The 108,498-nt window shown below is 32.1% G+C and overlaps 2 protein-coding genes and 1 long non-coding RNA gene across 3 annotated transcripts; all 3 read left to right on the forward strand.

The window, feature by feature from the left end:
• Positions 1–1,008: 1,008 nt before the first annotated feature.
• On the forward strand, positions 1,009–1,692 carry LOC126887506 (uncharacterized). The gene is made up of 2 exons (XR_007699092.1): positions 1,009–1,423; positions 1,523–1,692. It is a non-coding gene; the product is annotated as an uncharacterized LOC126887506 (long non-coding RNA).
• A 10,317-nt stretch (positions 1,693–12,009) lies between these two features.
• LOC126887492 (transmembrane protein 62-like) lies at positions 12,010–77,637 on the forward strand. Its single transcript, XM_050655090.1, has 12 exons — positions 12,010–12,285; positions 35,856–36,105; positions 39,349–39,501; positions 40,882–41,188; positions 42,966–43,121; positions 45,948–46,095; positions 47,365–47,487; positions 50,008–50,089; positions 55,819–56,066; positions 57,371–57,426; positions 62,316–62,543; positions 69,426–77,637. Exons 1-12 carry the CDS (start codon positions 12,115–12,117, stop codon positions 69,511–69,513), a joined length of 2,010 nt encoding a protein of 669 aa, XP_050511047.1. The 5' UTR covers positions 12,010–12,114; the 3' UTR covers positions 69,514–77,637.
• Positions 77,638–85,913: 8,276 nt separating this feature from the next.
• Positions 85,914–103,953, forward strand: LOC126887499 (FAS-associated factor 2). The gene is made up of 6 exons (XM_050655112.1): positions 85,914–86,431; positions 91,006–91,377; positions 92,293–92,413; positions 98,079–98,199; positions 98,415–98,588; positions 100,563–103,953. The coding sequence occupies exons 1-6, from the start codon at positions 86,056–86,058 to the stop codon at positions 100,737–100,739; spliced, it is 1,341 nt and encodes a 446-aa protein (XP_050511069.1). The 5' UTR covers positions 85,914–86,055; the 3' UTR covers positions 100,740–103,953.
• The last annotated feature ends 4,545 nt before the right edge of the window (positions 103,954–108,498 follow it).

Consider the following 108,498-nt stretch of genomic DNA (forward strand, 5'->3'; position numbering starts at 1 on the left):
TCATGAACGAAACAGACATGAAAAAGAGAAAACTCGAAGAAGCAGCCTCATCCTACTTACGGAAGAAAAATGTGTAGCAAACCCATCAGTAAAATCCTGCAGATTTTGGTTACCAATACTAAGGAACAAAGGAAGAAGTCAATAGCAAGAACATATCAACAATAGTCGAATGAAGAAAGGATCGCCGAAAATCTCATACCCAATACATATGCAACACAACACAACCATGAACAAAAGTTAAAAATTTAATTTTCAATAATCACATCTACGATACACATTACACAGACAAATTAACACAAAATTACACAAAAAACGATCAGAATTTGACACCCCTGGACCACTAACATTTTTTTCAAACAATTTTTCAACCGTATATTGCTGGGGTCCAAAATATCCAGACCAAATTTTCTTTAAAAGGAATTTAAAAAATCAGGTTATAAAATCTTCCCAGAATTTTTTTGAGAATATTTTCCTTTCTCTTTAAGAACAATTTCAGGAGTGGAAATCGAAACGTTAAACAGTAGATAATTAAAATATAATTTTTATTAGGTACACCAATAATTGTGGCTCAATCCTTTATAAACATTATACTAAATTAAACACGCCACAAGAAAACAGTTTCAGAATGCATCAAGTCAGAGGCGTGCGGTCCATGGAAGCGGGGGAAGCGCCGCTTCCCTATTTATTCGTCGATATAAGAAAATATATTATTAATTAATATTTAATAATAAAATTTCTTTCCCTAATCCAAATAATCTACATATTACCTAGCCAATAGGCATTGAAAAATATTAAAAATTAATCGCGTACGAATGAACTCAATATGCACACAATTCAACTATTTGGTCCACTCCTGGCAGAAGCGCATCTCAAAATCGCCGCTTGTCATGCAGTTGCCCCGTTTAAAAATTGGTCAGGGTTCAATGACCGCACCCACTAGTCGCGCGAATTTTGGTATGCCATGGAAGCGCTCGTCGTATCGCCTTCCCGAAAGTGAGATGCTCACAGATCACTTAACTCTCTTTAGATGTTTCACGCAGGTATCTCAAGGTCATACTAAACTAAATGTCATTTTTAGTAATGATACGTTTTTTGAGATGTCGCCATGCACCTTGAGTGAAGATTTCTTCTATATCACTGAGTCTGAGTGTCATTATAATTTGTCAATTGTCAGTGTCAGTATGCCTTTATCTTTTATCTTTATGTCAGTAAAAACGTTTATCTGATCGTTAGCAATAATAAAAAATCCTGATTTAGATAAAATGGATTCAGATACAGTTTTTGAAACAAAACGAATGTGATTTGAAGATCCCTAGGAAGATCAAATTCCTAGCTTACATTTGCATGGTGAGTTCAACAAGTATTTGTTATTAGAGAACAATTAACAGTAGTGGTGTAGGGAAGCAAACGAATGTAACACCAAGTAAGTAACCCCTACAAAAAATATATAATTAATACAAATTATTTTACGTAAAATGAATATGGTTATTATCAAATCAATTATATTAATTTTTTGTTTTAGTTGAAAGTCCTTCAACAAGTAGAGATGCACACATGTTTCAATCATTTGAGATACCCTTTTGTAGAAGTATTTGGAAGATAACTATTAATAATTTCATTTGTAAAGATACGATTTGTAAAAAAGTATATACAAAGTGGTTTTGCTGGTATTAAATAAATAAATAAAAATACGTTGTCATGTCTTATTTTTTCCCAAATGGTATTTTGTATATTTGAAATTAAAAATAATTTGCATATTTTAAAACCAAATTATTTTTTTTTCAACTATACAAATATTTTAACCTAACATTTTCTTCCCACCAAAATTACATTTTGAAATTCCCGCTTGAAATTAGTTCCGATACAAGCGGCATGGAGCGCTGTTTTTCATATTTAACCAAAGCGTTATCGTGAAACATCTAGAGGAGGTAGGTGATCTGTGGAGATGCTCCGACTGTTACTGCTGCTAAGGGGTGCTTAGGTATTACATACATTCGCTTAAAGAATATTTCGATTTAAATTTTTTGCAGAGATATTTCCTTTTACTGATCTTTTATTTGACATTTTACAGAAATCAAATGGTATTGCATTTTGTATAAGACAAATTGATGACTTTATTAATACAATAATTAAAAAACGAGAGCAGTTTAAAAATATTTGGGATAAAACTGAACATAGGGGGTTTGAACATGAAAGAAAAATAATGAAGATTGATAATTTCGGAGACAGAGAGACAGAGAAAACAGAGGAAACAAAGAGACCTTTTGATAATATTCTACAACAAATGAATTCTAGCTTTCAAAATTTTAACGATTTAAAATTTGTAGAATTATACAGTATGTGCCTGTAAGTTGTATCCATATGGAAAACTTTTTTATTGTTAATTTTACGAAAAAAAGTTATTCTTTATAAAAAGCTCTGCATGGTCCAAAACCTAAGATTTAACCATCAAATATCAAATTTTTTGAACATTATACGAGGTATGTCAAAAAGTTTGAATTTCACTCAAGAGTAAAGTAGCTTTATTTTTCATAATATTAAAAATTGCTATTATGAAAAGTTGTTTGGAATTAAAAACTGTATTCTAGTATGCAATTACATCCTTCTAATTGAATTTTTTTTTTTTTAATTATGGATAACGTAACATTATTTTCAGTTATTTTAATTCAGATAACTCTTTTATTATTAATTTTACGAAAAAAAGTGCTTCTTAATAATAAATTATGCATGGTCTGAAATCTAAAATACAACCATCTTATGTCAAATTTTATCAATTTTATACGAGGTATGTCAAAAATATGAATTTCGCTCAAGAGTAAAATACGTTTATTTTTCACAATATCGAAAATTGTCACTATGAAAAGTTATTTAGAATTAAAAACTATGTTTCAGTATGTAAATACATCCTTTTAATTGAAATATTCTGAACTATAAACGTACTTTCCTTTTGATCTAAATTTATCTTTTTTGACATACCTCGTATAAAATTGATAAAATTTGATATAAGATGGTTGTATTTTAAGTTTTAGACTATCCAGAACTTTTTATTAAGAATCACTTTTTTCGTAAAATTAATAATAAAAGAGTTATCAGAAATGAAATAACTGAAAAAATAATGATAGTTATCCATAATTTTTCAAAAACAAAATTTTTTCAATTAGAAGGATGTAATTGCATATTAGAATATAGTTTTTAATTCCAAACAACTGTTCATAATAGCAATTTCCAATATTACGAAAAATAAAGCTACTTTACTCTTGAGTGAAATTCAAACTTTTTGATATACCTCGTATAATATTCAAAAAATTTGATATTTGATGGTTAAATCTTAGGTTTTGGACCATGCAGAGCTTTTTATAAAGAATAACTTTTTTTCGTAAAATTAATAATAAAAAAGTTTTCCATGTGGATACAACTTACGGGGACATACTGTATATAATCTTAATATTTCTAATTATAATTCATCAAAATTTCCCACAGAGGAATTTATGTCATTACGATTAAATAATGAAAATTTTTTGATATCCCAGCTTTGCATTCTCAGTTAAGTATCATTTATGAAACAACTGACATGAATGATAAAGAAATACCCAGAAATCTGGGATTTCTTTATAACTACTGGTTTAAACAAGTCGCTGTGTGAAGTGGTCAAGTTGTGTGAATTAGTACTACTAACTATCCCAGCCACAAGTGCATCAGTTGAACGAAGTTTTGCAGTATTAAGATGCATTAAAAGTTTCAAATTAAGAGTTTAAAAGAAATTCAACAAGCGAAGACAGACTTTGAAAGTTAGCCCTATTATCCATTGAAAAAGACTGCATTCAACAATTATCAGAAGTTGATAGGAGAATAGACCTCGAGTATAAATAAGTGTCATTTTAGTGAAAGTTGTGTGTTGTGGAAAATGCCTCGGAGTATTTTTTTTTTTTTTTAAATAGGATTCTTCTTTAGAAAACCAAGCCCGGCGCGAGGACTCAAGGCCCGAGCTAACAATACAGATCAATGATAGGTCACTAGTCACTAGAAATAGCGAGAATAGAGTGCCTCACGCATTCACGCGTCACGGATTTAGTGTGTGAGTCCTTGTACGCAACACGTCTCACATAATTAAGTACTTTGCTGATAGAGAGCCCCTGCGCGCCCCTAGAGTGTTATCAGGTGGAAAGTTGCTCGACCCTCGACCCTTAAGAAAATATTTTTATATCCTTATTGAATCGCTTCCCCTTTCGAAAAAGTCACCTCACGCCACTGCATCAAGTGCATTCAAGTGGACATTGTACATCAAGTAACAGATGATTTAGTTGCAGCTACTGGAAGGCTAGTCTCAAGAAGAAGATATTTGAATTTAAAAATTACACCTAATTTTCACTTTTTTTTTACTCTGAAACCTATTCAAATAAACATTATAGAGATTTTCAGGGATTTTCGGCCCTCGGTAGTAATATAATATTTTATTCTGCATTTAAATATTTCAAAAATATTAATTAGTTTTCTCAGGATTCGAAAAAACATATGAATGCATTTAAAAAGCATAGCAAACAAATTTTGCGCCTACCCACTTAATGTAGTGTTAATACATATTTCATTTAATTTAAAGTATGTTTTGTTTTTAAAATAAAATTTTTCGTTCATTTTGTGTAGTTTCTTTTAATAAAAATAAAAGTTAAGTTTCAATAATATTCCTCAGAGAGGTCCTCATCCTCACTGATAAAAATTTGCGACGCAAATTCTTACGACCAACCATTAGTAGACGCGGCTTAAAAACCGGCAACCGATAGAGCATATGCGTTGTGTTTGTCGAAAATTCTTGAGTCCGATTTATGCGTCGAACACGTTCACATTAGCACAATTTACCTCGAGCACGCAAATATTTGCGACGCAGAGCTGGTGCGTCGAAAATTTTTACCAGTGAGGACGCTGCTTAAGGGGCGGCATTTCGAAGACTTGCATAATATTGAAAATATCTACCGCATGGCTCTGCTTATTATCTTACTCCCGAGGAAGACAAATCCAGAGACACAAAAATTATAATAAATATATTTACTAAAAACACTAACATATTCTTTACAAACCTTATTTGCGCTGATACATACATAACTTGAATGATTTGCCAAATATTTTAACAACATACTTGTGTGCGCATGCGCCCAGGATAATAAAATTTCACTCTCAATCACGCCTAAAGAAGTATAACTTCAAAAATATTATTTTTCCTTCTATGTGTTGAATGTTTTGGCCATCAGTATAATTATCGTAAGTTAAACAACTACTTTAAGAAATATACTCGTAGATGTATATCGGCGACATTTACTCATCTGCCGCCATTGATGTTCATCAAAAGCCGACATCATAGAAAATACTATAACTCTAAAATAATTAATAATTGTCTAGGACTACGCTACTGTTGTTTTGTATTTTTAGAGTACGTTTTATTAGAAGCAATCGACGGCAGAGCAAGGCAGAGCAAAGGAGTGTTTTGATTTTCCGAGCTTTTCATTAGCAGAAGTACAAAAGAAAGCAGCAGAAGCTGTCGTTGCTGCATCTGACGTCGCATCGGCATCGTGCCACCGTGTCATTTTCAATCGACGAACCTTTTTGCTTTGGTTTCTTTTGTGTTTAATTGTAACCTGCAAACCTATTTCTAGTTTTTCATGCTTGATGTCACTCTCTTCTCTATACGAGGGTTATATAAAAGTATATAAATCTAAATTATAAATTACAAGTAAGTACTTCGTAGTTAGTAGGTTTTCACCCAAAGTGACCTAAAGTAGAACTGGAAGTCGATATTTGAACTTTTCATCTAACTTTCGGTCGATTTTTATACGATTTCACTAATTTTGAGTCATTTTTCCAACCTCTCGGTCGTAACTTTTTAACCGTAAAGGATATCAAAACCGAAACTAAATATTCGAGCTCGAATTTTCAATACGTGATGATGATATAACACATGTACTATTTCTGTGACTATAATGTGACACGTCCGGTTACAATTTTTTAACCAGAAGTGCTAAAATAACCGGAAGTATATATTATTTGTCCTCGTCTTGCTAAACAAAGGTGCGTCGAATAATATATCGTTTGTACTATTTTGTACAAACTTCTTCTGTACAAAGTTCTTTCGGTTGCAACTCTGAAACCGGAAGTCAGTGGTTAAATTTCTCACCGTTAATACCAACTTTGGGTTATAAGCTCGCTCATGCGACACCTCACTTGTCATTCTAACTTGCGGTGCTTCTGCGGATCCACTTCGAACCTCTGCTTTAGCTTTGGTTTTTTCAGTGGCAGAATATTGTGCAACAGTATTGCTAAATAGTACACATACCAACAATTAATCAAACCATATGAATAATCACTGGAGCAATAAAATCAACCTCAACGAGATCAACCCTACAGCAGCATTAGTAAGAGAGTAGGTACCAGAAAATTTTTGCCAACGTACAATTCCCAACCTTCTTAAAGTTCCCTCTCCTATCGGAGGTTGGATACCATAATGGCTATGGTCACTTTCCAAGGTCAATTACCAACCTATCAAGTTATACTACCACACATCACAAAAGAGCGCCAGCGACTAAGATCACAAAATCCTCCAATCAGAACTGTCCAAAAAATTGGTGATACTTATGATATACATAGGCAATGGTCAACAAGGTCGATGCCAACAATAGAATCAGACTATATCCAGATATCATCAAACTGGAGGCTTTATCGAATCAAATATGTCCCATTCAATGGGGCTGTGCAGAACATAGTGTGATTGCGACTAAACTCTAGATTATACTCTAAACCATTGTGTGTCAGACTGTCCAAATCGTGCCTACCGTGAAAACCTCCAGGATTTTGTGGATAAGACAGTTTTACATTATGCTATTTTCATGCTAGGCAAGAGCCATGCAAGACAGATCACGCTACTGCGCATGCCCACGCGCTATTTCCATGCAATTCCTGTGTTAGACGAAAAATTAAAACATGTTCTATTTTTCATGCTATTTTGATGCAAGTCCTGTCAAAATTCATGTTGCCAATATGACAAAATTTATAGTTTAGAAAAAAGCTAACCTTATTGTGTAAATTTAAATGGTATTTATCAGATGTAATAATTTGTGATTTATATTTGAATATTTTTAATTATGGACTGAAATTTCCAAGTGAAATATCTAAAGTTAATATTTTGATATATTTCTTCTATTGGCAACAATGAAAGTGGTATCTAAAATTGCATAGAAATAGCTCTGATGTAAAAAAGCCAGGCTACGCAAGAGATATGCCATGCAAGACGGACTTGCATAGCATGAGACTTGCATAGCCTTGACGTAAAGCTGCTTTTACAATCGTCCGTGTCAGGATTTGAACCCGGGACCTTCGAGTTATGTAGTCGAATGCTCTACCAATAACCCATCAGGGCTTTGTTTTTACGGCTTCTGGGACGTAATTACAAATGACGGTGACAAATAGATCAACTGAAGTGTTAAATATAGAAATGTTTAAAATACTTATTATCTTACTCCCAAGGAAGACAAATCCAAAGACACAAAAATTATAATAAATATATTTACTAAAATAAAAACACTAATATATATTATTTTCAAACCTTAGTTGCGCTGATACATACATAAATTGGATGATTTAGCAACTAACAACATACTATCGGTGTGCGCATGCGCCAGGGAATGTAAAAATTCACCCTCGTGCCTAAAGAAGTATAACTTCAAAAAGTTTTTTCGGCAGGGGCAGATACTATTTTAGATTTTTGGGTCATTCTAAACACTAAACAAAAAACGTATTTTGTAATTATTTTCCTCTTAAATGTATCGTTTTCGAGTTACAAACAATTTAAAACTGAAAAAAGAACGAAAGATAACGATTTTCAAGGCTCAAAGACATAAATAAAATATCAAATATCATTTTTGAAGTTATAAATTTAATATTTTTGAATTATTTCCATTTTTTAAATGTTGTTTGGTTTAAGCAGTGCCATCTGTCCGTAAAATCAGAAGAATGTTTCCAACGCATATTGAAGCATACTGCTTTCGCGTCGACTCAAATGTATAGATTTCGACCAATGCCATTGTTGCCACACTTTACAAAATATCCTCTTTATACAGAATCCTTTACTTCCACTTTTTCATCTACGTCGTGGTCTCCTTCGAATGGCGCCAATCGGCTATGGAATACTATCGATTTCCCCTCGGAATCTTACTTATTCGGTGGATGACATGGTTAATCTTCTCCCGAATGATACAGACCTTCTCAGAACTGCTGCAACTGGGGAGAACAACCCTTTCGCTTCTTTGGATTATATAGCCAAACTTCCATTCTTCGTTGTCGGCTTGCTAGCGATTTGAACATGGGAATGGACCAGCTCGTGTATATCGTCCATTCTTCTTCGCAATTCATTCACATAATCTTCACCAGTTACATCTTCCCCTGGTCGACATGCAAACACTAGATCACAGGGTAGTCGCGTCTCGTGTCCAAATAAGACTTTTGCTGGCGTTTGGCCCGTTGATTCATTAACAGCGGATCTGTACGCCATTGCGAAGAACGTAAAAGGTACTGGTTACAGTCTCGCTGGTGACTAGACACCATTTTTGTTAAATACCTACTTGCCAACTCCCCTATTTATTCGCTCTACCATTTGTGGTGACCAGTTCTTGTCTTCTTCATACCTAGTCTATCAGAGATTCCCTGGAATATATCGCTATCGAAGTTACTTCTTTAGTCAGTATGGATCTCCAAAGGCACTCCAAATTGGCTGATGTACTCTTTGATCCACACATCTGCAATAGTGGAGGCCTCCTAGTCTTCTTCTTCTTCAGGTGCCATCTCCGCTACTGAGGTTGGCAATCATCATAGCTATTTTAATTTTTAAGGCAGTAGCTGTAAATAGTTGTTTTGAGCTGCATCCAAACCATTCTCTCAGGTTCTTCAACCATGAAATTCGTCTTCTTTCGATGCTTCTTCTGCCATCTATCTTTCCCTGCATTATGAGTCGTAGGATGCCATACTTCTCGCCCCGCATCACATGTCCGAGATACTGTAGCTTCTTTTCTTTAATTGTAAGTTCAACTTCCTTCTCTTTACCTATTCTTCTCAGTACTTCATTGTTTGTAACTCTATCTACCCAGGAAACGCTCATAATTCTTCTATAGGTCCACATTTCAAATGCGTTAAGTCGTCTCATTGTCTCTACATTTAACGTCCATGATTCCACTCCATAGTATAGAACACTCTAGACGTAACATTTTGTTAGGCGTACTTTAAGAGCTAATATTAAATCTTTGCTACATAGGACCTTTTTCATTTTTATAAAATTAGAATGTGCTTTTTCGATTCTGACTTTGATTTCTGCAGTGTAGTCATTATTTTCTGTTATAAGTGTTCCTAGGTAAGTGTACTTTTTTACTCTTTCGATCTGCTGGCCCTCTACTATCAATATTTCGTTAGTATTATGGTTGTTTTTACTAATTTTCATAAACTTCGTCTTTTTGATATTGAGAGAGAGTCCGTACTCCCTACTACACCTTACTATTTTACTCATGAGCCTTTGCAGGACTTATAAACTATCGGCTAATATTACTGTATCATCTGCATATCTGATGTTGTTAACTAAGACTCCATTTACTCTTATGCCGACTGTTTCATCTTCCAGAGTTTCTCGCATTACCTCTTCAGAATAAGCGTTAAATAATAGATAGTATGCAGCCTTGCCTGACTCCTCTTTTTATTTCCATTTCTTCAGATGTTTCTTTTTCAATTCTTACTATTGCTCGCTGATTGTAATAGAGGTGTGTTATTAGCCTTAAATCTCTTTCATCTAGGTTTTTAGTTTTCAGAACTTCCATGAGTCGATCATGTTTTACTTCATCAAACGCTTTATTGTAGTCTATAAAACAGACGTAAAGAGGACGGTTAACATCCAAACATCTCTGTGTCAGCACGTTGAAGGAGAATAATGCCTCTAATTACGGAACCCATATTGAGTGAAGTGTCACTAATATCCAGCTCCAATTTAGAGTGTATTCTTTCGTGGATAATTTTCAGCAGAATTTTCAAGGTATGTGACATTAAGCTTATGGTTCGGTAGTCACTGCATTCTTTGGCATTCATTTTCTTTGGCAAACACACAAATGCTGATGTCAACATTTCTCTAGGGATGATTCCCGTAGTATAGATAGCGTTGAACAGTTCCACTATTATGTCCAGGTTTTTCTCGTTGATTAACTTTATCAGCTCGCTAGGTAATTCATCGCTGGACCAGCAGATTTATTGGTTTTCATAGAGTCTATTGCCTAATAACTAACCTCTGATTTGGTTATCTCTGGGCCCACATCTCCGGTTTGGCTATCTACGGATGTACTAGCTTCTCTCTGGTCATGAAACAGTTCCTCGATGTACTCTTTCCATCGTCGTAGTTTTCGTTCTGTCTCCATTATAATATTTCCATTCTGTCTCATAGGAGCTTTTCTTTTCCGGTAGGGTCCGTTACTTGTAGCACAGGTAGTACATTTCTTACACCAGTCCTTCACATCGTCGGAACTATATTTTCATTCATCCAATAAAACCGTTCCCGAAGTCTCTGAAGCGTATTTTACAACAAAGTGCTTTCCTGAAGGACTGTTGTGTATTAACTGACAAAGTACTTCGGCTATTCTAATTTTTGGAATCACCAACAGTGTTCTCTTCGCTGAACCATCATTATTTTCCAGTACTGCTTTAAGCAACATATGTCTTCCATGATAAAGGAGTCCCTCTGAGCCCAATACGTCTTAACTACTAAGCATAGGCTTGATATTTCTTGCCAAGGCCTTCGACAGTTTTCTTCTTTCCATTTTCGAAATTGCTGTAGGATCTTTATCTTGTTCTTCTCTGACATACTCGTCATTAATCACCGTTGTTCCTAGCTCTGCTGCTTTCTTTAATTCTCTATTTTGTTGCAGTGGGTACACTCTGCTGAGCACATCCTTATAGAGAGAGAATCAGCGTTCTTGTGGCTATCTCCGGCCCGATACTCAATCTAGAAGTCGTATTCTTGGACTCGTTCAATCCATCTGGCTATCTTTTAGGTACAACAGATTTTGTTGTACAAGGCAAATTTTATTAATTTTTTATTTAGACAGATAATACGAAAGCTACAAAACTCTTGAAAAATTAAGGCAAAATAAAATACGTCCTAGAGCTCTGTTCTAAAGATCTATCGTCCACGTTTGGACATAGGCCTCTCCCAACTCCTTCCATCGGTCTCTATCCTGAGCAATTTCCAATTTGTTACGATTACTCTTTTAATGCCATGGTGATTAGAACTCTACTGTCAGAAAAATGACGAAAATGGGTGAAATTAAAAGATATCCGTGCTATAACAATTTATCTGTATTGTCCATAGAGAGAGAAGATAGTATGACCTTTGAATTATAACTTGTGTACCTATTTATCGATCTGTATGACCATAAATAACCCTATCTGATTTTATCTTAGACAAGGAAAGAGAGAGGACGAGTAATCCTATGACCAAAAGTGAAGCCAAACTGACACCAGGGATTTTGATCATCGACGTATCTTTGGGGTATTGTTATGCATTGAGTATTTAAAATAAAAACATGAAATGTATTTAAAATGAAGAATTTGTGTACGGTAAATGTTTTATTAAGTTGCTCATATTACGTACATATGTTTCAATACATACATATGTTTTTATTACGAATTTTAGATGATGATTTACTTTATTTTTTATGAAATTTTAACCTTCAACGAACACCCACCACTGGCAACCCATTGTTATTTTTGACGTGACCGCCATGTTTCTGGTGACAAACAAACCAAAAACTGGCTTCACTTTTGGAACGTGTGTGTTAAATGGGTGTTACCCGTCCTCTCTTTTTTCCTTGTCTAAGGATTTTATAAAATTAAGCTTGGCAACCCTGGCACGTGCATTTTATTTTCATTAACTTAAAATGTCAATAGTGCGCCTGCGCTGACATTTTATAACCTATTGGATTATTTTTGTGATGTCAATGTCAAAGTCAATAGTCAATGATGATAAAGTTTTGTCATAGAAAAAATTTTAAGCGAAATAATGATCACAAACAATTTCAGTTTCAATGTTAATAATAAGATAATATGAGGATAACAACACTAACCCTCGGGGTGTTTATGTCGATGGTTTTGCTTGCAATCTTTTTTGCTCATGTGGTTAATTTATTAAGCACTGCAGCAGCACCTCAAGAATCAAATAAATCCACTTTTATAAATGTAACAGATTCACCAGATCATATATTATGGTTTTTGCAAGTAAGTAGATTCTATTTTTTGTATATATGGTAACTGACATGACCATCTACATTTTTAACAGCAAATTAATATATTATACTAACACTTGAGGAAGTAATGTATTTTAGAAGTAAATATGAATTATATGCATTTGTTTACATATTAAACAACCAATAATAATGAGGTAAACATGCTACTATAGCAGACACTGTTTAAAATGTATACAGCAATCTTTAAAACCAAGGGAAATAAAATGCAACAAGTCTACTACTCAATTCCAATAATATAATACACCCATACCTCGCTTTACGGCCTAGATACGTTCCATGAAACATGGCCGCAAAGCGAATTGGTTCCAAATTTGTTAAATATGTTACATGGTTTACCGTTAAAAATGTTTATTTTATTTAAATCAAAAATACATAAAAAAGCACATACACTGGTATATAAAATAATAATAGATACCAAAAATAATCTACAAACTCCGCTTTCTTGTTGTATCTCCATATAACGGGTAAATGATTTTTATTTAGTCCTGTAATAGGCCTTGAATTTTTGGACAAATTAGAAGTAGTTTTAGCTTAAAATCGCCAGTGGCATTTGCACCAGGTAGCAAAGTTAATCGTTCTTTAGACCATTAATTTATAACCAGGCGCAGATTTTTCGGTTTTTGAAATGTACGTGCAATCAGGCCTTTGCTTCCAACAAAGTCCTGTTTTGTCTACGTTACACACTTGTTCAAGTTTATAACCACCTTTTTCTATAATTCGCTTTAAAATGTTAAGATATCCCTTAGATGAGGCCTCATCTCATTTTATTTTCTAATTATGCATATAAACAAGTGAAAATAGAAAAGAGTTTGCATCGAGATTGCGTTAGCTCGAGAATGACAACATGGGGCCGTTACAGCGAAACATTTAAGACCGTAAATCGAAACCATGCCATAATTGAACAGGGCCGTTATAGCGAAATGCCATATACAGAGCGGCCGTATAGCGAGGTATGGGTGTAATCAGATTCCATCCAATGGTACTACAGCTCAAATCGGCCCTTGGCCTCCTTCCATAGGCGCCCATACCCATTTCCGTGTGCTTTAAACTATATATTGTTATCCATGCCTCCTTTGGCAAGCTTCTCCAATCGTTTCGATTTACTGCTGATCTTTTCCATGAGGGCGTTTTAGGAGGTTTTTGTCATCCTCATCTACAGTAGAATCTCGATTATCCGTCTCTCCATTAACCATCACCTCTGTTAACCGTCAGGGTACATACAGATGTTGTATTGACTACATAAGCAAAAATTTTAATGTAAAAAAAAACAAAAACAAAAAAAGTTAATTTGATTTGTGATGAGGACACAAATGGCTATCCAGAAAGATAAAGAAATCGTTGAAATGGCAACAAAGGCGGACCAAACAGATTCAGAAGCTGACACAGACTTGGAATTTGACTGTAGATATCGCACCATCAATGCAAGACTATGCATACAACTCAAAAATTACCATTTTTTGTTTTCTATGAATCTGTAACGGTATTGGGTAGTCTAACATAATGAAAGAGTATTATAACTCAAAATTTAATATAAGACATTATTAAACAATATTAATGTTAAGTTATAATACTCTTGCATTATGTTAGACTACCCATTACCATTACAGACTCATAAAAAACAAAAAATGGTAATTTTTGGGTTGTGATAGTCTTGCATTGATGGTACGATATGTTGATGAACCTATTGTAACTGACAAGGATTTGCGTAAATAATCTAGAGAAGCTGCATCGCACATGCAATAATGCATCGAGTGGTATTCTCAACAAGAAGAAGGCAATAAAATAGATTGCATGATCTTATTCTGATTAAGAAATTCAGCCGTCGTAAAATGTGAAGCAACAGTAAAACAAACAAAGATTTCAGAATATTTTAGATTGATTCGATTGTATGAACAAAAATCCCTCTTATATTGTCAAATAAAACATACAAATGAAAACTGAGAGTTGTACTATAAAGTTTTAATTTTTTTTTAATGTTCTGTTAACATCTTTTCAATTATCTGTCATACCCTTGATCCGGTGCCCTGACGGATAATCGAGGTTCTACTGTACTTAGTCTTCCCATCTCTTTTTTATCTTCCAACAGGTCTTTTTCCATTCATTCTTGCATTTTTAGCCATTTTCTGGGGATTCTATTCTCATGCATGCAGGCCACATGTCATGCCCCCTGTAATCTCTGCAGTTTAGTGTATTGTGCTACAGTTGGTTAGCTATATTGTTCGTTTATTTCTTTATTATAGCTAAGTAGGTAATTTGCCAGTTGTTATTTTCACTTATTGGATCCAGTATACTACGTAATATTTTTCTTTCAAACATGCCTAATGCATTGGCAGACTTCTGTGTCACAACCCATGTTTTACAACCATAACTTTTTATTGCCCTGATTATTGTTTTATAGACCCAGAGTTTTGTTTTCCGGTATACGTCTAACAATTTGAATATCTGGTCCATTGTGAAATAGGCTTTATTTGCCAGCATAAGCCTTCTATTTATTTCTGGTTCTTCTTCATTGTTGTGATCAGATCCATTTCTAAGTGCGTGAATCTATTCACGTATTCTATATCGTCTATAAAGTTTTCTTGTTGCGCTGGTCTATTTGATTTGGTTTATATGGGTAGTTTTGTTTTATTTGTATTTATTACTAGCCCTACAGCTTCTGCACTCTATTTCAACTCAAAGTAGGTTTTTTCCGCAGTATTCATTGTTCTGCTCATTATGTTTATATGCTCGAAGTTGAACCTGACCAAACCATCTTAACCTATGCTCTCTAATTTTGGCATCAATTGGTGCCACTCCTAGACTCCCCCTAATATACTCATTCCTAATCTTCTCCTTCCTTGTCACTCGATTCATTCATCTAAGCATTCATATTTCCACCACATGCATTCATTGTTCTTTTTTCTTTGACCTGCCTAACATTCAGTTCAATGTGGCATAGCCGGCTCTATGGCTGTTTTATAGAATTTTCCCTTCAGGCTCATTAGAATTTTTCTGTCACACAACACACTACTCGCTTCCTCCACTTCATCCACCCAACCCTAATTCTATTAGATGCATTTCCATCTATTTCCCCATTACTCTGTAATTTATGCAGGGTACTCTGTAACCCTAGGTACTTAAAACTATTACTTTTCACAGTCATTTCACCTGCCAAAGATATCATTTTATTTGTAGTATGAAGATTCCAAATACTCTGTTTTTGTCCTACTAAGTTTTTTTTTCCTTAAAAGCTTATCTCCGCTGTTCCAGTTTTCGTTCAAAGTTGCTTTGTTCAAATAGTTGCTCAAAATGATTTGCTTGTCATCTGCTGCTGAGTGTTATGCCAAATGTGTGAAACTTAATTGTGCGATAGAGAAGACTCGCTACTCTGCTATATTCTTAACAGGTGTCTGTGTTTTCAAAATGTCAATAACCAATGGTAAACATAAGACAAATGCTTTAACGATTCAACAAACACTGGAGACTTTAAACAGAAGTGGAAAGGTGAATGTGTCACATCATTATCACCAATCTATGAAGTTGGACAATACAAAATTCTACAAAATTTCATGTCTAAAGTCGACTTTACATTACATGATTTATCATGTGATTTGTCATATGATTTGATCATGGAGTGAAATTTACATGTTTACACTGTGTGATTTGTCATATGATTTTGCATTGTTTATACGGCTCGTTTTGTCATAAGCATTGTCATGCGGCTCGTCATGGGAAAAATCATATGACAAATCACATGATAAATCATGTAGTGTAAAGTCGACTTAAGTCCGACTGTCTGTTTATGTTTGCAAGGGATATTCTGAATATTTTTTCTACAAGTTATAAGGAGAACCGAATAAATAAAAGTCATACAATTATAGTGAAGTAATTATTTTCGAATGTTTTTTAAAATTAATTATTTAAAAAAATTATTTAGAAATTGTTTTTAAAAGAAAGAAACACTTTTCAAAAAATGCAGCTAGTAAGTAGGTAATCTTAGTTACCTTCCATTATTAACTCATTAAATATTATGTCATTACTTAATGTTATATATTGGAATAACCTAGTACTTGATTAGTAATTACAAGTCAAATAAATCAATTAACACATTGAGTCTATTTTTGTACATGTTAATGTAGGCTTCCTGGAGATACTATTAAAGTATAAATTAAAAATTGTATTAATAATTTTGATTGTTGATACAAAAGTTACTGTGTAACATACATCTCCTTTAATAGAAACAAATTCCACATAATCTAATCAAAAGTGTAAAAAACATAAATATAAAGAGAATCAAATTCAAGCTACAATAAACGGGGAACTAATCAATCCCATACCAACTGGGAATGGCATTCTTCAGGGTGACTCACCGAGCCATTGCGCTATAACATTACTATGAATGATGAAATAATAAAGTCTTCAAAATACAAGGATAAAGGATGGGAGGTACAGAGATAAAAATCTTGTATTGGGTCTATTGAATAAAAAGAAGTCTTTGCTTTTACTTCCTCGTATTTAAGAATTTACTTAATAGTAATTGAATAAAGCATTAAAGAAATGACTTTATTCAATTAGTATTAAGTAAATACTTAAATACTTGTAAGTAAAAGCAAATACTTCTTTTTATTTAATAGACCCATTGTGCAGGTGACACAGCTTTGGCTGTCTAAAACGAGGACAACCTACATTATCCGATTATCTAGCAAGAAATGAAGTTTAAATACTTAATTATAGAACTATCAGGCTACGGCGATGTTAAAGCAGAAGTAAAGGAACAATGAGAGTAACAAAAAAGCTGGCTGTCTAAACAATATAATATGGTGTAATAAAATCATTGGTATTGAGGAGACAATATACAAAGGGACTAGAAGTCATAGATAACATACACCACAGAGACTAGACCAGAAACAATAAAGACCAAAAATTGCTTGAAACGACAGAAATGAAATTACTTCGTAGCATAGCTGTAAAGACTCTTCTAGGCAGAGAAACAATGGCAAATATAAGAAATACATGTAGAGTAGATGATACTAATGGCTGGGTGCTAAACAGGAAAAGGAGTGGGATGAACATATTAGCAGAATGGAGGAAAGAAGAATGGTGAGCAGGCCCGACCAGAAGGGGGGGCAGGGGGGGCAAAATCCCCGGGGCCCGGGGCCCAAGGGGGCCCGGGCCCGGCCGTTAGCGAATTTTAAAAAATTCCTTTTATTAAAATATTTTACAACAGATTGAATTTGCTTGCGGTTTTAATTATGAAATTATTATAAGGAATATTTGGAAAAGGCAATATGCAAGAAATTATTTAAAATAAAAATGTGTGTACCATTTTTATATATTCGGCTGCAATACGAAGGAAAAACAATCTTACTTTTTAATTAGAATAAGGAGTGCAGCCAGTCCCTTTAACTGCAGTTTTCTGCTCTTATTGGAGCGTCATCAGAAGGAACGTAGGCACTGTTCTCCTTAATCCAATCAAATCGCATCGAAATGTTTTCCCAAATATTGCAGCCAAAATGATGGTAATGGGTGGCTAGCGCCATCTGGCCGTAAAAATACGAAGCAAGTTTTCAATCCTAATAGCAAATAATTAATATTGAAAAATATCAAAAATTACTAAAAGATTTTTAAATTGAAAACTTACTGGTACATCCCCATGTATACGCCTCCAAGACTTCTACAATTTGCAAGTCATATGGATGCTGCAGTAAAGACGATAGGGAAGGAATTCTAAACCTTGCAATTCAAATCCCCCGTCTGCAGCTGGCTAGGAACTGAAAGATGCACCATAGTTACTCTACTGAGTAATAAGAAAATAAAATAAAAATGTGTGTACCATTTTTATATATTCGGCTGCAATACGAAGGAAAAACAATCTTACTTTTTAATTAGAATAAGGAGTGCAGCCAGTCCCTTTAACTGCAGTTTTCTGCTCTTATTGGAGCGTCATCAGAAGGAACGTAGGCACTGTTCTCCTTAATCCAATCAAATCGCATCGAAATGTTTTCCCAAATATTGCAGCCAAAATGATGGTAATGGGTGGCTAGCGCCATCTGGCCGTAAAAATACGAAGCAAGTTTTCAATCCTAATAGCAAATAATTAATATTGAAAAATATCAAAAATTACTAAAAGATTTTTAAATTGAAAACTTACTGGTACATCCCCATGTATACGCATCCATATGACTTGCAAATTGTAGAAGTCTTGGAGGCGTATACATGGGGATGTACCAGTAAGTTTTCAATTTAAAAATCTTTTAGTAATTTTTGATATTTTTCAATATTAATTATTTGCTATTAGGATTGAAAACTTGCTTCGTATTTTTACGGCCAGATGGCGCTAGCCACCCATTACCATCATTTTGGCTGCAATATTTGGGAAAACATTTCGATGCGATTTGATTGGATTAAGGAGAACAGTGCCTACGTTCCTTCTGATGACGCTCCAATAAGAGCAGAAAACTGCAGTTAAAGGGACTGGCTGCACTCCTTATTCTAATTAAAAAGTAAGATTGTTTTTCCTTCGTATTGCAGCCGAATATATAAAAATGGTACACACATTTTTATTTTATTTTCTTATTACTCAGTAGAGTAACTATGGTGCATCTTTCAGTTCCTAGCCAGCTGCAGACGGGGGATTTGAATTGCAAGGTTTAGAATTCCTTCCCTATCGTCTTTACTGCAGCATCCATATGACTTGCAAATTGTAGAAGTCTTGGAGGCGTATACATGGGGATGTACCAGTAAGTTTTCAATTTAAAAATCTTTTAGTAATTTTTGATATTTTTCAATATTAATTATTTGCTATTAGGATTGAAAACTTGCTTCGTATTCGTAAGAAATTATTTCTTTGCATAAGTTACAATTAATAAAAATATATCGGGAATACATTGCGCGTGGGAGCCCCTGATCGGAAGCTCGCTCTATCGGCCACTGCCACACGATTCGCAGAAGCGCTGACCTTCGCAGAATCTTGTATTCTGGCAGAGATTATTCGTGAATTTCGCGAAGTGCTTTATTATCTGCCTAACATGTCTGTTATTTTATTTTATGTTCTATCCAATTATTAAATGCTATAACATAAGTAAGATTATGTAATGAATTTATTTAATTACAAATATATATTGAGCATACTGTACTGGATATAGCTAGATGAAATGATTTAACTTGAAAACTGTTAATAAATCAAACATCTCAGATACGTCGCTGAAACCAGCAAAACTTTTGAACAAGCTCGTGTCCCTTAATGTGACAAATCTTTTCCCCAATGTGTGCATTACTCTTCGCATATTCTGTTGCCTACCAGTATCCGTTGCTCAGGCCGAGAGATCATTTAGTGTTTTGAGCCGAATTAAGAATTGTTTAAGATCTACTATGGGTCAACAACGATTATCTGATTTGGGACTGTTAAGCATAGAGTCGAAACTTGCAAAAACTCTTGATTTCGACCACGTGATCCAAAACTTTGCGGATATGAAAGCAAGAAAAGTTATGTTGTAACTAACAGTTCTATTGTAAATAATTAAAAACAAAGTTTAATTGTTAACTGTTTTAATTTTCTTCCTTCCTGTGTCAATAGCATGAGTGTTCACTATTACATATCCCAGTTTATGAGTTATCAGATTTTTGGGAATTTTCGTTCAACTGGGTTTGGGGGGGGGGGCCCGGCCGGGTCTCATCCCCGGGGCCCGGCCTGGCTCTGGGCGGCCCTGATGGTGAGAATCTGACCCTGACAATCTGAATATTAATGTAGGTGAATGAAGTTTAAACAGGTGATTTGCCTAGAATAAAGAAAGAGGAATATGAAGTTTCCAAGTATATGTTATCAAATCACTTACATTTACTTTTTACTTTTTCGTGTCTGGATCCGACTATAGTTTTTCTACCCAATATCGGGCCACGTCTACGCCCTTTGTATTTGCGAGCCATAAATCATCGAGGGTGCACTGTGATGGGCAGTCTGCATACTCTCAGGTGCTCCACGTTCTGTATTTCCCCAGGGCTCCACGTTCTGTATTTCCCCAGGGCTCCACGTTCTGTATTTCCCCACATTCACAAAGTGCGTCGTTATCGGTCTTGATGCCCCATTTAATGAGGTTTTGTTTTACAGGAGCAACACCTGTGCATATGCGGTTGGGTGTCCGCCAGGTTCTCCAGTCCAGGTTCATTCCATTAGGTCGTTCTGGATGTAGGGGGAACAGTTCAGGTGGTTAGACGCTGACATTTCTCATAAACCTTTTCCTTGATAAGTCGGCTGATTCCTGGCGGTTCGTCAAACCTGTATAATTGGTGCCTTTCATCGAAAGTTTGCCTGAACTTCTCCACATATTGTGAGGCGCATCTACGGTCGTCTGATGATGCGAATCCAGCTGCCCGGTACAGTAGGGGTAGAGGGGTAGGCTTCATGCAATCGGTCATTATTCTACATGTTTCATTTAACGCTGTGGTGACTTGTTGGGCGTGTCTAGATCTACCCCAAACGGGACAAGCATATTGCCCTGTTGAGAAACATAAGGCCTCAGCTGTTGACTTTAAGACCTGGGGGTTTGCACCCCACTTGCTCCCTACAAGTTTCCGGAGAAGTTTGTTTCTCGTAGAAACCTTTTGTCTTGTGCTCTGACAGTGGAATTTATACGTTAGTGACCGGTCTAGTATCACTCCAAGATATTTGGGCCTATCAGTATGTTCCAAGCGTTGTCCCTCCCAAGAAACATTCAGTTTTACATGCGCCAGATGGTTGTTGAGATGGAAAGCACATACTTGGGCTTTTGTAGGGTTTGGTTTTAATGAGTTTTGTTTGTAGTTAGTTGACATCATGTTTAAAGCCTCTTCCATTGTCGACTCCACTTGTGTGAGTGTTTTCCCCTTTACGGCGATACCAAGGTCGTCAGCGTAAACAAAACTCTCAGTCTGGGGGTGCATTGGTTGGTCGTTGGTGTAGATGTTAAATAGGGACGGCGCCAGTACGCTTACTTGAGGTAGGCCATTTTTTTGGGTTCTCCATCTGCTCTTCTTTCCATTTAGCACAACGTAGAAGCGTCTATTACACAATGTTACACACAATGTTACACGTCAAACACAGTGTTATAGATCTTAGTTAGCAAGGTTCTGTGGTTTATCGTATCATAGGCTGCTGTGAGGTCTATCAAGGCTACTCCCACTATCTCTTTCTGTTCAAATCCTTCCTCTATGTACTCTGTTAGGTTCAGCACTTGGCCTGTGCATGATTTACCTGGTCTGAAGCCTGCTTGTTGTGGGATTAGTTTTTGCATCTAATTTTTCCTGGATGCGCTGTAAAATGAGGCGTTCATACAATTTATACAAATGGCATAGCAGATATATCGGACGGTAGCTACCCGGTAGTTCAGGGTCATTCCCAGGTTTCAGAAGGGCTACTACTTTTGATTTACGCCACAGTTTTGGAATCTGGTAGATAGAGCGACAGATGTTAAATATGTAGATCGAGCACCCATTGTCTCGCTTTTTCCCCGAAGTGTTTTATCTCCTCTGTTAGGATTTCGTCCACTCCAGGTGATTTTCCATTTTTCATACAGTCGATACCATTTTTGAGCTCTTCGATGGTAAATGGGTTTCGCAAGAGAGTTGTTTCCTGGTCTTTGGCAAACGATGGTTTGCTTTGCCATTCAGAAGCAGTTGGTGGGCTATCTGATTTGGCGTTATTGCACATGGCTCTTTCATCTCTGTGGGATCACCATCAAGTTTTTTGATCATATTCCAAGCCTGCTTACTACTGTGCGTCATATCCATTTTACTTAATGTCTCGCTCCACCGTTCTTGTCTGGAGGCGTTTAGTATTTGCTGCAGTCTCTCCCCTATATCTGCCGTAACTTCGCTGAATGGGTCTTTACTATAGTCTTCGGTGTGCTTTGTCATAATGTCTTTTGCTTCGTCATTCAGACCAGATATGTAATGTTGTTGACATCCTCTGGGTATATGTTTACATGAGGTTCGTTTTACAAGTTTGATGAACGCATCATAGTTTTTGGGGATCGGGACTATGTTTTTCACTTGTGTTATTAATTCATCGGTATATTTTTCCCATTTCGCTTTTTTGAAATTAAACCTTCGTTTGAAAGTGATTTTATAGCGCTATATACGGTTATTCCCACGGACCTATGTTGTGTCTTTGGTATAGGCTTATCACTTACAAATTGTAGGTAATTGAATAATTTAACTTTATATTGATAATGTATAAAACAGTTCAGTATATATTTAAAATTTTCTGTTGTTATATAGAGTATATATGTATTTAAAAAGTCAATATGTTTAGTGTTTTATCAAACAAGTTTAATTTTGAGATTAAATTGCAGTTCTTTATCTTTTTATCGTTGGATTAAAAAAACAATGTTATCTGATAAAATGCATACAAACTAGTATTATAAAAACATTTATATCTGCAATGAATTATTTTTGTAAATTTTTAGTAAAACAGAGTCTTGCCATAGGAATAGATACAAAATGTTAAACGTTTTGGTCTGTCTTATAAAATAAACGGTTACGATTTGATTATGAATTATAAAAAAAACAGACACACAAGTAAATTGTCGGTTTATACGACATTAGAAAAGCATATCAGTCAAATCTGTACTCTTTAACTATTTCCGTTCGATTGTAATCTTGATTGTACTAAACTGAAAAAAATATATTTACGTTTCTGGATATGTTTATGCGTTGTTCTTATCAAATAGGAAGAAAGTAGGTCACAACTACTTTTTATTATTATAAAAATTTCTTTTTCTTTCAATTTTGTTTCTATCGGTAGATTTGTCCTGTTTTAAAAACGTTTTAATCCATATATTTTTTAAAAGCTTCTTTTTTTGCGTTTTTATCCTGTCCACGGAACATGAGTTATCACGTCCGTGGACAGTCACATCTGTAGTTAATGGTATTGAAAGTCTGTTAAACAACATATTAGAAATAACAAAACGAATTGTGGATAAATGATTTGTTCTATTATCTGTAATAGATGTAAAATTAATTTAGTCGGATCAGCTGTTAATTTATATAGGTTTAAACTTTTCACAAAATATTTGTCATGCCCTTGGACCTTCTTAATAAATTTAAAAATTCGCGCACATATTAAATTACCACAAATGTTTACCAAATGGCGAGGCAAGCATAAAATCAAACAAATTGTTAAAAACATCAGTGAAGTTATTTCAACAGGCATTTTGCGTATGTAAGAGTGATTTGTTTGGGAAATCGACGTGATGTTTCGACGTCCATGGACGTCATGTCTGTGGATTCTTGTTATCCACGGACGTAATTTATTTTACAAGTAACTAATTATTGCTAACTTAATTTAAAATTAAATGATGCACATTATATTTTATGGGTCTACCCCAAAATCCCGACAGCCAAAATCCCGACGGCCAAAATACCGACACGCCAGAATCCCGACAGGTTTGATAAGTTCCTTTTTAACATATAATTACATTTATTTCTGGTTTTTTGTTTATGGCCATCTGTTTTTTATTTTTTGTTACTAAACAAAAGTATTTACCATTTAATATGAACTAATTTACTAAATAAAATTTCTAACATAGGTACTATATGAATTAAATAATTTTTTTTACCAATATACAGTGAGCACGTAAAGGTTGGAATAAATTCATTTTCTCGAAAATGCACGATTTTGGAAAAAATCCCGAAGCAGGTGAATTTTTATTTTTAAATTACGACTTTTTGGCATATATATCATACTAGTGAAGTCACCCATCTCGACGTGATGACGTCATCGATGATTTTTTTAAATGGGAATAGGGGTCGTGTGATAGCTCATTTGAAAAGTAATATTCTCTATTCAGTAATATGAACATTTACATAATTATTTATACAAAGTGTCCAAAAAAATGTTTTTTTATTAAATTTATTGACATAAAAAGAAGAATGTATGTAATTTATTTAATTCAAAATACATTTTACTGCTCTCAGAAAACAGAAAAAAATGTTTATTTGAAAAATAATCATGGCTTTTCGCTTAAATTAAATGTTCAAATTGTCACGAGGCTGGTGGGTGGCTGCTTTAATCAGCTCTGTGATGCGCTAATCAGCCCTGTGATATAACAAACCCGTTATACATAACGTGTACACGTTATGTTAACATAACGTTTGATTATAACAGCCTGTATAACGTGTTGCCAAAAATTAGATGTGATGTATCATGTTTTTAACGTGCACGTTATCCAGCATGTTATTTTCAAAACGTTAAAGTATCGTCTTGCGCGACAAGAATAACAGTATACAGAAATTGAATACGTTAGAGGAAGACAGACATAAACATGCAGCGTGCGGCGAAGTACGCATCTTGTTCATCAGTTCATCGCACTTGCACATCTGGCCTGGCCCTGGGCCTGGCACCAAAACCAAGATGTTATTTGAAATTCCCAGCCCTCGACCCGTGAGGTGTTTTTTCTATTGTGCATTGTGCATTTTATTTAATTTTTGTTTGTCGTGTTGTTTCAAGGATTGAAATAAACAACAAAACGAACATTCAAATGGATTTACCGAATCTGGCCAAACTGGTCTCTTATAGTCTGTATGTTTTCTTCATTTATATGAATAAAATGTTTTTGTTTACAAATAACATAACCTCAAAAATAATACACTATTTCTAAAAAATAACTTTACAGACCTTCTAATAGCATCATCTAATTATTTTAATAACTCTACGTTTACAATCTGACAAAATTCTGGACTAAATTGTCTATTTTTTATATTTATTTATTCTTTATTCTACACGTTATTTTATACCAAGAGGTTAAATAGGTGGCGTTAAGTTGAACCTGTTATGTTACCAGATAACGGCTACACGTTATGAGATAACGCTTTTGAGAAACGTTATCTGTCATACATCACATCAATTTGTAGAATTTAACGTAAATGCAGGATAACGTGCATGTTATTTATATCGTGTTTGATACATCACAGGGCAGAATATTGAATTTAAGGAAAAAACAATATTTATTTGCCAAATAAACATTTTTTCCTGTTTTCTGATAGCAGTAAAATGTATTTTTAATTAAATAAATTACACACATTCTTCTTCTTATGTAAATAAATTTAATTCAAAAAAAATTTTTTTGGGCACCCTGTATAAATAATTATGTTAATGTTTATATTACTGAATAGAGAATTGAATTACCTTTCAAATGAGCTATCACACGATCTATTTTCATTTAAAAAAATAATCGATGACGTCATCACGCCCAGATGGGTGACGTCACTAGTATAATATATATGTCAAAAAGTCGTAATTTAAAAATAAAAATCGACCTGTTTCATAATTTTTTTCCAAAATCGTCCATTCTCGAGAAAATGAATTTATTCCAACCTTTACGTGCTCACTGTATAGTCCAGTGTATAATCAAATCCTGAATTCAAGTTTACTTTCATATAATAGATATGATCATGTCACTTACAACCTTCCATTTCAGTAAGTATAGCTTTTATATTATAAAATGAAGTGTTTAATGATTTTTCTTTTAAAATTATTATTTATTAAATTATTTATTAATTAGCACCCGTACTTATTAGTAAGTAATTATTTTTTTAATTTGAATACTCTAAAATATGATTTGGTATTGCATTTGAAAAGGAAACAATAAATATTCAAAATGTAGTGGTCGGAATTTTTACTTATGCGAGGATTGTTGCATGTCGGGATTTTGGCCTGTCGGGATTCTGGCGTGTCGGTGTTTTGACCGTCGGGATTTTGGCTGTCGGGATTTTGGGCGCCACCGATATTTTATATACCCTACGTCCTACGTACATAGACATCAGAAATAAAAATAGGTACATTGTCAAGTCCCTGGTCACATCATGTCCGTGGACTATACAAATTATTATTTTTTATTTACGGGAAAATACTTTAGATTTAGCTGACCTCTAGCATTTCTTTAATAAGTGGCTATATCTCAATCCAGTTACGAAAAAAAATATATTTAATGAATTTTAAAACTTAGTGGTAAAATCTGCCAATTTATTAAGAATGGCCCTTATATGGAGTGCTTATACCTTCAACGTCAAATTTTATGGCTAAATTGGTAGGTGTAAGCAAAAAATGAAGCAATTATCCCAATTGAATATTTTTTTGTAAGACCCCTCCTTTTCTTTAATAAACATACCATTTAATTTGCAATCTGTAAATTTTACACAATTCAATAGGCGAATGTTAATGACAGTAACAAATCATTTAGCAAAACTGTCCAATGACAGTTTCCTTTTACTTATCTAGGGTTGGGTTTGGAAACTTAGCTACTACACAACACTGCATTATAGAACAGTACTAAGGTACGAAACCATACATAAGAATGCAGATGGCACTACTACTACTACTACTAAACAAGACAACAATTCCAACTACAGTAGACCCGCGATTATCCGAGGTAATTGGGACCGTGACTACCTCGGATACCGAAAAACTCGGTTAACACTGAAATCGGTTATATTGATAGAAAAACACGTAAATAACCATAACTGTGGATATTTTAATGACAAAACTAATAAAGTACTGTCTATAAAAGATAAAAACATTTATCTTATCAATATTACTGTTTAAAAAAGTCTTTGATTGATTTTTGCGTAAGCTTCAATCCTCTTTTTGAGGCGGCAATGTTGCACCAAGGTTGAAAGTTGTAACTCACCAGTTATGACTTTTGCCTCGGTTAACCGAGGGGCTCGGATAACCGAGACTCGGATAATCGCGAGTCTACTGTACTACTAAACAATCAAACTGTTTCTGTGAGGAATATAAACTGAAAATAAATATAAAAAAGACCAAATACATGATAATAACTAAGAAAACAAGCATACCTTTGGGAAATGCACCGACAGAAAGGGTTGATAAATAAAAATACCTAGGAACCTGGATTTCAAACAATAATGATGAAACAACAGAAATAAGGGCCAGGATAGAAATAGCAAGAAATGGGTTTGTAAAAATGAAAACAATTCCCGTCGTCTTCAGAGAGTGGTCAGAGGAGAAAGGGCTTGGATGCTAAAACGATTCTTTTCAGAAATTTGTCATTAGTTAGTTACATATGAATAAAATGACTGAATTGAATTGAAAAATTGTATAAAAATGAATTAGATTCGCATTGAGGTCAGCTGTGGCTATATCCTTCCGGGTTTCTGCAAGGGCTTGAAGGCATACCAAGCGGTAAGAAGTATTCACTTCAAAAACTATTTTGTTTGATATTTTCTCTGCTGTAAACTAATGCAATGTATTTAATGATTATGAACTTTATAAAATAATTATAAATAAACTTTTATGTAAAAGTCTGCAGTTACCAAAACAATTATTTCTTAACTGCAATATTATACCATTTTATTATCTTTTAAATTGCCTAATCATCAGTTTATGACGTTGTAACGATGCATTTAAATGAATAACAAACTACTTTATTCTGTTGTAATAAATATCTACAAATGAACAATTATTACCCTCAATTCACTCTAATGATGCTTCATCCTCTCGGCTCATATGTGTAACCATTCTAATATAAAATTATCCAAGACATTCCTAACCATACGGAGAGTTATACTACGAAACGAAATACATTCCTCCCTAAAATAATTTCTCGTTTAATCCCCTGTATTTTTATCCCTTTATAAAACATATATGTCCTTTTTTGTTCTGGGGAACAATAGTTAACTTTAGAAGATGACATTTCGATAGAAAATTTTATTTTGAATAGTTTTTTGTACATGTATAAGTACAAAAAGTGTATAGAATTCACCCTAATGCACCCTGGTGTATAGGAACTAATTGACTCCTTAAAATGATAGGACTCCTCGGTTTTTTTTAATATTTGGGTGTTCATTGACCATATGAAAAACTAAAACACCTTTAACGTTGTAGTTCATTTCTAAAGTATAAAATCAGTAGCCCATATGGGAGCGAAAAGTTATTGCTGGTAAAAAATATAGTGTTTTGTCAAACAGTATTGTCAGTATTATAAATCGAAAACTTTCAAATCTAATACGGTATATGATCTTCTCCCTGCATTTAAGCCAGTCCCTTAAATTCTCCAACCATGACACTCCCCTTCTTCCTGTACTCATTCCTCCTCATATATCTTTGCCTTTATTATCAGTCTTAGCATCTCGTTACGTCTCCCAGATATTGCAACTTTTTTTAATTTTTATTGTGTTTATTATTTCGTATTCTTTGTCCATTTCTCACAATACTTCCGTGTTCGTTTTTTTCTGTGTCCATGCTATTCTAAGCATCCCCCTGTAACACTACATTCTACATTTCAAATGACTGTAGCTTATTTATGTATTCTTGCGTCAATGTCCAGCTTTCAAATTTATTTATGTTGTTTGATCATTATTTTCTGAAATCCAGGTTCCTAAGTACCTATACAGGGTGTCCAGAAACTCTACCGACAAACGAAGACAGGAGATTCCTCAGATAATTTTAAGACAATTTAACCCATGGACGTATAAATAAAGATCTTTATTTATACGTCCATGATTTAACCCAATTCACCTAGTCCGAAAATGCTTCTTAAGGGAGCTAGAGCTCTTTGAAGATGGCGTCATGAAATTAGTTTTTCTTATAATACCTCCAGAACGCTTCTATTTAGATAAACGAAAATTGGTATGCATATTTACTTTTCATAAATGAATCGATTCCATCCATTGCAAATTTCAAGTACCGGTCATAGGCGTCCGTTTTGGGTAGAGCAACGGGTGTTTTATCGCATAACTTTTTTGTCCTTTCCTTAACTTTTATACATTTTTGACACCGGATTATTAAATTGTCAGGTATTCTAGTACTAAAAGGTACTCTTGCCTGAAGTCGGTAGGACACCCCGTTGGTGGAATTTGAAAAAAAAAATGAAAGAACTTTTCAACAAAAAACGAAGTATTTTACCAACATAAAGTAAGAGTAACTTTTAGTATTGAATACCTCATAATTTAATAATCTAGTGTCAAAAATGCTCAAAAATTCAAGACAAAAAAGTTATGCTATAAAATAACTGTTGACCTACCCAAAACGGACGCCTATGACCAGTACTAGAAATTCGCAATTAATGAAATCGACTTATCTCTGGAATATAAATAAATGTACCAGTTTTCGTCTTTCTAAACAGTTTTTTTTTCGAAATTTTTTTTAATTCAAAAAGCGAAAAATTTTTAAATTGATTTTTAAAGAAAACGGTGTGTCTTACTTTTATCACTAGAATACTTCACAATTTAATAATCCAGTGTCAGAAATGCATAAAAGTTAAAGATAAAAAAGTTATGCGATAAAATAACCGTTGCCCTACCCAAAACGGACGCCTATGATCGGTACTAGAAATTTGCAATGGATGAATTAGATTTATATCTTGAAAATAAATACGCGTACCAATTTTTGTTTTTCTAAATAGAAGCGTTCTGGAGGTATTTAAGAAAAACTAATTACAAGACGCCATCTTCAAAGAGCTCTAGCTCCCTTAGGAAGCATTTTCGGACTAAGTGAATTGGGTTAAATTATCTTAAAATTATCTGAAGAATCTCCTGTCTTCGTTTGTCGGTAGAGTTTCTGGACACCCTGTATATTTGTATTTATCAAACCTTTCTCTCGGTAATTTTCCGAATGTATGTTTATTTGTATATTTGTTTTCTTAGTTTATAATATCATGTATTTAGTCTTTATTTGGTTTTTTTGTATATGATTTTATTCAACTTTGTATATTGCATTACATCAACTCAGTCTAAAGTAGACGAGAAATATATGTTTTCTTCAAGGACAACGAAAATCTTTAGAGAAAATAAAAATACTTTTCAACTAACATTTTCATTTTATTGACATTGAGCAGGGAAGCACGCATCTACAAAATTATTCAGTCATTGCGTGTTATGGTCTTATGCTTTTAATAATCTTTTATTTATTTGGTATTTTAACAATAACTTCAATTCAATTGGATATTATATTAAAGTAGAAATAGACCTTGGGTCCACACTTAAAAAAACATGATTGCCTTCCTCATGAGACTTCGTTTATTAAGTTATTCATGTCGAGTCTGACAACTTTTCTAATATGGAAAATTTTCGGAAGGGGGCGGAGAGAAAATATATGAAATCGTCAACTTTGGAGTATTCCTTAACCTTCGGATGACCAAGGGGGGTAAATTTTGATCCCAACGTATGTTTTTGTTTAATAAATCCAGAAATATTTTCAATTTTAAATTTATTATTTTTTTTTTATTTGACTTTAATATCATTCTACATACCCTCATATTTTGTAATAAAAAAAATTCCCTATATTTTACGGAAAAAATATTTTCTGAATTTGGGGTCAAAGAAGAACTCCCTTGGCCTTCCATGTTCCAATTTTATATTAAGTAAATACCGTCTATTATGTGGAATTGTTTGTAAGAAACATTCCAATATTGAAAAAAAAAATTGTTTGCTACTTGTGGCGACGTAAATTAGTGTATATTTTAAAATTTCTTTAGTTTTATGTTCAGAATGATAATTACTATTTTTATTCAGTTTTAATGAAAATATGTTTTGCTAATGTTTATTTTATCGTTTATTGATACAACACTAACATTAAAATTACGAATACATTATTTTATTTCTTAAAACAACTTAATTTTTTGTCAATTGTCATTTTTGGCTTGGGGTCATTTTTGACCCCTGTTGGTCATCCGTGTAACAAAAAAAAGGTTGGTCATCGGAAGGTTAAACTATGCATAGGTATTACATCTACTTAACAGGTAATGACTGAATCGAACATTTTAAAACACTAGAATCGGAGGATCCTTTTCTAGAATACAAAAAAAGAATATTTACACAGACAGGTAATACAATCATCTCCGAAGCGTCTAAAAATGATGTTTACAGGTAATAAAAAGGTTTGTCAATTGGTCAAATAGTTTAAAAGTTATTTAATTTGTTTATCCCAAATTAATTTTTTTGAAACACTATTAAGTCAGAAAATTTAATGATGAAGTTATAGTAATACTTTGGATAGTTTATGAAAGAAGAAGATTTACACTATTAATTTAATTTAAAAAAATGACAAAAAATAATTCTAAATATTGCAAAATTAGTTTGCAAGAACATGTGAATTAAAAAAGGAGGGGCTAACTTCGTCCCTAATTGTCCTAGGACAATTGTTTTTCTTTCTAAATGTGTATAAAATTCAGTCTTTCTAAATATGAAAAAATAATTTTTCTACGGGTAACGGTTAAAAAGTTATTCTAATTGTTTATAAGTAAGCAAAAAATCGACATGTTTTTGCAATAATTTTACACTGTATAAATTACTTTTTGTCATTTTCAACGAAAACTTTTTGTTTATAAATTCGCAAAGTCTGTGTTATTGCGTTGCCGCTCCTGCAATACTTAAAGCAGATTTATCGATGGATTCTTATGTAGTTTTGTCTTCTGAATCCAAATCTGAAAACGACATATCTCTAACCGTCTTCGAGATAATCGACCTCAAAGTCTAAAATGTGACGTCGCAATCCTTTTATTTTCTTCCGACATACTAAACGTCAGCTGAAATCGTTGCTAGTAAGTAGGCTAGTTTTTTAATCTGAATTTGTTAAGCAAAGCATAGAGGTTATTTACATTATTTGAGTTTGACACTTCGTGAATGTCAAACTAAATTTTAAATAAAGTATTAATAAAATATCAATGACATTTGATAGTGAATTTAATTATTATATAAAATAAATACGATTTTCAAAAATACAATTTGAGTATATTTTGAAAGCAATAATTTATTAACAATTTTAAAAAGGTTGATACGAGTATACGGCCTCCCCTTTAATGGACTGTTCCATTTGTTATGAAATGAAAATTGTTATTATAGTCGGTTCGCTAAACTCAGACACAACTGGCTAGTGATTTTAGTAGGTAATTTTTTTGGTTTTTGCCAATTTTGACAAAATTGACCAGATTACTAATTATTTAGTAATTATTAACTATTTAGTAATTATTTTTTTGCCAAACTGGTAAAATTACTGACTAAAATCACTAGCCGGTTGTGTCTGAGTTTAGCGGACCGACTATATGTTTGGAATAAAAAATTATGGTCTGATATGTGCAATTACATCCTTCTAATGGAAAAAAATATTTGAAGACTTTTCTCAAATTATGAACACCAACAACATTTTCATTTATAACTCTTTTATTTGACGAAGAAAAGTTATTCTTCATGGTCTAAGATTTATGATGCAACCATATATCAAATTTTATTAATTTTATACGAGGTATATGTATAAAAAATATGAATTTCGATCAAGACTAAAGTACCTTTATAGTTCACAACATTTAAATTAAAACATAATTTTTAATTCTAAACAACTTTTCATAATAGCAATTTTCCATATTATGAATTAAAATACGTAAATAAACAAAGTTTTCGTTATGATAATGCTCGCATTTTCAGCTTGTTTTTTAATTAAATTAATAGTAGATGTTCTTCTTTCATAAACTGTCCGCAATTGCTTTGAAAGGGCCTAGCCGGGTAAGATGATGAAAAGTGCCCCCAACTCGATTCGAATTCTATATAGGTCGCCGTTTAGCATATATAGTGAAACTCACTTTCTGAAATTTTTAGCCCCCTAAGTGGTCATGTGACCCACCTAGAGCCTAATTAGTGTTTTTATGTTTTTATTTTTTATCTCAGCCGCATCGAGAACTAGCGAAAAACTTTAAATAAAAAAGTTGTAAGCTTTAAAAAGTTCTGTCCGAAAAAATTATTTTTTTAAATTTTTTGCGGGAAATTTAAATTTTAGAACGATTTTAAAATTTTAAATGAGTATAAAAAAATAACTAAGACATTCGTTTTCACGAAAAAAATATATAACGTGTATTTTTGCATAATGTTTCACCCTGAATTTTTTCAAATTTTTAAAATTGGTAAAACGCACCTTTAAAAATAAAAAACCGCATTTTTTCGTTTTTTTTTTTTTTCGTTTTTTGATACAATTTTATACATATTTTTCAAAACAGGTAACACCGTCACTAGAATAGGTAAAAAACTGAAAAATAATTGGGGTTTGCTTAATAAAAAATTTTTGTAATGCCATCCATTTTCAAGATACAGGGCGTTGAAGAAAACAAAATTTTACACATTTTTTACGATTTTGCCGAAACTACTGGCAACATTGTAATAAAATTTGGCGAGTTTTAAGAGGTAGTTGTTGTGCATTTTTTGACATACAATTAAGAATTTTATATTTATCATTGGGGCGCATAGGGGTAATGGTCTGAACTTTTTAAAGAAAAAAGATAGTACGCCACTGACATATTTCAAATTAACAATCGTTTTTGAATTTCTCGTTCAATTTGTGGCAAAAAATCTATCTTCGTATTTTTTCATACGACGAGCCATTTTTTATTCAAAAAATAAAACATCTTACCCTTACAAAGTATTCGAACTTCTAGTAGTTTCTACATCTACATACATAAACTCGTACATCCATTATAAAAACTAATTCGAATACTTTGGAAGCGTTAAGATATTTTATTTTTTGCAGCAAAACGGCGCGTCGTATGAAAAAATGAGAAGATAGTTTTTTTATCGCAAATTGAACGGGGAATTCAAAAATGATTGTTAATTTGAAATATGTCAGTGGCGTACTATCTTTTTTTCTTTGAAAAGTTCAGACCATTACCCCTATGCGCGCCAATGATGAATATCAACTCCTTATTCGTATGTCAAAACATGCACAATAACTACCTCTTAAAACCCGCCAAGTTTTATTACAATGTTGCCAGTAGTTTCGGCAAAATCGTAAAAAATGTCTAAAATTTTGTTTTCTTCAACGCCCTGTATCTTGAAAATGGATGGCGTTACAAAAAATTTTTATTAAGCAAACCCCAATTATTTTTCAGTGTTTTACCTATAGGTCTGGATCCCGCGTATGAAAAAAAAGTTGATTAATAGCAAGCTGAAAATTTGTTAATAGCTTAAGGGTGTCTAGTCGAATAAACTTTGATATATGGGAACACTGAAACAGGGGTAGTTTTAATTGTGGAACAGGTTAAAAATTTGAAACGGTCACAGCACGAAAACGGCACATTTATTTTGTCCGACAGAACAGACTTAAACTCTCCGAACAGAGATTAAACTCTCATGAAAAAATCAGACTGCTATTTATTACCTGTCATAATTCCTGTCATTTGACATATTCTACATGTTCCACTCATTAAAACGCCCATTTGGTGATAAATAGCAGTCTGATTTTTGCATGAGAGTTTAATCTCTGTTCGAAGAGTTTAAGTCTGTTCTGTCGGACAAAATAAATGTGCCGTTTTCGTGCTGTGACCGTTCCAAAATTTTTAACCTGTTCCACAATTAAAACTACCCCTGTTCCAGTGTTCACATATATCAAAGTTTATTCGACTAGACACCCTTAAGCTATTAACAAATTTTCAGCTTGCTATTAATCAACTTTTCTTTCATACGCGGGATCCAGACCTATATTCTAGTGACGGTGTTACCTTTTTTGAAAAACATGTATAAAATTGTATCAAAAAAACGAAAAAAAAAACCTAAAAAATGCGGTTTTTAATTTTTAAAGGTGCGTTTCACCAACTTTAAAAATTTGAAAAAATTCAGGGTGAAACATTATGCAGAAATACACGTTATATATTTTTTTCGTAAAAACGAATGTCTTAGTTATTTTTTTATACCCATTTAAAATTTTAAAATCGTTCTAAAATTTTAATTTCCCGCCAATAAATATAAAAAAAAAATTTTTCTTACAGATCTTTTTAAAACTTACAATTTTTTTATTTAAAGTTTTTCGCTAGTTCTCGATGCGGCTGAGATAAAAAATAAAAACCCTAATTAGGCTCTTTTTTTTTTTGGGAGGTGAGAATCTTCAAAAGACCGTCTGGGAAGGTGTCCCAGGTGTGTCGGATTCGATCCGTCACGCTTCACCGTGCCGAACCGCCTAGCGACTAAACTCACCTCCTCTTCCTCCAGCCGACAGGTCTGGAAGGCTAATTAGGCTGTAGGTGGGTCACATGGCCACCTAGGGGGCTAAAAATTTCAAAAAATTAGTGTCACTGTATATGCTAAACAGTGACTTATATGGAATTCGAATCGAGTTGGGGGCACTTTTCATCATCTTACCCGGCTAGGCCCTTTAAAATATAATTTAAGCATAAGAAGTCTTAGCATTCCGTGTAATAAGAAGGTTCTAACTTAATTTTTACATAAGTTATGAACATTTACAAAATCTCAAAATTTATGATTTATTTTGCAATTTTCTAAGTAACCAATAAGGATAGACATATTCAGCGAACGCCATATTGAAGTTTTTTATACGATTTATGAGTTTCTTACTCTCAAATTTGTTTAAAATGTTAACTTTTTGGTAATAGACGAAAAAGGCGAAAATTTACCGTTTTTTGATCTTCATTTGTTTACAACTATGTATATCATCAAAAGCGGCTGCAGGAAGCATATAGGTTAAATATAGATGTCCATACTACACAAAAAATTTGGTTTTGGCCTGGAGGGGGATGTGTCACGAGAAAAATCTTATTTCTTTGGACTATATGAATCAACTTTTTGTTTTAGGTAACGGATATACACATAAGTATCTTTAAGGATCATAATAGAATAACTGAATTTAGAGAATTCTGTGATTTAACTGTAGGAGCGATACAACCCAGTGTAGTGCTAGCCTCTGGGGATTTGACTGATGCTAAAACCAAAGATGCCATTGGTTCACAACAACATGAATCCGAATGGAAATATTACAGGGATATCTTGAAAGAAACGCGAATGAGAGATCGGACGCTTTGGCTAGATATAAGAGGAAATCATGGTAAGTTGGTTTTAAAGATATGTATTATTATGTTATCGTTATTCCAACATTTATATTAGGTTATTAATATTTTATTAAATAATTATTTATTAAAAAGTAGAATGAAGTATATCAAAAGAATTTTTAAAAGTCATCATCATCATCATTGGCTCTACAACTCCTGTAAGGTCTATTGGCCTATTCCAGAAGCAGCTTCCATTGGAATCCTTCCAGAATCGCCTTGGTTTTCCAATTTCGTACTCTTACCACTCATAAGTCGTCTTCCACCTGCTCCTTAAATCATGCTCTGGGCCTGCCTCTTTTCCTCACTCCATCCGGTCTTTGGTCATAAATGTGTTTTGATGGCTTCATCTTATCTAGTCCATTCTCTTTAAGTGGTCTATTTACCATAGCCTATTTATTTTAATGGACCTTATAATATGTTCACTATGAAAGCGGGAAAACTTCAAAATTATAGCGTCTACGCCATATTCCGTTCTCCTGCACGCCTTTATAAATATATGTGATTATTTCATTCATAGAGATTCTGACCAATAGAAAGCTACAGAAATCTAAATTAAACTGATAACTTTTTTGATAATTGCCCGTCGTCAAGCATATTACGTCAGATGCCCTTCGTTGCTACGAAAAAATACATTCAGTGACATTAATGACAATTAATGTTTTAAAAATTATAAAAGCGATGACTTTCAACCGTTAAATTTTTATAACAACTGTGTGTTTAATTGTACTAATTTGTACTTACATAAATAAATTACAATAAAATTTTGGTTTTGAGCAGTTTTGTTCATGAAATAATCGCAACAAATTGCACTCGATCTCTAAAATTAATATAGAATTTTAGAGCTCTTGTGCAATTACTACTGATAATTTTACGTTCAAAACAGCCTAACCATTATTCATCACTTTTTGTTATCGTCCACGTTTCTGACGCGTAAGGACGGGCTTGATACGAGTTCTGCATATCAATATTTTCGTTCATGTTGTGGCTATGTTTGATGTTAAAAGTTTCTTTAATCCATGGGATACTCTATTTGCTAGATATATACTGTTAAATCATTTTTATGGGAAAATTTAGAGAATTAATTTTATGTCAAAGACCACGAAATCGTAAATTTTCATCGCCCTATATATAGCCAAAATTTGTAAATAATATGATTTAGCCGCAAGCAGTGTTTCGTGGAAAGAGAAAAACGTTAGTGATAAAGATTCTACGTACGGATTTATGCAATTCAAACAATGAACTAAATTACGGTCGGTTTTAGAAAGTTAATGTGCCGCTTTGGAATAGACAATAGAATGTTTCTAAATGGTTTCCTAGAAAGAAAACGACGGTAAACAATTTGTTTAGTTTTAGAATATAGGGTTTTTTTAGGATATAAGAAAAAAAATAATTTTAATATCTCCTGGAAATTTGACAAGACAGAAAATTTGTATACAACACTATTTGTTCTTAAGAAATGAAAGTAGGGATGTAATGTGTAGAGAGAATGCTTGTGCTTGGCGAGGAGATTGATGGAGGGAGAATAGAGTGGTTGATTCTCAGATTGATGAGGAAAAAAGTTTTTACTGTGTAATTAAGATCGGAAGGGAGCAGTCCAGTTTGAATAGTGGTAATTTTGTGTCAAGTGTTGAATTTGGTGGCCGTGTAAGCAGATTCGTGTTGAGACGAAGTCGTGATCGAGTCGAGAAGTACAATCTCCTCGTGTCTGAATAGATTCCAGTTTCTGTCTGGAACGAGTAGCCGGTTTGTATCAATTTTGCACAAGATATTGAGCTGAGAGAAAAAATCTTGGAATTATAAAGATTGATATGGTTTGTATCGAGTTGGAGACTAAATAGAGGAGGTATTTCGAGCGAGTGCTGTTTTTTGTTTGTGAAACAGTTTGGAAGAGAAAGACCGTAGCAGCATCCGAGGAGCACGTGTGGGAGTACCGAGGACAACACAATCAATGAGAAGAAGTAAAGAAGATAAAAAAAGTTAGTCAGATTATTTGTGAAAAGGAGAGAGTTCTTGTATATTACATACCATATTTGTTTTTTGTCAATTTAACAGTTTTACAGCATAATTTATTCATTCATAAATTCATAGAAGATATAAGTGATTTATTTAAAAGGTGAAAATTAAATTTTGTTTTTTTTTTAATAATAAGGTTTTAAGTTTTTTAATAAGAACAGTCTACCGAATCATTTAAATTAAATTTTATAAAAAAGGGAGATAGTAGAATTAAAGATTATTTTTATTAGATAAGAAATACTAGAAGCCACAAACTAAAGGTGATACATTAAAATCAATTAGCCCTGAGAATATTTTTTATTGGAAAGTTTTATTAAATTTTGGTTTTGTTTACATGAGTAGCAATTAAAATAATTAATTAATTAATTGAATTAATAAGATGCTGATCAATCTCATAGCAGAGAGAAAATACAGAGAATAATAATACGTCTGTTGATTTCTGGAGTTATTGTGTTATGTTGTCTTTGGTTGATTTGTGAGCCAAGATATATGAACTCTCTTACTCCTTCGAAAGTATACCTATGTTCCAACCGATCTTCGGGTTTTGGTACTTGCTTATTGTTGGTCACCTTCATATACTTTGTTTTACTAGTATTAACGTGTAGCCCAATTCTTTTCGCTGCTGCTTCTGAGCTGCCGTGAACGATTGCACCAGGTCTGCCTTTCTTCTTGCTATGATATCGGTGCACCCGCATAGTATTTGTATACTCCTATTAATAATGGTTCCTTTTGTTGTTCTTCCAGATTCTCTAAGAATTTTTAAAAGTAGAGATATAAATATTACAGATTTTACTAAATTTTGATGAACCGAATCTAGAATTGGTTTCAATCTACAAGATATATTCTTGTAACACTCAGAGTTAAAAATCATTGTCATTTTCTTGTATAAAAAATATAAACACGTTTTGTGAGACAGCGACCCTGAAATTGATATTTGATATATCTGCTCACTGATCACTGTGATCGAAGTTCGCCAGGAACGACATTTATCGGTGATTTATAAATCACGGTGACTGAGTCACTGGTAGTTAAAGCACGTCCCATTTCTAACTTAACATTATCTTACCAGTTTACATTAGCAATCTGTTATTTTATTGTGACAAATATATATTAATCAAGTTCATAAACTTTTAAATTTAAACATCTTTATAACAAAATTTTGTGGCAAAAAGATTCTCTTTGTCTAATGGCATCTCACTGTGTTTTGACAAACTGTACATTTTTAGATAATTTCAACGTGGCAGAGTTATCTTCCAAGCATAATTATTTTACAAATTATTCAATGCAAGGAAAAGTACATCCAAGATCGTACATGTACCAAGTAAAAAAGGCGAATGCAGTATATACATTTATGGGAATCGACGCATGTTTGGAACCAGGTATGTAAAATTAATATTAGACCCACGTTTCATAGTGTAGGTTATTATTAGTAATAGTTTCGTAGTGTGGGTATTACAGCAATTAAGAATTGCTGAACATATAATTGAAACAAGTTATTTAAAAATGGTATGAGTTTTATCATCTAGTGTTAGTTAGGAGTACAATAAATTATACGAGGGCAGGTCAATAAGTCCATGACTTTTTGAACGAAACACATGATTTGTGAAAGTCATCAAAATAGACAGTTGTTTGTGAGATAATTTCGTCGTTGGAGTCAGATCTCTTTCCGCTGAGCCATTTCTTCAAATTTGGGAACAAGAAAAAGTCACTCGGAGATAAATCTGGAGTATGGGGCGGATGAGAGAGCAATTCGTAGCCTAATTTATAGATTTTCGCTAAGGAAACTATACATGTGTTACCCTTGCATTGTCCTAGTGGAAAAGAACTTCTTTCCTGGCAAAATGCGACCGTTTTTTTTCAATTCCTCATTGAATCAACCCAATAAGTTGATATAATATTCGCCATTGATTGTTTTCCCATTTTGGAGGTAGTCCATAGGAATTATACCGCGTGAATCCCAAAAAATGGTCGCCATGACTTTATTGGCTGACAAACCTACCTTTGCGCCTTCTTTGGCGCCTATTCACCCTGAGAAATCCACTGTTTTGACTGCTGTTCGGTCTCCGGTGTTTTGTAGTGAATCCACCTTTCGTCCACGGTTACGAAACGAAGCAAAAACTCATCCATCCTGCGAAATTGTCACACAGTTGCGTTTGTCGTCGATTGTGAGCAAACGCGGCACCCATATTGCAGAAAGCTTTCTCATACCCAAGTGATCATTCAAAATTGAAATCACTAAGCCATGTGAGATGCCTTTGGCTTCCACAATCTCTCCCATTTTCAATCTCCTATTGGTTAAAACCATATCGTCAATTGTTTCGGATACAGGGACCTCAACTGGGCGTCCAGAACGTTCGGCAACTTCTGTACTTGACGGCCACATCGAAATTTAGTAAATCACTTCTTTTCCATGGAAAAGGTTGGTACAGAGTTCCCACATTTATCAAGCGTAGTCCTGGTTTGAGTGATGGTTTTTTCCGCAAAAAGTAATGCTTAATGAGCACATGAAATTCACTTTTTCCATTTTCTTCTCAAAACGCGTGGTAGCCTGCTATCAACTGTTGCCAAACACAATCTAAACGGCGCAACTGATTCAAATGTATACCGGAGTCAAGTGAGAGTTGACTGTTTACAGCAGCAGTGTTGCCATTTCAATTTAGAGGCGGGAAATTCAAATAGTCACGGACTTAATGGCCTGCGTTCGTATACAAAATTTATGTCGAAAACATTAATGTTCAAGTAACCTTTTATATTTTCAGGTCCAAAACGGCCCTTCAATTTTATAGGTTTACTGGATGATATAGAAATAAACGAAATAAATGCGCTTATTGATAAAACTGAAGCCGGCCCCAACAACTATACAATATATTTCGGACATTTTCCTACCTCTTGCATAGTAACCACTTCTGACGACAATGTTAGAGATATACTTGGCAGACATAAACAAGGTCTGGTTTATGTATGCGGTCATCTACATAAACTTGGCGGACTGATTCCACAAATGTACACGCTACAGAAAGCAGGATTTCTGGAACTTGAACTCGGAGATTGGATGGACAATAGAGTGTAAGTCTATAGTGGGAATCTATACCTGAATTGTTAAGGTTATCAAAACAGCATTCTTCTTTAGGTGCCATCTCTGCGATGAAGGTTGGCAATCATCATGGCTATTTTGACCTTCGAGGCAGCTGCTCTGAACAATTGCCTTGAGCTGCAACCAAACCATTCTCTCAGGTTCTTTAACCAGGAAACACGTCTCCTTCTTACGCTGCTCCTACCCTCTATTTTTCCTTGAATTATTAGTCTCAAGATTTTATATATTTCGCCTCTCATCACATGTTCGAGATATTGTAATTTCTTTTCTTTTATTGTGTTTTCAATTTCCCTCTCTTTGCCTATGCTCCTTAACACTTCTATATTCTTGACTTTATCTACCCATGAAATTCTTAACACTCTTCTAAATGTTCACATTTCAAACGCGTTAAGTCGATTTATTGCATTTCAATTTAATGTCCATGATTCAGCTCCATTGTAAAGCACACTGTGTACTTAACATTTAATTTAACATTTAAAATTTGATTAGAAAATATATTTTTCTGGCGGATATTCTTAAATTAAAGTTGATTTCATGTAATCGAATGAACTATCTTCCAATAAAGTCGTTCCAGGAACGCATACCCCAGTATTCATATAGAGCATCCCAAACCCTTTTTTCAGTGCGTCACAAATTATCAATTCTCTCTAACGCATTACAGTTGGAAGTTACAGAAAAAACGTACCTCTGTGATTATTATACATTGGACTTTTGGAGAAAATTATGTATTCCTTGACGGCTATTTGCATATTAAAACGACTTATACTTATAGATGTATAATTGGTTGGCGATTACAATACTCTAAATAGGTAACTAATCAATGATACGAATAAAAATAATTTGACACAAAAGTAATCGATTGTGAAAGTATGGGGCTTTTCATCGATTGTCATTTGTTTCATATGTTGTATAATCTGTGTATAATATGTTGTATAATCTGTGTATAATATACTGTCATATGTTATATAATCTGTGTATAATATTAATATACACGGATTATACGACATATTATTATGACAGAAGCTCGAAACAAATGACTGTGAATGAAAAGCCCTATTGTCACAAGATTATATGTGGTAAAATCACAATTGTAATTTCTAGGTTAGTATTTTTCAGCGGCATCATTGGTATATTCGGACATTGTATAGTGAAATTTGAGTTTATATTTATTTATTTTTACATTAAAATCTTTGAAATATTAATATTCTGGCAAATATTTGTATAAATATTGATGTTTATATAAATATAAGTATTCTGACAACTGTCAACTAAAATGTCATGTAATGATTTGCGACTATCTTAACACGTTGACGGGCAGAACGTCTCTAGACGTTGCATTTTTCCCTATTCTACTTTGCAAAATACATATAGTGTCACAACACTTGCTTATACATTTGACGCACTGTCCGTCAACGTGTTAAAATCCTAGATGGCAAAATTAATGACGCACTGAAAAAGGGTTGGGGATCATCTATACCCTGATCTCCTGGTCTGGATCCAATTGAGAGCTGATATAGGCTCCCAGATATTTACATTTTTTCATTCTATTAGCTGCCCACACGGGGTTAGTTGTTCATTAGTTGTAGGACATTTCGATATTATAAATTTGGTCTTACCAATGTCAAGTTACATTTGTATTTATTGGCTATTTACTTGATCTAGTAAAGTTTGTAGCTCTTCTAGATTGTAGCTGTATTATTATGATATCGGCAGTCAGATACGGAATATCACTTTCTTTTAATATTGTAGGTATAGATTGTTGGCAGTTGACCATGGACTGTTATCTTTTAAGGACGTATATCATAGAAGTTGGCCTATATTTTTAATAACAAATCCGAAACATGCCCTTTTTGTGAACCCAAATAGAGAGAATATGGAAGTTATGAAAAATTCTACACACATTAGGTAACGTAGTCTACGTATTAAGACTGAGAAGTTATACATTATCGATAGAATGTAACAAATTACGTGAGGATAAAAATATCACATTGTTTTTACAATTATTTAATAAAAATAAACTACATACTTTAAGATCAACTTAATTACTATGATTGACTTATTATTGGTAACTTGAATTCTGAATGTTAGTGTGTATAGTCTTTAATATTAAATCATGATTTGGGGCGCCATTTTGTTTATTAAAAAAAGTAGCACACTATCTGCGGACTTTGCATACCTATATTATTAATCGTAAGATTCGATTCCAGCAATAAAATTGCTGGTAAATAACTTTTCTCTGTATTTTGCCAACTTGCCCAGAGTATATTGTGATTTGTAATTGGGTGCTGTTTCAATTTGTTTAAATATTTTCGTCTGTAGAGCCTTGTGGAAATATTTCATCTCCCTTGTGTAATGCCAACTGTACCATTTACCACAAAAGTAGCCAATAATAGTCAAAGTTGAAATCTTTAACAACTTTGTTTGATATCTTAGAGATAATAGTTATTCGCATAACTTTAATAAAACCCTTTCCATTATTATATTTTATAAAAAATTGTGGCGGCCTATTTTCATTTTGCGTATCTACAATTTTCAGTCAGTTTGTGTTTAAACAATAATCAGATTTTATTGCAAGTGTAATCAACCAGTACTAATAGACTTTTAACCTCTTCCATACGGTGATGCACCCGTGTCCATCATGCTTGACTGTCCGCTACGTACGGTGATGCACACGGGTGCATCATGAGTTTGCCTTCGCCATATACGACGGTGCAGCCGTGTGCATCATATTTAATGAATTTTTGTTCGATCCGATGTTCGTATTCAAATCTAAAGGTGGAAAAACCCACATCCAATTAGTTGTAGTGTGATACTCTATTTTAACCGACAACGGTCAGCGCGCGAAATGCTCGATTCCTTATATAGGTGCGACTTGCCGTATGACGGTCCGGCGCTAAGGGGTTAATAAAAGGAGTACTATATACAACTATCATCCAATATTGAGCCTAAGTTTGGTGAACCACGCTGTTCCTGTCATCCCTGTCCAAGGCTGTGTGTCGCCATTTTCCTAGCCAAGCTCCCGTGGACGGCATGACACGCCGTCATAGATAGATAATTCCGTAATTAATAATATAATATTAATAATTCGATAATTCACGCCGTAATTCTTGACTACAACTTAGTAGACTAAGAGCCGCTGTAGGTGAAATTTCTTAATCATTTTAGGCACGATGGAACCCTATAGCTTAAATAGTAGAACCGAAAAGAAAACGTTTAAACACTGTGCCGTCACTTTTCAGTGGCACATGCGTCGACAGTGGCGCATCAAACTTTCCACTTATGAACGGGATAAATAAATTAAAAGTTACCCTCCCTTACTAACAGAATTAAATTTTTTCTATTTTTTTAAGTGCTATGTGATTAACACATAAGATTCAGCATAATTTTAACCCAGCACCTCCTTCCCCCTGCCCCCATGATCAAAAACTTCATTTTTCGTTTTTATATTTTTTGTGGGAGGCAATCAATTTTAAAATTTCAAAAAATTCACACGCATAGCTGAGGCTTTTATAAATCATGTCTATTTTTTTATAGACCCGTAGGTAGAGTGTACATAACCTCAAAAAAATAAAAGAATTTTTTTTTTCAAACAAGCGTATAACTTTTTTTGGGGAATAGATGCAGGTCTAATTTTTTCTTAATCTTGTGCGTTTTATCAAACACTATATTTCTAATTTTTTTCAGATTTTTCCGTGTGACTCACCCCCTTCAAAAATCCGAAAAACTGTTTTTTGGGGGGTTTTTGGGGATTTTCCCTATTTTATAGACTTCATAATATATCAAATAAAGTTCGTTTTTATAGGTTATATGTAACTTGAAGTAACTGAGTCCTTTAGAATATTTAAAATGAGAGAAACACGTTCAAACCCCCCAAAACCCCCTAAAAAACAGTTTTTTTGATTTTTGAAGGTGACCAGCGTTACAGAAAAATCTGAAAAAAAAATAGATCTGCAGCTATCCCCAAAAAAAAGTTATATATTTTTTTCCAAAAAAAAAAATTTTTTTGAGGCTATGTACACTCAACCTACAGATCTATAAAAAAAATAGACGTGTTTTATAGAAGCCTTAACAATGCGCGTGAATTTTTTGAAATTTTAAAATTGATTGCATCCCCCAAAAAAAAAATAAAATCGAAAAATAAAGTTTTTGATGGTGGGGCAGGGAGAAGGGGGTGGTGGGTTAAAATTACGATGAATCTTATGTCTTAATCACATAGAACTTAAAAAATGAAAATAATTTAATTCTGGTAATGAGGGAGGGTATTTTTTAATTTATGTATCCCGTCCATAAGTGGAAAGTTTGATGCGCCACTGTCGACGCAGTGCCACTGAAAAGTGACGGCACAGTGTTCAAACGTTTTCTTTTAGGTTCTACTATTTAAGTTATAGGGTCCCATCGTGCCTAAAATGATTAAGAAATTTCACCTATAGCGGCTCTTAGTCTATAGACACCTTCCCTATAGTGTTTACTGATTATACTTTGTATGCACACAGTTTTAGTTCATCTCATTTTTTGTGATGACCCTTATTTCATTGGGATATAAGACAACTGACCTTAATACTGTGTAGTAGATTTCCGGTTTTTTCTTTTTCATTTATAAAAACTTTTACTAATTTATTTACAAACTTTACATATATTTTACAATATTGTGGCAATGTATAACTTTTCGTTTTTAATAATTTTCATTTAGGTAAGCGTAATATACAAAAAACAATTAATTTTTAAAAAAAGAATTTTAGCATTTTCGATATCGACAATAGATGTTGTAAAGATAAAAATAAACAAAGAAGACTGGATGCATTGCAAACGAGTAAAAGGTCCATTATTTGTCGCCCCCTGGAATCCACAGAAATATTTACATGGCCTACACTACATTGAGGTAAGATTTGCAACTAGAAAGTCGCCTATAAACCTATAATCACCTATAAACTCCTAAAACACTGTATCATTACATATTACCTACCGCCAAAGCCTATAGTTCTGCAAGCAAACTAAGGAGGTCATTAGTATTCAGCTCATTGGGGTACTATTGATGGAAATGTGTACTTAAATAAACAAGGGATTATTCCATAAAACAGGTAGATCCCTTGTTGATAGAATTTCACACTTTGAAGAGTAGCACCCCGCTGAGCTGAATATTAATGACTCTCTTAGTTTGCTTGCAGAACTTTACATTCCTTGATAGGTCTACAGTTAGTTTAGATTTATGCACACTGTTGTAAAAACAACAATTTAAATGGTTCCCATTTCTTACAAAAATATTATTTTCAAATTTTTTTGTGGCCGACTGTACATTTTGATAAAGATTTTCTATGTCAAGATTTTGATATCTCTCATGACCTGGTCCTCCCATTTCTCTCTGGATCTTCCTCTTAGTCCTGTCGCCAGGGGGGGTACAACGGCCTCGTTAATTCAGATGGACTTACCCAAGTTTTTTTATGTATTTTGACCCGTAGAACACGAATTTTTTGTTTATAACAATCTTATCGACATCCGGATCAACTGTTACCCAAAAAATTCGTGTTCTACGGGTCAAAATACATAAAAAAAACTTGGGTAAGTCCATCTGAATTAACGAGGCCGTTGTACCCCCCCTGGCGACAGGACTATCTTGCACGTTCAGTTTTTGGCTTCCATCTGCTGATCTTCTTAGTCGGTAGGTCGTTTTTCCTTCTCTCTATGTGTCCCAGCCATCTCAGCCTCTGTGCTCTAATAAATCTAACTTTATCTTCTCCCTTCATTATGTCTCTTAGTTCATGGTATATTTGTTCTCATTTCTCCGTGTTCCATTCTTATCGGGCTCAATCCGATCCGTTTAAGGATTTTCCTTTCGAATATTTTCAATTTTTCTTTATCTTTTTCCGTGAGGCACATTGTCTCAGCTACGTACGTAACTACTGGTCTGATTGCAACTCTGTATATTTTCAGTTTTGTATTTTGTTTTTCCACTATTCAGATCGAAGGAAAATATCTCTTTTCACAATACCTTGGTACTAAAATATGTGGTAACCCTTTTCTAAACATTTAGTAGAGATTCAAATAAGATCCTACTACACACTAAGATTTAAAAGCTGCATCACTTAAGAGTGACCTTTATAATTCCCACTGTAGTGTAATATATTATTCTTAATGGAAATTCCCATTTTAGGTTTACGTAAAAGATTCTGAAGGAAGAGTTAATTCAGAAAGTCAACCATTTGCTTTAGATGGGGCAGATCTGTCGTTTGGAATATTACCGAAATTGGCTCTTATGACTAACGCTAGTCTAGTAGTAAGTTGTTAAGTAAAATATGTAAATTTTTCTAGTTTTTCTTAAGCTTAGTTTTTGAGATTTTTTTATTATAAAGCTAACTAGAATAATTCAATCTAGTGTATAATTCTATTTTTTATTTAGCTTAGAATGCGTTATGCTCAATTTGGCAATCATTATTCATATCAGTCAATAAGTGTCACGTTTTGCCACATTATGTGATATGCTAATGAAATTGACGATCATTTTCTGATTCGGTAATTCAGAAATACAATACAGGGTGTCCCAGACTAATTTATCCAGGCTATATCTCTTAAACGAATAGAGATTTTCGAATGGGACAAAAACTGATCTATTCTGTTTATAATAAATTTTAATATGGCGTAGAAAAAAATCATCCCCTAAATATTCATCCCTTAGTTACAACCCCTAACTTTAATTTTTTTTAATCGCACTCTGTAACTCATAGATGAATATTTAGGGGATGAATTTTTTCTACGCCATATTAAAGTGTAGTACAAATGGAATAGATCAGTTTTTGTCCTATTCGAAAATCTCTATTCGTTTAAATACCCTGGATAAGTTAGTCTGGGACACATAATTAACAAAAATAAACTGATATTTTCTTGATTACTTACGGACCGATTTTATTTTTAAAAATCTGTTGAATAGACGATACAAGACCACATCCAAAACTATAAAAAAATGTACAGGGTGCTATTAAAAAAATTAAAGTTAGAGTTTGTAACTAAGGGATGAATATTTAGGGGCTGATTTTCTCTACGCCATAATAAAGTGTATTACAAATGAAATAGATCAGTTTTTGTCCAATTCGAAAATCTCTATTGGTTTAAGAGATATAGCGTGGATAAATTAGTCTGGGACACCCTGTATATAAAAATGTATAGGAGTAAAAAAATGTTTAATTTTTGTTTCCGCTTCAGCTTGATTAGTTTGTGGAATTGTACAAAATCAGATGCAATTCGATAAGAAAAACCCGACATGAAATATTTAAGCTTTGTTTGGTATTGAGATAGAATAAAAAAGAGCGTGGCACTTGAGTGTCGACAGAAGTAAATACTTCTTATAGCGCGTTATTACTATTTGTGGGTTAATGAAGTTTTATGTTACTGTCTCTCTCCCTTTCTCTCAATACCAAATAAAGTGTAATATACCAATATATTTTTCCAATCTAATTTATTTTCGATTATGTTTATGAATGCTTCTTGTCACCGCTAATTTTAGAAATAATTTAATTTGTGACGAATACTATAGAATGGAAGCTTTTGTATAAACACTATCATTATTATCACACTAACGGGCGTTCTTCAAACTCTTAGTGATATAAAATTTACAAGCGTTATTTAATAGACATTTGTCCATTTACCGCCAAAATTTACAAAGCCTTGGTCTGGTCAGATCGACATTATTTTGTCGTTTTGATAAAAAATACACTTCTTTGTATTATTGCTTACAAAATATAAAAACGGGAGAATATATCGTCGGCTTACTGCCAAAACCAACCAACTCCATTTTTAAAAGTTTTGAGAAACCCACCTTTAAACTTTAATTTGAAATGAAAAATCGTCTGAATTTAAATAATGATTTAATAATTGAAAAGTATGACAAAAATATTTTTCAGTTATTAAATCATTTTTTTAAATTCAGTCGATTTTCAATTTCAAATTAAAGTTTAAAAGGTAGATTTCCCAAAACTTTTAAAATGGAGTTGGTTGGTTTTGGCAGTAAGCCGACGATATGTATATTAACGGTAGCGCCTCTTCATATAATTTAATGAAACTTTTAGATTAATCAAAACCGTTCGACTATAATGATGGTAACAATTAACTACCCACAGAAAGTTGGGGCCAATTTGTCACATTAAAACTAACGGTGGGAGCCAATTGTTTCGGCTTCGTCTAGCTCAGCCTCTCAGGTCTAGGGTACGTCTTAGCTTAATTGAAAAAGAGAAAAATTAGTCGTGAAACGGACAAATGAAACAAGGAATTAACTAATCATACATATTTTACATTAAAAAAATATAAAATGGAATTGTAATACATATCAAAACTGCAAATTGTGACTAAAGCTTTACAAAAATTTAAATGACACGTATAGCTTCATGTAGTTGGCAGGATAAGTTGTTGATGGCTTCTGATTTTGGTTTGGTGGATTGTAGCTGAACCATAAGTTGATGGATATGTCTGGAATTGCACCCGTTGTAGTTCCATGTGGCTATTGAGTTTGCATAGTGCCTGATATGGTACTGCAGTTGGTATCCCATGGGCGACCATGTGCTTCGGGAAGTCCCTATGTAGTACCACGAGACTTAGGAAGTCCCACTTATGTGCTTAGGGTATGTCCCGCCAAAAGGTGGACAAAAAAATTATTGATTCCAAAAAAAAATAAACGCAAAACCTTGTGTTAGCAACAGCTAAGTTTGAAACGTTTCCTTGCCATAGAAGCTTAACAAATATAAAAATATTTTAATGTTTTTAAATTTTTTATCATAACATTTATGTAAATACTTTATTTTTTTAGTTTAAACTATTTTTCTTCGTGATCTTGTTCCTGACTACTTTGCCTCTTTTTGTGATTAGATACATACATTTTTTGGTATCAGGTTAGTATATTTTAACAATATAATCGCGTCCTCGTTGAAATACACCAATACATACCAAATTAACTCTGCTAGAAACGATTTATCATTTTATAAACATTTACAAGTATATTGAATACTTTCCCATAACAAGGTAACTTTAGTAAGTGTGTCAATGCACATAGGAATTGCTAGGAACAAGAATGCTAATAGTATTGCAGAAGAAAAAGCAAAGGAATCGCATATAGGAGAGTGTCCGAAAAGAGGAAAGGCAACTTGGTGTGGGGAAAATATTCCAGAACAAAGAGTAAAACAATTATTACAACCATCTGCTCGCTATGCAAAAATATTGTTATAATTATTTTAGAGGGCAGAATTCGAGTAATCACAGGTATATCTACTGGACATTGCCTACTCAGATATTATAATCTCTTTAAATTGGGCAATTGTCTTCTATTGGTTCGAGCTGTTTTTCCAGTTCTTTGTCAGTTTATCTTCATAATTGTTTCCCTTGTCCGATTATTTGTGATCATTCACAGTCAATGGGACATGACAATAGAGATCAAATCCAGAATTGAAAAGGAGAGTTCAAGTTTTATCAGGATGTGACATTTCTGGATCTACTGTACATATAATTTTAAAGCAAGAAACATTACTTAAAAAGAGTTTTAAAAATACATTGGTTGTATATGTTACAGTTCAAGTTGATTCTCAGTTAGAGTTGACTATTCCTAGTTCGAGTCAACTCCAACTAAAACGAGCAGTAAAAGTTGATTTGAAAAATTTAATTTAACTTTTAATAGTTTGAGTTGACTATTCCTGAATCGATTCAGTAAATGTTGATTATACGAGTATAATCTCACGTGCTTTTTTTTTTTTTTTTTTTTGATGACTGTGCGTCTCTTTGTTTTGACCGTTTAAACTACTTACATATCATGATTTGAACATATAGGCCAGGAAATTAAGCTGAAAAAATGGAAAACCTCGCAATTTTTCGTCCAGCATCGATTTGTACAAAAAAATTTGGGATTAGGCTCATTTTACCCTATAGTACATTTTCTATATTGAGCCGTTTTACGCTTTTGGTTTTTTAAGGGTGATAACTACCCCTAATTATTGTAAAAAATTATAAAATAACATTTTAAACTTTAATATGGTCAACATTTAGTTTTTATTAGTTAAATCATCATTGTTTTATGCTTTAGGATATAATATTATAATATTTCAACTCTTAAAACCACCCTTGTTGGAGCTACATATAAAAAATTATTTATCCTAAAATAATGATTTCGGCTTGCATCGATTGGCATAAAAATTTGGGATTAGGATCATCTAACCCTGTACTTCATATTCTATATCATGCCCAAGGACTTTGATTATTTTTAGGGGTGTAAACTACCCCTTATTGTCAAAAATTATATAAAACATTGTAAACCTTAATATGGGTAAAATTTGGTTTTGATTGGTTATATATAATGACTGTATTATGCTTTAGGATATAATATCATAATACTTCAACCCTTAAAAATCACCCTTAATAACATTGCAATTTTTATAAGTAATTTAATAGATCTATACAGAAAAAAGTAGAATTACGTACAAAAATATTTATTTACACAAAAATACGAATTTACAAATACAAATAGTTTTTTAGCCATATTCATGGAGATCGATGTCATCTTCGTCTTTTTCTATAACTGGTGGGCTATCTTATAGCTATAAGAGCTAAATTATATATAAAGACTTTGTAAATTAAATTCCGTAAGATCCCTTAGTTTTTAAGTAGGGTGAGTTTAAAGGACTCGAATAAGGAGTTGTTTGCTTGTAAATAGAGGTGTTAAGCAGCTATACCTCGCTAAATGTTCATTGTAAAGAAAATCTTTGCAAAGGTTAATTTTAGTTATTAAAAAAGATACAATTTAATACATACTTTATAATTTTTTGTATCTCTAATATTTTCGGAGATATTTTGAATAAAAGACAAGAGATATTTTGAATAAGAGATATTTGACGAAATTTCAAAAAAAATTTATCTCTCCAATCTCCAATTTGATCTCTTTTAACTCCAATTTTTCTAAATTTTTAATAGGTCAAACTTCTTGGGTGTATTGATAATACATATATAAAAAGAATTACAGAAGGCCGAAGATCAATTTGAATTAGGAGGGTAGTTTTTACTGATTTTTTCGTAGAAAAAAGTAGGTACCGACCTTATTTTTATCATAAGTCGCTCAATTTTTATGCTAGAAATTTTTTTTTTGAAAGATCTAATTTTATACTTAAAAAAATATTCTGTAAGTTTTCCTCGAAAAATGCAGAGTTTTCCCGTTATTCGGCTTGGAATATTTCAAATTATGCATTTGACGAAAAAAGCTAACCTTTAACATGCCGTATCTCAGTTTATATTAGTTGTAGAAAAAGTATAAAAAAAGGATTTTGTTTCTGTTTCTAAACGATACAATTTTTAAAGCTACAGTGTTTTTATTCACTGTATATTTTTTGAGTTATTCTCAAAAAAACCTCTAAAAAGTCGATTTTTTTGTCGAAAAACTTACTTTCAACCGCGAATACCTCGAAAAATATTAGTTTTGCGAAGAAAACGTAAGAAACAATTTTTTTTTAGAAGAGGAACAATTTTTTCTAGAAGTTTTTCCCTGGTTAAAATGTAATGAAAAGTTCCCGCCCCCGAGATGGTGTGGCAACCACCTCTAAGGTTTCATTCTACAGCGGCATGATATAGAAAATGATCCTTGGGCTATTCCCTACCTTCTGTGAAGATTTCGAGTAAATCCATGATAAACGAAAAAATTGCGAGCCAAAATAATATCCAGTAACATTTAATTTCTAAATAGAATCGGTTGTTTGTGTGAATCAACTTTTACTAAATGGCATTGGGAAGAGTATACTTTAACTAGTTGGAGTCTACTTTTACTATAGTTGATTTTTTTACCAAGAGGAGTAAACTAGAAAGACAGATTCACACCCAAGAAAGTTACTAGAAAAGTCACCAAATTCATCTTCTTTTTTCGTTGATAATATCAGCTTTCGATGATAATCCATACATATTATATTATACTAAACATCGCTAAAGTTATATAAAAATAGACTAAAAATTAAAAATTAAAGGAATAATGCAGAAAACACAAAAAATCGTCGATATACTTAATTAACCTATAAAATGACAGAAGTGCCAAAATTTCATAAATGTCACTAGTGTCAAATTTTAATAATAGTGGAGTAAACTTGCCTGCGGTTGGACCAATTAGAAACAAGCATTACGGCGCGGTAAATTTGAATCACTCCTCTTGGTTAAAAAACAAACAATAGTAAATGTTATTTACAGTTATTAAGTGAATAAAAATCTTCATTTTATAGTTATAATCAACACTTACTGAAACCAGCCGTTTGAGTTGACTCGAACTAGGAATAGTAAACTCCAACTGGATAATCAACTTGAACTGTAACATATATACTAATTAAATGGTTTTTCAGTTAATGTAAAATAAAATTCCGTAAATGTTTCATTAAAAAAGATGAACGAAAATTTTGCCTTTCTGCTTTTTATGCACATTCCCGTAAAAACAGTACGCCACTGGTACACTGGAAACTTATAGACGTGTTCATTCCAGTAAACACTTTGAATAGCAAACGCTACTTACTGTGCTTTTTGTATACTAAACTGTAACGTTACTGTAGAATAATTATTATTTATACAAATATATCTTTTAAATATACCTACAATACAATTTTATGCAATTACTTTTTTAATACAATTTTACTTACATCATTCATTTTTGATATGAATGAATGGACACACCTAAGGGAGGCTTACATCCGACGATGAATGGAATAGCTGTTGATGATTCATTTTTGATTGTATATAGTGTAAAATAATTCAAGAGTTTCTAATGAAATATTGTACAAATATCTGGAAATGAGTATAGAATGTTAATACATTTTTTAAACTAAAAAAACGTGTATCCAATTGTAAATATTTCATCATCATTCTCTTTGCCTTATCCCTCTGCAGGGTCGGCTTCCCTAATTGCATTTCTCCACACAGTTCTATCTTGGGTCATATCAATGTTAATCCCCTTTACCAACATGTCCTGCCTTATCGTCTCCCCCCCAGGTCTTCTTTGGTCTTCCTCTCCTACTCCTTCCAGGAATCTGCACTTCAGCTATTCTTCGTATTGGGTGATTAACGTCTCGACGTTGAACATGACCAAACCATCTTAACCTATGCTCTCTCATTTTGGCATCAATTGGTGCCACACCTAGACTTCTCCTAATATACTCATTTCTAATTTTATCCTTCTTTGTCACTCCACTCATCCATCTAAGCATTCTCATTTCCACCACATGCATTCGTTGTTCCTCTTTCTTTTTCACTGCCCAACATTCAGTTCCTTACATCATAGCCGGTCTTATGGCTGTTTTATAGAATTTTCCCCTCGGCTTCATTGGAATTTTTCTGTCACACAACACACCACTCGCTTCTTTCCACTTCATCCATCCAGCCCTGATTCTACTGCATGCATCTCCATCTATTTCTCCATTACTCTGTAATACCGATCCTAGGTACTTAAAACTATTGCTTTTCACAATCATTTCACCATCCAAAGATACCATTTTATTTGTAGTAAGTCCATCTTTAAATGAACATTCCAAATACTCCGTTTTTGTCCTACTAAGTTTTAAACCTTTTTTAAGCACCGAGCCTTGGTGCAATCCTACTTTCACCTGAAATTTATCAGTCTCTTCCACACCTGTCCTAACACTAGTCGTTACTCCCTCATACATATCTCTCACAATCTTTACATATTCGCCAGGGACTCCTTTCTTATTGAGTGCCCACCTCAGAATCTCTCGAGGAACTCTATCATATGCTTTTTCAAAATCAATGAATACCATATGAGCGTTGGTCTCTTTATTCCTGTATTTTTCCATCAGTTGCTTTACAATGAAAATTGCATCTGTTGTTGATCTGCCCTGCATAAAGCCAAATTGATTATCGGATATTTCGGTTTCTACACGTATCCGTCTATCCATTACTCTCTCCCATATTTTCATGGTGTGGCTAAGTAGTTTTATAGCCCTGTAGTTTGTACATTGTTGTATGTCTCCCTTGTTTTTGTAGACAGGTACTAATATACTGCTTCTCCATTCGTCTGGCCAATTGTAAATATTTAAGATTTGAAAAATCATTTGAAGGATATTATAGGCGTGAATGGTTTTATGATCACATGTACATAAACAATAGTTTTTCTGAAAGTATTGATTACAGAACATGGCCTCTACTATGTGCTTATACATATTTCGGCTTTGCCTTAGCCTCATCGGAGCACCTGTTTAGAGGCACTGAACTGAATCCAAATATTTTCATCTCTTCGGTGTAATTATTAAAATAATTGCAAAAGATGCAACTAGCACCATCTATGAATGGTTAGGCAAAAGAGACAGGAACTAAAATTGGAATTGTTATCCTCTGGTGACTTTTAAGATGTAAATATAAAGTAAAAACTCATCACTCTGTTTTGCTTTATATTAACATCTTAAAATGCGTGAGAGGATAACAATTCCAGTTTTAGTTCCTTCTTCTTTTGACTAATAATTTTTCTATTAATGTTTGTTCTCACATTTGTTCCTATCTTGTTATTGTATATAAATAACGAAAAATTTGGTGTATTTCACCGATTTTTACACAAAACTCCAGAGTCCAAGAAATAAACTACGTTTGTGTTTACTTTTAGAAGGAAGACTGGTCAAACCAAAGCTACGAAAGTCGTGTTGGTATAATTGTTTTAAGAAAATATGGATTCTCACCACAGTAGATAGGATCTTTTGGCCTATCGTTGTATACCCCATTTACTTAGCTGTCGGACCTTGGACAGTGGGATATTTGGTAGAAGATCATATTGGTGCTATTTTTGCATGGGGTATTATAGTTCATAATAGCTTTTTACCGGGAGCGTTTACGTATGCGTATGGTTTCTTACAGGTAAATCCATTTAATTTTGTATTCATATGGATTTTGCTCTGCTTACAATTTTACGATAGATAAAGGTTTTTCTAAAATATAGCTTATCTAGATAAAGTAATTTCTCGTAGGGATCGGATTACGAACAACGAAATAAAACAGAACAGAAGTGACAAATGCCATAGAAAGAACTGTGACTCTAAAGTGGAACTGGGCGGGTCGCATAGCTAGAATGTCGGATAACAGATGGACACAGCGAATAATACACTGGAGACCAAGACAAGAAGCATATCAAAATAGAGGTCCTCTGTCAATAAGATGGTCTGATGGCATAAAATGGATCGACAAAAATTGGATGCAAACAGCACAAAATAGAAATATAAGGAAAAGACTGATGGAGACCTATATCCAGCAGTGGATAGATCCGGGTTGAATGATGATGACATTTGACTACATAAGACATTTGACTTAAATTTGTCAACATTAATAACATGTATCTAGGGATTGGGGCGTCGCAAAATATTAATGATTTAGATTTAGATGATCAATAATTGAAACAGTATTTTTACGAAAGATGCAGGAGTTTCTTGATTACAGCTTGTATAGAATCGAAAAAAGGAAAGATTTTGCAGATCTAGTAATGTGCAAGATACACCTTCTAAATAAAAGTAGCTTTAACAGTTGCCAAAGTATTTTACCACGAATGTCAAAATTATCCCGAATTTGTAATTCTCAAGGCCTCCAAACGATGCAAAAGAAGAAACTTCAATAATACCAGGATATTCCAATAGAATTTAAAAATCTCGATAAATTATATTTTAAAGTGGGCCAAATAAAACAGTTTGACGGTAATCCTGTATTTACTAATTTGAGTGATTTTGTAATTTCTCTGTTAAGTTACTTTATCTACATAATTCAAATGCAAGTTGTGAAAGACGATGTTCAAAAGTAAATTTAATAAAGAACAAGTGCAGTATCCGTTTAATAACAGACACTTTATATGGCGTTATGCATTCATCTCATCTCAAACAGCTTACAATTTTCTGACTTCGATTACCTTGCAACGGTTACCTTACAGAAACATACCTACGAAATGAATTGGTTTGATGGCCCGGTCTTCTCATATAGCTACATCGTTTTAAATATGATTCTCTCAGTGCCTTTCGTTGAAAACGCATACCTACATTAAATTATTTCCGATACTGTATCTTTTTTAACGTGTTATATGATGAAAATTTTTATGAATGACCGATTAACCATTACAATTTTTGTGAACGAGTGTACATATATTGTAAATTAAATTGAATAATACTTCTCTGTTTTAGCTATTGTTGTTTCATCTTCCGTTAATATTCATATTAGCGAATGCAGTATTCATTAGGTAAGTAATCGTTTATTCATTATCATTCAGCCTATACTTGTCCACTGCTGAACGTAGACCTCCCGTAGTTCACCCCACAAATCCTTGTCCTGAGTATGCATATAATTTTGCTATATCCGCTTCATGTCATCTGTCCTTCTTGTCAACAACAACAACAACAAGATGGACAGAACAAGAATGGTTCGTTACACCTATCTTAATGTGGTCATTCATAACAAGATTCTGACAAGAAAATGGATTTGGTAGATTGAGGAGATGTATTTGATATATAACAAAGTTTTACGCAGAAAATCAAATGTTTATTTGTATAAAAAAACTTACAAAATGAAGAAGTGCAAAATAAAAAGTGATTGTGGAAACTGTATTTAAACATAACAGTATTCAGAAGAAAATAAAAATGTATGTAAACAGCTGAAAAGAGTTGTTTAAGTACGGAACGAAAAAATAATATACTATATATTTTATATATTCGGCAGCTATTTCAAGAATACATAAACACAAGCGAAATCCCTATGAATTAAAAAACATTATATCTCAGTACTATACATAAAAAGGGTGATAAATACAATTGTGAAAATTACCGAGGAATAGCTGTAACCGGATCTATGAGTAGAATATATGAAAAGGTTTTAAAGAATTGAATTGAGAAAAAATATTTAGATTCTGAAGCAAAAGAACAAGCAGCATTTCATACGGGTCGATCCCCTATTGACCACATTTTTGCCTTAATGCAGATAATAGAAAAAAATGGCAAGGAATCAAGAAATTCGTATGTTTTTGGTCGATCTACGTAAAGCCTATGACATATATGTGCCACTGAAGGAGCTCTAGCAATCAATGGAAAGCACTAATATTGATATTGTTGCAAAACTGTCTTTTCTATGATCTTTTAGGCACTAACGTTTAGTTTTAGTTGAATTTATTTATTTTTAATAACTTACTTCTAAACAAATGAAAAACACTGAATTTATATCTTTTATTTTACAAACTACGATATCTAATTTTTTTATTACACTAAATCTAATACTTTATCTACATAATTACAAATTCAAAAGTAGACCGCGCCCGATACATATCAAAGTACACCGACGTATTCAAGTTCACAACTGACCTACTAATTCCAAAAACCCCTATTTATACATTATTACAATGTTCCAGAATAAGAAAGATTATTACAGAAGAATTCATCTTATTCTAGAATAACAATCGAAGGGTTATTTACATAAATATCAAATAAGCATTTTCTAGAATGAAAAATAAATATCGAGGTGTGTACCTGTTAAAAAGGCCCCCCTTTTAAAAGCATTCACAAACAAATTCAGTAAACAAAAAAGGGTCTCTTAAATTATAATAAATAGGTCAGTAGCTGAAAACAGTCGGGAGACATAATCATTAGGCCGGGCCGAAAAAGGGCAAAAAAAATTTTTTTGGGAAATTTTAAACGGGCTAGTAAAAAAAAGTTGTGTATGGTAGTCTTAATACTGTGTACCAAACATAGGCCGAATTAAATTATTTTTGACCGGGCCCCCGGGGGCCTAAAAAAATTATTTTTTTTTTGCTTTATTTTTGGGGCGGGCTAGTATCTAAGATATTAATATCAATGCTACTATCTTGTTAAAAAATGTTCATTATGATCTAAAAAGATTTAACCGGCCCCCATGACCAAAAATATGAAAGAGGGGTAACCAATGCATATTTATTTACTATTTTTGCGCTGTGAACTGTGCAGCGTTTGGCTTGAATTAATATTCGGCACAAACGACATTATTCGGAAAATCTCTCGAGGGCTGCATTGATTCCCATAGATGCCTAGCACCATGTTCCAATTTTGGCTGTGTTTTTATCTCAAACCTCATACGTGAATATACTTGTATTACAAACTTAGCTAAAATCTTTAAGCTTTCTCAAGGATCAGTTGTAGCTACATAAACTCTAAGAATGCGGTTAGCTGTCGTGAACCAACGTGTTTGTGGCATCTTTCCTGGACTTTTCTCTGCCAAACTTTGAGAACATATTCCATCTCCAATTATTGCTTAGGATAGTTTGGACAAATACTATTGATCTGAACTTGGATCATTTTCATTTACAAGAGGCAGGACGGCTTCTATGGTGTTAAATTTAATAACAGGCATTTTTTCGTAATTGGGAAGAAGGGATCCAATAGGCTCAGAAAATGAATAGAGACCTTGTGTGTGATCATCTAGTTTTTGCAGCATACATCTCAAGGGAAGTTCATTAGCGTGCAACGGGCATACACTCCACTGTAATGAATTATATTTACTCGCCTTTCTATAATTCGTATGATTCCACCTTCCAGCCCGTATTTACATTTGAACCATCACATCCCATAACACCTAATTTGCTTAGATTTATATTATGGCTTTGTAAGTAGTCGAATATTCCTTCGACAATATCTATGACATGAGACTGGCTAAGATCCAAGTACCCAAAATATAAACTACCGGATCCTTCAATTAAAGCTATATGGTCTTTAGTTTTCATAATTCGTCTCGCCTTTCCGAATACCATGGTCTGATCTTTCCTTTCATCAAAGTATAGCCCTTCAATATTGACTTGTTTAAATTTTTATTCCCATGCTGGAGTTTTCGTCTGTTTCCCTTAACTCATCTCCGAATTTTATTTTTGTTGATGACTAGCACTGTATTATCTTTGAAGATTTAGTTTAGATCTTCTAAAACGGCATTTAAAAGCTTAAGTATTTTTTCTGTCTACTGTATTATCTTTCTTTTGATTAATAATAAAATATGACAACAGAAGCTTTTTTAATAGACCCAAACATTTTTTTAACATTATAAAAATTCTTTAAATGCCGGGGGGCCCGGTTAATTACTTTCTAAATCGTCCCATGATTATATAAATACTAGTTACAACTTTTAGCAACTAGCCTTGTACAAGAATTAAAAAAAAAATTTCGACCCAAAAAAACAATTTTAAGGGCCAGGGGGCCCGGTTAAATATTTTTTAAACCGGCCCAAATTTGGTATAGGATTATAACGTGTGATCCAAAATTATTGTCACCATAGGTGGCTCTGAACGACAGAGATAGCTATACAGTGCATGTCTATTCTTAATTCAGATATACTTTCCAGTTTACGTCAACTTTGCAGTGTACGTCAACTTAACAAGAAAAGTAAGGTTATGTAGAGATCTTGTTTGATTTTATTTATTATTGTTACTTATAATTTTGTTAATTCTTTTTATTTTTGATTAAAGTTTTGGTTTTGACTGATTTTTTATGTTTTATAATGTTAATCAAAATTAATTGATAAACCAATGATATAAATTCAGATTCAAACAAGACATACGTAATTTTTTGCACGGATAGCTTTGATCCCAATAATTGTGGATCGCTCGTTATAAATACTAGTCCCAACTTTTGGCAACTAGCCGTGTAGAAAAATTTAAAAAAAAAATTTTCGGCCCGGCCTAATAATCATGTTGTTCTGAAGCTATTTTCTTGTGGCATTTTTTATAATCAAGTATATTCAAATGGGAAATAAGCCACAATTTTACCTAAAAATGATTTTATTAACGTTTCGACGCCCAAGTCGGGTGTCGTTGTCAAAATACAAAACAATACTAAATAAACAAAAATGTTGTTGCTTAGTAAAAAATTCTTCTATAATGTATTTAATCTGACTCATTTATATCGGCAATTCAGACACGTATTATACATTTTAAAGTAGACGACTTTAAAATGATATTGCCAATATTGATGAGTTGCGTTCCTGGGACGACTTTACTAAAAGATAGTTCATTCGATTACATGAAATCAATCCCAACTCAAGAATATCCGCCACAAAAAATCGTAGCATGTGATCTGTCTTTAAAAAGACAACCAAATGCAACGGTGGCACTGAAATTCTCGCGTTAGAGATTCCATAGTAAATCACGAGGGAAAACCAGGAAAAACCTCGTGATACTATCCCGACATCGTAAGTATTTGGGTTTACATTTAGTTTAGTCTCAAAACTAATACCAAATTCTGATTTGATATTTTAAATTTTAAATAATACTAAAATACTAAATATGTACTAACTCGATATGTTACTGATTTACTAATTGTGGTATTTTCTTTCTATTGACTTCCTCCTTTAATATGGGTAACCACAATAATTAATTTAACTTTAATTTTTGTTTATTTAGTATTGTTTTGTATTTTGACAACGACACCCGACTTGGGCGTCGAAACGTTAATAAAATCATTTTTAGGTAAACTTGTGGCTTATTTCCCATTTGAATATACTTGACTAATAATCATGTCACAATATGTATAGAAAAATTAAAATAAAAACAGGGACACAATTAATAACAACAGGATTTGCAACATCAAAAGTATTGCCATAAGCAAGGATGCTGCCTGTCCCTGACTTTATTTAAAAGATGCCTCGACAGTTCTTTAAAAAGATGGAAACAAAAAAGTAGAACAATGGGGATACCACTCACCAACACTATGGTATGTACGCTCAAATTTGCAAACGATCACGTAATATTGGCGCAATATTATGACGATTTAAACTATATGGCCCAAAAATGAATTGAAGAGTATGATATAATATGGTGTCTAGGATTGAATAAAAAAAACCGAATACTTGTGCAATGGAGGAAAATAAAAAGATGTCATATTATCTAGGTATCAATATTTCGCACTATGGAACATTAGAAAAAGCCTTAAGAGAATGAAATACGTCAGGTAGAGAAGCCATCACAATGTTAAACAGTATTTTATGGAACCAATCCTTCAGGAAAGAAAATAAAAATAGAAACGGCGGAGAACGTTATAAACTGACTTGTAGTAGTAGTAGTATTCAATTACAAATTATGCAATAGACAATGAAATCAACTGACATTTGTATTACTTATTTTAGATTTCGAGAGGTAACACTTAAAGTAGGAAACAAGCAATCAATAAGAAGTCGAGTATGTCGGCATTTGCCTTTTACTGTAATATTTGTGATTCAAGTGATAACGGCGTACCTCTTCTGGTTGGCGTATGGTACGTTGGCATTTTTATTGGGACCTTTGAGGACGTGGTCCTTAATCTTAGCCGGAGTTTTGTATTATCATGCGATGCGTCTTCCAGAGAAATGCACAAGGTTAGTATATTGGTTAGAGCAAATGATACAGATTCTAGTCTCAAAACATTTTATTTGGGGTACCACAAGGTTTAGTATCGGGTCCTTTTCCTTATCTTTATTAATGGCATCACTAATTTAAAAATCGATTGAAAAATTATTCTTTTTGCTGATAATATAGTCTGTTCGCTAAACTCAGACGCAACTTTCTAGATATTTTAGTCGGTAATTTTGCCAATGTTAGTAAAATTGGCAAAAAATAATTACTAAATAGTTAATAATCACTAAATAGTTAGTAATTTTGCCAATTTTTGCAAATTTGGCAAAAAACAAAAAAAAAATATCGACTAAAATATCTAGCCAGTTGCGTCTGAGTTTAGCGAACCGACTATACCAGTATCACTTGGAGCAACTCAAATATTTCAACTATTCATGCAATTAGTTCTGTTGCCAGGGGGGTACAAGGGCCTCCTTAATTTAATGGACTTACCCAAGTTCTTTTTTATGTATTTTCACCCGTAGAACACGAATTTTTTGGGTAACAGTTGATCCAGATGTCGATAAGATTGTTATAAACAAAGAACTTGACGAATTACATAACAGTGATTTTTGGCAAAACAAAACATTTTTTTGTATTTTTTGGGTGATTCTAAGCCAAAAATGTTCTTACAAGTTTTTCGTAGGATGCATAGTTTTCGAGATAAACACGGTTGAACTTTCAAAAAAAATCGAAAATTTGCAATTTTTGAACCCGAATAACTTTTGATTAAAAAAGAAAATAGCAATTCTTCTTACTGCATTTGAAACTTTAAGTCAAATTCTATCGGTATTGATTATTTGCATTGCTAAAAATTATCTTTTTTATTGTTGAACAAAGCTATAAACACATAGTGTTTCCCGTGCCCAATGCATGCGTTTTAATGTACGTAATCTACGTATAAATTGTCTGTATGCGCGCCTACTCGTTCGATTTTAAATAAGAATTGCATTGAAAACATCATTTAAGCACTATGTGTTTATAGCTTTGTTTAAGAATTTTTATTTATTTATTTATAGTTCTATGCAATTGACCTGGCCTCTTGTGACTAATCCAGGTCGTTTCCTGATGGGATTACAGTAGTTTATTACAATATTATTATTTTAAGAATTTTTTCTATTTGACTAATTAACAATAGCCCTAATCTACTACTAATTATGAAAACTACAAATTGTAAACAATTCTAATAAACAATTCTAATAAACAAATAACAGCAACTAAACAAAAACTAATAAACAAAAGATAAATTATTACTTTTTTTTTAACATATAATTTTTATAAAAGTGCTCCCATTTCTCATTCTCAGATGAGAAATGCCAGCACTATTCATCTAAAAATAGTCACGAATAATTTTAAGTGCAGGTCTAATCGACTTTATGATATTCTCAATGGTATTTCGGTGAGCCTCAGACCATTGAGTTTTAAAATTTCAGGTTTTTAGTTTAATTTTTTTTTTTGTTTGATTAATATTTTTTTTTTATTTATTTTATTTTATTTTATATTTGATATTAATTTTTAATTATTTATTATATAAATATTTATTTAATTATTCCAATATTTTATTTTATATTTTTATATGTAATTTTAATTTTTTTTTTTTTTTTTGTATAATTTCTTATTCAAATTCATTTATATTTTCAAGTACTCCATTTGATTTTATTTCTAGTTCTCTTCTTGAATTAGCATCTATGATAAGCAGCAAATCATCCGCATACGCTATGCTCCCTAGAACTTCAGGATCCACAGCTAACCGTTCCAGCAGTTCTTCTAACATTATGTCCCAAAAAATAGGCCCACACACTGAACCTTGTGGACAACCTTTAGTTATATGTCTCGTCTTTTTATCCATTGGACAACTTAAGCTGGCATATCGGTCTTGACAATAGTTTCTGAAACTTCCGTACAAGTTTCTGGGGCAATGCATCTGTCGAAGTCTTTCGAATAATGCCGGCCACCATAAATTGTCAAAAGCTCCAGAAACATCTATAAAGATCATCAAAACATACTTCTTTGTGCTCCCCCCAATTATATTAAAAACTTTATTAGTTATGATTTTCCTTCCCTAAAGCCATATTGATTTGGATGAAGTCCAGTTTCGTGTCTTATTTGATTTAGTCTTTTACAAAGTAATTTTTCATGTAATTTCCCCATTGTGTTTAGTAAGCATATTGGTCTATAAGATTTAGGTAAAGTTAGATCTTTATCTTCTCCTTTACTTATAATTATAACTTCAGCTTGTTTAAAGTTTTGTTTAAGAATAAAAAAAATTAATTTTTAGCAATGAAAATTATCAAAACCGATAGAATTTGACTTGAACTAGAGACCGACCGATTAATCGGCTTCGGCCAAAATTCGGCTTCGGCCAAAACGAAGCCGAAGGAGGAATAATAAAATGCTCTGACTATACTATACTATATAAATAATCTCTAAACAATATTTACACCCTATTTTATACCCTAATAAAACTAAAACGTTTTACAAACTTTCAGGTAGTAGGTAGGATATAAATTTTAATAATAGGCCAAGATGGCCAAGATATAGCCAAGATCTTAATTTGAATATTTCTCACGTAGTAAAATTCTGAGAAACTATAATAATTTTATTGTATTTGTTAAAACTCAAGATTACTTTTGTTTTGACTACCTAAATAGTAATGGCAAAACATCGACCATCGACTGTCCCTACTATAAATGCAAATATTTATTCACCTTCGGCTTCAGCCGAAGGTATCCTACAGGCCGAACTTTGGCATCGGCTTCGGCCAAAAAAATCACATCCGGTTGGTCTCTAACTTGAACTTTCAAATGCGGTAAGCAGAATTGCTATTTTATTTTTTAATCAAAAGTTATTCGGGTTCAAAAATTGCAATTTTTCGATTTTTTGAAAGTTCAATCGCGTTTATCTCGAAAACTATGCATCCTACGAAAAAATTTGTAAGAACATTTTTGCTTAGAATCGCCCAAAAAATACAAAAAAAAATGTTTTGTTTTGCCAAAAATCGCTGTTATGTAATTATTTTCGAGTTCTTTGTTTATAACAACCTTATCGACATCCGGATCAACTGTTACCCAAAAAATTCGTGTTCTACGGGTCAAAATGCATAAAAAAACTTGGGTAAGTCCATCTGAATTAAGGAGGTCGTTGTACCCCCCCTGGCGACAGGACTAAATATTTCAACTCTTCAATGCATTTTGATTTACTTACAATAAAAGACTGGTCCGACTCTAATTCACTCTCTTTTAACGTAGATAAAACAGCAGCATTATCTTATAAAGGAGCTCTTCAACCCTTGCTTCTTAATGACATCGAGATCAGTACCGTTGATTCTATAAAATTTCTTTGTATGTCATTAAACAGCAACCTTAAATGGTCCCTTCATATCGATTAGTTAAGTAAGAAACTAGCCTAAGCTTGCTATGCAACAAGATCTGTTTCGAAGAAAATCAATTTAGCATCTTCTAAAATAACATATTTTTCTCTCTTCGAGTCTCATCTTCGATATGGTCTTCCTTTTTTGGGGTTCTGGTACAGCTGCCTAATCCGATGTTATTTTTTAATAACAAAAAAGAACAATAAGGTATCTGTTTGGCCTCAGAAGAACAATAAATTGCACAATCTACTTCAAACTATGTACTACTTATATGGATTATGGATACAGGGTGAGGCAGATAAAAGTCCTATTAGAAATATCTCGAGAACTAAAGGAAACAGAATCATGAAAATTGGAATGAAGGGGTTTTGAGGAGTGATCTCTTTAATGAAAATATTTTTATCGATTTGCTACTTCCGGTTATACCGGAAGTGGCTTATAACTTCGTTTTTTTAAATGGAACATCCTGTATATTTTTACATTTTTGGATTCTCCTGGATGTCTTCTTTCTTAAAATATGAGGTTTTGTAATGTTATACAGGGTAGTTTAAAAGATAATTACGTTTTTTTTTAAATTTCCTAGCAACATTCACACCCTGTAGAATTGTAGTAGTTTGACATCAAAAACTCTATTTATGTTCAAATGATATTTAATATAGTCTACTATTGTTAAAAATTGTTAGTATAGCTAAATGTTGAATTGTACTATACAGGGTTGGTCGAAACTCGGAAAGAGTATTTTCTGAGTTTTCTTAAATAGAACACCCTATATTTTATTATTGTAATGAAATTATATTTTATGCTACTTTTTTATTTCTTAAGCATTCCCTATACCTAACTGCTTTATAGTCATTCTATATGCATTCTTTCACGGTTTTTGCTCTAAATTTTAAAGAACCGCTTGGATTGACTTGAAATTTGGCATGCGTATAGCTTACGTGTCAAAGAAAAAAAGTGATATTGTGCCGATGTGTGCTTTTGCCCTGGGGGTGACTTTCACCCCCTCTTGGGGGTGAAAAAATATATGTCCAAAATAAGTCCGGAAATAGGTAAACTAACTAATTTTAAGTAAATTTTGTTCTATAGAGATTTTTCGCCAAGTCAACACTTTTCGAGTTATTTGCGAGTGAATATGTTCATTTTTCAACAAAATAACCACATTTTTAGACGGGTTTTCGCAAATAACTCAAAAAGTAAGTATTTTGTCGAAAAAAACGTTCTTAGCAAAAATATAGCCTATAATAAAGTAAAAAAAATGGTGTACGCGTTAGGTCTCTGGATCTCGTAGAACTAGAGTTATAGCCAATGAAAAATAGATTCATATTCACCAAATTTCAAATAGAATATTTCGACGTGAAATATCGAAAAAATTAAGCACTTTTTGGGGAAAACCCATTATAACTTTACAAAAAGTTTCTAGCATTAAATTTAAGCAAGTTACGCTCAAAATAAAGTTAGTCCCTTTTGTTTTTGCAAAAAAAAAATCGGGAAGACCAACCCCTAATTAGCAACTTAAATGAAATTAATCATTACCGCTCCACAAATTATTTTACTTATGTTGTGTTTATCTGCAAAGTTTCATCGATTCAAAGTGCTTATTTTTGAAAAAATTTGGTTTCAAAGTAAAATTTTTAAAAATTTAAATTTTTAAAAATATTCTTTTTTTCAAAATAACTTAAGAATTGTTAGAGATACCAAAAATCTCGAAAAAAAAGTCAGATTTGCTTTTCTGAATATCATGTATTTTTTTGTTTCTCTGTTAGACAAAAATTTATTAAAAAAATTTGGTGTTTCTAAATTTGCATACATTCGTGATCAGTGACTCGTTCAACCACTTTTAACTACAGCCCTTTCAATAGTAAGGACTTTGAACCGATGAAACTTACAGATCACATAAACAATATATACACGAGTCAAGAAACTTGTGAAGTCGTAACGATTAAGTTCATTTAAGATACTAATTAGGGGGTGATTTTCTCGATTTTTTTACCAAAACCAAAAGGAGCTAACTTTATTTTGAGCGTAACTTGTTTAATTTTGATGCTAGAAATTTTTTTTATAAAACAAAAATGAAGCTTTTTTTAAACACTTTAAATAAGTTGTAATGAGTTTTCCCCGAAATGTGCTTCATTTTTGGTTATTTCACGTTAAAGTATTCCATTTGGAATTTGACGAATATGAACCTATTTTTCATTAGCTATAACTCTGCTTCTACTAGGTGTAGAGACGTGATGTATACACCATTTTTTTTTTAATTTTTTACAGGCTATATTTTTGCTAAGAATGTTTTTTCGACAAAATACTTACTATTTGAGTTATTTGCGAAAAACCGTCTAAAAGCGTGGTTATTTTGTTGAAAAAATGAACATATTCACTGCCAAATAACTCGAAAAGTATTGACTTAGTGAAAAAACTCTATAGAACAAAAGTTACTTAAAATTAGCCAGTTTATCCATTTCCTGACTTTCTTTGGACGAATATTTTTTCACCCCCAAGAGGGGGTGAAAACCACCCCCAGGGCAAAAGCACATATCGGCACAATATCACTTTTTTTCTTTGACTTGTTAGCTATGTGTATGCCAAATTTCATGTCTATCCAAGCGGTTCTTTAAAATCTAGAGGTTTTGCAATATTTTACCGTTAAAGAACGGACTATTAATTTGTGACTTATTGGTGATTCAAGCCAAACAATAATTTCAACAAAAAATACGTGAAATTTTATTAGGTTGGCCGTGAAAATATTCAATCACAAATAATTTTTCGTAAATAAATACATATTAATCTAGACTGATCTTTAAAATTGCCAATAATGGTTGAGCTATCAAAATACCTACGGAGTTAACATTCTTGGCGCGATTAACAATTAAGCACAAATTAAAGCATTTAGGTATAGGGAGTGCTTAAGAAATAAAAAAGTACCATAAAATGTCTTTTCATTGCAATACTAAAATACAGGGTGTTCCATTTAAGAAAATTCAGAAAATCCTCATTCCGAGTTTCGACCAACCCTGTATACTAAAATTTAACATTTAGCTATACTAATAATTTTTAATAATAGTAGACTATATTAAAAATCATTTTAACATAAACAGAGTTTTTGATATCTAACTACTACAATTCTACAGGGTGTGAAAGTTGCTACGAAATTAATAAAAAAAACGTAATTAGCTTTTAAACTACCCTGTATAACATTACAAAACTGCATATTTTAAGAAAGAAGACATCTAGTAGAATCTAAAAATGTAAAAATATACAGGGTGTCCCATTTAAAAAAACGAAGTTTTAAGCAACTTCCGGTATAACCGGAAGTGGAAAATTGATATTTTCATTAAATAGATCACCCTTCAAAACCCCTTCATTCCAATTTTCATGATTCTGTAGCCTTTAGTTCTCTAAATATTTCTAATAGGCCAGTTATCTGCCTCACCCTATATACTTATCAGGCACCTAGTATTCAAGAACCATCATTTTTTTTAAAACATTTTTTTTGTTTCAGGAAAGCCGCAGAGATTTGGTACGTGCCATCAAGTGCTAGTCTTAATGAAACTAATGAAGAACTTTCCCCAATTCAAAAATCTAACTGAGCATAAGAATACTTATATATTATATTTAGATAAATATCTAGGTCAAAATATTGACGTTAAAATATCATCACCAAAGAATTTCAATAGCCCATGCCAAATATATTTTTGAAAAATTGTCGAAACTTTAATTAATTTTATAATTTATTTTATTTTAATTAATTTAAGTTTATTTTTAATATTTTTTTTCATTACGTAGGTAACCTTCTACATAGACTGACAATAATTTTAAAATTATTCTTTATTATTTTTTTTAATATTCGAATATTTTTCTTATTATTCCTTCCATCTTTGTAGATTAAATTTAAGAATAGTGTGCTAACTTTAGATTTTAATTTGTTTTAATTTTAATGGGTTTAATCCATAGTTTGTAGAATAGAAGATTATTATTGACTCCCTTGCTCAAAAGCGATTTTTTTTTAAATTCGTTTATTTTGTAAATTACATTTTAGAAAAATATACGTGTTTTCCACTAAAGTTCGTTGCACGTCATCGATGACATTTAGAGTTTATAGACTGCTTATGGCCGGTTTCACCAACGACAAATAGTAGTCTATTCTATGATTAAAGTTATTCGACCAATAAACTGACATTTCTCCATTTTACTAACGTCAAATAAGACTTATTTTAATTATTTATTAACGAAATATTTACTCTTCGGATAAATTGGCAAGTTAATCTCGCTGTAAATATCTATAAGAAAGTAAATTCGTCAGTTTAACTTTAAATTATCAAAATTATATTGAAACAAAATAAAAATATAAACGTCTAACCCATTGTCCTAGGTGAACGACAAACGCGACAACGCGACGCGACGCAAAAATATCAAGTAATGGTTGTATTTGTGTGTGGCCTACGTTTTCGTGTTAATCAGTCTACGACAAGACGCGACGAAGTGCGAACTTGTTTTGTTCGCGACGAGACACGACGCAGTGTCAAACTTGTAGTGTCAAGTGCAAGTTGCTTTTTTCAATTCAAATTATGCTACTCCATAGTTTATTATATAAATAAAAACTAATATAGTACCCGTGTTTTTCATTAATTAAAGCCAGTAACAGCGTCTCCTCAATAGAAATTGCTTTTTGAAAATTACTTATTGACAGTTGAGTACTGTTGAATAAATGATGAAACTCTCCAAATTTATTTCGCTCTAAATATATGATATTTGTTGTCTTTCTTCTTCGTTTATGGATTTTTTTAAAGCTAAGTATTTAATATGAATTTTCTAGTAACAGTGCCGTATACTTCCCCATACTTAAGATTAGGAATGAATTGACATCGTCACGTTTGTCCTAGATTGCGCGATGGAAAGCGACGCTACATAAGCCACAAGTCGCGTGAATTACTGGTCGCATCGTATCGCACCGCATAGCGTCGCGTCGTTTTCCGTCGCTCACCTAGGACAACGGGTCGTAATGGTTGTATTTGTGTGTGGCCTACGTTTTCGGATTAATCAGTCTACGACAAGACGCGACGAAGTACGAACTTGTTTTGTTCGCGACGAGAACAGACGCAGTGTGACACTCCATTGCTTTTGTCAATACAAATTATGCTACGCAATAGTTTATTAAATAAATAAAAACTAATAGTAAATATATAGTATCAGTATTTTCTCATTAACATACCTTAAAGTCAGTAAAAGCCTCTCCTCAATAGAAATTGGTTTTTGAAAATTACTTATTGACAGTTGAATACTGGGTTGAACAGGTGCAATAATACAATCGAAAGTGTTTGGTAATAAGCCACAATACTCTTTAAACCAATGTGAATTATTTTTCTTAATTTTGAATATAAATAATGATGAAACTCTCGAAATTTATTTAACTCTAAATATCATATAAGTGTTTAAAATATGAATTTTCTAATAACACTGCCGTATACTTCCCTATATTTAAGAATAGGAATGAATTGACATCGTCACGTTTGTCCTAGGTTGAGCGATGGAAAGCGACGTGATGCGACGCTACATAAGCCACACGTCGCGTGAATTACTGGTCGCATCGTATCGCAATGCATCGCGTCGCGTCGTTTTCCGTCGCTCACCTAGGACAACGGGTTATAAATGTTATTCGATGAATAACTATTCAATGATTTATTTGTTGTTGGTGAAACCGGACCTTAGAGTTTTTCTATGTATATTGATATGTCTATGAGTATATTGAAAAATTTAATTACACTAATCACAAGAAGTATCGCAGAATTTCAGCGCAGAGTGTCTGTCAGATCCACAAGGAGCAAATCTTGACTCATTCTGCTAAAAATTAAAAATTATTTTTAACATTTTTTTCGGTTTCAAAAATTATGCGATACTTTTAGTGATTAATGTATTTTTATTATTTTAACCTTACATCTCTATCTCGAATCGGTTCGAATAAAATTTTTTAGGCCTATCTAATCGAAATAAAAATTTTTTCTCTCTTGGAAATGTTTCGGAAAATGCTTTATTTTCGAGTTATAAAATTATTTGATTACTTTTTGGGATTAATGTATTTTTATTATTTTAAACTTATATCTCTATCTCGAATCGGTTCGAATAATTTTTTTAGGCTTATCTAATCGAAATAAAAATTTTCTCTCTCTTGGAAATCTTTCGGAAAATCCTTTCTTCTCGAGTTATTGCAATTTTTGTTGAAAAATACTTTAATTAGTGATTGTTGCAATATTTTTCTAAAAAACTATTATTGCAGTTTTACAAAAAGTTTTATAATAATCTTGATCACCGTTATCGAAGTTCGCCAGTAACGGCAGTTATCGGTGATTTATAAATCACGGCGACTGAATCACTGGTAGTGAAATCACGTCTTATTACTAAGGCAAACGTCTCGCCTATTTATACTGTAGAATAGGGAACTTGCATAAATTTTTAAATTCGAAAAAAATGTTATAAATCACAACAGAACATAATTTAAAACATGTATCAAAGATTAAAAAGTTTTGTTTGTCTTTCGTTTGGCCCCTAAAGACGATTAAAAATTCAAATTAAAACAGGTGGCTCAAAACGCGTCGTGACGTCACTGGGTTGTACATTTACATGTTTCCAATAAAGTAAACAGAATTTTAAATTAGACGTTATAAACATCAGTAGAAAATACATTTATGTGACGTTACAAGTGTTTTTGATCGTTTGAACTATTCATAGAAAGTTTTTACTTTTACAAAATGGTTTTATTTTCAATAGCAAACCTTTGTTCCTTTCCTTCAAAAACAGTATAAAACTCCAATTTTAACAAACAGGTATATATTATTACAATGACATACGATAAATGTCATTAGAATATAAATATTTTTGACTTATTCCACGACGATGAGCTGGCCAAATACCCAAGTAGGTGGAGGCCAATAAACTAAAGAAGGAGAAGAAGAATAGACCTAAATATAAGGTTGTGTCTAGGTATACGTTAACGTGTACGCAAATAAAAAAGTTATGAGTGTCAGTGATTTCTTATTTTTTATTTGTTTAGTGTTTGTTTTTAAATTAACTATGGAGTGTGGACAATTATTTAGTTCTTTTAACGAGTTTAAGAACATTTTAAAACAGTACGAAAAAGATAAGAGACTATAAATTAATATATATTTTTTTTAGTTATAAATGACTGTATGTAATGTATTACCGTCCAAGATTAAAATAAAAGGAAGACATAAAGCTTTCACAATAATAATTAACTTGTTCTGAAGCTATTATCCTTTTGGAATTTTTGTAATCAACTATTCTAAATGAGAACTAAGCCACAATTTAACTAAAAAATTAATTTTATTAACGTTTCGACGTCTAAACCGGATGTCGTTGTCAAAATACAAAATATTATTAAATTAAACAAAAATGTTGTTGCTTAGTAAAACATTTTTTCTAATAATTTATTTAATCTAACTAATTTTTGTATTTTGACAATGACATCCGACTTGGACGTCGAAACGTTAATAAAATAATTTTTTTAGTTAAATTGTGGCTTATTTTGCATTTAGAATAGTTGATTATAATAATTTACTTACATATAAAAATTATTTTAACAATATTTTGTACCTACATGCCATGTCAACTAAATACATATAATTATTTTGCTAACCTAAATATATACTTTTATATATATACATTGATTTATTACAATTAAGTTTGAAACATCTGAATAGTTCTGCTTCCCTTCCCTTAACAAATATTTTTCTATCAAACAAACACTAAACATATCAAAATAGCATGTACTAAAATGTATAGTCACTGCGCAAGCTAAATAATGACCTCACTGGCTTGATGAAGTTTAATTCGCGTCTACCTAACTTTTTTATTTGCGTACACGTTAGCGTGTACCTAGACACAGCGAAATATAACCATAATCAAAACTAATGCAAAACTATGTGACTTCACGGGCCGTTTGAACTATTTTATACCGCAGAAGACTTTAAATATGTATTTCTAAGTTATTACGAGTTTTTGAAGAGTGAAATTTTGGAAATCTCATTTTTAAACAAAACTGAACATTATTATCTAATAAAAAAAATGTGCAAGTTCCCTATTGAACCCAAGCCACATAACTGTTGCGGTACACAGTGTTCAATACGAATCCCGATCTCTTTTATATTAACTAGTCTGTACATGTACATGTTAAGAAAAGAAAATAGTTTCTTGTCAATGTCTAGAAGTATTATAACTCGAACAAAAAATTGATCAGATGTAGAGTGGTATCATTTTGTGGGCACTAAGTGCAAAAAGATGTCGTTCAAGTCAAGTGTTGGTCGCTTGTTGCTATATTGCGAATTTTGCAGCACAATTCGGGAAAAATCAAGTTTACTGAACAGGCCATTCACATTGCAATTTACATTCCATTGGATCGCAGAAAGGATGGCCTCTTAACTGCTGTCTACCATAATTTATTGTTCCGTCTGTGTCGAGATAAGAACTTTTTTGAGATAGAAAAATGTTGTTACATTTTTGATGAAAGAACATATTTAATTGTTGTAAGTAGTCAAAAATATGTTTAATTAACGACACTTGCTAATATACAGGGTGGTTCATCTTATTCGCCTCGGTCTCTGTACGGAAAACCACTTGATATTTTAAACAAATTTCTTCACAGAAATATACAGGGCCTTTAATACTACAATCTAAAAATAATGTGAATTATACAGGGTGCTCCAAAAAAGAGTTGTATATCAAAGTTATATTTTTTCTTATGGAATGCCCTATATCTGATGACATTATTGAATTGACCTTAAAAAATAAGCTATACTTTTATAAGGGTTCCCTATACCTAAATATAGGGTGTTTTGATTTATTTCGATTTTTATAAAAATGTAAGGTTTTAGAAAAAAATAAATATCTACGAATCTAAGAATCAGTAACAAATTCTTTCTTGGATCTTAATAGTAAACTATTTAGCATACTTAAACAGATGCTTATTGCAACAAAATTTTTTACAGGGTGGTCAAAATATGAGATTGTTCTATTAACAAATTCAAGCTGTAATAAGTTACTTATTTTAAATGGAACACTCTGTATCTTACTAGTCTATCGCGTAGGAAATTTACTTAGCTTTCAATTTGTATTAGGGTTTCCTATACCTATCTCCCTTCATTTTTTAAATTTCCTAATTTGTAGGCTTTAAAAATTAGAATTAAGTACCTATGTCGTGGTTATGTACAACACATCACCAACACCGGCAATATACTTAGATATCTTAGTCAAGATACTTTCATTAATAAAATTCACATTTTTATCATTTAATCACACAGAGTATTCTTATTTTAGATGACATACTCGATATTCTATTCTTTATAATGGAAGATATTTAAAATCTCTTCAATTCGATGTAAACATTCTCAATATACATGTTATTCTGTAAATTATATAAATTCCCATGTTATTCTGTAAATACCCATTTTTACATATTTTTGTCCAATATGCTCGTTTTCGTCAAAGTAGCCATTGCATTTAATTGTTTGTAATTGCGATTCAAAGATTCAAACAAAAATGGTATTCTTAAATTTACTTAATAACCGTTGGGTTAAGATATGGAAAATACTTATACGGAATGAAATATAATTTAAATATCTTCCAGAATACGGCATCTAATATAGGGTATGCAGTTTAATATAAACATATTCAATGTCACATGTAGTAGGCCAAAATCAACTAAAATAATACAGCACTCTGTGTGATTACATTATAACAATGAAAATTTTATTAATGACAGTATCTTGTCTACGTATATTGCCGGTATTGGTGATGTGTTGTACATAACCACGACATGGGTACTTAATTCTAATTTTTAAAGCTTACAAATTAGGAAATCTTTAAATATTTAAAAAATGAAGGGAGATAGGTATAAAAAACCCTAATAAGAATTTAAAGCTAAGTAAATTTTCTTCGCGATAGACTAGTAAGATACAGGGTGTTCCATTTAAAATACGTAACTTATTACAGCTTGAATTTGTTAATAGAACAATCTCATATTTTGACATCCTGTAAGAAATTTTGTTGCAATAAGCATATGTTTAAGTATGCTAAAAAGTTTACTATTAAGATCCAAGAAAGAATTTGTTACTGATTCTTAGATTCGTGTAGATATTTATTTTTTTCTAAAACCTCACATTTTTATAAAAATCGAAATAAATCAAAACACCCTGTATTTAGATATAGGGAACACTTATGAAAGTATACCTTATTTTTTAAGGTCAATTCAATAATGTCATCAGATATAGCGCATTCCATAAGAAAAAATATAACTTTGATATACAACTCTTTTTTGGAGCAACCTGTATAATTCACATTATTTTTAGATTGTATTATTAATGGCTGTGTATATTTCTGTGAAGAAATTTTTTTAAATATCAAGTGGTTTTCCGTACAGACACCGAGGCGAATAAGATGAACCACCCTGTATTCATTATTTTTTATTTCTCTTACTTACTCTTCCAAGTATTCTTCCAATATTTACATTTTTCATTATTTAGTACACATACATAAATATGTACGTTAAACAGTTTTTCAACAAAACTCTTACAAATGATCCACAAAGACCACAGTAGTGCTCTGGTTAAGTTTTTTAACGATGTATGTGCTACTGAAAATGCCCAAGAAATAGCTGAAGTCTGTTTTTACAGCCCTTCCGAATAAACAATGAGCTAAAAGGTGCGGCGAATACAGATTAATTAGTCTGATGAGCTACACATACAAGATTTTTCTTCGCGTGGTACATGGAAAAATAAGGAGTAGATGCAACATCGAACATGGACCTAAATTAAACCCAGTTGGGCTATCCCAGTGCTCTTGACAAGCGTGAGACACTTTTTGCCTTAAATAGACTTCTTCAAGAGTGTCAGAACCAACGTAAAAATATATTTATCGATTACGAAAACGCATTTGAACATATGAAGAACTTCGGGAATTGATATTAAAGATATCCGTATCACTGGAAGTAGAAAGTAGTAGTTTGAATCGATACAGGGAATGTTACATGCAACAAGCTATAAGACAGGGACGGACAGTATATCACTATTAATTGGCACTAAATTTGTAAATCTATCGTCTAAAGTCTAAGCTAAGCCATTGGCACTTTACCCCTCCTCTGTTATAATATGTTATGTAAAGTTGCCATCTTTATGAAATATTTAATATTATTTATTTATAAGTATATTCTAAGGACCACATCTTTATTTTAAATTAGTTTTATAAGACTATTAAAAGGTTAGTTGACATACATACATAATTTACAATATTACATTGATATTGAACACGTATATTAGTTATATATATATATATATATATATATATATATATATATATATGTATAGTAGTCGTTAGATTCACGTAGTTATAAAAAATCAACTGACCTTTTAATATGCGATTATATTACCATACAGTTGTGTAAGTTAAAGGTATTTTTAAGTGTATAATTTTTAATTTTGTACGAAGAAAATATAATGATTTGCTTAAGAGAATAATTTCTTTGGTTGTGATGTTATTTTCCCGTCTTGTCCACTAGAGACTAGAGTATTTAATCAGTATGACTGATTTTACCATATTATAGTATTTATTTTTCGTACTCACCTCTTCTAAATATGTGATGTAATCCTAAAGATGTTATTTATTTTTACGTGTACAATAAAGATATATCTGCAAATTGTTTAAAATTATTTTATGGTTTCTTTTGAGTCCGTTGAAACCCCTGCGCATGCTGTGGAGATTACAAAGAGATTGAATTACTGGTCATATTACCCGTATTCACGCAGGGCCTCCGCAAGGCTGAGCGGCGCCCGCGTGCGGCATGTCTTTTAGCGCCCTTAAATCTACTATATCCACAATGTATTAATTTTTTTCGAATCCTGAGAAAACTAATAAGTATATTTCAAAATTTTAAACGCAGAATGAAAGATTACGTTATTGCCGAGAGCCGAAATTCCCTGAAAACTTCTATAATGTTTATTTTAATAAGTCAAAGGGGTAAAAAAAGAGAACATTTATTATGATTTTTAATTTTAAATATCTCATTCAAAAAAAAAAACTTTTTGTTTATTTTAATGGACTTTCGGCCATTGGTAATAATGTAATCTTTCATTCTGCGTTTAAATTTTTTAAAAATATTTATTAGTTTTCTCAGCATTTGAAAAAAATGAGTACATTTAAAAACCATTGGTCCGAAATTTTGGGCCTACGCTCTTAAATCTAGAAACCGGCAGCTAAATCTAAATTGAATTAAATAAGTGTTTTCTAGATTTGACTGCAGCAAATTCTTTTATATATTATATGATATTATCTTCAAAGTCAATTTTATTGACGAGCTCTTGCTATATAGCTAATATTGTCAAACCAGATAATCTTTCCTCTACCACAGTAGAACTCAAATAATTTTTAATAACTTTCATTTTGAAAATGATCTCTTACCACCAGAAGCAACAGACAGTTAAAGTGAGGAGAATTCATAATGAAAAAGTGATATTTAGTAGAGATGTAGTTAGATATTTTCAAATATATATTGATTATTAAGAGTTTTTAGTAGTGAGTTCAGTTTTTACATATTTGTAAGATTCTCACAAACTTTAATAATTATATGAAATTTATATGGCTTTATAGCTTCTATCCTACTCGACCATCTTGTATTACTTAGGGGTTTTAGATTTAACTCAGGAACATGTAGTTTTATAATATCCCATCTTTTTGTGGAGGAAGAGAAAAATACGTAAAGTTCTTATACTTTATTAAACAAATTTACTATTTTATTTGACACTTTAGCAGCATCATTCATTACTAAATTTAAGCTATATGCAGCGCGTGAAACAAAAAAGCTCGAGGATTATCCTACCCTTATCATATATGCATATTGGCATCGTTATCATACCCTTGACCTCTCATGTCTTTTATATTTAAATTTTGTAATGGTTCAACTACAAAATTAAATAATCCTTCCCCTGTATTGTTAAATATTATTCGTGAAGCTAAAAAACTGTGAAACGTGAAAATATCGTTTAATACAACATAACTCAAAGTTAGGCTTATTTGCTTTGTATCACTTGAATCTGAGGTAAAGTCCATAATTACTGAATAAAATTTGGAACTATGCAGCATACCCTAAATATTATTTTTTACTTTAGAAAACATTAATACTGAAAAACGGATATTCGAAAATTATATTGTTTTTAAAAATACAATAGTAGTAGAAATTGTTTATTAACACCAAATATATAATAAGATTTTAATTATTTTTTCAGTAATAACACAATATTTGATTTTTTGAGATTTCTCTAGGAGTCAATGGAAAAATTAAGATTGAATAAAAAAATGATCTCATTTAAAATAAATATTTCTTAACCAAACCTTCGGTTTGGCGCCCTTTCGGGGTTACGCCCGGTCACGGGGGCCCTGTATGCACGCCAATGGTCAATATAAAATTCTTAATTGTATGTAAAAAAATGCGCAATGACTATCTTAAAACCTACCATATTGCTGAACAGCTAGCTAGGAAGGCAGCAGGCCTAAGAATCTTAAAACCTGGTGATGTTTTTGGCTGATCAACTGCAACAATCGCGAAAATTGCCCAATGTCACTTCCACACTCAAACCGTAAAAAGATGGGAAGAAGGGTCAGGATGTAGACTTGCTAAGGTAATACTAAGGAACCTTGGGAAGTCAACATCAGAAAAAGTACTTGAGAATGACCAGGAAAAACCTACGCTTCAAAATCATGCGTTTGTAAGAGAAACTTCAACATCCCGTATCTCGGAAACGAAGCATTTGCGGATATATGTTTATAAAGCAAACGGTAAATAAGTTAAATCGGTGTATCCAACTTGAAATAACAGAGAAATGGTCGATTTTAGGGGTATAATGCCAACAATACCTTTTGTAGTACTTGAAAAGACCTTTAAATACTGTTAAATGTCGATTACATTCTAACTAAGCGAGATATGGTGCAAAAAACATTGATGACTAATGTATTTTAAGAAAAAATGAGCAGTATATTTTAATCCATCATCCACCAAAATTTAAATGCATCGCTTTCCTTCTACATTACCTTTTATTAAAGTGTTATTTCTATGTTCAAAAAGTTAGGCTGGTTTAAAATGCATGGTTTTTGAAAAAAAATTAAGATCAAATCAAGTACTTAACCCACGAGCAGTCGCGCCGTTAGAAAAAATGTAACATTTTATCCTTTTTCGTGATAACTTGATGAAAATTTTTGCAACATAGCTCTTCACTCGTAAGTGCCTCGAGAAAGGGTGTAGTTAATGTGTAGGTTTATTTTCTTTTTTGGAATTTATGGCTTTGGTGAGAAAAAATTAGCTTTAATAATTGTTAGAAATAATATGTCTAACATAACAAGTAAATAAAAATACTATAAACTAAAATATGTTGTAAATTCGTATTGTTAGACAAAATCTAACGCGTGACCGATTACGTGACAGAAAAGAGCGCGATTGTTCCCGGGATTGACAAAAATTTTGGATTCATACTGTAGTATAAAAATGTCAGAAACTTAACTACCTACTTTAAGATGGTTGATAGAAATAATAACAAAAGTATAGTCGATTCGCTAATCTGAGACACAACTGTCTACATTACAATCACAATAAAAATGCACTATAGTGCATTATATATGTATATATATATATATATATATATATATATATATATATATATATATATATATATATATATATATATATATATATATATATATATATATATATATTTGTACAAATATTTTCGACCGTACTGTGTTAAATAGTGATTTTTTGAATAACGGCAATTCGGTCAGATGAAATAAAACTCTATTTGTTCTAGGTCTCAATATTTCGTCACTATTTGGTGACTTCTTCAGGAGAAAACTGTAAATTTATTAAGATTAGATATGGACAAAAGACAAAACATTTCATTACTTACAACTATAAGAGTGATAATTTAAATTCGTTTAACATATTATATTGAACATTGACTTGAGAAATGACTGATGTTGTTTTGACATATATTTGGGAGTTATGGTAACTGCAATATATTTTATGTTAATAGAATGGTGTCTAATATTGAAAAAAATTTTTAGTGAATACGTCAAAGTAAACAAGAGAAAGTATTTGCGAAATTTTAAGGTGGAAAGGTAATAGTAGACAAATCAAAAAGGACTTAAAGTATTTTAAATTGACTATAAAATGTAATTGATGGTATGTAATGAGTTAGTGTAAGACTGGTATTCAGAACTTGAATAAAAATAAGATAGCTTCATTGTTAGTAGATTAATTGAGTAATTTGTTTGTATTTTTTAAATTTTGGGAAAGAATGTTATGAATTACTTAAAATATTACAGTAGATATTACTCAAATGGTTAGTGTCAGTCTTATAATTAATTGATTCTGGAGTTTTGTTAATATGTACCATCTCAAGGAAGAGTCGTTTTTTATAGTTGTCAACTTATAGTAAAAATTTTGGAACAAGTTGACAACTATAAAAAACGACTCTTCCTTGAGATGGTACATATTAACAAAACTCCAGAATCAATTAATTATAAGACTGACACTAACCATTTGAGTAATATCTACTGTAATATTTTAAGTAATTCATAACATTCTTTCCCAAAATTTAAAAAATACAAACAAATTACTCAATTAATCTACTAACAATGAAGCTATCTTATTTTTATTCAAGTTCTGAATACCAGTCTTACACTAACTCATTACATACCATCAATTACATTTTATAGTCAATTTAAAATACTTTAAGTCCTTTTTGATTTGTCTACTATTACCTTTCCACCTTAAAATTTCGCAAATACTTTCTCTTGTTTACTTTGACGTATTCACTAAAAATTTTTTTCAATATTAGACACCATTCTATTAACATAAAATATATTGCAGTTACCATAACTCCCAAATATATGTCAAAACAACATCAGTCATTTCTCAAGTCAATGTTCAATATAATATGTTAAACGAATTTAAATTATCACTCTTATAGTTGTAAGTAATGAAATGTTTTGTCTTTTGTCCATATCTAATCTTAATAAATTTACAGTTTTCTCCTGAAGAAGTCACCAAATAGTGACGAAATATTGAGACCTAGAACAAATAGAGTTTTATTTCATCTGACCGAATTGCCGTTATTCAAAAAATCACTATATATATATATATATATATATATATATATATATATATATATATATATATATATATATATAAACAAACCAAGACACGTTGAATGTTCGAGGAGCACTCCCAAATCATGATTTGGGAGTGCTCCACGTGTTTGTTTATTTCTAGTGCATCTTTATAGGCGGGTTGACATTACTATTAGTGAATAACGAACGTGGCTCACGCTTACATATTTTGCCCGTGCTATTGTTAGATATTTTATTATCTATTTTCAAACTCGAGCAGTACATTTGTATTTGTATGCAATGCATAAATACAAATGTACTGCTCGAGTTGAATCGACTTTAACAAGAGTTTATATTAAATATATTTTTGATTTTTAATGTGTTTTTATTATCATTTTATATGTTATAAATTTTGCAAATAAACAATTCTGTCTGATGACAAATAGTTTTATAAACGAGTGACTTACCTCGGTAATGATACTTATTGATGATGTTTCCCATCTCAGCTACATAGAAGTAAATGAGAAAAATCTGAAATAAACAAAAAACGATTTATTTTCACCTTCAAAATGGCCATTGGTATGGTACAGTTGATTTTCGCAATCAGATAATGTCATGTTAGTCCATGTGGTGAGACCGCTCCCATCTGAAAAAATTTCTGATTCGGTTTCTTTGTGGATTCTTATTCAAAAATGTTCCCCTTAAACAAATCTGAAGGGTACCGGGCGGAATTTTTGGGCAGAAATTGTTTAAACAATTTTTTTAAACAAATACAAAATATCTCCTTTTTTGCTCTGGTACATATTTTTTACATTTTTTGGGTCATTTTAAATAAGAAAGATATCTTGTGATTTTTGAAGTTATACTTCTTTACCGGCGATAGAGGGTGATTTTTTATATGTTAAAACCTATCAGCCCGGCGCATGCGCATTATAACTTTGTTCTGATTGGATGTTCAAATGACATGTCAAAAATTATCCGATATGGCAGCTGTGGTTTGGAGGTAAAGGTAAAGGTAAACAAATGTATAATATATTAGTTTTATTGTTGTGAGGACAGAAACAAAAAAGTTTATAAGATTGTAGTGACTTTTAAATAGTTTTTAAAAGCAACAGGTACGTAATAATTGTTAATGTATCATGAGTAAAAACCTACCTATTTGATCTGCCCAAATACATAGTATGTAATACTTTTATTTATATAATTTGATTACCATCAAAATTTCTATCAATATTCACCTAATATATTGTTATTTTACTCTATGTTTTGTTGTATTTTTTCAATTCTAAATCATTTCAATTCAAAATTAAAATAATTTGATCAATTTTCAAAATATCAAAATATCACAAGTTTAATCCGTTTAGTTAGTCGATCTTCGTAAATAATGACACATAGTGTCCGTGGCTAAGCGGAGAAGGCGAATGAATTCCAATACCAACCGCTCTTATCAGCGCTGGTTCGAGTCCCAATAGAAACTTTCTTTTTTGTTTTTTTTTTTAATACATTTTATGATTGTAAGTATATTTATTATATAATTGTATTTTCAGAAAATACGTATTTAGTAAAAAAATTTTCGACAATTAATGTTCAGACATCATTTGTGGCTTGTTTAATGTGTTTGTGTGTGTTTTATTCTTTTATTATTTTAATTTTTGGCACTGTTCTAATAAAAATGTTTGAGAAGTAGTAAGTATAAATTAGTTTAATATTTAAACAAAATATAAATAAAAAGTATATTAATTTCGTTTAAATCATATAATAGAAGATAACTTCTTACGTGCGTACAAAGTACACACACATTCTTTTTTCTCATTAATCGATAGTTTTCGAGTTATAGGCGATTTAAAATCTGAAAAATGCGAAAATACGCATTTTCGAGGCTCAAAAACACATTTAAATTAGTATTTTTGAGATTACCAGACACTTAAATTTAAGTTTAAAAAAATATTTTTTTAGATTCTATGGGACATTCTAAATAAAATAAGTTATCATTTTTCTCAAAAGTTAATAGTTTTAAAGTTGCAAGCGATTTAAAATCCAAAAATACGCATTTTCGGATTTTAAATCGCTTATTAAAACTATTAACTTTTGAGAAAAATCACAAGAAACCTATTTTATTTAGAATGTCCCAAATAATCTAAAAAAATATTTTTCGGAGGAAAATAGGATATTTTTGAAATAGAGTGCTCCGCACCGGCAAAAAAATCGGATGAACATGCATAATGAACAATTAAATAACAATTGTGTAAATTAATAAAGTTAGACCCAATCACTCTTCAGAATCTTGAAAATGAATGTTTAAACTACAATTTAAGTACTTGGCAACCTCAAAGATACTGATTTAAATATGAGTTTTTAAGCCTCGAAAATGCGTATTTTCGCATTTTTCAGATTTTAAATCGCTTATAACTCGAAAACTATCAATTTTTGAGATGACAAAGACACCTTTCTTGTTTAGAATGACCCAAAAAGCCTAAAAAAATATTCTTTGGTTCAAAAAAAAGGTGATCTGTTGTATTTGTTTAAAAAAATGTTTAAACAATTTCTGCCCAAAAATTTCGGCCGACACCCTTCAGATTTCTTAAAGGGACCATTTTTGAATAGGAATCCGCAAAGAAACCGAATCAGAAATTTTTTCAGACGGGAGCAGTCTCACCACATGGACTATGTGTAGCGTGTGGTGTGTATATTGAGTAAATGTCTTGCTAGTTAGTAAAGTCGACTTCATTGTCATTGCAAAGAGACGCTAATTATACCCGAACGTCTGCGGTCCCTCCCGTATAAGTACCCGCGATACCGATCCCAAAAGAATAGAAACTATTTTCATTTATTAATTTTTAATAAATTCGAATAACTCACAATCCTTGGATCCAATAAGGTAGACTCTCTTATAACTAAGCCACAAAAAAAAGTTGTGTTGAAGTGACGCCAGTAGCGACCACTGTCAGTGGACTACGTACATACTACGTAACTAAACTGGCATGGTGTAGAAGACTCTACCATGTCTCAGGATCGAGGCTTCCAAATTTTGATTTATTTTGGAACAGACGTAGGAATTAAGAAAAATTGTGGCACAAATAAGTACATCCTGCTGTAATAAACTAGGCAGACAATATTAATATCAGGAAACAAACCTGTCACGAGTGCGAGCAGAATGGAGAGCACAAAAGAAGAAATTAAAAATTAAAATCAAGTCCATAGTTGAAACAAAAGCAGAAGCAACCAATAACTACGACAAGAATCACAATTAATTAGAGGATAAAAAGGGAATATTGCTTTGAAACACCAAAGATTATATTATAAAAGCCTGACAAGAAATCCCGAATTGTATGTAATAATACCTACCTTCCTTGATAAATTATTTCACTTTTTTACCGTAAAATACAATGACGCGACTTACTACGTATTTATACCGAAACAAGACACACACTAAAAGTGTTTTTGCGTAAAAAAAATAAGCGATAAATTCACTTTATTAAAAGTTTTTTTTTTAATTTTAACAAGAACCGACGCCGAACATGGCCGAACTCAAAATTTTCAAATTCAAAGCCTTCTCGTTTATTTCGTGCGCATTGGTACCAACTGTGTTCATCATGCGCACTTGTACTGGTACCAACTGCTCAGAACAAAATAGAAGGAATAAATTTTATTTACTCTTTGAGTTTGTTTGATTAATTTTTTTTGATTATTCATATTATATTATTAATTATTTAAAATAATTTAAACTGTAAAAATGTGTATGTCATGATTGTAGTTCTCATAAAATTGAAATTAATTTATATTTTGACGTTGACTCTATGCGTTGACTGAAAACTGTAACTGACAGTTGTCTTTTGACATTTTGCAAATGGTTGATGAAAAGTCGTATGATGTGACATTTTTATTGTTTGGCCAATAACATACTAAATAGTTTACTTTTTGTTGTCAATAATTAATGTATTTTTCTACGCACTGCAATAATAAATTATAAAATGAATTATTTAAGGGATAATGGGAGTATGGGGTTAACCTCAGAACAAACTGAGAAAGTTCTTCAACTACAAGACTTAACTGGAATTGAGGACATAACTATATGCAGAGATGTGTTACAAAGACACCAATGGAACCTAGAAGTAGCAGTTCAAGAACAATTAAATATTAGAGAAGGAAGACCTAGCATGTATGCCACTGAAACTAGACCTCCTGCAGTTGTTAGTGATCATTTAGGACAGCATATATTCTATACACCACCTACAGATGGTTCTGGGAGCGGAGTTAGAGGACTTTTTAAAACTGTATTTAATTTCATGTTTAATATGTGCTACAACACACTGATCACATTGCTTCAACTTGGCCGTAGGTTACTCCGTAAGTATCAACTATATACAATACAATAGAACCCCGATTATCCATGAGACAGGATGTTGCAGGGATAATCCAAACATTTATTTTTTATATAATGATACATATGTCACATGTATGAGGCTAGCAGAATAAATAAACTTCGCAAGTTCAAAGTTCAAACTAACTCATAGTTATATATTCGTATGTATTCTGAACAAGTTCAACACATCGACAAAGTCCAAAGGTTTTCGTTGCTCAAGTCTAGTAGAATATTGGCAGCTGCCTCAACCTCTGATTGGTTACTCTTTTGATTGATACTGGCTCATTATTTTCTTCATCTTAACTCTCATTTTCGAATGAATCAGTTTGAAAGGTATGGAACTTTGTATCCAATTTTTGCATTTTGTCGCAAATGAAGTCAATTTCTATACAGCTGTGAAATAAATAAAAATTGCACAATATTTGACATTTTTTAAAATTCTTATGGGGGATGTTAGGGGAAGCCCGAGGGTAGGGGCGGCAAACTTTTTTTCACCTTTTTTCTGTCCCAAAATTGATATTCTCAGCAAAATTCAGCTTGTTCGTATGATTTTTAGAGGTCAAATCTTTCGAGATTGGACTATCTCGAAGTATAGAGTTGCAATTTTAACAATAATAAGAGTTTAATATCAAATCATCGTCCTATAACAGTATTGCCTTCTCTTTCAAAAATCTTGGAAAAAATTATGTACAATAGACTGTATACTCATGTTTCAAAAACTTTAATGGAAGAACAACATGGTTTCATAAACAAAAAATCAACTCAAACAAATCTGTGCATTTTCAGTCACTATATTACTTCATCCATAAATAATTCTCAAGTTGATGTTATCTTTACTGATTTAGCAAAAGCCTTTGATAGAGTAAATCATTCAGTACTATTAAAAAAACTGAGGTCATATGCACTTTCTGACAAACTTATAAAATTCTTTGAATCTCACCTTACCAACCGTACCAATGTAGCCAAATTTGGGAACTGCTACTCAGATAGTTTTATAACCGGGTCAGGTATACCACAAGGTTCCATCCTTGGGCCTTTACTTTTTATTATGTTCATAAATGGCATCACTGGTTATACACTCAGGTGCAAAAAAATCTATCCACTAAAAATTTGGTTATTTTTGAAGTTTCGAAATTCCTAAACCTGTTGTTCGATATAAGTGATTTTTTTTACCACGTTATAGCCTTATTCATTGACAATATCGCTGTAATAATATTGTTGCTAGACAGTCAAACTGCCATTGTATACTGAGTGTACGAATCAAACTGTGTTTTTTCTCAAAGTTTGCATCACCTTGTGGACTATTCTAGCACTTATAAAATACTGAAATTAAAACCTAACTATAGCCTCAGGTTTTCTTAACATTTTGTCTTTCGATGCATTCGCTTATGTTGGATAATAAAAAAGTTAGGTACTTTAACAACAAACTGGCCATGTTCGTCATCAGTACAGGGTTTTTTACACATGAAAATAATGACAGTTTGCTTAATTATCATATGTCTGCAGACGCTTCATTTCTGAGATACTGGATGTTCAATATTTTTTACAAACTGACAATTTATTTATTGCTTTAAAACCAGTTGAGATATGCAAATCAAATTTGGTGGGTTTTAAGACGTAGTTATTGCAAATTTTTTGACATACAATAATTAAGAATTTTATATTCACCATTGGCGTGTGTACAGGTAATATTATGGGTCATAATACCCGTTTGCGTGCCAATGGTGAATATAAAATTCTTAATTGTATGTCAAAAAATGTGCAATAACTACGTCCTAAAACCCACCAAATTTGATTTGCATATCTCAACTGGTTTTAAAGCAATAAATAAATCGTCAGTTTGTAAAAAAATATTTAACATCCCGTATCTCAGAATCGAAGCGTTTGCGGACATTATGATTATAAAGCAAATTGTGATTATTTTCTCATGTAAAATTACCCCATAAAGTTTGTCACACTTATTTAGAAACACCATGTACTGATGATGAACATGGCCAGTTGTTAAAGTACCTAACTTTTTCATTATCCAATATAAGCGAATGAATCGAAAGACAAAATGTTAAGAAAACCTGGGGCTATAGTTAGGTTTTAATTTCAGTATTTTTTAAATGCTAGAATAGTCCACAGGGTGATGCGAACTTTGAGAAAAAGGCACAGTTTGATTCGGACACCTGGTATACAATGACAGTTTGACTGTCTAGCAACAATATTATTACAGCGATATTGTCAATGAATGAGGCTATAACGTGGTAAAAAAAATCAGTTAAATACAACAACAGGTTTAGGAAATTCGAAACTTCAAAAATAACCAAATTTTTAGTGGATAGATTTTTTTGCACCTGAGTGTATAAAATTTGCCAAGTTTCTTCTATTTGCAGACGATTTAAAATTATTTCTTACAATAAAAAACGAACATGACTATATTAATTTACAACAATATATTCAAGGTATATCCGCATTCTGTAAAAATAATGATTTGAACTTAAATGAATCAAAATGTAAACTATTGACTTTTTCTAGAAAGTGAGAAATCATAAGAACAGATTTTTTTTATTATCGAAGTAAAACTTGAAAGGTTAACAAAAATCAGAGATCTAGGGGTGTTATTCACTAGCACATTCTCCTTTAATGAGCACATTCTCAAACTAACTAATGATTGTTATAGATAGTTAGGCTTTATACTAAGATCCAGTAAATAACTTTATTGTGACACTACAATTAAGCTTTTTAATGCATATGTGAGGTCAAAACTTGAATATTGTTGTACCATATGGAGTCCCTCCACCATATCACATGGTGATATGATAGAGAGGATTCAGAAGAAATTTTTAAGGTCTTTATATCCAAAGAAATTTGGGATTTATCCTTTTAAGGTTTCCTATAACTTGCAGAGAATGCTTTTTGATACTGTGTTATTGAGCGAAAGACGTAGAAATGCCCAAATCATTTTCATATTTAATATAGTTCATCAAATCCTAGATTCTCGTACATTTCTTTTATTTATAAATTTTAATGTACCAGACCAAAGACCTAGATGTAGACACACTTTATTTAAAATAACTGAAGAATACACAAACTCCCCCATGGCAAACTGCTTAATGGCAATGAAATTTTATCCTGAGTGAAGACCTTGACCTATATAATATGAAAAAGAGTACTATGTTACATAAACTGTGATACCCTTATTTATTGTTTTAAAGTGTATTTATTTTATTGTATTGTATAAATTATTGTATGTTCTTATTTCTTTGTATTGACCAACTGTGTGTTTATAATTGGCATCTTTGCTGTAAATGTGCAGTATAAATAAATAAATAAAAAATTACCAAGTTTATGTTATACTTTATGTCCCTGTAAGTTGTATCCATATGGAAAACTTTTTTATTATTAATTTTACGAAAAAAAGTTATTCTTCATAAAAAGCTCTGCATGGTCCAAAACCTAAGACTCAACCATCAGATATAAAATTTTATAAATATTATACGAGGTATGCCAAAAAGTTTGAATTTCACTCAAGAGTAAAGTAGCTTTATTTTTCACAATATTGAAAATTGCTATTATGAAAAGTTGTTTGGAATTAAAAATTATATTCTAATATGCAATTACATCCTTTTATTGAAAATTTTTTTTTGGAACATTATGGATAACTAACATTATTTTCAGTTATTTCAATTCTGATAACTCTTTTATTATTAATTTTACGAAAAAAAGTGATTCTTAATAAAAAGTTCTGCATGGTCTGAAACCTAAAATACAACCATCTTATGTCAAATTTTATCAATTTTATACAAGGTATGTCAAAAAATATAAATTTGACTCAAGAGTAAAATACCTTTATTTTTCACAATATCGAAAATTGTTATTATGAAAAGTTATTAATAATTAAAAACCATGTTTCAGTATGTAGTTACATCCTTCTAATTGAAATATTTTGAACTATAAAGGTACTTTACTTTTGGTCTAAATTTATCTTTTTTGACATACCTCGTATAAAATTGACATAAGATGGTTGTATTTTAGGTTTTAGAGTATTTTAGACCATGCAGAACTTTTTACTAAGAATCACTTTTTTCGTAAAATTAATAATAAAAGTGTTATTAGAATTAAAATTACTGAAAATAATGTTAGTTATCCATAATTTTTCAATTTTTTTTTTCAATTAGAAGGATTTAATTACATATTAGAATATAGTTTTTAATTCCAAACAACTTTTCATAATAGCAATTTTCAATATAGTGAAAAATAAAACTACTTTACTCTTGAGTGAAATTCAAACTTTTTGACATACCTCGTATAATATTCATAAAATTTTATATCTGATGGTTGAATCTTAGGTTTTGGACCATGCAGAGCTTTTTATGAAGAATATCTTTTTTTCGTAAAATTAATAATAATAAAAAAGTTTTCCATATCATATGGATACAACTCACAGGGACATACTGTATATGGGAGTGGACTGAAAGACCTCACCGGTCCGCTGGACAGTTAAACGAAATTATTTTACAGTTTTGACCCAATGACACACAGCGATTTTTAATAAGTTTTGTTTTCTGTGTAGGCATACAAGATACTCGCAGACCAAACTACCTGCAAGATGTGATGGATTTTATTAGAGTTTACGAAGAAAAATATCCCAGAATCCATCCTGTATTCTACCAAGGCACCTTCTCCCAAGTATTAAATGATACAAAGAGGGAATTAAGGTTTTTGTTAGTGTATTTACATGATTCCAAAGCACCTGACACAGATAAATTCTGTAACAGGACATTAGCCGATCAAGAAATAATTCGATATGTGAATCAAAACTTTTTATTTTGGGGCTGTTCTGCGTATTCCGATGAAGGTACAAAAACTGCTGCAGCTGTCAGAGCAAGTTCTTATCCATTTTTGGCCGTTTTAGTTCTTAAGGATAATAAGATGACTATTGTTGGTGAGTATATTATTTGAAAGTGAATAGTAACATTCAATAATAGGGAACTTGCACATTTTTTCTTTTATTACATAATAATATTCAGTTTTGTAATAACTGATAAGTTCATAATAACTTAGAAGTACAAATTTAAAATCTTCTGTATTTTAAAATAGTTCAAACGACCCTTGACGTCACATAGTTTAACTATATGGTTCCGTTTATGGTTATATTTAGGTACATTCTTCTTCTTCTTTAGTTTATTGGCCTTCACCTACTTGGGTATTTGGCCAGCTCGTCATCACGGAATAAAGGAAAAATATTTTTATTCTAATGAAATTTATCGTATGTCATTGTAATAAAATATACCAATTTGTTGACATTGCAGTTTGATACAGTTTTTGAAGGAAAGGAAAGAAGGTTTACTATGGAAAATAAAACCTTTTGTAAAAGTACAAATTTTCTAGGAATAGTTCAAACGATCAAAAACACTTGTAACATCACATAACTGTATTTTCCGCTGACGTCTATAATGTCTAATTTAAAATTATATACAATTTTGTTTACTTTGTTGGTTCAGAATGTAAACATATAACCCGATGACATCACGACGCGTTTTGGGTGGCTGGTATAATTTGAATTTGTAATCATCTTTAGGGGCCAAACGAAAGACAAACAAAACTTTCTTATCTTTGATACATGTTTTAAATTATTTTCTGTTGTGATTTATAACATTTTTTTCGAATTTAAAATTTTATGCAAGTTCCCTATTCACATACAGAGGACAATACAATAATTTGTGCTGCCAATACAATAATTTGTATTGCCCTCTTGACAATTTGACATAATTAAAACTGTCAAAGTGTCACTCGGGATTCAAATCAGTATTTTTAGAGTTCTTGTGTGATATTAATTGATACTTTATTTGATTCACAGGTAGGCTAGAAGGATTTACTGATGCAATACTATTAAAACAGAGACTGACGAATATTGTTAGTGAGTACGAGATTAATTTACTAAGTGCGAGAGCTGATAGACTAGAAGCCAGTATTAACAGGTTTGTATATTTTGTTTTTGTGTTTGTATCTAATTTCTTAAGATAAATCTCTTCTTTTTGTATTATACAGTAAACTCCCTCTATAACGAGAACTTGACTAATTATCTCGTTATAAGCTAATCTCGTCATATCAGACAACAGTAATATTGTGCATACATATAAGATGCTAAATATTGTTTGAATGTCGCTTTTGATAAAGAGTCAGTGGATAAACAGGAAGAACTGAAAAAAATAAACTGAACTGGAATAATGATGCGGCTGTAGTTTCATGTTGCAACGAAATTGAAAATGTTTATTCATTTTTGATAAACAGGAAGAAGTTGACAGGCGGTGTAGTTTATTACACCACTGGCCTCGATAAGCACACTGATTTTAGGCATTTCTGTATACAGACAGCTGGGGTATTTATTTATAGCAATCACCGCGAAAAAACAGGTAAGGAAACATGATCTCATTTTCCCTCATTACAGTACCTCTTTATAAGAGAAACCTTGTAATACCCATGTTCGTTATAGAGACTGTATACTGTAGTATTTTATTCTTATGTTTAAATTAATTTACTCAGTTTCATAATCTTAATTTACCAATAAGGCCCTCAAAGTGCTTTGATTTTGACCAATGTAACATACATTATTTGGTGGCTCTATCAATTATGTTTCTAGGTGACATTTGTGGTGGCCATAGCCCAGTGGCTATGGTACTGACTTATCAACCCGGCCGGTCTAGGGTTTGATCTTCCCTTCGTAAAATTTACTGATCCAAAATCTATGAAAAGGTGGTTTATATTGAATGTTTTATTGTCTTTTTTCAATGGGCTATAATATAGACTATAACTTAAAAAATTTAATATTTTATAGTTTTTTCGTTCTCGTCCATAAAAGAAACACTTATTTTTATATTGTTTTCAAAGTGCATTACCTGAATGTTAATCATTTTATCGATAAGAAAAATTTAAGTTAAAAAATTATTGATTAAACTAAAGATTACAAAGTCTAATCTTTTTACCTGCAAGATAAGTTTAATCCATTAATATTTTAGTCTGAAGGAAATTTTGGTATTTTTTGTACAGGAAATCAATTGTTTACTTGAGTGCAAACAAACAACAAACTTTTGAATGCTAATTTCGTATTTTATTTTTATGAATTGACAAAAAAACAAACAGTTTATAATTAACATCAAATCAGTTGCCATTAAATAAATAATATTTCATTCTATAGCTACATGTAGTATAATAGTAAATTATCTTTTACTATTAATTTATGAGTTAGTGCAAATGAACCTAATTCCGGAGAATATTTGACACCTTTTAAAAATCGTTGACACAATGCTTTGGCATTTTCTAGCCGTTCTGTTTTCTTCCTCTTTATAAGCAATTCTGCTGGTTCATTCTCAGATTGATACCTCGGAAGGTTATCACTAAACTCAGAGTCGGAAGCTAAATCAAAGTGGCATAAACAACAATGTAAAGAAGTTGAGAACTACGAGCGTATCTATGACGCATTCAATAAGCACAAAAAACTGAAAGAAGTTGCAGGACTGAATAAAAAATGTAAACCTCCACTAATCGAAGATAAAAACGGAAAAATTGTAATCGATATCGAAGGTCAACTAATACGATGGACTGAATATATAAAGGAATTATTCGATGATGAAAGATACGAACTAAGGAAGAAGTGCAATACGCTATAAAGAACGCAAAAAATGGCAGGGCGATCGGACCAGATGGAATTTACGTAGAAACACTAAAGCTTTTAGGTACCGAGGGCATTAAGATACTTACGAAATTATTCAACTTAATCTATGAAAGCGGAAAAATTCCTAAAGATTGGCTTACATCCTCATTTGTTGTACTCCAAAAAAAACACGGAGCCACAAAATGCAGCGACTATCGCACCATCAGCCTAATGAGTCATGTATTGAAAACTTTTCTCAGAATAAAGGCTGTATGACACTATGCATTTTCTTGTATCGTTTCTGATATGTCAAAAAAATGCATAGTGTCATACACAGATACAAGAAACGATATCAGAAATGATACAAGAATTTGAGTCAGGCACAGATTCTTGTACAAGAACTGCGCCAATTTCTGCGCAAAGAGCAAAAACGTAAAACCTGCTGGTAAAATATCTAAATGTCATAATGGCGGCTGAAAATGAGATCATATGATTTATGTCTTGATGAATTTATTTGTGTTTTTGTAGGTATTATTTATAAATCTTTTATTGATACTTAATATACCGTTTGGTATGGACTAATGTTCTACTAATAACCATATATTTAGCTCCTAGTAAAGTTCAAACTATGTATAACTTTGGGTTTCGTGTTGCATAATTTTTTAATAGAGGAAAATAGGATAGTTCCTAATTTGGATCAAACTGAAGATAATTCTAATGCAAATATTTTAGCACAAATATCAAAACAAAATAAAAAACAAATAATCAACAGTCAACGTAAAAATTCTGGTTAACATTAAAATGTTAAATTTGTGTTTTTAAAAGTTTATAAATTTTATAAAATCCTTAAAATCAGCTGTAGACGAAGTACTACCATACCAATGTAACGTGACGCAGGGTGACAAACAAAATTTCGACCAATCACGTGCCGAATTTCATACAATTTTCGATACAAGAACTTGCATAGTGTCATACAGGGCACAAATGTACGTATGAGAAATGATACAAGAAAATGTATACAAGAAACGATATCAGAAACGATATTAGAAATGATACAAGAAAATGCATAGTGTCATACAGCCTTAATTCATCAAAGAATATATAGAAAAATTGAGGAAAGAATCTCAAATACTCAATTCGTTTTTCGCTATGGCCTTGGAACGCACTTCGTGATGCACTATTCGCAACCCAAGTTTTAATTCAAAGATGCAGAGATGTAAATCAAGACGTTTTCATGTGCGCGATTGATTTTGAAAAGGCCTTTGATAAAGTTCGCCATGAAAAAATGCTACATATTCTCAAGACTGCCGGTCTGGACGGTAGGGACATTACAATAATTGCAAATTTGTATTGGGGCCAGGCTGCGTGTGTTAGGGTTGGGAATCAGTGCTGTGAAGAAGTAAAAATCAAGCGTGGAGTTCGACAAGGCTGTATATTGTCACCACTGTTGCTTAATCTTTACGCTGAAACAATCTTAAATCAAGTGTTGGAAAACGCAAAAGAGGGCATACTCATTAATGGTATGCTTATGAACAATATCAGATACGCAGATGACACCTTGTTAGTGACAGGATCAATTGAACATCTTCAAGCGTTATTGAACCGAATGGTGGCGTTCTGCGCGATATATGGACTCAAACTCAACGCAAGAAAAACAAAGTTTATGGTTATTAGTAAACAGTAAACAAGCAGCTGTAAATAATTTTATTTTAATTTATTTATCATACGGGAAAACCCCATTAAAAGTGTAATTATAAAGTAAATAATAATAATAACTAGTATCAACACAAAAAAGTAGTACACATAAGTAGATACAATGCAATAATACAAACAATCACAATATACCTAAAATATAAGATGTAACAAATATACCTAACATATAACACTAAATTTAACAAGACGTATTAACAATAATGAAACAGACATTTTTGCAACAATGAACATCATAAAGCCAGAGATTTCTTCAGTTGATCCAATGAAATATTGAAAACATCAACATTACTAATATTCGTAATTCGGTAATTACATATCTATCGACTGGGCTATGAAAACCATAGGATGTTCTGTGGTAAGAGACATTGAATGTTTTATGATAGCGAAGGGCTCGATAGGGAACATTAAAATCAATTTGGCGCAAGAGACTTGGACAATCAATTTGTGCGTTAATCAACTTATGCAGAAAGACCGTAATAATAACTATAACGTAACAATCGGTAATGACTCAGTTGAACGAGTAAGTAATCTTGTATATCTGGTTACTCATATTAATGAAAGCTGGAACCCTAGTACAGGAATAAAAAGTAGAATTGCCAAAGCAAGAACAAGTTTTATGAAATTTAAGAAAATCATGTGCAGTCATGATCTAAATTTGGAACTTCGCATAAGAATGGTTCGATGTTATATATTCCCAGTACTACTTTACGGGGTTGAAGCATGGACACTGACAGCATTTGAGATGTGGGTCTACCGCCGTATTCTGAAGATCAGTTGGGTAGAAAGAGTCACAAACGAAAGGGTTTTGCACCGTTTGAATAAAAGTTGCGAAGTAGTGAACACGGTTAAAAGGCGCAAATTGAAATACTTTGGTCATATAATGCGTCACCCAGAAAAATATGACATACTTCACCTTGTCATACAAGGTAAAATAATGGGGAAAAGAAGTGTGGGCCGCCGTACAACTTCTTGGCTTAAAAACCTACGCCAATGGTTTGGGAAAACTAGCACTAAACTATTTCGTGCGGCTGTAAATAAGACAGTTATTGTTAATATGCTGGGCAACATGAGAGCCAACGATCGACAAGCGGTCTCGGCCCCTTAAGAAGAAGAAGAAGAAGGTTGTCACTCTACCTTTTGTTAGGTCATCCGATACTTCTTCTACTGATTGGTGGTTTATCTCTTACTGGCTTGACCACACGTATCTCCCCCATTCTGCTTAAGTTGTTATTTTATCCTTTTTTTCTATTTAGTGTTCATTCGTTTATACCGTGTATGTTACATTGTCTTCTAATGTCGTCACCCCTCTTTAGATCTCTTAGCATATTTCCTATAATTCTTCTCAGTACTCTCATCTCTGCAGTTTCTAGTAGTCTTATGTGGCTGTCATCATCATCATCATCATCATCACTGGCTCGACAACCCTTTCTGGGTCTTGGCCTGTTCCAGGATTCTTCTCCATTCTGATCTGTTTCGTGCTTTTTTTCTCCAGTTTTTTATTTTTTAGGTTATTATATGTGGCTGTATCGGGTCTTATTTCATGTCATTGTTGGTCTTACACTGGCTTTATAAAATCTTGACTTCATGTAGGTATAAATATATCGGTTTCGCAATATAATGTTATTAAGACATCCTGCCAGTCTGTTTGCTTTTTGTATTTGATTTCTTAGGTATTTTATTTCCATGACTTGTTCAATACTAATGCCATCAATTTATATTTTACATCTGATGGGTTCTTTGCTGATTACTATTGTTTTAGTTTTCTGAGATGAAATTGTTATATTGAATTCTTTTGCTCTTATGTTAAATCTGTGGACTAATCTCTGCAGACTCTCTTCCATGATATCATGACATCCATGATAAAATTGAAGAGCATTGATTACACAAAAGGCCGTTGATTACACAAAAATATGCTCTAAACCAGCGGTTTCCAACCTTTTTTAGCATGAGGCACACTAAGTCAAAAACGGGTTCAGCCACGGCACACTTTTGTAAATAATCTGTATAATGATAGCGAGTATAATCAAATTTCGCGGCACACCTACAGGGACTTCAGGGCACACCAATGTGCCACGGCACACTGGTTGGGAACCTCTGCTCTAAACCTAAATGTCAGTTTCAGGGTTTCAGTTGTCATGTCCCATATATCACAAAGAAATGATCCATGGTTTATATGAGAATTCGTCTGGTTTGTGTTGATATGCATGAAGTTTTGATATGTATTATTTTTGTTGAGTCCTTGTTTAAGCCAATTCTATACTTATATTGTTTTCCTGTAGATCACTGAGGTTTCAACAAGATGAAGCGTTTGAGGAGAGTTTAAGAGCTGACCAAGAAAAAGAAAGGAGGCGTGAGCAAGAAAGAAGGGCCAAAGAGGAAGAGCTTCGTAAAGTAGAAGAGGTAGGCAATTAGATATACACCCTTTAAATGGCAACAGTGTGCGATAGACTTAAAACATTAGCAAGTTTGATCAAGATTCTTGATCAATCTTTTCTTGCATAATCGCTTAAATCATTCATTAACTTAATTAATATGATTATTTTTTCACTAACTATATATTCGGTAATTTTAATAATTTATATTCTGCAAAAAAAGCTAATAACTTCAAATTTCAGGAAAAACTCGCCGAGCAAGCGCGCAGAGAAAGCTTGGCACAAGAAAAAATTAATTCCTTACAAAGAGTCCCGCCAGAGCCAGAAGCGAGCCACCCTGATGCTGTGCATGTAGTTTTCAAATTGCCTTGTGGTAGCAGACTTGAGAGACGATTTCTCAAATCACATTCCTTAGAGGTAAGCGGTAAATTGCTTCATAATGATAAATAGCATGGCCCATCACCAAATGTATTCAAAAACTAGGACTACGTGTCTTGAATATAAGAAGTACATATTGCAAGTTTTACTTAAGAGGGGTTTGAAAATTTTGAAATCTTTTAAATAAGAGTACATAACTTTAAAAATACTCTCTGAACATTTCAGATTGATATCTATGATTGAAAATATATGATCTATTGATTTCTATGAAAAATAAATGAATATTTATTTGGATCCGCCACTGGGCACTAGTGAAAAACGTTCAACAGATGTTCTTATTCTCTTTTGTAAATTACTCCGCGATTCAAAAACATATTTCGGTGTGCATCACTTTACGGTTTGACAGACAAAAAAGAAATTGAAAATAAAAGTTGTCAAAACAATAAACGCGCTTTTCTCAAAAGTGCTTTTTTCAAAGGTGGTGCACACTATAACTCAAAAACTACTTGACCGATCTCCCTGAAATTTTGCAAAAATTTTCTTTGGACTTTTCGTGAGAGATTTCGTGACGCTGTTGAGATATTTTTTGTTTTATGCTTATTTTTTGTTTAACAATAATAAATAAAATATCTTGATTTTCGCCTTCTTTTAACATAAATTTGGGTTATTTTGACTTCTGAGTGATACCAAAAACTCAAAAATCGTTTAAACTAAAAAAACTCGACAGTGAAACCTCAAGAAACTCATAAGCTAATAAAATATTTTTGAGTTTTTTGGTTCACATGCAAAACCGCAAAATCCATTTTTTTCGCAGGTGTGTAAAAATTTGTTAGCTTATTTTTCAATATTTTGCCATATTTTGCCCCCCTCCCCATAAACTGCGACAGAATTAATGAGATTTTTAAAATTCATATAATTTTTAATGCTAACTGTACAGAGTGTCCCGGAAAATAGTGCGTTCCTTAAAGGTGTGGGTAGAATGCACCATTTAAAACAAAACTTTTTTATAAATTTGTTTTCTAAAATCATCTGTTGCCTCAAAAAAAATAAAATAATGCCTTTTACTAAAATTTACATTTGGCAACACGGCATTATTTATTTTGACATAGCGAAGATATTTAAAATTGTAAACACAAACAGTCATATCATAATTACCTGTAACCCGAGAATCTCGTGTTGTTGTGGTATTGTCATGATTTCGATCGCAAGTATCATGTTAATTACGTACCTATAGTGTATAATTAGTGCAAGATTTAGGTGCACCAAGGCGATTTACCTCGAAGTTTAAGGGTTTGTAGATGGTTTCAAAACAAAATGTGTAAAGTGTTGTGTGCAGATAAAGCTTGTTTTACGAGAAATGGTGTGTGTGACAGTGTGTGTGCTTTACTTTTATAATGCCAAAAGTATTAATGTATGGGCTGGGATTATTAGTAATCATCTGATTGAACCACTCGAACTTCCCAGAAGATTGAATGGAGAAATAATATAGTACTCAAATTTTTTGTAACATGTTCTACTGATAGATACTTCTTGAAGACGTAGCTTGATTGTAATAAAAAAAATTTCATGTAAGTTAAAACACTATACAAACCTTATTTATTAGATATTTAATAAACACAAATATTATGCTGTTTTTCTATCACTGTTATCAGTATTTTATCAATACATATTATGCCTAATGGTCGATGATTCATGATAGTTGAGTTCCAGTAAAATTATTTTTACACAGAAGAAGGAACACAGCGTTGCCGGCTGTATTTGCATTTCTGTGGACATTAATCAAATGCATTAAAATTAATAAATTATTTTTTTGAAAACGGTTGACTTTACAAAAAAAATTCAGAATTTTTTGCTCTAAATGGTGCACTTAGCCCGTACCTTGAAGGAGCGCACTATTTTCCGGGACAACCTGTATAAAAATCGAAAAAATGGAAATAAACTTAACTTTTAATAATAACCATTTTATTTAATTATTTTATTTTGCGTATATTTTTTATTTGATGTTTTTTACAGTCGGTGTTTTACTTCGTATTTTGCCATCCAAATGCACCAGATTCGTTCGAAATCACCACCAATTTTCCAAAACGGGTGTTGGATTGTCGTCAAGAAAGCCAAGATATTATACTAACGCTGGAACAGGCAGGTTTAAAAAATAGAGAAGTTCTCTTCATAAACGACCTAGATGCTTAACTTTTTCAAAATCAAGAAGCCTAAGAACTTTCAACAATCGAAACTGTTGGTTACCTTGAACAGATTTATGCACATTCGTTTATACTATTTTTACAGAAGATATGTGCGAGTACCCAGCCATATTTTAGTGATATAATATTTCTTTTGTGGCCTACCTTTCATCAAGTGCTTTCTTTCACCTCTCCCGTAATGTATTAAGCAAAAAATTATAATAAATGTTTTCAATAGATGTATAATTGTCAGGTATTACCAACAAGAGAGATTTCTATACTATTTTTACTACAAAAACACTCTGACGTCATTCAATATTTCTGACGTCAGAGCATTGGCAAAACATTAGAACATGACTTTTCATCATGGCCATGTTTCTTGTACAGTGAGAAGCTAGGTAGCATTATTTGTCAGAGATCTTTTTCTTTGTTCTTATCTACTGTGACAAGTAATAATGCATAGCTTCTCGCTGTCAAGAAACATGGCCATGATGAAAAGTCATATTCTAATGTTTTGGCAATGCTCTGACGTCAGAAATCTTGAATGACGTTAGCTTATTTTTGTAGTGAACAAACCATAATCACAAACATACTTTCAGGAAAAAAATCGGGATTAAGGGTTTTTGGAAATGTTAAAGGGTCAAGAAAGGATATGGCATTTTCTTAACAAACACCTATGTTAAATGGTCAAATTAAAGAAAAAATGCTAAATATATTCCATTGCTATCAACTTTTTGATAAACTGCTAGTTAAGTGTATTGAAATATTTTGTTTGCAGGTTAACTGTTTTGTAGCCTTTTTGTGTTTTTCTTTTTCTCACGTTTATTTTTCTTTTCTTCCAGTTATTTTTTTGCTACTTATCTCAAATTAAGCTTAACTTAAACGTTCTAATATACAGTTAGACCAGGCGGATCTGTAAAAAAACGTCTATTTTTGGATGTGCGAGATGGCATTCGGATTTTTGCAGATAAAGTTAGGTGACAACTTCAATAATAATAATTGACTTATGCTCCTTCTCAAATATGCCCAGAACATTAATAAAAAAATTAAAATATTTAAAAATTTCGAAGAACATCGATTTTTTTCTACTTTCTTTGCTTATAACTTTAAAACGATTCATTTTGGAACAAAGTCGTAGCGAAATAAAATACAGATAATTGAATTTTCTATGACAAACGACTGGTTAAAAATGTCATTAAGCTATTACCCTTTCTGCAAAATAGCAATAAATACAAAATAAGGGGGCAAAATAAGCCCGTTTTTATTCAATGTTTTTCAACCACTTTGGTTGCACTTAGAACTTTCGTAACTCGATTAGAAAATTGTTACAACATACTTAAATCGTTCACCAAATTTCATTAAAATCGACCTGATGGATTTTGCAGAATAATTTTGCAATCTAAATTTTTTTTAAGTTCAAATTTTTTAAAAACTTTCTGAAGAAAACTAGACCATCTAGAAGTTTGCAAATTTTTTTACATATAAAGAGATTCTCTACCTATCTAATACACTTTACAGAATTAAAATCGGATTATTTAAGCGGCCTCAGCACTGTTTTTAAGTTTTAAACAATTTTTTGGCTTATAAACAAATACAGTGACAACGTTTGAGTTGGCATAAATTAATTTTCTCAAGAATAGGCGTCTCTGGAGATAAATCCAGAAACAGGTCAATTTTTATTTTTAATTTCCAATTTTTTGGTATATATATCATACTAGTGATGTCATCCATCTGAGGGTGATGACGTAATCGATGATTTTTAAAATAAGAATAGGTGCCGTGTGATAGCTCAATCGAAAGGCTATTCAATTTTGTATTCACTAATATAGACATTGACACAATTATTTATACAGGGTTTGAATTAAAAAAAAATTGAATTAAATTAATTCCAATATTTAGATTACGTTATCACACCCAGATGGATGACGCCACTAGTATGATATTTATGCCAATAAATTATAATTTAAAAATAAAAATCGATCTGTTTCGGGATTTATCTCCAGAGTCTCCCATTCTCAAGAAAATGAATTTATTTCAACTCAAACGTCCTCACTGCATTTGTTTATAAATCAAAACATTGTTTATAACTTTAAAATAGTGCTGATGCCGCTTAAATAATCCGATTTTAATTCTGTAAAGTGTATTAGATAGGTAGAGCGCCTCTTGATATGTAAAAAATTAGCCAACTTCTAAATGGTCTACTTTTTGTTCAGAAAGTTTTTAAAAAATTCGAACTTTTTAAAAAAAATTTAGATTGCAAAATTATTATGCAAAATCTATTAGGTCGATTTTAATGAAATTTGGTGGACGGTTTAAGTATGTTTTAAGAATTTTCTAAGCCAATTATGAAGGTTCTAAATGCAACCAAAGTGGTTGAAAAACATTGAATAAAAACAGTCTTTTTTTCCCCCTTATTTTCTATTTATTGCTATTTTGCAGAAAGGGTAATAATTTAAGACATTTTAAACCAGTCGTATATTATACAAAGTTCAATTTTCTTTATTTTCTTTATCTACGACTTCGTTCCAAAATGAATCGTTTTTTAAAGTTATAAGCAATGAAAGTAGAAAAAAAATCGATATTTTTCGAAATTTTTAAATATTTAAATTTTTTTATTAATGTTCCGGGCATATTTGAGAAGGAGCATAAGTCAATTATTATTGTTGAAGTTGTCACCTAACTTTATCTGCAAAAATCCGAATGCCACCTCTCACATACACCTCAAAACAGATCCGCCCTAGTCTAAATCAACTCAAATGCTCTCTCGTAGTTCACAAACAATGCGACCAGTGCCTTGTTCTATTCCACCGTTTTTCTACATTCCAAATTGTACAAAAAATTCACAAAATGCCACCAGTTTTCACCAGTTATGAATTAAATTTTAAGTACTTGTACTCTAAATTTACAATCAAGATGCAGTAGAAATAAACAAACCAAGACACGTTAAATGCTACTAGGAGCACTCCCGAATCATAATTTACAATGTATATACATTGTAAATCCCAAATAATGATTTCCAACGTTTATAAATTGTAAATTATGGTTCGGGAGTGCTCCTAGTAGCATTTAACGTGTTTTGGTTTGTTTATTTCTACTGCTTCTTGATTGTAAATTTAGTATAGGTGTAAACAGAAAATACCATATTCTCTATTAGACTATTTAAAGATATTAGAATTTGTTAAAATCCCATCACATACATTTAGACAATAAATATTTTTTCTTAATTTTTGTGTTGATTTCGTTTATTTTTTATTATTATTGTTCGTTAGTATCGATTAAGATCGATCGCTTTAAATAAATAATGTCTGAACAAACTGAGGATGTTGATATCGATTAAGTTACTGTAAAACTGTTTTTTTATGGTATTTAAATCTTTTTGAAATAAACTACATTTTAAAATACCTCTTCGCCATTCCAGGATGGTTAAATCGTTTAGTATGTTTTATTACTTTTAAAATCAATATTCTACGCAGCAGAAGGCAAAAATGATATTAAGAGGAAACAGTAGCGATCAACAGGTGGCAAAAACGCGTTCCAAGATTGCGGCTGTAATTTTGAATATTTTTTCGAGATATTTGGCACACGTATTCGTAATATAATAAAGAATGGCGGTACAGAGCCCAATTTGTAAAATATATTAATATGTGGAAATTACTCTGTAATTAAATACAATATTTAAAAAACGAGCCTGTACCGCCATTAAGAAGATCAAAAAAATACACTTTCTTCAAATAAACTTTTTTATCCGATGCCTAAATTTTGTGTCATTTTGGAACTACTAAAATTTTTTATTTCATTAGTAGTTCCAAAATGACACAAAATCTAGGCATCGGATAAAAAAGTTTATTTGAAGAAAGTGTATTTTTTTGTTCTTCGTAATGGCGGTACAGGCTTGTTTTTAAATTTTGTATTTCATAACAGAGTAATTTCCACATATTAATATATTTTTCAAATTGGGCTCTGTGCCGCCATTCTTTACTATATTACGAATACGTGTGCCAAATATCTCGAAAAAATATTCAAAATTACAGCCGCAATCTTGGAACGCGTTTTCGCTACCTGTTGATCGCTACTGTTTCCTCTTAAGCGCAAAATTTACTGTTTTAACTGTGCCTTCGTGACAGGAATCTATGTTACAGATTGCACTAAACAATAGCATCCCTATTTATGAAAATATAATTGTCAATAACTATTATGCCATATTTATAATAATGCTCATATTTGTTTTGGAATTGCATATGGAAATTTTACACCTGTTGTTGTAATGAAGTTGCTGATTTGAATCCGCAAAAAAATATATTTGAAAATACACGAATCATAAAAAGTCTCGCATAATTTTTCAAACAGAAAAAAGTTTAAAAATAATTTTTAATTTTTAGCAGAATGTTATAGTCTAGTCGCAACATAGGGGTCCTGTGGACACTTTTAGTCCCGTGGACAATTTTAGTTCGCCGCGATTTGATGGTGGTATTATAGGTTTTTTGGGTCGCTGATTTCAATGGAAGTGGTCTGGAAGCCCAAATGTAGTGCGTTTAATTGTTATTAACAGATTATGGGTGTTTTTCAAGAATTATTAGAAGCCCTGTAAATAAATAATTGATAGTGAAGGTTTTCTCTGGTGTATTTTTGGTCGCTGAGAAATCGAATGCGACTAGTCGCGATTACTCAAAATATTTTCTTATTTTGTTAATAACAAAGTAATTGCTTATTCGCCGAAAAGCTCAAAATGCGTTATTAACAGCAAGTTTGTAGTCTTTTCATAGTTATTAATAAATTATTGCAAAAATAACGGTATAGTACGTTTACTCACGGTTTTTGCCCTAAATTTTAAAAAACCACTTGGAAGGACATGAAATTTGACATGCACGTAGCTAACATGTCAAACGAAATAAGTGATATTGTGCCGATGTGTGCTTTTACCCTGGTGTGAATTTCACCCCGTCTCGAGGGTGAAAAAAGAAACCTTTAAAATAAGTCCGGAATTGGATAAACTGATTAATTCTAAGCAACTGTTGTTCTATACAGTTTTTTCACTAAGTCAATACTTTTTGAGTTATTTGAGAGTGAATATGTTTTATTTTTTAAGAGGATCGGTACGTATTTTCGGCTGCAATGCTATTCAAATGGGGATTCATTTTTTTCGAATCCTGAGAAAACTAATAAGTATTTTTGAAAAATTTAAACGCAGAATGAAAGATTACGTTATTAGCGAGGGTAGAAAGTCCCTGAGAACTTCTATAATGTTTATTTTAATAAGTTACAGGGGTGAAAAACTAAGAGAAAATTTAGTGTGATTTTTAATTTCAAATATATCATTCAAAATAAACTTTTTATTTATTCTAAGGGACTTTCGGCCCTCGGTAATAATTTAGTCTTTCATTCTGCGTTTAAATTTTTCAAAAATATTTATTGGTTTTTTCAGGATTCGAAAAAAATGAACACAATGCCGTGGTAATATTTTCCAAATCTATCTTTGTCTTACAACGCACTCAGCCGAATATAATATTGTCAGCATATATTGTCAGTCAGACACTGACAATCAGTGACAATTTTAAATATTTGACATTGCATTGGGAATATGTTGAGTTATTGATTAAATATTATTGATATAAAGTGTATTTGATAAATAATTGATTTAAGACGTGAACTTAATAAAAAGTTATTTATTGTGTATTATTTGTGGAAGATCCAGGCAGAGAATACATCAGGACAATATATTCTGTGATCCAAGTATTTTGTTGTTAAAGATGTTCAAAATTGTAAGCGTTCCATAACAATATATTATTAAAAAATCACTTTAACACTTTTCCTCTTTTCTCGATTGAGTATTAGTCTTAGTTGTACAAATAAATTATTACAATCACTGAATACATAGTTAGTGAAAAACTTATCCCATTTATTAACTGAATTAATAATTTGCAATTATAAAAATAACAGTTATCCAAGAACATTCAAAACCCATCTCTTTAAATTAATGATGACATTTTCAAGTAGAATGACATTCTAGTAATGTTTTACATATCCATACCAGTGTGAATTTTACTACACGTAATTTGCCGTGTAGACAGAAAAAGTAGGGATACACGTAAAATATTCGCGAATTATGTACCCATAGCCTTAACAAAAAAGCCCAAATGACTCGAAAAGTATTGACTTAGTGAAAAAACTGTGTAGAACAAGAGTTGCTTAGAATTAATCAGTTTATCCACTTCCGGACTTATTTTAAAGGTTTCTTTTTTCACCTCCGAAAAGTGGTGAAACTCACCCCCAGGGTAAAAACAAACATCGGCAACATGTTAGCTACGTGTTTTAAATTTAGAGCAAAAAAGACTACAAACTTGCTGTAGATAGCGCATTTCGAGCTTTTCGTCAAATAAACAATTACATATTTTATTATTAACGAAATAAGAACATATTTTGAGTAATCGCGACTAGTCGCATTCGACTCAGCGACCAAAAATACACCAGAGAAGACCTTAACACTCTCAATTTGTTTACAGGGCTTCTAATAATTCATGAAAAACACCTAATTTTGCCATAATTTGTTAATAACAATTAAACGCACCACATTTGGGCTTTCAGACCGATTCCATTGAATTTAGCGACCCAAAAAAACTATAATACCACCATCAAATCGCGGCGATCTAAAAGTGTACACGGGACTCCGTATGTTGCGACTAGACTAAAAGCTTCAAAGCGATTTAGATAAATTTTGTTCACAGTCCAAGACTCGACACAATAAAGTAAGACCGACAATACATAGCAGCGAAGTGGGCAGATCCTCAATGCCAATTTTAGGTCTCTGTTACATCTCCGTTTGTACCTTTGCGATAATACTTACTCTACGAAACAGGGTTTTTCTGATTTTTAAATGAAGAGAAAGAAGGAATACATCCTTGCCTTGCGGCTTTCTAATAAATTTGGAGTATGTTGAATTTTGAACACGTCGCACTCCGTTGAATGCCTGTTCCAGGCTCGTGGCACACATTATCTAAATGTTGTCCAGAGAAATAAGATTTTTCCCGTGACACATCCCCCTCCAGGCCGAAACCAAATTTTTTAAGTAATATGGACAATGGACATCTATATTAATAACCTATATGTTTCCTGCAGCCGATTTTGATGATATACATAGTTATAAACAAATGAAGATCAAAAAACGGTAAATTTTCGCTTTTTTCGTCTATTACTAAAAAGTGAAGCATTCTAAACAAATTTAGAATAAGAAACTTATAAATCATATAATCAATATGCCGTTCGCTGAATATGTCTGTCCGTATTTATTGCTTAGAAAATTGCAAAATAAGTCATAAAGTTTGAGATTTTATAAATGTTCATAACTTATGTAAAAATTAAGTTAGAACCTTCTTATTACACGGAATGCTGAGACTTCTTGTGCTTAAATTATATTTTAAATTTCAAAGCAATTGGTCAAATAGTTTAAAAGTTATTTGATTTGTTTATCCCAAATTCATTTTTTTGCAACACTATAAGTCAGAAAATTATGAGGTTACAGTAACACTTCCGACAGTTTATGAAAGAAGAACATTTATACTATTAACTTAATTTAAAAAAAATGACAAAAAGTAATTTTTCCACCTACCTCTACCGAAAGTATACTTTTCCGGGCCTGATTGTAGGGAGCAAAGTTGTACTTTTCCTCCCTTGGGAGGACAATATTTTTCCTCCCTAGGGAGGAAAAGTAAAAGTGACGTCATGGTATTTCATTCATGAAATATAACTTATTGACGCCCTGTACAATATCTATT

Source organism: Diabrotica virgifera, chromosome 6 (assembly GCF_917563875.1).
Source record: "Diabrotica virgifera virgifera chromosome 6, PGI_DIABVI_V3a".
In the NCBI taxonomy this organism is placed as follows: domain Eukaryota; kingdom Metazoa; phylum Arthropoda; class Insecta; order Coleoptera; family Chrysomelidae; genus Diabrotica; species Diabrotica virgifera.

What these genes read in the sequence shown, in the direction of transcription:
- LOC126887492 (XM_050655090.1), top strand. Translation starts at nt 12,115, where the DNA reads ATGAGGATAACAACACTAACCCTCGGGGTGTTTATGTCGATGGTTTTG. An exon ending in AAAAATTCTACACACATTAG is followed by an intron (nt 43,122 to 45,947) that starts GTAACGTAGTCT and finishes TTTTAAAAAAAG; the next exon opens with AATTTTAGCATTTTCGATAT. An exon ending in GCGAATGCAGTATTCATTAG is followed by an intron (nt 57,427 to 62,315) that starts GTAAGTAATCGT and finishes TACTTATTTTAG; the next exon opens with ATTTCGAGAGGTAACACTTA.
- LOC126887499 (XM_050655112.1), top strand. Translation starts at nt 86,056, where the DNA reads ATGAATTATTTAAGGGATAATGGGAGTATGGGGTTAACCTCAGAACAA. An exon ending in TAATAAGATGACTATTGTTG is followed by an intron (nt 91,378 to 92,292) that starts GTGAGTATATTA and finishes TTTGATTCACAG; the next exon opens with GTAGGCTAGAAGGATTTACT. An exon ending in AGCTTCGTAAAGTAGAAGAG is followed by an intron (nt 98,200 to 98,414) that starts GTAGGCAATTAG and finishes TTCAAATTTCAG; the next exon opens with GAAAAACTCGCCGAGCAAGC.